This window comes from Hoplias malabaricus, chromosome 11, assembly GCF_029633855.1.
Source record: "Hoplias malabaricus isolate fHopMal1 chromosome 11, fHopMal1.hap1, whole genome shotgun sequence".
NCBI classification, from domain to species: Eukaryota; Metazoa; Chordata; class Actinopteri; order Characiformes; family Erythrinidae; genus Hoplias; species Hoplias malabaricus.
The window spans coordinates 32453358-32593151 of NC_089810.1; the positions used below are offsets into that span (position 1 = coordinate 32453358).

The window sequence follows — 139794 nt, forward strand, 5'->3', positions numbered from 1 at the left end:
CTGCCCAAGGACTCTCACTGGAGTTGCATGGTATGATTTCGTTGTTTTGGCTTTTTCCTAAATATTGACATTCCCCAACCATCACCCTGCCCATTATGTCAAGGGATCATCATCCAATCAGATGACTGACACATGTATAAACAAAGAGGTGGACAAAATGTAGGGTGTTAGAATTTTGGGAGAAATATTTTGCGAGAGATTATTTTGCTACAGACACATCCATGAGTAATTGTTTAAACACTGGAGTGATTAAACCTTGGAGTCAGCTGTTTCCAAGGCTTTTGACTAAATTCCATTAGACTAAATACAACTTTTCTCCTTGTTTGACTCTAATTGGTAGGTATAGGCCCCCAAAAACACATATCTGTCAACCCGAAGTTTACATGCAATTAGAGAAGAAAATAATAATAAACGCAGGGCAGCTCTAATGAGGATGAAGAGTACACTGAAAGACTGCTTTTTTTCAGTCTCATTATTAAAGCTTTTAACCTTATTCTTGATCAAATGCTACAAGAGTGCTTCCAAGTGAATAAAGCCTGTAGACACCTGGGTAATGATAAATTGTTCTCTAATGATAAAACACTCCACTCGCACACACGTTTGATTAGCCTTTAATATGTTTGGGTGATGGCTGTTTCTTGTTGTTTTTTCCCTGAAGAAACATCTTTCTTGCAGTCTCTCACTGAAACGGGAATCAGACTAAACAATATGTCCACAGCCATCTGCTGCTCATTTAGTTCCCTGTCACGTAAACAGAGGATTTAAATCACCCGTTAAAGTGAAAGCTTAGTGAAACATCTAATTCACACAGTTTCCCTTAGCTCAAATATAGTCCGTTAGTTACACCGTCTTTGGTGTCTGAGAAATAGATTATCACTGGAGCTACAGGGATTACATGACAGTTTTATTGCAGATTATATTACACTGCATGCCCATGCGCACGAGTCCAGTTATTTTAAAGGAGACACTTTGTTGGAATAATAATTTTTTAGTGCATTAAAATATAAAATTGGGGATCTGGAGCTACTACAAATAACACACCAAATAAACATTCAGCGCACAACCAACAATCCAGTCAGTTTTTTTTGTGATATTTTTTTGAGTCTGAGGATATTGGATGAAATGAGCTGTTCTGATTTTGTGCTGGGCGGCACGGTGGTAGGGTCGCAGTCACACAGCTCCAGGGGCCTGGAGGTTGTGGGTTCGATTCCCGCTCCGGGTGACTGTCTGTGAGGAGTTGGTGTGTTCTCCCCGTGTCCGCGTGGGTTTCCTCCGGGTGCTCTGGTTTCCTCCCACAGTCCAAAAACACATGGATTGGCGACTCAAAAGTGTCCGTAGGTGTGAGTGTGTGAGTGAATGTGTCTGTGTTGCCTTGTGAAGGACTGGCGCCCCCTCCAGGGTGTATTCCCCAATGATTCCAGGTAGGCTCTGGACCAACCGCGACCCTGATTTGGATAAGTAGTTACTGATAATGAATGAAATGAATGATTTTGTGCTGCGTCTAACACAGATAGCAGGCACTTTATAGTTTTCCCTCTTCTTCACCTGAGTCTCTCCTGTCAGAGCTCTTGACCTAGCAGCCTCTCTAATCACAGTTATGGGCCTATGTTTATGTGATCGCACAAAGACAAGATTAAAAGTAGCAAAACAAACACAGCGAGCATGAAAAACAAGTTTACTGATTAAATATGGCAAGAAATGAGGATGGGGAAGAGGATAAATCCAAAATGACAAAGAGCCAGCTTTTCTGCTTTTTCACTACTCTGCTGGGCGCCTTGTCTTTGGAGTAAACAGAGGCTCATTCTGAACAGGGCGCTTTAGACAGGGCAAAAAAGTGCTTTATTGTTGGATCCTTGTGGTATTTTGATCAAGGTTTGTCACAAAAGACCCCAGAACTGTGTGAAATGGATCTCTTTTTTAAGGTGCATCCATTGCCCACGTATGCATTCAGTGGCAAACACAAAGAAGACCATTGTCAGAGGTGTGATAGTGGAGAATGGGACATAAAGCCATCCAGCAGTGGAAATGTGGTCTCTGAAATGATGGAGCTCTATCCAGTAGTTTTTCAATTAAATGGAGTGGGGATCTAGAAGTTATCATCAAGGATCAGAACCTGCATTAGCCTTAGATTAGGCATTCCTGTTTATGGTCAATTGCTTAAATAAAGACAATGTATGTCGATGTAACCAATGAGTGCGTTTACATACATGTAATAATCAGTTCTTAATTGGATTTCTGCAGTTATTAGATTATTCAAGTGGTCATACAATCAGCATTTTTAGTACCACATGCTCCCCCAAGTCCTTACCGTGCACATGCATACAACAGCCCGGTCTCTGTCTGTAACGGAGTGACACAATGCGTAATATTAGAAATCTTAAAAAAATAAGATCCATATCTGCAGGCGAAGTTGGTCCATGTTTAGAAAAAGCCGCAGTAGAAAGTTTGTCACATCTTTCTGTGATATTATTGCTGTTGCAAAGTGCCTGTGTTTTCTCATTATCTGATTGTCCAAGTATATGTAAACACACTGAAGATTACTGATCATGTAAACGCACTCATTGAATGTTCCGATATTCAAATGATTCAGACAGCCCTACTCCATTATACTGACACCTAGTGGCCTGGGTGGTTCAGACATTGTAATAAATCTGTTGTAAAAATCTGTTGCGGCACAGTGGCGCAGCAGGTAGTGTCGCAGTCACACAGCTCCAGGGACCTGGAGGTTGTGGGTTCGATTCCTGCTCCGGGTGACTGTCTGTGAGGAGTTGGTGTGTTCTCCTCGTGTCCGCGTGGGTTTCCTCCGGGTGCTCCGGTTTCCTCCCACAGTCCAAAAACACATGTTGGTAGGTGGATTGGTGACTCAAAAGTGAATGTATGTGTCTGTGTTGCCCTGTGAAAGACTGGCGCCCCCTCCAGGGTGTATTCCTGCCTTGCGCCCAATGATTCCAGGTAGGCTCTGGACCCACCACAACCCTGACTTGGATAAGCGGTACAGATAATGAATGAATGAATGAATGAATAAACAGGCCTCCCTCATGTGGCTGACCCACTCTGTCGATCATAAATAGTTCATTCAGGAGCTGGATTCATCTCATTTGAGTGCTCATTTAACGCTGATATTGTTCAGGTAACGTTGAAAGACTTTGTGTTACTGTTCTCTGACATGAACTGTCCCTCTTACAGCCCCCAAAGCCTCTGCAGACATGGACCTGGACCCTGATACCTGGGACAACAAAACCATCACGAGTGGACTGAAGAATTACCTCAGGTCAGCTTGTTCCTGTCACTTATTACCGCTTCTTGGCTGCGATTATTCTCTATTTGTAGGACAGCACACAGCAGCGTGTTTGTATGAGGCTTCTGAAGAACAGCTAATTCAGAGAAACTGAAAAGAGGTCGTGAGGTGCTGTAGAAAGTAGTTGTAATATCTCTCCCTGTCCACTAGGTGTCTCTCTGAACCTCTCATGACTTACAAGCTTCATGAAGACTTCATCCTGGCTGTCAGTAAGTCTGTTTGTTCTGGCTTGGGCTTTGTTTTTATGGCTGTTTGTAGACGTGTTGGTCATAAGCACGGTTACTGCTCAGTCGCAGAATTTAATCTTATGGAGTATGAAATATGGCAGGGTAGGAATACACTCTGAACAGGACTTTACATACTCACACAGTCACAAACCTCTGCAGGTTTCACACACTCGCACAGTCACTTGCTAGCTCTCACACACACACGTTTGAACAGTTTCACACACTCAATCCACCTACTTAATGATTCCAAGTAGGCCCCGGACTCACCGTGACCCTGAACAGGTTACAGGATATGAATAAATGATAGACAGATACATACACACATACATAATTTATTGAGCTCAAAGGAATTGGAGCAAATATGGCCTATGCTATAGCAGTGGGGTTTATAGGGGTGAGCGTGCGGAGTGACACCCTGGAACAGAGATTCTCTAATCATGGCATCTCACAGACCACAAAAGCTGTGTTTGGACATTAAATCTGTGAAAGTCGTGACAGTCCCCCAGCACATCCAGAAAATGGCAGGCGGGCAAGCATTGTTATGCAAATGAGGTGGGAAAAACCTTCAGAACCAACAATTTGGCCAGAGGTACTCTTTGCACAGGCCTGTATAGTATCTCCACCATCCCAGAAACACAGTGCTCCAGCTCAGTACATGTACCTTTCATGTGTTTCAGAGTCCGATGACCAGAACTACAGAGTGTGTGCCGTCCATACTCTGGTGCACAAGCTGCCAGAGAGAAACAAGGAGATGCTGGAGATTCTGATCAAACATCTGCTGACGTACGCCAGCCCATTTTCTCTTGTCTTACATAGCCTCAGCCCCTCAGATAAGCTACTTTCTTTACTTTGATTTTTTTCTTCCTACATCTCTGAAGGCCCTCTGTTTTGGACAGTTGCCTATGTGTGGTGACGTGTGGTAATCGTATCTGTACCATTTTGTAACTGTACTTTTCCCAAAAGTCATGGAAAGACTGAATATCATTCATCTAGCATCATTCATTATATCTGAGGAGCAATAACCTCAATGGTGTTGATATCTGTTACAGTGCCTTTCATAAATGTTAGTACCCCTGGTTACCATGAGCACACCAGGCTGACAATAACATACTCTATTTCTTTGTATACCTATGTGCAGTGTGTTTGTGTGTGTGTCTTGTCCCTTTAGTGTGTCCACCCACAGTAAAAGCAACATGATGACCGTGTCCAACCTGGGGGTGATCTTCGGCCCCACACTCATGCGCTCTCAGGAGGAGACCGTGGCCGCGATGATGAACATCAAGTTCCAGAACGTGGTGGTGGAGATCCTCATAGAGAACTTTGAAAAGGCAGGTTATGTTTCAAAAAAACAAAAAAACACCTGACTCTCTTCTGTAACACATTTTAAAATTCATGTATTATTTATTTATTTATTTATTTATTTTTGTAGTGTTCATTTTTTCCCTCTGTGTGTAGTGTGTCATGTTGAGCTCCAGTCCCAGTATTTTGCTCACTTCTCAGTTTTGGCCTCTGCAGATCTTCCACCAGGCCCCGGACCATAACGTGGCTCTGCCCTTGGCCCAATCTCGTCCAGAGTCCCGCAGGAGCCGAGCCATCTGCCTCTCCACAGGACCCCGAAAACCCAAGCACCCCTATACTCCCACTCTGTGTCTCGCTGATGCAGACAGTGAGTACAGCTGCATCTCTCAAGCCTGTAGAAAATATCCCAAGCTGCTTTGTCATGTAATTCCATAATAATGCCATGACTGAAATATGCAAAAAATATAACTGACTCAGCCCCCATCCAATCACAGTCTTACTTCCTGTAACAAATCTGCAGTGAGAATGAGTGATGATGATAGATTTTTTTTTAAACATTTTTTCTAACTTTGACACTGTCCCTGCAGGTGACACGTTCAGCAGCAGTTCAGCGAGCACTCCTATGGGGAGCATGGAGTCTCTCTCCTCTCACTCGTCTGAGCAGAACAGCTCCTCAAAGCCCGGCTCCTCTCCCCAGCCCAGAGAGAAGCCACCTCTAACGGTCCTGCGCCAGAGCCCCTCCCTGCTTTCCTCCAATGGGCCCCGGGGCCCCGCCTGCACCAGCCTCAGCAGCCAGGAGTCCAGCTCCAGAGAAGACACGATCCCAACGGACTCGGAAGACTCTCGCAGCTATAGCTCCATTCCAGCAACATCCAGGTCCTCCCCAGCCCCTAAAAAAGCACCCCATTCAACACCCGCACTGAGATCGGTTTCAGTCACCTGCTCCCCAGCTCTGTCTCACAGATCACTGCACAATCTGGAAGGTAAGTAGTGAAAAACGTATATAACTTTTATAGCTTTTTATAATATATTAATAATAATTTCTGTGAATCATTGTCATTGTGCCTATGTCTTTTTAGCTCGCCAAATCTGTGCCGGCTCAGTGCATAGTTTGCTGGAGAAAAGAGAGCCTTCCAAATCGTTCCAGCGTCCAGACCTGCCCCCAAAACTGCTCCTCCGACATCGGCCAGACTCCAGCAATGGTTACCAGAGACCAGGCTCAGTGTGAGTGACCAGACACTAAATGATATAATGCACACTTGCTTGTGTACCTAAATGTTTCAGTTGATGTGTCTTTTGGAAGCATGCCATTAATTCATCGATGAACAGTGAAAACGTGATGGTTCCTCTTCCTAGACACATTTATAATTACTGAATAATATCAGCTATCTAAGGTTATGAATCCTAGAGCAGACCAGATGACTGCTCTAGAAATGGTCATGAAATGACCAGAGCTCGGCACTTCTAGTGTTAAACATCATCAGTTTCATCTCACATTTATACTTATTTAACATTTTTAAATATATTAGTTTCTGTGATTAAACTACTCCACTGACCAAAGCATGTTGTAGTTCTACAATTACAAACTGTAGTACATCTGTTGCTCTGCATACTTTGTTTGCACCCTTTCACCTTGTTCTTCAAATGTCAGGACCTCGAAAAGACCATCACAGAACACAGATATGATTGGATGATGGATCATTCTCAGTGCTGTTTTTAAACACCTCGGTGTCACTGCTGGACTAAGAACAGTCCACCAACCAAAACTACAGGGTGGGCCATTTATATGGATACACCTTAATAAAAAGGGGATGGTTGGTGATATTAACTTCCTGTTTGTGGCACATTAGTGTATGGGAGGGGGGAAACTTTTCAAGATGGGTGGTGACCATTTTGAAGTTGGCCATTTTGGATCCAATGTAACTTTATTCTTTCATGAGTTATTTACAAGTTTCTGACCACTTATAAAATGTGTTCAAAGTTGTATGGATTGTCAATGCAACCCTCTTCTCACACTCTTCACACACTGATAGTAACACCGCAGGAGAAATGCTAGCACAGGCTTCCAGTATCCGTAGTTTCAGGTGCTGCACATCTAGTAACTTCATAATTATAAGTGGTCAGAAACTTGTAAATAACTCATGAAAGAATAAAGTTACAAACCAAGCCCACAATTGTTTGGGATGAGTTGGAGTGATGTCTGATGTAGAACTAATCGTCCAGCATCAGATCCTGACCTCTGTTAATGTACCGTAAGAGTAACCCTCTACAAATAACCTTGATTTAAGAAGAAATGTTGGAGGAGCAGGAGTCCACACACTGTTTCACATATGCAGTATGTAGTATAGATGTATAAACACATAAGTTGCATGCTTCTCTAGAAACTCTGGTTTATCTTGACCTTTATCCAGGTGCTGTAACAGAAAACAGATTCCTGTGGCAGACAGGAAGATAAATCAGGCGGTGTTTGTTGACCTTGGTACATCTTTTAATGGAATAGAGCTTTTATTACTGGTAAAGACGTGCCATATACTTCCCTGCGTACACTAATATAAAACCGCTGTGTTTTGTGGGGTGCTGTGGCAGTGAGTAATACACAGAATGGAGACAGAGATGTTCTCCTCCTTTGTGAGAGCGAGCAATAATTATGTTCAGCCTGCTGACGGGGTTGATATGACCCAGAAGCTCGCCTTTGCTCGCTGCACTCTCCAGGGACAGATACATTGTTCCTCTTGTCAGGCGACTCCAAGAAAAGCAACACAACTTCTGACGCCACAGTTTTTCCCATCTCTCTCCCCTTCTCTTATAGTTGAGGGGGTTATTAATGGGTTATTAATGTGTAGGGGAGGGCCTAGGCCAAAGCAATGAGGAACTTAATAATAGTAATAAATAACAGTAATAATCAAATGGGATAAAAGTGATTGGAAGTGGTTATTTATTATATTTACATGTTGTTGTTGTATCAAGTGCAACTTCCATGAGATGAAAAAGACAGAAAATACCCCGTTTTGAGCAATGCAAATTGCTAATTCTTAGCGTGACCCTTGACCTAAGATTTACCAGGTCTGTTGCTCTGCATACTTTGGTACGCCACTTTACACCCTGTCCTTCAGTGATCAGGACCCTCACAGAGCAGTGGGTGGTTGATCATTCCCAGTGCTGCAGTATCTCTGACGTGGTGGTGTTAGTTTGTGTTGCACTGGTGCGAGTGGATCAGACACAGCAGTGCTGCTGGAGTTTTTCACATTATCTCACATTATCACAAAATCCTCTGTAATGTGTCCACACATTGCCGTCATTACCTTTCTATAGTTTTGGGACACTTGCCTTTGAAGGTAGTTGCTTTTGCTGCTTCTCACACACGAGTAATTCCAAACATTTTCAGCGTGGTTAAATTCTGGGTTCAGGGGCAGTAGCAGCTTATTTGTTTGGTTTGCGAATTATGTTTTTTAGTAACAGTTTCTTGTAAGCTCCACCTTCTTTCAGACCCACAGTGTGGAGATTGTCTTCTCACAGTGGAAAAATGGAGACTGTCTTGTTGGTTGTTAGGTGTTTAATTTGCTCTATCTGTTTTTAATATTTGTAAGTTTACTGTTGATTATCGTATCTCTAATCTCCACAATGAATCTAATGGCATTCTATTTCCATGAACCATTAATTTAGTTAGTTATCCCACCTCTCTCTGCTGAGCTGCGGATGGGGAAGCTGATACACTGTGTAGAAGTACAATTCATACTGTGTTACTGCATATTGAGAATGAGTAATGAGTTTGAGTTTTGCATGCTGCGTTTCTGTTATTGTTTTCAGACCCTTCTTAAAAGTGCAGTTTGATTACGTCCGTTGCTGGGGTCACCTGACTATGACGTGCATACGTTTATAATGTCACTGCTGATAAATCATGTACTAATTGTGTTTTCCAGAGTGGCTGCCAGAGCAATGCTGTTTGAAAACCCCTCAGCAGCACAAGCCACTGCAGTGGGACGGTATGTGGTTTTTATCATAAGGGTATAAATGCAGTCAGTACCAAAGTCATTACCATCTGACATACATCTGATTTATTTTATTTTATTTTTTTCAGCTTAGCCTCAATTTGAATTCAGCAGGTCAAGAGAATAAAGTCTTACAGTAGGTTAGAGTTAGAACATTTTATTAGAAGTTAAGAACATTTCGAAGATTTCTGTAAAGGTGTCAGATCAGGGGCACATTCAAATAGTCAAAAACTATTAAAAACTATCAAATATTGATCCATATAACACTTACTTAATGCATTCTGCATGAGGTGTATGTTTATTGCATGCCTGTATGGGAGGATGGACTGTGGTAGTAATGTTGGGGTTGGTCCTCACAAACCCTAGGTGTGCTTTAATTAATTTCTTTTTCATTTGTTAACAAATACTATGGTACACACACACAGTGGATAGATCTGAATGATTTATATGTATTATTATTATTATTATTTATTAGATATTTATTCCCTATTGCCAAGAACATAACTAATATAGGACATAATATTTCAGCAATAAATAAATAAATACACACACACTCTCACACACACATACAGGGGTTGGACAATGAAGCTGAAACACCTGGTTTTAGTCATTTATTAGTATGGTGTAGGGCCTCCTTTTGCGGCCAATACAGCGTCAATTCGTCTTGGGAATGACATATATACAAGTCCTGCACAGTGGTCAGAGGGATTTAAGCCATTCTTCTTGCAGGATAGTGGCCAGGTCTCTACGTGATGCTGGTGGAGGAAAACGTTTCCTGACTCGCTCCTCCAAAACACCCCAAAGTGGCTCAATAATATTTAGATCTGGTGACTGTGCAGGCCATGGGAGATGTTCAACTTCACTTTCATGTTCATCAAACCAATCTTTCACCAGTCTTGCTGTGTGTATTGGTGCATTGTCGTCCTGATACACGACACCGCCTTCAGGACGCAATGTTTGAACAATTGGATGCACATGGTCTTACTGGTGCAATGTGCAATTAATGAAGATTGGCCACCAGGCTGCTCCAATTTAGTCATGAAACCTCCCACACTACAATGACAGGTGTTTCAGTTTCATTGTCCAACCCCTGTATATGCACATACTTTCTTGAGAACTAGGCCCCACATTAGTGATACAGCCAATCACCCAAAGATACCAGATCCTCTGTTGATGATTTGGGCAGAGCAGTTTCCCCGTTTTTATTTGAGAAATAAAAGCAAAATTCAGAAAACTAAACGTGGACCAATAATGAGCCAAAATTGTCATATCTCCACAGAGAAGCCAAGGCGATATACTCCTGTGAGGCTGAACACAGCAATGAGCTGAGCTTCCCCCAGGGGGCGCACTTCTCAAACGGTGAGCCAACTACCCTCCCCCCCCAAACACACACACACACACACACACACACACACACACACACACACATTGCCACTGTTAAAGCCGTTGCATCAAACCTCAGGCAACAAGATAGAGCTTTTTCCACTGACGTCAAATACTGATGTGCTTTGGATCAAAAGGAGACAATCTACAGCAGGCACTACATCAGGGCTGAGCTTAGTGAGCAGTTTACACCGCATTATTATGTTCAGTGTTTCGTCTTTAGTTTCCCACTGGGTCTAACAGGTAATGAAAGCCTAATCTACTCTCAGAACTCAGTTGGGTGAGTGAGTGACAGGGTTGACTGGTTAGTTACTAAGTTAATAAGTTCCTGAGTAATTTAGTGAGTTTAGTTTAGTAATTTAATGACTTTGCTACATGGTGTTTTAATGTGAAATCGTGTTAGTGAGACAGTGAGGGACGTAAACACTGAATGATTAAGTTTGATTTTATTGAGTTTGAGTTTATCCTCATCTATAAATGGATAAATATTTATTCAGTTCTTATCTTATGTTCCACATCCCTTGCCCCGAGCAGAGTAAGTTTTCATCTGGCAAGAAATCACTCAACATTGAACAGCTCGAATGTCACCTCTGTGTGCCACAGTAAATGTCAGACAATCTACTAAAGGACTCCACTCAAACAGAGAGTAATCCATGTGAACATGAGAGCGTCTCTGTGTGTGCTGTTATTCTGTCTGCCTCCGTCTCCTCCTCGGCTCTGAGATTTTTACAGACACTTGTATGTTCCATTGCAAAATAACTTGGCCGGGCACCAAGGCATTCATACAGGTCGCAATAACCTAGTGCGGGAACACTCCATCACCCCGCTTCTCCCTCCCCTATCTTCTTCTTCTCTCACTGACTCAGACCTCGGGGCCTTATAGATCCTGAGGTTTACTTGACCTAAGTCGCTGTGTTTTCTGCCAAATGACCTAGGAGCTTTATGAGGTTTTTAATGTACAATGCTTTGCAGAAATTTGAGAGCACTTAAGAAGATGCTTTAAAACTCAGTCGGAGTTATCTGCCACTATTTATTCCAGACAGAAATATCAAGCTCATTTTGATCCTCATCTGATGGACGATTTATTGATTTGGTCTTTAAATCATAATCTAACATCACAATTACTGTGTCTGCAGCAAGAGATTACGAGTATTGATAAGACGTTGATAGACACAGTCGTACATTATTAGATATTGGCTCCTGAGTGGCGCGGCACTGTAAGCGTTGGCCCTTTTCCCAGGAGACCACTGGTCTGATCCCAGATCATACTTCAGCTGTCCGAGGCTGGGAGTCATTTGGGAGTCCACTACATGTACTTACACAACTCCACTCGACTCTACTCTGTGTTTGATCCCCGGTCCCTGGTTCTTTTCCACTACCACAGCCCCCCACCCCCCAAAAGTGTAGCTGGTGATGTCCCAATACACCATCTCTAACAGGAATCACAACAACTGTGGTGGTGACATTATGCATTGTTTACTCATCGTGTATTCATGTGTTGCTATGTTTGTTGTTGTTTGGGACTGAGCACAGCTCTGTCATAAGTTCAGACAGATCAGTCGATTTTATTCCTCGTGCTGGATTTTTTCGTCAGCCACCGATCCAAGGAGAGTTTGAACTTCTTAATAAGACCACGCTGTAATTTTATTAGCCGCCGTTGTGAGCCGGATAAAAACAAATGTGATCTGTGTTGTAGCTGGAGGTTTTACAGATTTTGAGTTTGTGCTGGACGTCTGTGTGGCATGTGATGACTTTCTAGCCAATCAGATTTCTACAAAGACGTACTAAAAAAAGAACCTTGGTACTAGGACCAGATTTACTTAATGGAAAACCAAGTAGGTACCATGCAGTGGAAAAGCAGCAGTAGAGAACACAGTTAGCTTTATTCTCTGTGTCCGCCAATGCATAGTGAGCTGGGCTTATGTCTCGCTTGCCACTGAGCACAAACGCGGACAAATTGGAGATGACTAGTAAATGGGATGGGAAATAATTAAGTATTTGTTCTTTTTTTATTATTAAAATGTAATGTATTAGTGTTGTAGAAATTACTATGTTAATATACTATACTTAGACCTACAGCAGATCCTCCCCCTCAGTGGTAGATTCAGTAGACATCAGCATAATGCTTTTTTTTTTAGGTGCCTGAGTGCAGATACTACAGCTCTTTGACACTGTTACAGACACACATCAGCTGAGTCAGTAGCTGGAACTGAATCATTGTTCCATGGAGAGTTTTCTGTGGGGGCTGTTTGAAATCTTTATTATCATTTACAAGAACATGGCACCCTTACGGCTTGTTTTATCTGATTTTACTGCTCTGTGTGTGTGTGTGTGTGTGTGTGTGTGTGCACCATGTATATCAAAACATCCTGTACACATGAAAATACCCATATCAACAACATAGGCATGAATTATAAGTAAATAAATATATTTGGAATTTATTTTTGCCGTTTATTTGGACACAAATACACCTCATACCATATCATACCCTGGCTTTTGAACTTGACACTCACAGATCATTTCTTTTTGACCCCGACTTGTGTTTTGCATATATTTTCAAACAAAAATTAAGTGGACAAAGTACAGTTTAAAGGTCTTTGTAAGGTTTTTTTTATTAAAATCCAGGTCAAAGTGGATTAACAAATGACTGCTTTGTTCGTGTTATGTGCATTTTCACATGCTGTCCCATATTTTTGGAATTGAGGTTTGTAAATCATTAAAAACAATGATTCCACTCTCTTGTGATTTACTGTATACATCTGTAGCCATGAACTCAAGGGTTAAATGGCTGAATTTTTGACTCTGGAACTCTTTGTTCTGCAGTGTATCCTTCAGTGGAGCCCGGTTGGCTCCAGGCTACCTTCGAGGGCAGGACGGGACTGGTGCCAGAAAATTACGTGGTCTTCCTCTGACCCTCGCCCCGAAAGACGTCATCCAGCATTTCATGGTATCCATGGTAACATAGATATAGCAAGTTGCGTGGCGTTTTAATAATCAAAAAGGCACATCCGGCATGTGGACTGTGTGCATAATTCTTATGCAGTTGGGGTGGGTGGGACACGGCATGATGATTAAATAAGCGGTCAGAAATAATATGTAATATATGTGTGCACATAGCATATCTGTATGCAATTTTATGTAGCCCCTTTCTGCCATCCAGAGCCTGAAAATTGTAGATGTAGTAATACAGGTGTATAGTACTGTACAAAAACATTGAACTGCTGTACATTAGCCTGATGATTCTGTCCCAGAAGCATCAGTACAAGGGTCTTACATTGTTCAGAAGAGATTTCACTAACCCTTCAGTATGGGTGGTATATAAAGCCATTTTAATCTTCTTAATGAGTCTTATCCAGCAAGCAGTTGAATAGCAGTTGAAGCAGTAAGTAACCTGAATTATGCCCTTTTTTTCATTCACTTGTTTCACACACAATCCCATCATTCTGAAACAGATCCCACCCTCAACAACCCCTTGATTTCAGGGCATCACTGTAGGGGGAGCTCAGGAGCAAAAATACCATTAATACCATCCAAACAGTTCTATTTCCCAACATTTGTAATGCTGGTGAACAGAGATGAGATTTTAGGTGGTTAATTGATGATTGGAGGGAAACATTAAATAGTTTCTAAGCTACTACGTCTCTACTTCTGCCCTTGTTTTGTTTTTGTTTTTTTTTTTAAAGGCAGAAAGGGGGCTAGCACCTGGCTTGATAAACCTCAATAAGGCAATTTCAAGGCCATTATAATGTACTCACACTGAAGTGTTATACATATTCAGTTTATATTTAAATTCTGTTTATAGTCCTCAGGATATCAGATATAACAAATTTAAATAAATTATCAGAATGATCTGTAAATATTTAAATGTGCCTCTGTTAGGACCGTGGACATCAGCTTTGATGAAGGGCCAAAGGAATAGGAGACCTGTGGATACAGTATAATAGCCTTCACACTCTTCACAATTAGATTTAGTCTCATTGCACTTTGAAAGCCAGTAGGGTACGGTCACAGTCCTCCTCAGGACAAAGTACTTCATTGATTCCTGCCATATTTTTACAGCGTAATTTTATTATTATTAATTTTCTTAAGTGTATTATTTGGTGTTATAACCTTACTGTGATTGTAAATGTTGTAAAGGAAAATGCACTTGTTCACACAATCTGAGATTGATTCACTGTTACTAAACTGATGCTACACAGCATGTAGAGATTAGCTCATGCTGCATTCCATTATTTTCATACTGTCAATAAATATCTGAGCAGTGCAAATCACATCTAGGTTTCTTTTGAAATGACCACTGACCACCATATAAAACTAAAGCAGGACTAACAGTTTTGTCTTGTCTCCTGTGTTGTTTATCCAATTTTGAATTTTCACGTTTGTACAATATAAGTGTGACTTTATTCATTGTGTATTAATCACCCCTTCATCTTGGACTCCTTCCATCGCACTGTGCTACTAAGCTGCAAGGGTGAAGACTGGTATGCCTCCTCCAATTTTGAGTTCTGTTTAAGTTTTTGGAGCCTGGTGGACAACAGTAACTGCACACTGAACACGTACATTTTATACCAGTCAATGATCTTAACATTAAAGGAAAAGTACATAATATATGACATTTAAAATTACAGTTCAAAATCATTGTGATTCTTCACTGAGCTGTAATAGGGAGAATAGAGGCTCTGTCTTTGCTACTCTGGGCACTCTGCTTCTATGTCCAAGCATCGCTTTCCCAAAAAACACAGTGTAGGGATAGTAGGTAAGACATCTTGTGTTGCAATGCTGCACTATTTAACTTTTGGAGAAGGGTAAGAGTTCTGTACAGTGCTGTAAAAATGAATTACAGTAGGGGGAGCCCAAGGAGCTAAAACAACAAGTCTTACCTACTATTCCTACAAGGTGTTTTTTGGGAAAGAGATGCTTGAACATAGAAGCAGAGTGAGTCATTTTATTCTGAGAGAGAGAGAGAGAGAAACAGACAGACACTTACTTACCTACCTACCTACCTACTTACTTACTCACCTACTTACCTACCTGCCTACTTACTTACTTACCTACCTACCTACTTACGTAACTACCTACCTACCTACTTACGTACTTACGTATTTACCTACTTACGTACTTACTTACCTACCTACCCACTTACTTACTTATTTACTTACCTACCTACCTACCTACTTACTTACCTACCTACTTACGTACTTACCTACCTACTTACTTACCTACCTACCTACTTACTTACTTACCTACTTACGTACTTACTTACTTACCTACCTACTTACGTACTACCTACCTACTTACTTACCTACCTACCTACTTACTTACTTACCTACCTACCTACTTACTTACTTAACTACCTACTTATGTACTTACCTACCTACTTACTTACCTACCTACTTACTTACTTACCTACCTACCTACTTACTTACCTACTTACGTACTTACATAGCTACTTACGTACTTACCTACCTACCTACCTACTTAGTTACTTACTTACCTACTTACTTAACTACCTACTTACTTACCTACCTACTTACGTACTTACTTACCTACCTACTTACTTACATACTTACTTACGTACTTACCTACTTGCTTATGTACTTACCTACTTATTTACCTACTTACTTACTTATCTACTTACATACCTACTTAACTATTTACTTACTTACCTACATACTTACCTACTTACTTACCTACTTACGTACTTACCTACTTACTTACCTACCTACCTAATTTCCTACTTACTTACTTACCTACTTACTTACTTCCTGGCCTTAATTGACATTGGTATCAGAAAATATCAAAATCACGATCTCTAGATGATAGGGCCAAAAACTGGACAGTTGCTTGTACAAGCAGAGTTTACAAATTATGCTAAATCCCCTCGCAGCTTTACTCTGCCGCTGCTCAAACTGTTGGAGTGTGTCTGCGCAGACCAGCTCTGGAAGGAATGGGAAGCAAGCAGCATTTTTAATAATCTTAGATTAGGCACTAAAATATGGACACAAACCCTAAGTTGTAAAGGATGCATGAAGTTCTTTAGAAGCATTTTTCCATTAACGCAGTGTAAATAAATCATGTTGTTTTCAGCCAAAAGAAAAATGCATAGTGTATAAATAACTGCATTGTCTTTTTATTACAGTTTTGTTCTGCTTGGTGTAAGAACTTATTTATGACTTCTGCGGTGTGTTTTAGTGGAACCTACTATGTAAAAAGTCTCAATGATATGGGGTTACAGTTAAAACCTTCTGTGCTCAATGTTCTGGAGGGAAAACACATTGGAGCAAGGTGCCAAGATCTCCGTGTTCTTTTCCATTTAAATGCATAAGAATGTGCTGTGGCCTTGAGAGCCGATGCCGGAATGATACTCCCCTTTAACTTGGGTCTGCGAAGGTCAGATCCTGGAAATGACTCAAAATATGGCACAGTTCACAGTCACTTTATGCTAACATTAACTCCTTAATGAACTCGGAAGCCCCCAGAATGTATTATTAAAGTTACATTAATGTGGGTATATGTCTTTTATACGTTAGCAATTATTATAAAACACAGCCACCTCCAAAACACTGTACACAAACAATGTATTTTATTATAGAGGAATGTGACATAAGTGAACATATAAAAGCAGTGATTACTATACAGATGTCAGAGACGCGTCATGTCTTTAATTTCTGGGCAAAACAGCCACTAAATACAAGTGATTTCTATATATAATTTTTTTTTCTAAGATTATAATTAAATGTTAAAAGATAAAGAGAAAATACCACACAGACAACCCTTAAATTAAGCTTCATATCTGTAAAAAAAAAAAAAAAAAAACAGTGCTGCTTGTGTCCATCCTACCATTATGGTATGACAACTCAACACTGTGGGTCTGGAAGGACACCATCAAGAGAAAAGGAAATAGACACAAAAGAAGAAAGACCAGACCTCAATTCCTCTGAATTTGTTTTGGATTACTTGCATCATAAGTAGCAGGAAATAACCAACAAAGACTGAAATTAAGAAGCTTGGAAAATCTTCCAGCAGGCTTGAAATTAAATAAACAAGGGGTGGTCTCTGATTTTTGCACAGTGCTGCAGTTAAAGGACAACCAGCTTTTTAATTTCCTCATACACGCATGATTTTCCTACCACTCCACTCGTTCAGCTCTCTTTCATAAAAACCACAAGCAAAGAAAACCTCCCACAGCTCGTCTTATAACTACTACATAACGTTTACTGGCTCGATTTGAAATAATAGCAGTAAGGTACAAAGATGTAACAGCAAGGCATCTTTCACCACAATAAAAATTCACTGGAGCATTAAACCATAATTCAGATTTTAATTCAGGCACAAAGTTTATTTTCAATAAGAAATAAAAGGACAGGAGTGACCCAGTGTGACACAATGTGCCTTTACAGAGAATTATTTTTTTGCGGACATTGTAGAACACTTGATTACTAAAAAAATAAAATAAAAAAAATTAAAACATGGCTTAATGTACTTTGCTGATCACATAACTCCAGAATTTCCTGAACTCACTGGAACTAAGCAAATTACATCAAGCATTTATCTCTGTGATTTAAATGGTAACGGCCTAATCTTATAATCTTCATTGTTTAAAAGAAGAAATTAGTTAATTCCAACATTACAAAGTTGGTGAAATTTTTGTAGTATTCTAATTTTTATTCTTACATGATTTCTATCATTTTACCTCCTTGAATGAATCAGCTTATGCTCCATAGAGAGTGTCCCTCATGAGGGCAACCATTTTTTAAATATGTTTAGAACAATGTCTGATACATCAAGATCTAGGTGTAAATATACTGGATGGTTCAGAATGTGTATAAGAATCGTTGGAGAAAATGGCTGACTACTCCTTGAATAAATTAAGCATTAAATCTTTTTCCTCAAAATGTATTAAATGTTAAAATAGCTAGCGGAATAATAATTGCTTTGCTTTTGGAACACTTTTATATTATTTTGCCATAAGACAGCATTAATAAACTGCATGCTCTGGCTCATGCTGTAGTATGTTTTAGTATGTTTTTTAATTCCCGCCCTGGAGACATCTTACTTCATCAATATGAGTCCATTACAAAGAATTCATATTTCCGAAATTTGAAAACAGATGCCTAAATACAAAAATATTCTTCACAATATTAAAAAAAAACATCTTGACATAAACAACAGCATTCTCCAAACTTTTGGCCTTGGCTAATTATGACCATTGACCTCCTGTCCTGTCCTGCACCGTTACAACTCCCAATACTCTGATCCAGATCATCAGCTCATTAAAAGAAAAAAACCCTTTGTGAGCTAAGTCAGTCTGAAGAACTAGAGTTTAGAAACAATGCTGTACATTAAGCCATGCTCAAACGTTTTCACAAGCATTTTTATTATGTCCTTCATGATCCATGATTCCTCTCTGAACCATCATGACGTCACTTGTTGTGAAAGAGGAGGGGCCTGACCATACCAGCCAGCACCTTGGGTAGCTGTGACGAAATCACTTCAGTCATCATCTCGGGAAACTCCACTTTCATGGCTTCGGCTTGGATGAATGTGCTGAGACAGTACAGGTTGACCTTCTTCACTATCTGTGCAGACAGGGAGAGTGACGCAAACTCAGTTTTTATCATATGATCCCCTTTTTTGGGCTGATTGACCACTGAATGTAGACGTTTGCATTTTGGAAATGAGACTAAGGCTTTGGTGTACTGCGCACTTTCGTCATGCCATGATACGTGCATGAACATTTGGGTTATCAGAGTACATCCAGAAAAAACTGCAGGAGAAGATGTCATGGTGTTACAGCAGATTATTATTATTCAGTCCAATATGAACCTGCATTTTATCTCACTGTACTATGTAGTGCTTATTTTATGTAAATAAATGAATCATTTTTGCTGTTGGAACAAATCCTTTAGGAAAAGAAACATTCAGTACATGTTTCATTCTGGGTTAATGGAAATAGATTTAATTTCATGAAATTTTGGAGCATTCTTTCAAATAAAAGTGTGATATGCAAAATATTATTTAATTTTATATGATATAGTATTAAAGAAACAAGAACAGAGATTGAGCTACAAGGTTTTATCCCAACAGTAAGGAGGTGTAACAAGGTCACAATTCAAACCTGGCAAAATTTTACTTAAAAAAAAAAATGTACACCTCTTAACCTCATTTGTATTCCATTTTGCAAATTTTGTGTCAGAATGTAGATAACTAGCGATGCCAATGTTTGTGTACAACAGTTAGGCATGCAGTTACTATGAAGCTAAAGCTTAAATACTTGCTTTCTGACACTGTGGGAAAATGCTGTATCTGTTGTATTTATGAAACCATGTTTTTAGTTGATTGACTACATCTGGACTAAAGGGGGGAATTGATTCCATTTTATGCTTGAAATTCAACAAGTGCTAATTCCTCTATTCCAGCCCCAGCGTGAGCTCTATAAACCTATAATGCTATTGTCACTGCATTCTCTTAATCACCTCCTGAAGAGAACAAGTTGTTCCTAAAGTAACTAGGAACCATGCCTTCCCAATTAATTCACAGCTTGAATAGGATCACATAGTACTACGTACTTCGTGCATGGCATCCATGAGCTTGGTGAGATGGTAGAAACGCTGGGAGCTGCCCACCACTCCTTTCTCTCTGATCTGAATAGCCTTGGTGAGTTCCCGAATGTAGTTCTGTCTCATCTCGTCAAACTGGCCTTGACTTTTCAACCCCTCCAGAGGCACTGACGGCAGAAAAACAAGGTAACGTTTGACAGGAACGTCAGAATTCGCAGATATTTTGATTTTGGCTCTGTGCTTGTCTCAAAGAACAGTCTTGCAGTTTGGTGTGTCGATTAAGTGTACAGTAATATGACAGGTCTCTAAAAAGTGTGTAAGTGCTAGTAAGTTTTGTATTGATACATATTGCAAGTTTGCACAACACAAACTTGCTGTTGTTCTTACGATCTAGATGTTCTTTCCAAAACAGCATGGTACAATGTGGGACTGCGGGATATATGTTAAGCCCAATACCACATGCAGTCTTCAGGAAAGTATGTTTAATATGGTGTTGTAAACTGTCCATTTTGCTTATTTGATAAATGAGACATATTTGGACAAACAAGAAGTATACAGTATAATGTAAAATATAATGTAAAATGTAATACAGCCCATGAATATATGCTGTCCATATATACTTCCACCCCTAAGCTCCCTGGTTAATAGATCTATATGCCGAAGGATCACTGGATTAGGAACACCTACCTTGTATGTACACTCACTGTTCTTTTTATCAGCTTCACTGACCATACAACAGCAGTTTGTACTTTTACAATTACAGAATAGTCCTCCTACTCTGACAGTAAACACTCTATGGAAACTACCAAAGAAAATGGAGGTGGATTTACCTGTGTTGAGTAGCATTAAGGCCTTCATGCACAGATATTCCTCTTTGGTCACCTGCAGGTTTGCAAACTCCTGAGGAATAAACTGCATGGCCAAGCACAGTTCATAGATTGGAGATCTCCTCATCCGATCCCTGACGGGTCAGGATAGAAAAGGTTAGAGTTATTCTGAGAAATATGAGGAGGACATGCTCATACAGGATGACAATATGTCAGTGTACCAGTGCCAAAATGTGTTAATGTCATAATCAGTAACAGAATTTGTGCTGGGTTAGTTTTAGCACAAGGTTTGGTAATGTAGTATGTAAGGGGTTAAACTGCTGTTTCATAGAGAGTAACGTAAACTAAGTGGCCAAAGATGAAGTTAAGGATATTAGAAACTAGTCTAATTGACTTTAGCTGCAGTAACGTCTACTCCCTAGATGTTGGAATATTTTTGTAAAGACAAGATGGTAAACAGCAAGAAGAATTTTTGAAAGCAGACAGAAATATCTGTAAAAGATCTGTAGACAGAAATTAATTATATGTTTTTTTGTTTTTTGTTTTTTAATCACTCCAGATTCACATCGTGCTGTTTTGTGCTCTTTGTTATTATCTGTGTCGATTTTAAAGTAGTTAATCTAACTATGTATAAGGAGTGTCTACAAACATTTGGACGTATATTGGTGCACAATATAAAATTTTGAGCACAGCTCACATTTTCCTAAATATTAATATCCCTGGTTGAAGTTTAAATTGACTAAGAATTAAGTGTTTGAATTACCACAAAAACTCATTTATAACATGAGTTGTTAAGTTTTGACTTTTAGTCTGTTTACTTTTTATGAATTTGGAGATATTTCCACCGTAAGTAATGCAAAGCAGCAAAAATAAGTCAATTGTAGCCTCCTATGAAGCAGGAATAGAGCCTTATACTCATCTCGGTTCATGCTTTTCAAGGTTGTCTAAAAAACTCCAGATGCCTTTTCACTGCTGTGAGCAGAGAGAGGGAGAAAGCCTAGCACATCATATTGAGTTTATTTTGTCAGCCATTTACTGACACCGGGGCTTTGTAGATACATTAGACTGGTTTTGACTTGAGAGTCAGCAAATGGTGAGGAAACATCTTAAAAAAAAAAAAAAAGGTATTTTTAATTACAATCATGAACATCGCTTGTCAGGTAACAAGGCTTATAAACATGTTTTTCGCCAGCTAATTTTAAGACACACGAACCACAGAGTTTACACCTACTGGGGATTGGACAGCTGGCGGGATCACAAGCCAAACCAGACACTTCACAAAAAAAGAATATACAGGCTCTAGAGATTCTGTCAGAAATGCCATGGCTTACATTTAGCATGTTTCCTCTGATGACACACATTTAGTACAGTAAATATATAACAGATTGCTCCTTTTAAAATCACTGGTCATGCATATATGACAAATGTACAAGGGAACATTGATAATACAGAGACAATGGGGAATCGGTTCAACTCTGGAGCTGGAACTGCTCTCCAGCTGAATGGACAAGGCTGAAAGCCCAGTCTGAATTAACCAAGCCTTTCAACAATGTAACAAATCAATAGGCTAGGCTAACCCTTGCTGAGAAACATGTTGTATTGATGGAGGAGAACTGGTCCAGCACTCACTGATGAAAGCCCAAACCCAAAGTGTATGATGAAGTCGGTTTGATTTCCAGGAGGAAGTATTGTGATTTGAGCATGTTTTCTTCAGCCTGAGTTGGGCCCCTTATACAGATATTACAAGATGAATTGATCAAAACCTCCTTCCTTCAGAGCCTCCCACACCCCCTTGCAGTAAAGAATCAGATTTCAAACTTCTTTCAGTTTTTTCAAGAAGAAAAATAATCTCGATACTAAAATAAATGCAGTGTCTGCCCCATCCCATTTTTGTGCACTTTTACTCACAAGGGAGCATGATTTTTTTTTTAAATCACATTTAAATGATTCAATCTGTTTCTGCTTTGCCTATTCTCATAAAACTAAAATGAACATGGAGCACAAAGCCTGTAATTTCGAGTAAAACTGGCAGCACTGCTCAGTGTGGCTTCGTTTTGATGTCTCATCTTGAAGTGCAAGGCTTTCTGAGACATCATTGTTGACAATACCATTACCCAACTCTGTAAAAAGGCTGGAACTAGAGTCGAACAAATTCCAACCAGTGCAGTGTGAGGAAATTGGTGATGTCCTGCAGTTCATATGTGCCTTAGCCATTCAAAGTAATATAATTTAAATTTCAGAACCTTCCCCGGGGCAAACCAGTCCAAACCAAATAACACTAATGCATAAACCACATAATTGTATAACTGTATAATTAATATGTAAAATTATCTAAGATGTTGGTTTCTCAGAACAAAAATGTAACTACTGAAAATAACGTAGTTTAACAAGATCTTTCCTAATTAGGCATGAACTAAATTCACTTACTGACTGAGGATAAGGTCGGGTGCGAAGTACAGATAATCATTTGTGACGTTCTGGAAGCTTCTCCACCCCAAAGAAAACACCATCAGATTCATCCAAGAGTACTGGATTAGGGTCATCTGGTCGTTGATGTGTAAATTGCGAAAACCTTTAAAAACAGACAGCAGCCCATAAGACCCCATGGTGACGTGTGTGTCACAAAACATTTGTAAGATCTGGACAGTTCCCTACACAGCTTTATCACTTTATATCATGATGTCCTTAAGTGACTTTTACCGAACATCCTGTATGCAGTCACATGACAGGGAATTTGTGTGAGACCTCGTTTACAAAATGATGGTGTGCTGGGTGACTACACAGAGACCATAGATGTTCTTATTTTAAAAGCATATTTTGTTTCTAAAAGGTGTGTTCCAACCTGTTTAACAATTCAAATGTTGATGTCACCTGTCCTGAGTTACATACAACAATTCTGATCCCATTTCAAGAACAAAATAAAGAAATAAGTTTCAAAATGGTTGTTGTGATGATTAGCCAAATATAATTATAGAATATTGCAAGAAATTATAAAAATATATTTCAAATGCTATTTTATATTCCTCATAATGTGACTTTATGGTGAGTTAATGCTCTTATGGGTTAGAATTAAAGCAGTAAGCTCAGGGAGCAATGGTGTTGGGTCAGTTCTGGACATGACTTCCACTCTTTGTAAATTATTAGAAACATCACTCTAGAAAACAACAGAGGTCCACTGCTCCACACACGGATGCCTTTCTGGCCACTGTGTATGACAGGCATGAGCTTTGTCAATATTTATCCGTCATATCTGTCACATATCAGGAATGTGTACATGTTCTGAGCATCTGGTTAAGTACATTAGCTGAAATGTGTTCCTCCTGTTACAGAAACCTTAATCTTATTAAATAGAAAACCCTTGCTAAACATGTTTTAAAAAAAGAACACTAGGTAAGGTTTTTTGCTCCTGAGCTTTCCCTACAGCTGTAGTTCACTTTTACATCACTGTCCTGAAATCAAGGAGGATGTTGGAGGGAATTAAGTTGGTCTCCTACCATCCTCCATAAGTTACATTGTACAGTTTCTGCAGTGTGCTGAGCCTGAATGGCAGAGGCTCTATTCGCCCTTTGACAGTTAACTGAAGCAACACAATGGTTTTGAATGATTTTGTAATTTTAAGGTAATGTTCCTTTAATGATTTATTATCAGTTTGACCTTCTATTCAACCAAAGGAAATGACAGAGGAGGCTGAGGTACAGTTTAGCCAGCACCATTTGTTCATTCTGCTACCTTTAATTTAGCTACAATTCACTCTCCTAATCTACTCTCTAAGGTCGCTATGACCATTACTGTACTCTTCACTTTTGCCAAATTTCCTAATCCGTTTCTCTCTTTTTATTTATTTATTTACTTGTTTATATCTTTTATTTTGTTGTTTGAATACAGCTCTTGGAATCGACTTCACTAATTCTCATCACTTGGAGTTAATTTAGAAACAGACCTTATCTGAATGAAGCCTGTGTTATTGTGTGCTGTATTAAATGTAATCATGCACATCAGTTTCAGCTTGTATTTCTAACTGGATCAGATTACATAATGTTCTACTTCAAGAATGAAATCATTTACTCCATCACTTCCACCAGTAATGCTGGTGTATGCTAACCAGCAGTAATGCAGTAATGCTAACCCATGAATGTTAATTACAGCCCATGATGTACCAGGGGTTTCAAAGAGTACCTGGCAAAGACTTGGACCACTTAACGATCCAGACCAGCTGCCTCTCACACAGACGGTTGAGGCTGTTCAGAAGCAAATGTGGCAGCTCCGGCTGGGAGCTGTCGTAGCCCGAGTAGACCACCTCAGGCTCGATGCTATCAAGGATGCTGATGATCTGGGGAGAGATCTGCAGGTCTCTGAGCCCAGGCATGCACGACATAGAGGCCGAAGTATGGCCCTCGGCCATCAGGGCCAACGGACTCTGGAACATTAGAGGCTGGCCTAGACCCATGGCCTTCAAAACCCCGAAACGCTTCAGCTTACGACCTGCGAAAAAACCACCAAACATCCATAGGTGAAAAGCTGATCTGGTTGCTGGTGTTCTTTTATGACATTACTCACATTTGCCAAAATAAAAACTTCCAAGACTAATAATTAAAAGCAATAACATCCAATAATTAATAATAATTAATAAATAACAGGGCCGCATGTTAGTGCAACAGGTAGTGCCACAGTCACACAGCTCCAGGGTCCTGGGGTTGAGGGTTTGAGCCTCTGTGAGGAGTTTGGTGTGTTCTCCCTGTGTAAGCGTGGGTTTCCTCCAGGTGCTCAGATTTCCTCCCAAAGTCCAAAAACACGTTGGTAGATGGATTGGCTATTCAAAAGTGTCCATAGGTGTGCGAGTGAATGTGTGAGTGTGTGTCACCCTACGATGCACCGGCACCCCCCTCCAGGGTGTGTAGCATAATATGCAAACCCTATTAGATCTTCACTGTCCATTTTATTAGCGTCACTGTCCACACAGGAGCACTTTGTAGTTCTACAATTACAGCCTGTTGTGCATCTGTTGCTCTACTCTACTTTGTTTTTCAATGTTCAGGACCCATACAAGTCCACCACAGAGCACGTAATGTTATGATTTATGTGGGGGATCATTCTCTGTGCTGCAGTGACACTGACGTGTTGGTGGTGTGTTAGAATAGTCCACCAACCAAAAATATACAGCCAACAACATCCTGTGTCCACTGATGGACTAGAGGACAGCCAATAACAGATGTGTCTAACAGAGTGGACAGTAAGTGGACATAGTGTTTAAAAGTTCAAGCAGCACCTCTGTGTTTGATCAACTCATAACAGTGCTACAGTGCTGAGGATGATCCATCGCCCAAATAATACCTGCTCTGTGGTGGTCCCGTGGGAGTAAATGTGTAGAACTACACATTGCACCTAAATTGACAGTGGACCTGATAAAATGAACAATGAGTGTTGAATATAAGTGTGTATTCATTTCAGTGGTCCACTAACAGTGTCATTATAAGGAGAGCGTCTGTGTTTGTCTGGACTGCTTTTGAAAGCACAGAGTACAGAGGAGCCAATGTGGAAATTTAGATCTAGACTTCGTAAAAGGAACAGTAATAATAGCAGCCTCTTTGATTCTAAGCGGTAACGAGAGGTTGGAACACGGTCCTATAAAAATGAAGGATGGTTTTTTGCTTCATAAAACCACACAAAAGTGGACCTCAGGTGAAAAAAAACAATGAAATAAAGACAATGGGCCCTGTAACAGTCGTATAAAAGTACAAGCAGACCTTTGCTTTGAAATTCAACTGAACGGTCAATGGTCTGATGATCAGAGATAATGGCTTCTATTACCTCATGCACCTCCTCTGATGTGAACTTACAGTTTGAGGGTGTTTGATCATGTGATGAAATTTTAACTCGTAAATGGAGAGGCTGTTTGACTGTGAGGGTAAAAAGACCCAGATGCAATAGGATCAGGCATAAATGAAGTACCTCCGAGCATCATCCCCGCTTGGTAGCATTTTCGGAGGCGGCATGCAGGGCAGTTTTTTCTCCTGATCTTATCCACAATGCAGTCATTTCTTCCGGCACACAGGTAATTGTGATGCCCTGCACAAAAGCAATAGAGAAATCACTGCTAATGCACAGACAAAGGAAACTTTATCAAGTCTCAGAGAGAGAAAACATGGCTGCTCCTTTGCAGTAATCATCACAGACTCTGGATCATATAATTAATAAATACTTTAAAAGAAATATAGGGACAGAGCACTGAGGTAAGAAAGAGAGGAAGGGAAGTAAACAGAGAACATAGAATCCGCAGCAAGGCTGAGAGGACAGAGTGACATGGCCATGATCAGACATTGTGGCTCTTACATATCTGTCTTTGGGAGATAAGGAGAATTACAAGTGTGAAAATGAGAACATCACGAACGCTAGTTATGGTCCACATGATAGCTTATTTACTGACCTCCAGCGCACACAGATGATTCACAGACTCGCTGCACATTTCGTGTTTGAAATAGACTCCCACCCAAAAGCCCAAAATGGCAAAATATTAAGCTTTTAATTGTTTTAACATCAAATAGTGAACAGGCTTGTGTTCCACGACTGAAAAGTTATCAGCAATCACATTGTAAAAGCCACAAAGAATGGTAGTGTTTATATGAGGTGTACAAATGAGTTGTAAAGCATATTTTTTTAAAACATATAATTGTAATTCAAAATTGTTTTATTCTCCAGTTCTTTTGTTATTTTATGGTAATTGTTGCATCATATAAAAATTACAATTTTCATTTTATTCAACAAAAAAGAATAAAATTAAGCAGTTTGAAAAATTAAACTTTGAATTCTACACTCATTACATACAAACTTTCATTTAAACTAATATTATATATATTAGGAAACATCTGCTTTAAGATCAACAGGAAAAAAAAAATCATTCAAGCCCATTCTAATGTTTGGTTAATTAAAAGCTTAATGTTCTGCCATTTTGTTTGGCCTTTTAATATAAACTCTCTTAGGGCCCATTAGCTTGGTATCTACAATTAATGGCTGATACCTGGATAGTTGATTTTAGGATTACCAAGGTTCACCGTGACATTCTTAAATTTATAATGAATGTGAAAATGGGTCTATGGATGTTGGCGCACCATTTTGCAGCTAATGTATAATGGCATTCATCACAACTCTTGTGGTCTGCTTTCCAAGAAACGCTGATACAGAACTTACACAGCCAAGTTCATGAGGAAATTAATCACAATCTTTTTTATTTTACTTATTCAAGTCTCAAATTAGCTTCAACACTAACACCAACACTGAGTGCAACAATGTTGACACCTGGCTCTGTAAAAAGCTTTCAAAGAAATCAACAGAGAGTTGAAATCCCATATTAATTTGAGCTAATTCAGAGCTTAATGTAATGCCGTTTCAGGCTTGGCCCTCTCATATAAAATCCATTAGTACCCATTTGCTTCCAGCTGTGCTTGGTTTCTACAACCGATACCTGTTTATTTGATATTTAATTGAAGGATTCTGTCCAATTTCACAGTAACATGCTGTAGTTTAATGGGACTATGAAAATGGCAGTACAGTTGTGTTGTACTCATGTTGTGTAACTACGCTAGGTTCTGTGGATGTTGGTGCTCCATTGTGCAGCTAAAGATGTAGTGCAATTCAGCACAGCCCTATGGCTGTTTAAGCAGATCCTCACCTTCCACAGCTCTCTTGAAGAACACCTTGCAACTTCCACAAGTAAGGACTCCATAATGACATCCAGAGGCTTCATCGCCGCAGATCACACACATTCTCTGGGGTGGCACACTGAACACAGTTTAGATCAGTGTGATAATATGAAAACCATGGTAGTGAAAATAATAATAATACACCAGAGAAAACAAGTCTGATTCCTGTATGGTATTATGGAAGAGTTCTGTGAAGCCTGTGTTTAAAGAAGCTAGCTATAAACTAGTGTTTTCCAGTTCTAGTCCTAGGGGTCTGGTTTCATAATGGGAGTTATATCATGGGATAATGATCAAGGCCTTCTGGTGCAGGGCAGTGCGTATGGATGGCAATTGGGAAAAACAAACACAGCCTTTAACAGTGGTCACTAACCATACTTTTAGAGATCTAACTATAGAATCTGGCCCTCGTTCCTCTATGTTGCACGTCTGGTTCTGTTGATCCAGCTCATTCAAGTGGACTTGTGTTAGAATGTTTTCAAAAGAAGTAAATTGAATTTGAAGGAGTATAAAAAAGACTAATGGTAATTTTTAATGTCTACAGGGCTGTGGTAAAGTTGGTCATTATTGTATACTACAGGACAACTCCCGGCAAATATATTGCACAATAGGTATACAGCAATCAGCCAAAACATTATGAACACCCCCACTTTTTTACACTCACTGTCTATTCTCTCAGCTTTACTGACCATACGGGAGCACTTAGCAGTTCTACAATTACAGACTGTAGTCCATCTGTTGCTCTGCATCCCTTTTCCACTATGTTTATCCATGGTTAGATTGATCAGTAGCCCAAATCATACCTGCTCTGCAGAGGTCCTGATCAATAAAAAACATGGTGAAAATGGCAAACAAACATGCAGGGCATTTGTAAAACTACAAAGTGTTTGTGATGGTCAGTGGAGGTGAGAGAATGGACAAAGATATTAAAAACAAAGAGGTGGTCATAATGTTATGGCTGATGATTGTTTGCAGAATTTTTGAATATACCACATGTCTACAAGTGTGGATAACAGCACTTGTAACATAGTGATAGGCAATTTGTACCCCTCCTACTCTTTTAGAAATGCTGTTGGAACATTTCTAAGATGATTTGATGGCAACCAGCCACATAAAAATGTTTAGGGCAAGTAAAGATGCTGAAAGACTTTTTTCTAGATCACAAAAGCCATTCCAGCTCAACACAAAGGTATTGGATGGTGTTCCATCACTTAGTTTCACACTGAGAAGGTTTAAACTAGTCTAGCTAAACGTTTTGAAGCAGGCCATTTTGTTTCATGATTTTATATTGAGATTAGAGGCATCTAAGCTGTGAATGTTGAAAAATTACATTCATTTTTAAATTGTGTGAAGAAACATTCAGACATACAGCGTAATGTAACCAGAAACAACGACACAAGACTAAAAGCTTGTAACTAAAACCGCCATTGCGCATGCGTAACGGCACTCACCCCGGGAACAGGCTATAGGCGGCTGACCGTTGGCCGAAGCCGGAGCCGTGGAGCGGCGCGGAGGTAGCATACTCGCTGTGCCCGAGCTGCTCCTCGCCCACGCCGGCCGTCGGACACCAGAACTCTGTTGGCGAGGGCTGCCACCTTCCCCCCTCGCTTTTACACATCAGCAGGTGCTGCTGCGAAGGCGCACTCACCACCTCCACCGTCTGCGGGGCTTTGGCGACGGGAAACTGACGCAAGTCGGTCGCCCTCAGCTGAGGGAAAGGGGCCGGAGAACTCTCCTGGCTCAGGTTCTCAAGAAAGTTTGTGTCCAGAGCCGCGGAATCGTCCAGAAGGGCTGGCGTCTCTTTTCTAGCTGCGTCGAAAGCGTCGTCCATCTCGAGGACGTTTACGTTAACGTTACCGTGCGCTAGCTGAAACTTAGCCGCGCACCGCTGGGGCTCCGCAATGAGCGAGGGCTCGCTTTCGTCCTTAATAAACGTACATAAACCCGTTCCCGCGGGAGCAGACCCCTCCAGAGCCCGTCCGGAGTCCTTAAGCTGGAGTATGTTGTCGGTAAGATCGCTCCATTCGCCCGGCTCGAGCTTCAGAAGGTTGCACGCGCCGAACGCCCTCTCCTTGGGAGAGAAGCGGGTCTGGACATCGGTGCTGGAGCCGGAGAAACCGTGCGGTGCTGTTGCTGCTGCGTGGAGACCCAGCGCTCTGTCCCCGTGGCCGAAGCTCAGCTCCGTGTACGGGTCAATTAAGCCCCCCAAATCACTCGTATTCTTCCCAGACGAGTCCGCCGCCGTCTGCACCAGCTTCACGCCGTCACTGACTTTAGTTTCCATCCCCTCCCGTCCTCCTCGGTTCAGAATGAAAGAAGCGTGGCGTGAAATAGCAGGGAAGAGACTAGCCCTCGATGTTCGCTTTTCGGTGACAGTCTAAGCTCTCCCTAATCGGCAGAAACACCTGCCCAGAATAACTGTCCCTCCACGTGGCGAAGGGCTGTGCAGCTGGAAAACTTTTGTACCTGTGTGGCTAAGACTTCGAATAACAACAAAGTACAGTGGGTCTACCACCCGTCCAAAGCACAACAGATTTTTTAATGTCTTTAAAATTCCAGTCTAGATTTAAGCTAAAATAACCTTTGTGCCAATTGTCTTCCCTATTTCAGCTTATACTTTATACTTCCAAATGTGTGTACTCTCTAACCCACAAGTTATTCTGCATCCCAGCCTTTATCTCTCACCTCTTGTGGAGCTCAAAACTACAGCAGATCTCATTAGATCAGGTGAGTGTGAATCTAGAATCAGTCTGTGACAAAAAGACACCATCCTGGAATGAATCGGAAATAAAATGATGTGGCATTCAGCTCCAAGCCTAATTATGTTCCTCGAAACACTCCTCCACAGGAAGATCCAGAGTGTGCCCTGAGATCCTCAGTAGGAAGAAGTTGCCAGCACTGAGACCTAGGACGGACTGAATGTTAGGACGTCCTATCTGTCTCCAAACAAGAAGAGGAAGAGGCTCATTCAGATATGGCCCGACTCCAGGAAAGAGATTCATGGATGATTCTTCAATCCATGAATGTTTGCAGGTTCATGTTAGAAATACTCCATTACAAAATAAATAGCGTAGGTATTAAATATACAATATATTGATTCACCAAAAAAAAATCTGTTCACCAAGTTAATTTTAATTTCCATTTTTTAAAACATTTTAAACAAACTTAAAAACACTGCTCAAATCAAATGGTAAGTGATTTATTCACAAATGTATCTTTTGTTATAAAAAAACAATGAATTCATTATTTATGTACATATTTATTAAACATTTGCATTTTCTGAATATTCTATTAATTTCCCCAAATTTACTGTCATTAACAGCTGCAAAAAAAAAAAAGTAATGCAGCTCATCCTACACTTGCTGTTGACTACAGTAAGCAAATCCATGACCAAGAAAGTGAAAGTCAGTATCTCAACGTGTCATTTGGTCGATGGTAAAGAGAGCTGGAGATGGTAATGACAGTTTTCAGGTAAATATCAGATGTTTAGTACTTGTTTATAATAAAAACTAAGTCAAGTCAATGTTTCAAAAGTTAATATGGTAAAAAAAAACGCCCCTTCGAAGAACCATCTTCCAACGGTGCTTTGCTGGTGAAATTGCCTCAGAATAAATTAAGGTGTGGGAACAACTTAAGGCTTTGTTAAGTCATCCCCATACATTAAAAAGCTTGTTCAATTGCATTGGTAAGTTGTTTCAATATCTTTAACTTGAAGGGGTCTCAGCAGCAGGGCTCTGTAGGTAACGGGTGTTTACCTGTGATTTAGATCATATTTGAATAAACACTGAAGAGATTTACACACTTAAAGAGACAGGATCACACATTCCTTCGCCAGTTTGCTTCTCTGGGAACACTGTGATCTCTGAAGAAAAAGGACTTGTAAATAATAAAATAAAATAAATGCTCTGTGAAGGCATCCAGTTTGGTAGTTATTATAGTTATTATTGGATGAACACAATGTTCTCACTGGGTATTACATTAAGCCTCTGTAAAGCTGTATACAGTTTTCCATATTTGGCCACTTATTTAAAAACATGTTTGAACTCTCCCCTGTAGAATAAAAAACTACTACATTTTAATAAAATAACTACATATATTTAATACAATCAGCCCCAAGACAGAGGTTCAGTCAAGTTGGTAAAGACAGGGTCTGGTGCCTGTGTGAGCCACGTAACCAGGAGACTGGCACAGAGCTCAAGGACAAAACCACTTCACCCTTTGAAGTTGATTTTTCCGCTCCAGATTGTCATCTAATGTGTGTTTAATTTTGTGACAAGAGCCACATGAGAGATGCTCTTTTCTTCTTCACGGACCTCCAGGCTGAGCAGCTGTCCTTTTTCTAACACTCGAAATGTTAGAAAATTGTGGAAATGCTTAAATGGAGCAAAGCATCCCTAATTGTTGCACATGTTGTAGCTTGAATGACAGGACTGAAGTGCTTGGGTCACTGTTATACACTGAGGTTTGGTAATTTCCTGCACATCCTGCTGTTTTCCCTGCCTTTTATGTCTTTAGTCACATATCAGGCCCTGGAACTACATACATGTGAAGTTTTTTTGTTTGTTTGTTTGTTTATTATTATTATTATTATTATTATTATTTTAATATATCCTTCAAATTCACTTTGAAGCCACCTACCTTCTCTCATCAATTTGAGGGTCGAGGTGACCAGTGTGGGTTTTTTTGTTTGTTTGTTTGTTTTTTTTTTTTTGTTTTTCTTTTAATCTATTCCTTTGTCCACCTCCCCATTTTTGGCATCTTCTGGGCTCTATTGCTCGTCACCTTGACAACTGAGCTTCAGTAAGTTGTAGACTCAGGTGCTTTATGGCAGGAAGTATTGAATGACACTAGAGCAGGTTTAATTCTCCACCTCTAAGGATGCAACCCATATAATGAAGTTAAATGAATGAGTAATAAATGTTTACGTAGGGCCCCTTACGCAGTCCACAGTGAGAGACTGACCTCTTACAAATATTACAAAAGAGATGTTATACAACCCCTGTTTTTGTAAAGCTGGGACATATGGTAACATGCAGTAAAGACAAGAGTCTCTGATTGGTTACCTTGAAAATGTATTGAAATGACAAATATAAAAGTCGTCTAAACTATCGGCTCATCAACTTGATTATATATTGTAAATATAAACAGATTAAGAACTTGATGCTTTCATTAGACTCCTCAAAAATTGTGACGGGGCAAAAGAAGAGTGAAAATTTATAGTATATTCACATTTCACTGTTTTGAATTATTCCACTATAAGCAGCCGAACATAAAAGGTATAAAAGGAGCAGCCAACAAAGGCTCAGTCTTTGCAGAGAAGTGGGGCCTGTCTCAAAATTATTGATATTATTGAAATATTGATATTATGATATTATATTGAAATATTCAATATTGGCTTATTTTGAAATTTTAGAGGGGCGGCACGGTGGTGCAGCAGGTAGTGTTGCAGTCACACAGCTCCAGGGACCTGGAGGTTGTGGGTTCGTTTCCTGCTCCGGGTGACTGTCTGTGAGAAGTTGGTGTGTTCTCCCCGTGTCCGCGTGGGTTTCCTCCAGGTGCTCTGGTTTCCTCCCACGGTCCAGGGTGTATCCCCCGCCTTGCGCCCAATGATTCCAGTTAGGTTCTGGACCCACCGCGACCCTGAATTGGATAAGCGGTTACAGATAATGAATGAATGAAATTTTAGAGAGACATAAGCTGCGATCAGTGTCAGGTCTTTAATGGGAAGTCCATGGTTATTTCAGCAAGGCAATGCCAGGACTCATTCTGCATGTGCTACAAGTGTGTGGCTTTGTAGAGACAGAGTGTATGTGTTTGATTAGCCTGGCTGTTGTTCAGATCTGTGTCGTATGGCTTTGTCTACTATGTAGAAGAGTATGTTTCACTTCCCTACCCTGGAAACCTCACCGCGCTAAAGTTCTTAGGCAAGGCTCCTAACTGTACCATGATTAAAAGTTACTCTAGTCATCTGCCAAATGCAATAATTGTACTTTTGTACACTTGTATGTTATGACTCAGGAAGGAGAATCTGTCTTTAATTGTTTTGAAAATGTGGTCTTCAAACAAGGCCAGATGACTGGCACTGAGACAACTAGTCCTGGTGATTCTTCCTTTCTCTATATCTTTTCCTGCAGTATGTACCACCTGCTGAGACTGAGAGCCAGAAAGGAGGGGTGGAGCAGCCACGAGGCTGAAAAGAGAGGTCACGATGAACTATGACACAAACGCATCTAGGCGGTTGCTGTGGAACACAGAACAAAGACTGAGCTGCACTCACAGTTAAAAACACAGGGTCCTAGACAAGAGTCATGGCTTCAGTGGTAGGTCTTTCAGTTCTTTTTTTTTATAATAAGATGTAAAATACCCTATGCCTGTCCATTAGTGGTCAGCCCATTGTCTTCCTACCAGTAACATATCTTTGAAAATTAAATGAAGTAATATCCTACACCCAACCACTACATAAAATATAAAGGGGTCATCAGAAAGTATCAAACCACTGTTTTAGTGCACTCATATTTGTTTTTTAATAATTTAAAAACAGTTGCCGCTGATACAATGGGATGCTGGTAGAAACAAAAAAAAGCAGGTCCACACATTTCATATCATTGATGAGAAGCTAAAAATCTAAAATAAAATAAAAAATTAAATGTGAAGTGTTGCAGAGCTGTATATAAATGTATAAATATGAGTGTGGAAGCTATGAAATGTCATTAACAATGTTAAAATAAATATGGTATCTAGGATCAGTTATTTAAAAAAAAATCAAGTATTTGGTGCAGAAAACTGCAAATAATGCATTTAATACAACCTGATATATTAAATCATGCATGTACGAAAAACATTGCATTTATTTTCACATACAGTCCTGAAAACAATTAATTCAAAAATGTAATTCCCAAAAAAAAAAAAAAAACATTTTAGTACATTATTTTTGTAGCTTCAGACAAATAGCAGACACAAGAAAATAGACACAGACCTTAACAGCTAACAGGTTTGGTTTTTACAGGCCTAGATCATGAGTATCAAAATGAGTATGCAAATAATTATTCTCAGCACAAAAACAACCCTCAAAAACAATAATATTAACAACATTAACTTTCGTTTGTGTTTGTTTGTTTGTTTTATCAGAAACTTTATTACTGATATGTTGTATTGTTTTTCCATGCACAATACAATTAAAGAAACATGAAACACTAATACACATCAATAAATCTCTAAACTCTTGGGAAAAAGTGTAGTTAGTATGGTTTTATAATGAACAAATTAGAAATACATTCAGATGGGGTTCGTTAGTTAAGTTAGTTAAACTGACCTAAACTACATTCATTCATTCATTCATTCATTCATTATCTGTAAGCGCTTATACCTGGAATCATTGGGCGCAAGGCGGGAATACACCCTGGAGGGGGCGCCAGTCCTTCACAGGGCACCACAGACACACACACACACACATATTCACTCACACACACTCACACCTACGGACACTTTTTTTCGCCAATCCCAATGAACTACATCAACTACAATTTTCAATTTCCGGTGGAAATCATGAAACCACATGTATTCCACACGCATATTCCTCTTAGGCATGGGAAGCAGACTTGTAAATCTTAGTGTGTGGTACCATATTACCCAGTGGGAAAACAATATTAGTGGACCCAGATCTGTTCAACTGCCCTTCTAACACCAATTTTATAGCATGATTCCTTCCTGTATACTTTAGAACTCCCCTTCCCCTCCGCTTCAGTTTTATTGCATCAGATATCCATCATTTTGTTTTGGTAAGAGAATCACTGGCTCAGAAGAAGAGTGCAGCTCTCAATGTACACTTCTGTAATTTTTTTTATTTAATAAACCAGTTGTGTACCTTCTCAGGGAATTGAATAATGTGGATAATGTGGTCAGAAAGTGAATGTTGCAGACAATATCTTATCTTTATATTTACATTTAAAATGTCTGTAAAAATTTAACTCACCAAAGCATTACATTCACCAATCAAACTAGTCTGTCCTTATAACCACACTCACATCCTATATTGATTTCAAACAAGGCTTTTTTTCAGACATTTTTCAGTTAAATACCTAATTATGGGATCTCATCATATCACACAAAAGCAGTATCTGACACCTCTAAATTTAAAAATGCTTAATGCTTGTCCTCAGCTTTAACCTCATTTCCCTCACTTGATTATTGTAACCTGTTGAGAACTGTTTTATCCAGTGAAATGTGGTAATAATTTTAGTGCCACAATGTTATCCTTAGTTTATATATATATATTATTTTGAGGCAAATCGAGACTTAGCAGCCTATTTATTATGGAGTCTTTACAACATGTAAATACAAGGACTCATACTTTGCCAAGTATTTAAAATATGTTTAGATTCTCCACATTTTCTTGGACATATTAGAGGATCTTCTTGAAGTTAGATGCTAATAACGCTGTACTATTCTCTCTAACACATGTAAATATAGCTTCTCACATTCATTCTGACATTTTGACATTCAGTTCAGATGGAATTGCTGCACAGCAGGTATACTCAGTTTCCCAATCTGCCATATACCAAAAAGAGTTACTTGAAAAACGTTTGAAAATCATGGCATAACATGTTTAAAATAATTATAGATGTTTCTCTGAAGTATTCATTAGATTTTTAAGCAAGAGATTAGTGTTTATTAGTGAATTTGTTCATGGTTTTGTTTACTGAGTGTTTTTTTTTTAAATTGCAACCACATATTGAAACACAGACTTTACAATCCCTGGCAAAATAGACAATTTGATAGGATACGATTTGGTAACCTCTAGTTAAGTCCTTTGATATAAATTCTCTAGATTAAATTCTCCTCACGTCACTTGTTTGGGGTCATGGGGAGTGTTTTTATGCTTTTTTTTTGTGGTATGGATTTCTGCTTATATATAGTACATATGTGTAAATGTATAAAATAAATAATAATAATAACAATAATAATAATAATAATACATAAATAAAAATACATATTCCCAAAAAAATTTCAGTCCAGAATTTAGTTCAAAGTGTAGTTAAAAAAATAAAATATAAATTAAATATCAGAAGTAGCTGTTAGGCACCTAGTGTAAAAAATATTTTTAAAAATGTTTTTTTTATTTATCTATATGCTATAAATTATTTCTAATGTCTTGTTTACATTTTTAATAAAATTTAAAGGCTTAATTTTGTTACTGATTAAGAGGAAGTTGCACAAAGAATATGAAAAAAATGAAAGCTCAGTGTGTTTAAAACTAATATTTGGGAAATGCGAGTGTATTAGCGTATTAAAAGTGTATTAGTACTTTTACATGTTAAAGATTTAAACCAGATCTGCGTTCTGCTCCCTTTAGAAAGTCTACTGAATGCCATAGAGACCAGCTGGGTTATATCCCTTTGTAAGGAAACAGTGATTATATCGCCCCCTGGTGCTTGTGCTCTATAACATAAGTTAGTAATGAATGAGAGTTGCTAAAGTGGTTGTGCTGTCTTTATATTTAGTTATTATTTACTACTACACTGTTCCCTGTAACTAGACTTTAAAAGATGCACAAATGCTTTAACCATCACACTTTTCAGAGTGCATTCTGGTCACAATACTTACGTAATGCCCACAAGTTAGAATGAAGTTAGAAGCTTTATTTTGTTCTTCAGTAAAATGTAAGGCATTCATTTATTTCTGTCTGAGGGGAATGTCTCCCTCCTATTTGTGATATATTCACATGAAATTGAGGAGTGCTGATAGCTTTGTTATATTATGTAAGGGTATCATGATATTTTTACTTATGGGAAATTAACATAAAATTCCAACATATAAGTCTCATGTTAACATTAATTTATCCATCATTCATTCATTTGTTGTCTGTATCCACTCTTCCAGATCAGGTATGCGGTGGGTCCAGAGCCTGCCGAGAATCACTGAGTGCAGGAACACGCACTGGACGATTTTCACATTCTAGGTCAGGGGTCGGCAACCTTTACCACTCAAAGAGCCATGGACCCGTTTCACATAGTAAAGAAAACATTGGGAGCCACAAAACCCTTTTGAAATTTTACATGAAATAACACTGCATATAACGGGTTTTTTTTGCCTTTGTGCTATGTATAAACAAACTATACTGTGTTACATTTATGAAATTTATGAACGACTGCAGAAAAAAGAAATAACATTTCTACATGCAACAAAACATTTTTAAATCTGAAAAAAGACGTTGTGTTGACGGTTAAGTAAAATACTCAATGTCTATTTGAGTTCTTGTAGTAATGGGGAAAAAAAACACAGAACTTAAATTATCCACTGGCAGCAAACAAAAATGCTGTCCTCTCTCTGTGTGCCGTCATCCTTTTACTGGCGCCATGCAGTCAGCTGTCGAAAAGTTCAAGAAACCGCACACTTCCAGGTGTCGCACGTTGGAAGTTGTGATGTGTATTAAGAGCAACAAAATATTTTAAATATTAAAATATTTTAGATGTTACAAGATCGCCATAAACCCCCTCCAGGGTGTATTCCCGCCTTGCGCCCAATGATTCCAGGTAGGCTCTGGACCCCCCGCGACCCTGGATTGGATAAGCGCTTACAGATAATGAATGAATGAATGAAGATCGCCATAATCTTCATAGAATTACATTCTGAAAATGAACAAATTAAAATAAAATACATTTTAATTAAATACTCAGTAATTATTTTCAAAAGCTGTGCCACGTCAGAGGGATCAAAGAGCCACATGCGGCTCTGGAGCCGCGGGTTGCTGACCTCTGTTCTAATTTATCATTTCAAAGCAAAACATATGTTGCAATTACCATGACTTACTTTAGCAGACCGTAAAAAGAACCTTTGTTTCCTTGTTACCAGCATTTCTGATCTGCTTAATAGATATTACCTTCCATTAAAAACAAAGGGAGAGAACAGAAAAGGTAATTTCTGCATTACATGATAGATATGTGACAAGATCACGAAAGGCACTCCTTTATTTTATGTGACTGTATCACAAACAGGAGTGAGACTGGGTTGGTCAGTGTGTAGCATTTTGCTTTAGGTGATCACAGAACTTTGTAGTTCAGCTTTAGGCACTTAATTATTCATGGTTAAATTGGTTTCATTGGTTTCATTTGCATAAGTTTCATTTAAACTATTAAACTTCAAAAACAATACAGTGTCTATGTAACATCACAGAATTCTAACAACTCTTCATCTCTTCTGGGAGTCCAGACAACAGGCTGATGATAAAATCTCATTGCGATGAAGAGTTGTTCTGATGTAAATCAAGTTACACATGAGTACAGTTCTAAGCTTTTAATAAGTGCTGATTTATGTACTCTTTGAAGTCTTAGTGAGCATTTGGGGACAGTAAGCAATTCTGCCGTTCAGACCCCTAGAGGAAATTCTCGGAAAAATCTGGATGTTTTTTTTTTTCCATTCATCTTGAAGAATGGTGGGTCATTTAACCATTGCCACCAAGTACAGTGATCGTGGTAATTCAAGATGGTTTTCTCACTATATTTCTTCTGTGAAGTTGACAGGTGACAATTATGAACCAAGGGCTTCTTAAACTTGGTTGTACTTCTTAAATGCAGGCCAGTAGTTTGGTAAAACCTTTTTTATTTTTTAGAGTGTATTCTGCCCTGCCCTCCTCGGACCATGCTTTGGCAAAAGGTCATGATAGCATGAAGTTCAGCTGTCGAGTCTGTAACATCTGAGATGGGCTGGTACCGTTTTCCACTGATTTTGGTCCAGAGGTATGTTCTGTCTTGCTCCAGAGCAGGAGTGCTGCAGTGCTGCATTGGACCAATTAGAAAAGGATTTTCCTGGGGTGTTAAAATGCCTGTTTTCACTTGGATCTTCATGGAATTCATTAAGACCACAAAACGCTGCTTCCCCTTCACTGCGGCACTCTTAACTGTTCCCAGCATTACTGCAAACCATGATAACATAAAGAATGAACAAATCTGTAGTAATTTTAATAAATGTATCTGTTACAATAATGTACATAAGAAATGAATACCATGTTTGCATTAGTAGTAATTAGGAGTTACCTTTCATACTGCAAAAGGCAGAAAAGGTATGATCCATCAAGGGTTGAAGAATGACCTCTGGAAAGAGATAGAAAACAATGGCAATTCATAATGATTTGAACCAGTTTTTCTATCTCAGGTAATTCTGGCAATTATTAGGTTTCCGAGCACAAAGTGCATTCATCAAAGAATTTTCCACCTCGTGTGGCGTAGAGATCCTTGGGTCCTGATGAATCAAAAAGCTCGATACAACCACTAAGCTCCGCCCACTTCGATTTTTTGCTAATTCACAAAACATATTTCTGCGAGCTAGTCCCTGGATCTTGATCTGATCCCCATGATCTTGGTGTCAAAATGTTCGCAGGAGTGAGCCGGTCAATAATTATCAAAAAAATCCTAACATTTGGAAACAAGATGGCGGACATATGCAAATGAACATGTACCATGAATGGCAAGTTTTACTGTAACCCCTGTTACTCCTGTATGCTTTACTCAAATCAGATGAGTTTCCAGTCTTTGATTTAAGACAAGATTCTGAGGTAGCATGCATTTGCTTTTGCATGAAATATAAGGGGTTCTATGATAGCTAATTATGTATTTTTGCCAATATCTTAGCATCTACAAGGCCTATTAAGTTGATGTATGGCATGCTGGTTCTGTGAGCAATCCTATACTTGGGGAATTAAGGACGACTTGATACGGGCACGTTTAGTAATATCATTGGCCAATCAAAATTTAGTATTGGTTTTACAATTTTTGTTTTTAACCTTAAAATATGGGAATATCTCAGTGAAAATTCAACATAGCAACATTATATGAGCTTCATAATATACACTCCCTTGTGTCTCACAATACTGCAATTGGAATTATTAAAAAAAAAAGATCAGTTGTCAGGTATGGGATTATGGAATTTTTTAACTAGTTTGTGGGTTTTCATCCTATCAACGCACAATTGGTCTCATTGCAAACTGTATTGCGTGGTAGGTAAATAATTATCCAAAAGTAATTGAGATTTGGACTCACTGTTGCTGCAATACTTCAACAAACGTGAGTGGGCTCTTTCAGCTATAACTCATTCAAACTGGACCCAAATCAAACCAAAATAGGTACACATGTGCAGGGCATAACTCCGAAGACCTCTGCCAAATATGATCAAAGTGCACATACAGGGGGCGCTACAATTGGAAAAATACTTTAAAAAATTGGTTTTTCATTTGTTATAGCGCCACCTAAGGATGCACTACCAACAAAACATAATGATCTGTTCTGAAGCACATATGAATGAAGCTTATGCTTTTTAATAATATTTGGCAAAAGCATTTTAGACTTACAGCTATATATGTGTGATGTTTAGAATGCAAGTTACACACCTGTGTTAAGCAGAGCCTGGATGCCAGGCAGTAGTGCAATTTCAACTTTTTTTAATAATTATTAAAGTTCAGGTTCTTGTGATTCTGCTGATACCACACATGCCCATATTAAGTCATTAATCACAGAGTAGTTTGCGGTCAAACATATGTGAGTTATTCTCAGCAATGCATTTAAAGGCATTATTGAAGAATCTCCCTTACCCCCCTCCCTCCTATTCTTTCGCACATGCTCTCTGCCTCTGTCTGTCTGTCTGTCTGTCTCTCTCTGTCTCTCTCTCAGATTCAAATAGCTTTATTAAGTGACAACAGTAGTAAATAATAAAAATAATATTTAAAATAGATAGTTTGGCAGCGTTTACAAAATGATGTAACATATATAAATATATATTTATACATAAACAAGCTTTATATATGTACCAGTATAACATATACATGCTTATTTATTTATTATAGTGTAAATGTTTTCAGTAGTGAAGCATGGATTATGCTGAGGTGGGTGCTACCCACTGTCTCTCAGGCTGTGACACTGTGCAGTGAAGGGGGCTGTGAGCCCATCTCCCAGGATTATCTCTAATTTCTCTAGGTCTGTGAGTGTTTGATAATTTGGGATCAGCTGTTTAAACCTTAAAAGTCTGTGAACTGTTCTGATTTTTTGACAGTGAGGAAGTGCATCTCTGCCTCCACCTCTCCACTCTCACAATGACCACACATTCTCTCCTCTATGGGCAGGCACAACTGTATATACCTGCCCTTCTTTATGGCCAGGCTGTGGTCACTGAGCTGGTACATGGTTAGGATCTGCCTTTGCTATGGGTCTCTAATGCTCTCTCTCTCTCTCTCTCTCTCTCTCTCTTATGTTGTCTCTAGACTGAGTTATAAAAATACCATAAATCATAACATCACATCACAACATTATGAATGCCTCATTGTTTTCGCTTTCACTGTCCAATAACAGCTCCACTGACCACAGGAGCACTTTGTAGTTTTACAGTTACAGACTGGAGTCCACCTCCTGCTCTGCATACATTCATTGCAACCTTTCACCCTCTTCATTAATGGTCTGTAACCCGACAGAGTTTGTATGATTTGGGTAACCCTGTCTTGTTGCATCTGCCTACACATAGACTGAGAGGCACACAGAGCTAACAATAATTGTTAAAATATTTTGTACCACTCTCTGCTTCTCAACAAATGGTAACTGAGAGGCCCACAGACAGATCAAACTCAGAAATGCTGCATTTGCAAAAATCCCAATGACTTTGCAATACTGTATATGACCTCGAACTTGCAAATGTAAGCATATTTTTTTGCATAGACAGCGAGGAACCCGTAAATTGCCACTGTGGCAATATACACTGTGTGCATAATTATTAGGCAACTTTTGTGGATTCATTTTATTATTGAACAAATAATGTGCTCTTTGTCATTCCAAAATGTTAATAAACCTCAAACCTAATGGAGTCTGTTTCTCAATCTGTTGATGATCAACTTTTTGTGCAGCAGCAACCACAGCCTCCCAGACACTGTTCACAGAGATGTAGTATTGTACTTCTTTGTTTACATTTGAAATATTTTCTTTCTTCCATAGAAATGTTCACAAGTTCTCAATAGGGTTTAGGTCAGGCCTTTCCTGGCTAGCCATGCAGTGGAGTACTTTGATGCATGAGAAAGAGCATTGTCCTGTATGAAAATCATGGTCTTTTTTGAAAGATGCAGATTTTTTCCTGTAACATTGCTGGAAGAAAATGTCTTCTTAAACTGTCAGTAGGATTTGGAGTTGATTTTGAGTCCATCTTTAATCAGAAAAGGTCCAACAAGCACATCTTTAATAATACTAACCCATAGCAGTACTCCACCTCAACCTTGCTGGCATCTGAGTTGAAGTGGAGCTCTGTGCCCATTACTGATCCAGCCATGGGTCCATCCATCTGGTCCGTCAAGAGTCACTCTCATTTCATTAGTCCATAAACCCTTTGAAAAATCTGCCATCAGATATTTCTTGACCCAGGCTTTACATTGTAACTTATGTGTCTAGTTCAGTGGTGGTCGGGTTTCAGCCTACCTTACCTTGGCCATGTCTCTGAGCACTGAACACATTCTTCTGGGCACTCCAGGTACGTTGCAGTTCTGGAATATGACAGCACTGGAGGATAATGGGTTCCTGGTCATTTTACATTTTATTCTTCTAAAATCTTTGTCAGTTAATTTGAGCCTTTTTTCTCACCTCGTTTCTTGCGACTGTTGTTGATTATTTGCAACAAAATGTGTGCTGGTTCTATGATCACGCCCCAATAATTTTGCAGTTTCAGGTGCATTGCATCCTTTTGAAAGACATTTTACCATTTTTGACTTTTCAGAGTCAGAGTTCCATTACATATTAATCTATGCCCTGACACACCTTTATATTAAGGGTGAAGCTCAAACATGCTTTAGTTTTAGGTTGTTACCTCAGGCTGCCTGTCGCCTGCTTGCGTGTCAGAGTGAGTCACAACGTCAAATGTTTCTGTTGAGCCCAGGGGGCACATTGATACATTCACACAATTTGATATTCAGTTGGTTATAAATACTATGAGCTCCATTGTGATTTGTGCCTTTTTCTGGTATTCTTAATCCTGACCCTGCTGGAAACATGACAGAACGGGAGAGAGGTGGCTGAGGGGAAGGGATTGTCTGAATATGAAGCATTTGTTTTGGTCTGAAATTCTGGTACTCTACTGTGACGTCTGGTGGCAAAAATTCAGATATAGCACTTTTAAACAGATTAAGGATTTAACATTGCCGCTTTTCTTTCTCACCTACCAAGCCTGCCTTCTCTTTTGCCCACTCAGACATGTTTTAGCAGTGTGACTTCATACCTTCTGTCCCACTTGATGCGCCTGTGTTGCCTTTTGTTGGTGTGGGAATGAGTCGTCCGGCACAGCAGCTCCACAGGGACATGTTGTAGTAAAAGTGTCCACAGCAGAAATGGCCAGGCTGCGTTTTATAGACCAGACTTTTCTCTCCTGAGTGGCAGCAGCGTTGCTCTTTCTTGGTCAGCAGTAGAGAGCCACAGCACTTAGCCTTACCATTGCTCTTCAGAGAGAGGTCATGAAGGTGACCAGAACAGCACTTGTGTCTGCCATCCCTGAGGCTGTAAGCATGAGAGCCACAGCAAACCATGTCGGCCGCTGACCTTTTGTGTCTGAATATGGAAAAATAATATCCATTACCCAGGAAAAATGCATTATTGGAACAAATATTTTACTTGAGTGAAAATATAGACAATCCAGATAAAAGGGGCAGGTGGGGAGTTTCTCTTTTAATTTTGACTATATTATACAAGGCAGCCTGAACAAGGTTTTTCCATGAGCTCATAAGTCCCATACCTGTGTCCATTGCAGCAGATCTCCTCATGTGGGTCAAAGGTATTCCATCCACAGCATTGTTGTCCTGCTGGCAGGTGCATTTGTCCTTGGCAGATGGTGAAATGATCTGGAGAGTATGGTACCTTCCCAGCACACATAGAGCCAGCTGGCTGGCCATGATATAGATGTCCATCACAACATATCACTCCCTCTTCAGAGAGATCGTACAGTACTGCACCACAAAACTGTAAAACATGCTTCTTATTAAAATGGTTGGGAATAAAGCAAGACACCAAGGCCCTGTCTGAAATAGAACCACTTACAAAAAACAATATGCATATATGAAAAATTAAGCTTGTTTTTAATATTATTTTAAAGAACAAAAACAGAGACTCACTTGCATAAGGCTAGAATGGCTTGGAAAGTGATTCCCTGAAAAACAGTTTGAGGAAGATTAAAGAATGAGAAACTAGGAATTAGCATGACTAAATTTTTAAGTATTTCCTCACATTCTAAATAGTCTTTCAAAGTTGTGTCATACTATAGACTAAAATCATGACCCTGCCAGAAACTCCAGATCTAATCGCCTTCCTGTTGGGAAACTGCATGCTGTTATTTTAATGAAAATCACTGCTGTCATATCCAGTGATAAATATAGATTTTGACTAATGAACTTTGCCACTGAAATGTCTGAGCAGGTTTAGCAAGCTGAATACAAACATAGTTAATGTTCCTGCGTATTGAAAATAAACCTAAGACTTTAACACAACAGCTCTTCAGCTGTGTTCTTATTGACTCTGTACTTCAGATCATGCTGTATTCAGAAGAAACTTTATGTATCATTTTTGAAATATTTTTATTGAACTCATGATGCAGTAGAAATCAAAACACACATGTTTAATTTGGAATTAAAAGGCTGGAAATCTCCAGTAATTGCTGCACATTTTAAGGTGGAAAGGAGAGTTCTAATAAGAAGTTAACTTCATTCAGTGTCATTCAATCTGACACTTGATCAATCTGAATGACTGCTGGTATTAGACTCTGGAGATGGAGAGACAGTTTAGAGGACAGAAAATGAGATTGAAAATGGGCTGCTTTGCCATTAAAAACTTATGGGGTAGATGGAGCAACACACCAAATTGCAACCAGCTAGCAGAAGTGCTAGACCTATGCTGGCTTCAATTTTGAGAGACATTGTGCATCCATCTTTTCTACAATAAATGCTCTAGATTAGACCCAGAGTTCCTAACCTGATGCTGACCGTAGAATCATGACACACATCACAGCTCTGCTGAATAAACCAAGACAGAGACAGGAGGGAATGAATGAGATGTTAAATTGCCCTTAAATTGCAGTACCTGTAATGTTCCTTTTGTCCATATTTGTGCGCACCCCAAGTCCTTTTTGGTCTGTAGATAGACTCTTAGATATCCTTCCAACATACAAACACACAATATTAGAACTTAAAAGAACCTAGAGCTCTTACAAAGTCCTGATGTGCTTTCTTTTAAGGAAATTTATTTTTGTTTCATTAAAGTCTAAGTCAGTTTATGGCACAGTAGGTTCAAAGTTAACCCTAATTATAATTGATTACTACTCGCTCAGAGCTATGTACACAGCTGGACACATTTAAATTATCCTGAGTTGTGTGTGTGGAAACTCTGTATGTCACAACTGGAACAACTTGTTTTACGAAGGCTTCAGGGCACAAATCTAGATTAAGCACACATTTTTCAGATTAACACCCTGTGATAACACAGGACATGTGACAGATTTAAGATACAAGATTGTTGAAGTTTGTGAAATGTGCTGTTGTGTAACACTATTTATGCTTAATTTTCACCATAAATGTAATGTCCCTGTGGTTCAGAGGCTGTCACTGTAATAAATTATATATTTTCGTATATAGATATTGACTAGTCAGCCATAGCATTAATATGTACACCATGATTATACACAGTGTCCCTTTTATCACCTCCACTGACCATAGAGGAGTACTTTCTAGTCCTAAAAATACAGACTGTATTACAATAGATGCTCTGTATACTTTGTTAAGCCCCTTTCACCCTGACCACCACAGAGCTGGTATGATATGAGTAATAAATCATCCTTAGCCTTGCACTGACACTGACAGAGTGGTGGTGTGTTAGTGTGTGTTGTGCTGTTGTGAGTGAATCAGACACAGCAGTTCTGCTGGAGTTTTAAAATCCCTCAGTGTCACTGCTGGACTGAGAATAGTTCACCAAACAAAAACATCCAGTCGACAGCATCCTTTGTCCACTGATGAAGGACTAGAGAATGACTGTGGTCAAACACAAATGGTGCAACAACACATGAGCTACTGTCTCTGACTTAACATGTACAAGGTGGACCAACAAGGTAGGAGTGTGTAGCAGAGTGGACAGCGAGTGGACACATTGTTTAAAACTCCAGCAGCACTGCTGTGTCTAATCCACTCGTACCAGCACAACACACACTAACACACCACCACCACATCAGTGTCACTGCAGCGCTAATAATGATCAACCGACCAAACCATAACCGCTTTTGGGGTCCCGAGCATTGACTCAGAAGAGCTGATAAAACAGACAGTGATTGTAGAGACAAGGACGTGTATGTCTAGACAATTGTTATAAAAGAGGGCATTTGTAGGGTGTGGATACCCCTTTGTCTGCATTAATAGCTTTTTATGAAAGCCTTACTCAGCAACATTGTCTATGTTTCAACATTGCTGACAGGATCTGATGACATGTAATCACATGAACAGTTGTAGACTCCTGTAGTGGGAAGTAAAAGAAGGCTGCCAAGACATATTTGGATACTGACAGCCTTTGCGCAATAGATTTTTTAATAATCTTTTACAGTAAGTTTGTATATACTTACCGTGAAATATCTAGGCTTCTAGGAAAGCTTGATACAGCCTGGAACATTGCTGTGTAGGTTGTTTCAGCTATTCTTCAGCTACAGCATTAGAAAGGCCCTGTACTGATGTTGTGGATCATCAAGGCTAGTACTACATCATCCCAAAGGTATGGGTTGGATCCATGAGAGCAGAGAATTTTATTCCTGCACTAGAGCCTAATACTAGCAGGTTTATACCCCTCTGTTTGATGCTTGGCATTGGGCATGGTGAACTTAGGCTCATGCACAGTTGTTACAGAGCATCGCTTTCTGTTTGGAAGTGCTTTTCTATGGAGATTATACAAATTATGTGTTTGTGGTGGATTCAAGTTGAGTGTTGTCATCCAGTGTACCTAACCAAGTAAAACAACTTGGTTTTATTTTTTTGATTCTGATATTGCCTTTGAAAAGCTAATATGCAATGTTGTGTGAGGTAGTTGGGGTTTTTTTTCAACTCCAACATATAGCAAAACCTATGAGCATTTTGTCTTTTAAAGACCTGGAAACAGTTACTCATTCTTTTATCTCCTCTCATATTGATTACCAGTGAAATACAGAGTGGAATTCAAAGTGTTACTGTTTATTATCAAGGATTTCCATGGCCTGGCTGCAAATTTTTTGGATCATCTTTGTTTTTAATCTACCCACGTGCCCTACGTTCCTCGATCCAGTTGCTTTTAGACATCCCTTGCTTTTTCCCCTTTCTTTCCCTTTAAACAATTAAGGCCAAACAATTTTCAAATAGCCTCCTATGGACTGGTGTTATTTATTTATTTATTTGCATCTGGTTTTTGTGCATTATTATATATTACAGTTCCATGTATTATCCATATCAAATAAATAAATTAATAACATTTATTTCTTTTAATATGTAAGTTTGGTAATTTTATGTTTTTGTTTTATTAGTGGATTTTATTTTGCAGCACTTTGGCAGACATGTTTTCTTTTATAATTGCTATAGAAATAAATTACTTGACTTGTTTTATGAGCTCTTTTTAATCTTTAAGCATCTACAATCTGCCAAACGTGTGTCGTCACGTGCTGCAAGCTTACCCACAGTCTGAAGTGTGTCTGTATCTTATTTGGACAGTCATGCTTGTGTGGGAAATGACTGCTGAAAAATAAAAAGCTAGTGATTTCTTCTGATTTGAGAGCTGACTCACGGTCTTTGTTTAGATGTTGCCTGGTTCCCATGTTGAGGACTTGAAGTAGAAACTGTAACAAAACACATTAGACATCAGATCAAAAACACAAGTTGGTAGGTGGATTGGTGACTCAAATCCACCAATCCATTGGTGTGCATGTGTGTGTCACTCTGTGAAGGACTGGCGCCCCCGTCAAGGGTGTGTTCCTGCCTTGCGCCCAGTGATTCTGGGTAGGCTCCGGACTCACCGCAACCTTGAACTGGATAAGCGGTTACAGATAATGTATGAATGAATATATGAATTTGAAATTGAACATTACAAAAACAAACAAACAAAAAAAATGAAGACTCACCTCAATATATATTTTTAGGTAACAAGTAAAATGAGTAAATTCCCCTAAATGACATAATTCTGAAAATACTAAAATGTGACTGATACTGAGATTTCCAGATTATCCACTAAACTGAATTACAGCAGCATCCTTCTGATTCCAGCTTTAGGTTCCCAAACGTTAAAAGCTATAGATGGAAGATTTCCTTTATACCTAAATCTTTCTTTTGTCAACTGAGAGTGTTGTTTATATTTTTATTCTGTATTATATACTTAATATATCTGGCTTCAAAACGGATTTCCACTTGGGACAATAAGATTCTGAAATAATAACAATAAGATCCAATTACCTGTTACTACACCTGTAGGCAGATCTGGAAAAAAACAGCAATGACTTCCACTTGAATCCCTGGAGATCACTTGGAGGTTGACACAGCAGCATTGCTTTGTAGGGTTGTATGCCACAGTGCCACAACATAAGTCTAGGCTGGTGTTCTTAGGCAGAAGCACTTTCTGTTTTACAGGACCACAGCACAGATGAGTCTTCGGCTCATACAACTCTGCCAATGAGAGCAAGAATGCAGAAGACTTACAGAAAGGGCATGTAAGTGTTTAGAAGCTTTGATGTTGTCTTTACCAACAAAACTGCATCTGTCAACCTATAAGAAAAACACCTGGATCTCTGTCAACACTTTAAATGTTCTTTCCATGACACATCTTCAAACACTATTTAAAGGGCACATATCAGTGTTACACAGTTCTTTGGTGTGACATTAATTTAGAAATGCATATATCAAACAGCAACGCTTTTGTTTCCCTCTATATACAGCCCTGTTCAGTTTACCTAGTTTAAGCACAATGAGGATAAGCCAAAGCTAATTTCAGAGTAAGGCACAAGGAGCAGAAAATCTAGTTTTTTTTATTATTTTCACTCATTTCTCTTTCTTCTTTTTTTCTAGTATTGGCCATCATTAGGCAGCGCTCTTATATCTCAGCATTCCTTGTGTCTGTTTTTTTTTTTATCCATTTACCCTCACCTTTGTACTCTCACATAGACAGGAGTGCAAGTCCAGTGCTGTGATTAGAGAGACTCAGAAAAGGAGGCAAGAAACTATTGAAGTGCCTGCTATCTACATAGGATGCAGCAAAACATCACAACAAGTCATTTTATCGGTGGATCACAGAAAATTGTCTGGGTTGTTTATTTGTTTCATTCATTCATTATCTTTAAGCGCTTATCCAGTTCAGGGTCGCGGTGGGTCCAGAGCCTACCTGGAATCATTGGGCACAAGGTAGGAATACACCCTGGAGGGGGCGCCAAACTCCGCACAGACAGTTACCCGGAGCGGGACTCGAACCCACAATCTCGAGGTCCCTGGAGCTGTGTGACTGCGAGTCTACCTGCTGCACCACAGTGCCGTCTTTTATTTATTCATTTATTTAATTCATAAATAATTTTTTACCCAGATACCAAATATTCTTTTAATTGAAGTTATATATTTGAAGTGAAACACTAAGTCAAGGCTTACACTGAATATATGTAAAGGTGGTGGCTGGTGGCTGCTGTGTGGGGAGTAGTAGCAGTAGGATTTGATCAGGGTTCAGTATGGAGTGAAATTACCAAACCAATTTACCAAAAGAAAAAATAAATCTGCAAGCCAAATTTTTAGAATCAAGAGCAGAAAGTATATGTTGTGCATGCAAAACAGAAAACATATATCAAAAGTATATTTTTATAAGATCCTTTGTTGCTTCAATAGATTTCTATCACAGCTGTTACCTGCTGAGTTGTGTCAGGTTGATGAGGATCTGTGTGTTGTTAGGTGTGTTTAAAATCTTAATGGCGTATCGGACGTTTGTGACACTAGCTGGCAAAAAAAAGAGACATATTTGAAAATCAAGTGAAACCATAGAGATAGGAGCGCAATCTATTTAATCTAGACTGTACATTAATGATTTCAAGAATGTAGGGATCTTAATTTACAAAAACAGCAATTCTGTGAAAATTCATGAAGGAAGGGTTCCTAAAATTCTATGCATTGCAAACAGTGTTTTTTTATTGTTTGTTTGTTTGTTTTTTGGGTCACTGCAGTCAAATGACCGGTGCTTGGGCCTTTCAATGAAAAATCACAGTCTCTTCCTACTTATTCTCCACATCTGGAGACATAACCACTACACATGTAGAGACGAGAAGGGTATCTCTGCAGGCCGGAGGCAGCTCCAAATGGGTGGTACAGCTCCAAGTGACTCAAGCACGTCGCTGGCTTTGAGATATGTAGTTGGCATAAAGGCTCTGGAGATGACCCAGAGGCTAAAGAACCCTTTTTATTTGTTTTTAAAAACAGGGCTGATATGGGGCTGTTTCTAAAAGCTTGTGTTGATGAGCAGGGTCTCATGGTCAATGTGATGTTTGTGGTTATGCCATGCCCCTCACCCCAGAATTTTTAAGGCATGGAAACTGGACTATAGGGCCCCTCACCTCAATTCTTAAGGCACAGAGACTAGACTGCAGGGCACCTTGTACACCACAGTTCAGGCAGTGTGTATAGTTTGATACTTTTAGAAACCTAGGCTGTCTGGTTAACTGTGATGTCCTGCTTTGCATAAAATGCCCTGCACAAAATAGGTATCCTAGTTATTTTCTTTCTTCTAACAAAGTTCCATAACTAATGCAGCTCAGATTGCTCTGTTTGAGCATTGTTTGGAAGTTTAAGAGAATGTCAGTGAGTTTTTTGGGATATTGTGTATTACTGTGTATTTTGTAGAACAGCTGTATGTCGGTGACCATGTAATAACTGTTTTGTTTTCAGTATTAATATTGTACCTTGTAAACATTGAGTACATTATATGGAGTACATTTTCAGCATTATGTGATTTACAGACTTGTTGTGGTTGGCTTAATATGTGAAATTCTTGCAATAAATAAAGAAAATAACCATTTAACTGAGACCACGTGTACTGAGAATGATAATGTTTGCTCACATATAGGCTACTACTCACTTCCTAACAAGAGACATGACAGTAAATATGGGTTCATGAGCACAGGTCAGTGTTGGGGTGCTATATATCCCTCGCCTGGCATTAGGTTCATGTTTCTCTACTCCAGAGAATCCAATTCTATTGTCAGTATTTCTCTACGGGGATTAGAGAGGCAGTGTGTGCACGTTTGCACATCTGTGTTAGTAATGGGTGCAACTTAATGTAGAATACATTCATTAGAACTTTGTCCTCAAATATTTGTACATGTGGTGTATTTCTGAAATAAATGAAACTGAATAAATTAACTATCCATCCATTATCTGTAACCGCTTATCCAATTTAGGGTCGCGGGGGGTACAGAGCCTACCTGGAATCATCGGGCGCAAGGCGGGAATACACCCTGGAGGGGACGCCAGTCCTTCACAGGGCAACACAGACACATTCACGGACACTTTCGAGTCGCCAATCCACCTGCAACGTGTGTTTTTGGACCGTGGGAGGAAACCGGAGCACCCGGAGGAAACCCACGCGGACAACACACCAACTCCTCACAGACAGTCACCCGGAGCTGGAATCGAACCCACAACCTCCAGGCCCCTGGAGCTGTGTGACACTACCTGCTGCGCCACCGTGCCGCCAATAAATTAACTATATTAACTAAATTGATAGCCCTTCGAGCGCGGCACGGTGGTGGGGCAGGTAGTGTTGCAGTCACACAGATCCAGGTTGTGGGTTTGAGCCACACTCCATGTGACTGTCTGAGGAGTTGGTAGGTGGATTGGCGACTCAGTGTGAGTGAATGTGTGTGTGTCACTGTGAGGGACTGGTGTGTTCCTGCTTGGCACCCAGTGAATCCGGTTAGGCTCCGGACTGGACCCACCGCAACCCTGAATTGGATAAGCAGTTTCAAACAATGAATGAATGAATGATAGTCCTTCTACAAATTTACATGCACAATCCAGGTAAGAAGAAAGGGAGGCTTTCTGACAGTCTAAGCCAGTGTTATCCAATTCTGATCCTATTCTACCTGTTCAAACAAACTTGATTCAACTCATTTTGTGAGTAGTGTGTTCCAGGACCAGGTTCTGATGCCAAATCAAAGCATATGTGATCATCTGAACACAAAGAGTAATACATAATACTCTACAACAAGGACATACTTCTGTAAAGAATCATTTAAAACCAACCTGAATGTCTAATTATAGTCTTAGTTTTAAGTTGAGCCAAATTTCCTGTAAGATTGCACCACTATCTTGGAATTAATTAAATCATAACTACATTACAGTATATTTCTATCTTATTAAGTTCACCTTGTAGCTACATGCACTGACTACACTGTCATATACACCCGCTATGACTAAGTGCTCATGGTAGGTTTGCTGAATATTAAGATTATTTGCAAATTATTAGCACCATCTCTCCCATGTTCATTAATGGAAAGGAGCTGCTTTAAATATTTATTTGAATAGTGGGCCATTTTCTACAGTGTTACTTAAGGGTTTACACATTTAAACAGATTATAATCCAATACTGTGCTGAGTACAAAACAAATAACACAGTCCTATAATTTTGTAATCAAATTAAAATAATGATTGTAGACATGAGAGACCTAATGGATTTCATAAGTTTGCAGTTCACGCCATAATCAGATTAACAAAAATATATAATTAAAATATCAGAAGTGCTATGTATTTCATTTCCTGCAGATATGTACTTGGTAGAGACAGCTCTGAAACATGTATAAGGTGTAGCAAAGCTTCAGGCTTATGGTTTTACTGCCTAAAAACAAAACAGCTTTTGCAATTATAGCAAAAACTAAACTGAAGGAGTTAATGATTCTGCACTTTGCAGTATTTAGAGGCATTGATTTCTTTTCTGTTTTTATAATAAGATGAAATAAAAACAGCTCCGGTTTCCTCCCACAGTCCAAAAACACACGTTGGTAGGTGGATTGGCGACTGAAAAAAGTGTGAGTGAATGTGTGTGTGTGTGTGTGTTGCCCTGTGAAGGACAGGTGCCCCCTCCAGGGTGTATTCCTGCCTTGCGCCCAATGATTCCAGGTAGGGTCTGGACCCACCGCGACCCTGAACTGGATAAGCGGTTACAGATGATGAATGAATGAATGAAATAAAAACATGCACTGAAAATGTATGTACACAGTTGATTGTCAAGCCAATTTTATTGGATAGATTAAAAATTTCATTAAAATCACATATAGTCCTAATAGAAAAACTGTTCAAAAGCATATAATTCCCATAAACACTATAGGTTTACAAGTATATTGTAATGATAATGATTTTGTGCAGTTATCTAACAAAACATTTGCTTTTGTGTTAATGTTATAGAGTTATTTACTGACGTGTTTTTACTGAAATCATTCAGTAGCCAATAGCATTGTTACACATGTCCCTCAGTAGCAAATGGCATTATTACATGTACCAAAGTGGAGAGCATTGGAAGAGGGGTGGGGGTTTAGGCAGTAGTGCGCTCGAATTCTTTGTTGTGGATGTGACAAGCGGCTTTTGCTACAAGTAAAATCTGCCACTCCTAAAACACTTTGACTTGTTATTTGTATCATTCCACACCTTAACAAAACAACGCTAATAATAATAAAGCGTGAATAAATGCCTTTTTTCAAGTCAATGGCTATTTTAGTAAACTGAATTTTAGCTTTGAAAAGCTTATATAAATATATTAATTGCTAAATGGTTTGTATATTGCAGGTACTTCTCTACATCAGTGTTTTCTCTCTATCCATTAGAAGTTCAAAAATCTCAGGTTGGTGAAGTGTGCCAAATTTTTATGGTTAATGTACTTACCACACGATCTAAATAAAGCGTTACATTATTTGTGATGTCCACGATTTGGACACATTTATTAATATTAATGTTATTTATATTTTAACTAGGCAGATGTGTATTTATGAACTAAATATACACCAATAAATAATGCACAAATAAATCATGAAATACTACTTTATTTTATTTATTTATTTATCTCCATATTTACTTCATATATTTGGAAACTAATTTAAATAAAAACTTTAATTGTACCCTTTTACATGACCATTCTGGTGAACTAGATGTAGTGAAATCACTGACGTCATGAAGAAATATGTGCATCTGCAATATCTACAAATCATTTAGCATTAATCATAATGTGTATAAAGCTTATCTGCTGAAAAGCTGTATTGAAAAGCTTGAACCTACCTGGAATCATTGGGCGCAAGGCGGGAATACACCCTGAAGGGGGCACCAGTCCTTCACAGGGAAACACACACACACACACACACATTCACTCACACACTCACACCTATGGACACTTTTGAGTCGCCAATCCACCTACCAACGTGTGTTTTTGGACTGTGGGAGGAAACCGAAGCACCCGGAGGAAACCCATGCGGACACGGGGAGAACACACCACACTCCTCACAGACAGTCATCCACAGTGGGACTAGAACCCACAACCTCCAGGTCTCTGGAGCTGTGTTACTGCGACACTACTTGCTGCACCACGTAAATGAAAAAAAAGACTGACCAATTGCTAAAGGAAATAAGTAACAAATACCTGCAAAGAATAATAACTTAACCAAGTATCTTAAAAAATATATATATATTTGCTATATATTTTCTGTTTTGCATTCACAACATAGGGCAGCACGGTGGCGCAGCAGGTAGTGTCGCAGTCACATAGCTCCAGGGACCTGGAGGTTGTGGGTTTGATTCCTGCTCCGGGTGACTGTCTCTGAGGAGTTGGTGTGTTCTCCCCGTGTCCGCATGGGTTTCCTCCGGGTGCTCCGGTTTCCTCCCACACTCCAAAAACACACGTTGCAGGTGGATTGTCGACTCAAAAGTGTCCGTAGGTGTGAGTGTGTGAGTGAATGTGTGTGTGTGTGTTGCCCTGTGAAGGACTGGCGTCCCCTCCAGGGTGTATTCCTGCCTTGCGCCCGATGATTCCAGGTAGGCTCTGGACCCCCCGCGACCCTAAATTGGATAAGCGGTTACAGATAATGGATGGATGGATAACTTAACCAAGTATCTTAAAAATATATATATTTTTGCTATATATTTTCTGTTTTGCATTCACAACATAGGGCAGCACGGTGGCGCAGCAGGTAGTGTCGCAGTCACACAGCTCCAGGGACCTGGAGGTTGTGGGTTTGATTCCCGCTCCGGGTGACTGTCTCTGAGGAGTTGGTGTGTTCTCCCCTTGTCCGCGTGGGTTTCCTCCGGGTGCTCCGGTTTCCTCCCACACTCCAAAAACACACGTTGGTAGGTGGATTGGTGACTCAAAAGTATAGTGAATGTGTGTGTGTCTGTGTTGCCCTGTGAAGGACTGGTGCCCCCTCCAGGGTGTATTCCTGCCTTGCACCCAATGATTCCATGTAAGATTTGGACCCACCGCGACCCTGAACTGGATTCCATATTTCCAGGTCACTGTGGGGGCAAATACATGATCCATCCTGTTATCCACCCACACCAATATGGAAATGCTGATAAAATCTTTGGAGCTGTTGAGAGAATATGAAACAATACACTTTGTCTTTATATGTCTTCTAGTGAAAGTTTGGCTCTGTTTTTCTCCAAAACTGCCAAGTGAAACTGATTGAGATTATTAGTGGGGCCAATATGTTTCAGACTCCTATTTCAAACCTGGTCACACATTGCTACACCTGAATGCTACCTCTGTCATGTGAAGGAAAACTCTCTTAATCAAACTGTTTTTTTTTTTTGTTTGTTTTTGTTTTGTTTTTTTTTCCAACAAAACCTAGAGTGAGAATAGCATTGGCAGCATATTGGTGAGCATGACTGTGTCTCTGTTCTACATGCATGCCTTTCCAATAAAGGAGTATTGTGGACATGCTATATCCTGTGGCAGTACCTGGTGTAGGACATATTGCCAGACTTAGATACCTCTGAACAGGGGCAGGTTTCAGTGAGCTTACCTGAGCCGCAGCATTTGGTTTGAGAGCTCATTTTGAGTCTGAGCTGTCCTTCACAGCAGATCTGATTTAGAGGGTTGTACGCCTTTGTTCCGCAACAGCTGGACACAGTCTGGCTCAAGCCATGTGTCAACTCATCTATAAGTAAGAAAGTAGGATACATATCAGTACTCTGAAGTTCTCTGTATCACTGAGTTACAAAAGCATTAAAATTCAAACAGCACATTAGGATCTCTGTTGGCAATTTAGATTATCTACACTATATTACACACACGAGAACTAAAATTTGTGAAAGGTCTGTGCTAAAAGATTGTAGTGCATGTATCTGATGCTTAAGCCAAACAGATACTGACCATTTTGTTCATTGTAAGGGACTAAAATGATATCCCACATAACTGCACAAATAAGCAACGATTGAGTCGACTTGTAACATGTATGGAATGATGGTCAATGTTTTTTCAAACTCTAAGAAAAAAGGTACAGAAGAGGTACATTATTGTCACTAAAAGTACAAACAGTGTAAATGTACCTTTAAAGGTACAGCAATGGTGTTTAAGTTCAATATATTTTCTTTTCCAGAAGGAAAGGTGAATATTTGTGTTATTTGCATGATATAAATCTTGGATATTAAATTGGGCATATGCAATCAATACAATTTTAAAATCTACAATTGTGATATAATTATCATTGTTACCAATACGTTTCCTAATTTAAGGTATATGTCAGAGTTTACAAAACATAAAATATATAATAATGCAGATGGCTAAAGGTTTCAGGCTGACCATGGAGGGAATAGTACAGAGCAGGGCAAGGGAGCATCACAAAAAAAGCAGATAAACATCAAGATTTTTGACATTCTGCTCTTATAAATGGAATTTAAATAAAATTGATTGGCTTTGTTGAAAGAGCACATCGTTTTCTGAACATTGTGCAATGTCGGTAGTCATAAACAGCCCCTTTCTGCATCATTATTTGATAAGGTTTTGTTTGTTGTTCATTTAAAGGAAGATAAATCATGGTTTTCTGATTTTGGTTTCATTCCAGTTGATTTAGAACCAAGGCTTTTATCAGTATTATCAGCGATCTCTTCCTGTGTAAGTACACCTTCCTGTATCTTCTTCTTTAAACTTTAAATGGAGTTAGCAAGATTCACTGTCTGTCAGACAGGATGCAGCACTCATTGTGTAAAGCATGCATTCATTCATTCACATTCTGTAAACACACCATGCTGTGGAAGCTTGCAATCTGTATGAATCAAAGATTCTCAGTCCAGATTATAATCACTATTGTGTAGACATGACCGAAACTTTGCTGGTGACGTATTTGGTGTTATATTTATGAAGTGACTGGAACGAAGAGTTTAAAGTATAAGTTTCTAATAGGAAATCTTACAAATGTTCACTTTTTCTGTAAAACTGGTTGTATAGTAACTTTAAGGTTTGCAACTGGGCGTGTACCTTAACAGAATAAAAATGTACCTGTACTGACCATTTTTCTAGGCAATATTATTTGTTTAAAGAGCCAGCGATCCAAGGGGCATTTGAATCTATTCAAAGGACCATGGTGTAATTTTATGAGCTGCCATTGTGCAATATCTGCTGTTGCGATGGTGAGCACTCTGCAAGGTTTACACGATTTGGTTTAGTCTCTACTCGGCTCACCTGGAACCAGGAGAGAGCAGGTACAAAAATAACCCGGTTAAATGTGCCTAATTTGCCTAATAGAAAATAAAAAAAGTAGTTTGAGGTTTAAAATACTGTTCACTTTTTATTCTGAAATTGCACCTTTTTACTTACAATTCTTTATGTAGTAATTAATGGATTCATTCGTTCATTGTCTGTAACCTTATCCAGTTCAGGGTCACAGTGGGTCTTGAGCCTACCCGGAATCACTGGGCACAAGGCAGGAACACACCCTGGAAGGGGCACCAGTCCTTCACAGGGCAACACACTCTCACACGTTCACATGGACACTTCCGAGTCGCCAATCCACCTACCAACATGCTTTTGGACCGTGGGAGGAAACCGGAGCACCCGGAGGAAACCCACCGGAACACAACAAACTCCTCACAGACTCCCGGAGCAGAGCCTGAAACCCAAGACCTCCAGGTCACTAGAGCTGTGTGACAGTGACACTACCTGTTGCGCCACCGTGCCGCCCTATACAATAAGCTTTTTACAGTTCCTAGATTTATAATCAAACTTTTGGTGTATTTGACACCTTTTTTTAGATTAGCTGTCACACAGCATTCCTGAACATGTGCAGACATATTAAGTGTCAGATAAGTGATGTAATCACAAAGGCTTACGCAAACAACAAGAACTCTCCAGGATATCATAAGCAGATTGTCCACAGCAGCTCAGACCAGGGTTCATATGTAAAGTTCCTCTGCAGCATGTGTACTTGTCCCCGTCCATTAAAAACTCACCACACATCTGACTGAGAGATAAAGAAGGGAGAGCTGTTGATCGTCCTCTCAAAAAAAAACTGCTACTTATTTCCTTTTTAAAAAGTACTTAGTCATACAAACATATACCAATATTAGCTTTATTCGGTGCAAAAAAATATTTTACTGTTATACAGGACTAAAAGCCTGTCAAAACAAAACTTTTTCTTTTTTTTGTAAAAATACCAGCTCATTTATATCATATGTGATCATTTAATATTGATCTTTTTTTCCTTCCTGAAACATTTCATCTCCAAAATTTCATTTTCATTTTAGAATACCAATAACAGGATGACTTTACAATTTAAAAAGGAAAATTTAATTTACCTTGATTCTTCTTTGCAGTGGTGATGTCCCAGAGAGAAAAAGGGGAGGTTAATATTCAGTTGTGGACAGCAACACTTATGCAAACTTAAAGGTCAGTAAAAAAGGTCATAGTTTAATTGTAAAGTCAAAAATAAACAGTGTGGTGGGAACTTAATGTATGAGTGCTGCATCGAAAGTGTAAAAAAGTATGAATGAATGCATGCATTATGTATGCAAACATAAAAGTAAACAATATGGACAATGAAACCAGCAAAACAATTGGAGAGTAAAAGTCCATATATAGGTCAGTAATTTATCTTTGATCAGAATCATAAAAGATTCATAGACAGACTACAAAGTGCCCCTGTATGGTCAGTGGAACACAGAGAATGGACAGTGAATGTAGAAACAAGGCGAGGGTCATAATGTTATGGTTGATCAGTGTATTTGTAAGAGTAAATGCTTTCTCTCTGTACACTTTGCTAAATGCCAAACATTGAGAGGTATAAGTGGGTCCCTAGTCCCTAGCATTGGACTGTGCAGCAGAGGAACTCTCTGGAGTGCCCCTTCCAGCATGTCTGAGATGTATTTGAGAGGCATTTGTGATCAAGCATTAATCATTCAACCTATGACAAATCTCTTCTGGCAATGGTCCAACAAATATTTTTGGCTTTATCATGGATCTAAGCTGCCACTGTTGGTATTTAGCTGTAACACAATATCACTATTATCAAAGTGTTAATCACTGTTTTTCAATAGGATCATGTACAACAACACTTTACTCTAAACATTCCTTAGAAACATCCTCAGGCACTGAATATATTATGAAACACAAAGTGACCTACTACAGTCTGAAAACTCTGTACTTAGTACAAACTTACCTTGTGTAGAAAAGGAGATGTATATGCACAGGATTATTCCTAAAGCTTTATGCAGAATCCAGGATTTAAACAAAGGAAGATTAAAACATACACTCATTAGTCTAGATCACATTGTTATCATTGTAATTATTAATGTTATAATTTTATCTGCTTACCATAAAAGGTCATGCTGCAGGGCATCCTTAGCTCCATTTCCATGTGGAAGTGTGTTAAACAACTGTTAAACTGAAGTTAACATGAGTATGCACATCTCAGTCCTATCTACACTTGCAAATAATGGACACGCCTATTGATGAGCTCATGACATTTATGGTAGGCTGGTCTGAAAAACGGTGCCAAATCTGAAAAAGAGTGCCCTACAATATATATAATTATATATAATTGCATAATTATCATCATAATTTACTGACAATTCAGTTTGAAAAAAGATAACATATTGCTCATATACTAATGAAAAAGTGATAAAAAGTGAGAGTGGACTCAGTCTTTCAAAACTCCAGCAGCACTGCTGTGTCTGATCCACTCATACCAGCGTAACACACATTAACACACCACCACCAGGTCAGTGTCACTGTAGTGCTGAGTATGACACACCACCCAAATCATACTAGCTCTCTGTTGCACTAATAAAATAATGTAGGTTTTGATTGCTTCAAGCTGCTTTCAGAAAATGTGGAAGATTCATTCATTGCACATAGACACACATGGGGGCAGGCTTGGCTTAATGGTTAGAGGACCGGGCTTGGTACCAGAGGGTTTGATCCCCAGGACCAGCAGGAACATCCATGGCTGAAGTGCCCTTGAGCAAGGCACTGAACCTCCAAAACACTCCCCGGGCGCCGGGAATGGCTGACTGCCGCTCTGGGTGTGTGTTCACTGCCTCAGATGAGTTAAAGGCAGCAGTTAAAGGCAAAAGGCATTTTGTTGTATACTGTACAATGACAAATAATTGCACATTACATTACATACTTTTCAATGGGACTACACTACTATAGTGTAGTAGTGTCACTGTAGTAGTGACCCATTGTAGGGATGTTTGGCAGTACATAGATTTAAAATATTTGACATATATTAAAAAAGATTTCCTTCATATCCAAACATTATATTTACAATAAATTTCAGTGAGACGCTTAGACAAAGGAAGTCGTTCAGAGCCATCTTTAAACAAACATGCAAGACAGGTCACATGACCTGACTCCACCCAATTTCCACCCATGACGTAAGATGGAGCTTTTTAGCAACATAGAAACTGACCAAAGCTATAAGTTTCTAATAATAGCTGTTAATGACTTTATCATCAGAACAGTTTAATCTCCTTTGATGCCTCTGAAGCCAGGAATGTTGGCCTTGCTCACCAGGTGGAAAGGATGGCCTTCCCTCTCCCCTCATCACTCTTTTCACAGTACTAGTTACAAGGGTGTCTATAGGCTGATATGGCAGATCCAGGCACACCTGTTTTATGCAGTTCTGCACTAATGGGCATTGCATTAGTGTAATTTTGAAAAGAAGCAGTTGTTTTAAGCGGGAGCACCTGTTCAACCCAAGCCGTCCCGACGCTGCTGGTATTGTGAAACATCAGGGGAGAGACACTGACAATTGGAACTGGTGACGATTACTTATTAAGCCAAATTACTGATTTTAGAAATGTTCTTATTGTTATAATTCTATTTGTGGTTTTGTAATGCTACTCTTCCTAGGGTTTTCAAGTTACAACCACGGAATTTCACAGGATCGTAGGACCTATAGCCAATTACATTGCTTGTGTTTTTGGAGCAATCCAACTTACGGCTTTCAGAATACTAGCTTACAAAATTCAAACTGCTCTAACTTGGTCAATTGTCCTGCTACAGCCATGAGATTTCAGATGGTGATACCTAAAAATAACTTGTGTTCTCCACCCCTAATGCCTACAGCAGTCATGCCCCCAAGTCACGTGAGATTTAGTGGTAAGGGAAATCACATGCTTCCATTTTGTTTTGGTAAATGTGTTATAGGATCCTGTACCGTCTTTTAACATGAGAATAGGTTCTAATTACATGCTTTTTGTGTGGTTTGTTGTCAGTAACTTCATATGTTTTGCCTTTCTTATTTTTCAATTGTGGATTGAGGAATTTGGTGCATTCAGCTACAAGAGCTTACAAGTGAAAGGTCAGGTACACTGTCAGGGAAAAGGGTACTGTACAGGTAGATTATTATTCACTATATATAGGAAGTTTAAATGTACCTTTAAAGGTACAGCAGTGGTTTTGAAGTCCAGTTGGGTTTCCTAAAGGCACATTGCATTCTCATCTAAAGAAAACAAGTGAATATTTGTATGACATCCTAAAGATGAAATGGGGTATATAAATTCAACACAAAAATCTAGTGTCCACAAACATCTGGACTTGAATAAATTCTGAAGTATTTAGATATCAGCATCTGCAATATACATACAGTCTTGTAATGCAGTAGTGGAGTGGAGGAAGAATTCATCAGCTGAGAATTTACTGTACACACAGAAACAAAAACAAGAAACTTTATTATAAATGACATTACAACAATGAAAAACAAACAAGAGAACGAAGAGTGAGAGCGATGTCATATGACACACACATATACACACACAGGGCTCGCAGATACAGGGTGTGAATCAGGAGAAGAGCAGGGAGACATACATGTAGCTAAACTAACACATCAGCAAAACAGTGCAGGACAGGGACACAACAAAGCACAGGAGACCAACATATTTGCACATTCATGCTGTCATGTTGTGTTAACTCATCTGGTTACTATGATGGGCAGAAGTCGGGGACAAGAGGTACAGTCACTGTCACACTACTGCAGGGTCCTGGGGTTGCAAAAGTGTTCACAGGTATGTGTGACTGACTAGGTGAGTGTGTGAACTTGTCCACAGGTGTAAGTGACACGGTGACTATGAAATTGTCCACTGGTGTGAGTATGAGAGTGACTGGGTGAGTGTGTGAGCTTGTCCACAAATATGAATATGTGAGTGTGAAATCCACTGCTCTGAGGGTGACTAGAAGAGTGTGTGATTATTCATAGGTGCGAGTGTGACTGTGTAAAATTGCCCACAGGTGCAATTTTAGGTCACCCCTTGTGAGCCTTGGTTCCTCCCAAGGTTTCTTCCTCAGCTGGGGGAGTTTTTCCTTGCCACTGTCGCCCCTGGCTTGCTCACTTGAGGGTTTTACATTTGTCTTTACATTTCATGTCAAATCTTGTCTTACTGGAATTCTGTGAAGCTGCTTTGTGACAACATCAGTTGTGAAAAGCGCTATATAAATAAATTTGATTTGATTTGATTTGAAGAGTGACTGGGTGAATGTGTAAAATTGCCCACAGGTGTGAGAGTGACTGGGTGAGTTTTCCGTGTCTGGAAATTCCTGGGCTGCAGCTTCTAATAAGGCTTTATAAGAGTCAGGCTGCTTTTGCTGCAGCTCTTAAAGAACCTCTGGGAAATTCCAAACGTTGTGGAAAATTTTCCACTGCTGTAAGAGTGACTGGGTGTGTGTTTGAAATTGCCCACAGGTACAAGAGTGATTGGGTGAGTGTGTGAACTTGTCCCCAAATATATATATGTGTGTGTGAAATCCACTGTTGTGTGTGTGATTGTGTAAAATTGTCCACAGGTGCAAGAGTGACTGGGTGAGTGTGTGAAATTTCCCACAGGTACGAGAATGACTGGGTGAGCATGTACAATTGTCCACAGATGTGAGAGTGACTGGGTGAGTGTGTGAAATTGTCCACAGGTGCGAGAGTGATAGGGTGAGTGTGTGAAATTGTCCACAGGTGCGAGAGTGATAGGGTGAGTGTGTAAAATTGCCCACAGTTGTGAGAGTGACTGGATGAGTGTGTGAAAATGTCCACAGTTGTAAGAGTGAATGGGTAAGTGTGTAAATTTTTCCACAGATGTGAGAGTAACTGGGTGAGTGTGTGAAATTGCCCACAGTTGTGAGAGTGACTGTGTGAGTATGTCAAATTTTCCACAGGTGTGAGAGTGTCTTGGTGAGTGTGTGAAATTGCCCTCATGTGCGAGAGTGATTAGGTGAGTGTGTAAAATTGTCCACAGATGTGAGAGTGACTGGGTGAGTGTTCAAATATGTCCAAAGTTGTAAGAGTGACTGGGTGAATGTGTAAAATTTTCCACAGGTGCGAGATTGACTGGGTGAATGTGTGAAATTGCCCACAAATGTGAGAGCGACTGGGTGAGTGTGTAAAATTGCCCACAGATGTGAGAGTGACTGGGTGAGTGTGTAAAATTTTCCACAGGTGTGAGAGTGACTGGGTGAATGTGTGAAATTGCCCACATGTGCGAGAGTGATTGGGTGAGTGTGTGAAATTGTCCACAGGTGTGAGAATGACTGGGTGATTGTGTGTTCAAATATGTCCACAGTTGTAAGAGTTACTGGGTGAATGTGTGAAATTGTCCACAGGTGTGAGAGTGACTGGGTGAGTGTGTGAAATTGTCCACAGGTGTGAGAGTGACTGGGTGAGTGTGTGAAATTGTCCACAGGTGTGAGAGTGACTGGGTGAGTGTGTGAAATTGTCCACAGGTGTGAGAGTGACTGGGTGAGTGTGTGAAATTGTCCACAGGTGTGAGAGTAACTGGAGACATACATTGTTTTTGTTTGTTTGTTTGTTTGTTTTTTGTTTTGTTTTGTTTTTCACTAGACAAAACAAAATAGCAGGTACACGTTTTACATGGAATTCTACCCAAAGCGTGAGTTATGGTGAAAGTGGCTGGGTGGTTAGTTTTGTTATGAGGTATCTTCTCATAAAGTTGGAGCAGTACCTTAAGGTATGTAATTTTAATTGTATTACTACAGCAACAATATATTATAAATATATATTTCAGACAATCCAGTGATTTTCAATGGCAACTTGAGCAACATAATTGTTAATGTGATCAGCCTCCATTGAGAACCCCAAGAGGGTTGGCCAGACAAAGCCTCTGCCAGCATGTGTTTGTGTTGATTAAGTTATGGGTTTTATGTTCTGTTTTGTTTGTTTTATTTATTTATTTATTGTGTTTGCCCACTGTCCTCGTGTTTCTCCCAGTTTTCCATTTCTGGGAAGTCCTTGGCAGGGGCTGCTAATAAGGCTTTATAAGAGATTCTGAGAAGTAGAAAAACAAAAGGAAACTGCGTGAACTCACGCTTCCCGTCTTTTGTAATGCTGAGGCAGGCTGCTTTTGCTGCAGTTCTTAAAGAAGCTCTGGGAAATTCCAAACATTGTTGTTCTGGAACAGGTTGCTGTTTTTCTCTGCAAAAACACACATGATCATTAATTTGTTTGTTTGATCACTAGACAAATCTTGATATTGCCTGCACATAACACTGCAATACCAAAGAGCCATAATCTACTCAAAGGTACATATCACGCAATTTGGACCAGAACCAGTCAAACTAACAGCTGGTAGGGCAATTTTGGGAAAGAAATGGTTAATGCTGAAGAGTGGCATGGACATTTTCATTGTCAAGGACATCGCTCTGGGTAAGTGTAGCATCTCCATCAATGGTATTTTGTCATCATTTAGCACTATCAATATGGCTGCAGCCCCCTCCAGGGTGTATTCCCGCCTTGCACCCAGTGATTCCAGGTAGGCTCTGGACCAACCGCGACCCTGAATTCAATAAGCGCTTACAGATAATGAATGAATGAATGAAAATGGCTGCATAATATTTTAAGACTTTAAGTTAATTAAATGTATATTAGTTTTCAGAATATATTAGAACATATTATATTGTTTTTACTATCTATCAAAAATCATCCATCCATCCATTATCTGTACCCGCTTATCCAATTTAGGGTCGCGGAGGGTCCAGAGCCTACCTGGAATCATCGGGCGCAAGGCAGGAATACACCCTGGAGGGGACGCCAGTCCTTCACAGGGCAACACACACACATTCACAACTACGGACACTTTCGAGTCGCCAATCCACCTGCAACGTGTGTTTTTGGACTGTGGGAGGAAACCGGAGCACCCAGAGGAAACCCACGCGGACAACACACCAACTCCTCACAGACAGTCACCTGGAGCGGGAATCGAACCCACAACCTCCAGGCCCCTGGAGCTGTGTTACTGCGACACCTACCTACTGTGCCACCGTGCCGCCATCAAAAATCATATATAAAAAAAAATATTTTGCCACCTTTTTCTGACTCAATGTGAAATGGAGCAGTTTGGGGTTATGTGCCTTGTTCAATGGTATCTCTGTGAATGTTTAGGGAGGGGAATGTGCATGTCGTTCACTCCCCATGTGCCATGTTTCCTGTTTGTTTCCCTACTTTTCAAGAACACCACCCCTTTAGATGTGTGTTGGACTTGACTCTGAATATGTCTGTCTTAGTCTTCACTCAGGCTCAGCTCTAATTGTGTTTTTTTTGTTTTGTTTTTTGTTTGTTTGTTTGTTTGTTTGTTTTGCATTTGTCATGTGGGCACAGATGTGTCTTTTACACCTTTATACCTTTATTTGCTACACAAAACATGGGAATTTATTTTTTTAATTCATCCGAGAACTTACATTTACGTTTCGGCATAGCTGATCGAGATGAGGGTAGGTACATGAGCTTTGCCTGACGTAAACAAGGACCAATAACGGTAGCTCTACAGTCAGACCGTCCAATCAGAAGATTTTAGGCAACTTCACCACGCCCCCTTCTTACTCAAGCGAACCAATCGGAGTAGGGGAGGGCGGGACTAGTTTGTGAACGAAACTTCTCGAAGTTCTATGTAAGCTCTAGAAAAACAGTTTGTGAAATTCCTCCCGGACATTTTTTAAGTCTAAAAAAGAGGACATGTCCGGGTAAAAGAGGACGTCTGGTTACTCTATGTCTGTCCTGTCTATACTTTCCTCATCTTTAGTTGTGTGTGAATACAGAATATTTTTACAGCAGCTACATCACAGATGTGGTTTAATAGTTGTTTAAAATACTGTATGTAAAATATATATATATATATATATATATATATATATATATGTTTACTGTTAATTTACACTAGCGTGTATAAAAATGAGATAGAATATTATTTTTATTTATCTGACACATGATATTTTACAATATTGGTGTTACAATATTGGTGGTATTTTTTTTATGTTGGAACAAGTGTTGTCCTGTATTCTTTAAATAGCCCAGAAAATTTCCAAATCTCTGATATATGCTAGCTTGCGAAATGAAAAAAATATTTCCAAATATATGTCGGCACAGGCCTTAAATTGCAAGTCGCAGTGGATGAGAGCATTAACTAAATGTTGTGAATCCCCCTGAGGTTATCTAAAGTTCTACCCTAAATTTTACAATTGTAAACTAAAAACTAAGATGTTTGGCTGAGCGGAATAAGCGGTCTGTACAGGACTTTTATTGCTGCGATAAAACGACGTCATATCCCATGTCTCCCTTCACTCTCCGAAGAGCTGGTCTGGATTGAGTAGTGAGTTCAGTTTAAACTCCAAAATACCGATTTAAATTCAGTTTGAGCCACAGTTCCTCGAGTTCACTCGCTTATCAGACGCCGCGGGGCTCCGTGCTGAGGGCGCGGTGTGGAGGTGAAGGAAATGCGCGTTAACGCTGCGGTAACTTCGCTAGCTATATCTTAATATTCACATTCTGCTCTTTACTTCAGGACTAACGTCGGATCTGATTAAAAGTAGTTAGCGATACTGTTTTTAATAATTTATTTCTTGCATCTGTTAAAATTGCTTATAATCCTTATTATCTCAGATATTTGCGACGTAAGTTAAAGTATTTCTGAATATTAGCTGAAATTAGCTTAGCATATCTAATTCACCAGGTTCATGTTTATATATAAAGTATTCATTCCACATTAAATGCTGCATTCGTATCATTTACAGTTACCTCCTTGTTCCTACACTCATTGTCCATCTTATGTGCCTCTACAGTTACATTGTCGTCCATTTGTTGCTCGGCATACTTTGTTAGCCCCTTTCACTACGTTCTTAAATGGTCAGGACCCCCACAGAGCAGGTGTGGTGTGGTGGTGGGTCATTCTCAGCGCTGCACTGACACTGACGTGGTGTTGGTGTGTGATGTGATGTGATGTGCTGGTACGAGTGGATCAGACACAGCCGCGCTGCTGGAGCTCTTAAACACTGTCCACTCTGTTAGACAACATATCTCGTTGGGCTCATCTTGTAGATATTGTTTTCCTTGCATTCTCCCTACATAAGTGCAGTTTTGACAGTGATGTGCCCCGAGTAGCAGCCACAGAAGCTCTCTTCTCTCTGTTACATCTCAGTGAAGCATAGCAGTGATTTAGAAGCTGTAATTTAAGGTAAACAATATTATTTAGTGTTCTTTTAAACAGCAATTTACATTTATCCAAAAATTATTAAGGTACAGACAGTGGAAATGGGATATAAAAATGTAAATATACTAAATAACTTACTAAATAAACTTGTCTGTAAATTTTATTCACTGTTTAAATTACCACAGAAACTCAGTTTTGTTTTGTAGCACTTTAATGCAGTTAGCGGCCTCCCAAGTTTTGGAGACACTTAATTAACTTAATTTTATGTAAATATTTTTTTCCTGAACGTCGTCTTTAAGTCTTTCTCTAGTATATGAATTAACTGTTTAGACCACTACTGCATATTCTAATCAAAATGTAACTTGATAAATCACATCATATGATACTCGTCTAAAAAACACCGCCTGAGCATCACACACAAGAACCACGGCCAACGAGGCTCGCACTTTATTAGAGTTAACGGTAAAACTATAAAGATGTGCCGTCCACTTTTTGGAACAGAACAGGAGCGAGACATCTGACCGGTTCGGTACAGCGCCGCCCTGTGGCAGACCCGTGCTACTGCGCTGCTCATGGAAAAACAACAGCAGAGATTCTCCATGTCAAGAGCAAAACGGTCCGTGTAACGTTCATCAGGTCAGTTTCCTGATCGTTTGAGACTAAATACAAATATAGAAAATTGGGTTTAAAACTAAATTTTGTTTCATATTTTAAATTTGATACAGTAAAAGGGAGGGGTCGTTAGTTTTTTTTCAATTTACTCATTTTGAATATCTCTTCAAAATCAGAATTTCAGAAAAATGAAAATAACGACCCTTAATTCCCCCTTAATTCTGATTTTCCCCTTTACTGCGTCTTCTAATGAAAGTCATAGGACTGTACCATCACAGCGGGGGAGACCAACCTGCTGTACCTCTCTGCACGTTAACCACAGACACAGCAGCAGGGTCGGCACTGACACAATACAAACTTAAACATTACTTTTTAATATCTAGAACACTGAGCTTCATTCAGGTCATGGGGTGTACTCTCTGGTTTAACGGTTATAACGATTATATTTTTTTGACAGATAAGGATTGCTTTTGTGATTAAAACTCAGGAAAAGAAAAGCGTGAGTCCAGTTTTTCTGTGCTTTTCCACAGTAAACCCCCACCATAGACGCGCACAGAGAAGCTTGTGTGGCATGACTGCCTTTTCTTGAAGTGTAGATGGTTTGACCGCACTGGCCACACGTAAACGCTCAACCTGCTGCTCTGTGTCTTCTGTACAATGTCGGCCTTTAAAAAGTATGAAGACGTTATCTGCTTTTTATTAGAAAGCCGGTGGTATGGTTTACGCTCAGAGCATGTCTCCCCCGCTGTGATGGTACAGTCCTATCTCTTTCGATGCAAGACGCAGTAAAGGGGGAAATGAGAGCATTGAATAAAGAGCCATTCTTATCATTTTTTGGAAGTTCAGATCTTGAGCCAAAATGAAAATTAGAAAATTAACCCATTCTTTTCTTAATAGACCAAATGAAGTTTTAAACCCAGTGTCCTATATTTTTATTTAGCCTCAAAGGATCAGTAAATTGAACTGATAAACGTTACACGGACCCAAAACAGGCAAAACTAAATGGGGGAGGGGGGATCTTTTTTCTTTCTTTTTTAACCCTGAATTTCCCTGAAGGGTTCATTACAGGGTCCTGGACCTCTTGGGTCCTCTTGGTGGAACACAAATCTAACACGGTTTAAACACAGATTAGAATAAATTAAATGCACTTTGCAGTTGTAAAGTTTAATACGCAGTGTTAAATTATTTGCTGTGACAGTGTTTTCATGTGCTTCATGTTACTTTTATTGGGGGTTTTCCAAGCATCAGTGCAACAAGTTGAGAGAGTTCTTCCATCCATGGGTTGATACGTGGTCGGTGAGATGGACACTAACTGTACACCAGCAATGAGTTTTGAATAAAATGGACAGTGAGTGTATGCACTAAAAATATCATTCATAAGTCACAACAGTAAAGAACCTCTCTTTCTGCTCTAATAACTCTGGCCAATGTATAATCTGAAGATCCTCTACCATTCTGACAGCCATATTTTTGCAGGGAGAAAGCTGTGACAAAACCATGAAAATCCCAGTTAGCGTCCTGCGCTTGCCCAGAGGCCCGGACCCCAACAGCCGTGGCTTTGACCCCAGCTCTGCTCGCTACATCGCACTGTGCCCCACAACTATTCCAGCTTCGTCAGGGAGTGAAGCCGGTCGAGTGAACCTCAAAGAGGAGCAACAGTTGCGTTCCGAGCTCAGAGAGCGCTTCCTCAGGACCCTGATAGCGATGACAGACAAACAGGTTGAGTTTAGTCTGTACGAGAAAGTACGAGTGCGAGCCAGGTTTGGTGCATCAGACATAGACATCCTCAACTTTCAAGTCTCCGATCTTCAGACGCCTCTCGGGGTGCAGAAAGAGGCTTTGCTCAGGTGCCAGGACATGATTTCATTTTCTTTTCACTTGTGAATTTGACTTTAAAGGAACATTTACAAACAGGCTGCTCTTTATTTTTTGTTGGCGATGGTTAAAAATCCAATGGGGATGGTTGGAAATGCTTTCACTTGCAGTTCATGTCTTTGCCACAAGAGGGAGGCAGATCGGTGGCAATTTACACTTAAATGAGGGTCTTTTTTTCCCCACCTGCCTTATTGTACTAACTTCTCAGGAACACCACCACTGAGGAAACTGTAAGGAAATTCCTGAAGGTACATCCCGGAAAATAAATGTAACGTGCATTTTTGCGTTGTAATGTTCCACTTGTTTAATTAGTGTCCTCTAAGAAAGTGTACTTCTTTTTTTTTTTTTTTTTTTGTACATCATTGTGTTGTAATTCTCATGGATTTGTTTTCTAAGAAAACTTCTGAGGATTAATTCTTTGTTTCTAAGGTTTTCTGAGATTAAATTCTGCAGCACAGAACAATTTTGTGGATCCTTGCTTGTCTTTTACGTCGATATGCTTAGTTTCATAGACACGCTGTGCATCAAAGTAACCCTACACACCCTTTTAAATAGTGAACCCAAGCACACGTTAGAGGCAGGTGTTCATTTGCATACAGACAAAGTCATATACTCCCTATAAGGGAAAAATGGACCTGTTAAATAGGTCCCTGGAGCAGCTGCACATGTGTAATCCCTACAGCCCGTGCCAAGTCTCTGCTAGATGGGTATTAACCCCCTGTAGAACAGGAATATGGAGACGTAGACCTCTTCTACGGAGTGATGGAGCTTTGGGATGAGTTGTGGTGTCTTTCGTGATCCAGAACTAATCATCCATTTTCAGTAAGCTACCGACTAGTGTCTGGATGTTCGAACATCTGGGGTGAACCTATTCCAGATGAGCCGAAGTTGTAACAACATCAGAAGGGAGTTCCTTATTAATGGCTTTGATTTGAGAAGAAACATTGAGCAGATGTCTGCAAACCTTACAGTGTGTGTAGTATATGGAAAGTGCTAAAAATGTTTAACACAGGGTCAGAGTGTTATATTTGGAATGCTGATGTTTGAACAGGGGAAATTCACAATGGTGTGAGAGAGAATTACATTCCGCCCTTCATCAGACTCTAAAAGCTTGGCTAGCTACGCTCTACAACCTGCTGTTCCTTGCTATCATCATCATCATCAACAACAAGAGCTTCAGCAAATTCTCAGTGTGTCGTTATGGAGTGTTTCAATCAGAACAAACGATGATGTTCCTCTTGCTGCGTTAAAGTGACTGTATTGAATAGACCCAAAGTGCTTTCCTTATGTAACACGATTGGTGATTGTATTGATGATACTGAGGGAGGGGGGGTGGGGAGAGCGACTGATATTCAATCATCTTAAAAGGTTTGAGGTTGTTTACCAAAGTCTTTTTTTATTGGAATATCATTAGACGGAGTTGGAGGGCTGTGCCTTTGTTGTACAGGCACAATTATCCCGCCGGAGCATTTGTGAGAGGATGAGTCATCCACCCATACCGCTCTTTCGTCATCATGCTCCTCCGTGATCTAATCAGGAAGCCCACAAGGACGCGCAATGATAATTTCATATTTCTAGTCATGCACTGTATCCCAACTAATCTTCAAACTCTGCTCTCACAGCCACTTGTTGAAGAGGAGCTCCCGGGTAAGAGCTGTGGACGTATACCAGGGGCTGGATTCAGGATTCCGTTCAATTGAACAATACATAGTGCCCATTAAAGGGTTATTTATTTATGTATTTGCTCAGAACTAATACCTCTCTCCCCCTCCTCCACAGCTTCTACTCATCTGGAAAGGATTTATGTTAAAATTTGGAACATTGCTGCAAGCATTCGGTGGCATTCTGCCATATGAACATTAGTGAGATTGGGTACTGATGCTGGGTGATCACTAGGCCTGTCACAATAATTACATTATCCATTTATCCTACAATATATGGAAATTTTTTCAATAATTTTGCTGATCTCAATATTGTGCATTGTTTTAACTGGCGTGTTTACATACTGAATATCACCAGTGTTTTAGTCGCTCTTTCCTGTTCTCTGGTTTTCTCTGGTCTCTCTGTTCTGCGGCTGTTATGTAATTTATTTAATGTAAATTTGTTTTTATATGAAAAACATGATTTTATTTTATAAATGTTCATATGAGTTTTAAAGAATTTTGTGTAACGTGTATTTTTAATTCAACTTTCAAACATTCTCCCACTCTTTTTCATTTTATGGTAAAAGTTGCATAGTACTAAAAATGACTTGTTATTTTGGGGCAACACGGTGGTGCAGCAGGTAGTGTCACAGTCACACAGCTCCAGGGACCTGGAGGAGCTTCGGGTGACTGTCTGTGAGGAGTGTGGTGTGTTCTCCCTGTATCTGCGTGGGTTTCCTCCGGGTGACTGTCTGTGAGGAGTGCGGTGTGTTCTCCCTGTGTCTGCGTGGGTTTCCTCCAGGTTACTGTCTGTGAGGAGTGCGGTGTGTTCTCCCTGTGTCTGCGTGGGTTTCCTCCGGGTGACTGTCTGTGAGGAGTGCGGTGTGTTCTCCCTGTGTCTGCGTGGGTTTCCTCCGGGTGACTGTCTGTGAGGAGTGCGGTGTGTTCTCCCTGTGTCTGCGTGGGTTTCCTCCGGGTGACTGTCTGTGAGGAGTGCGGTGTGTTCTCCCTGTGTCTGCGTGGGTTTCCTCCGGGTGACTGTCTGTGAGGAGTGCGGTGTGTTCTCCCTGTGTCTGCGTGGGTTTCCTCCGGGTGACTGTATGTGAGGAGTGTGGTGTGTTCTCCCTGTGTCTGCGTGGGTTTCCTCCGGGTGACTGTATGTGAGGAGTGTGGTGTGTTCTCCCTGTGTCTGTGTGGGTTTCCTCCGAGTGACTGTTTGTGAGGAGTGTAGTGTGTTCTCCTTGTGTCTGCGTGGGTTTCCTCCGAGTGACTGTTTGTGAGGAGTGTGGTGTGTTCTCCTTGTGTCTGCGTGGGTTTCCTCCGAGTGACTGTTTGTGAGGAGTGTGGTGTGTTCTCCCTGTGTCTGCGTGTCCAAAGACACGGTGGTAGGTGGATTAGCAACTCAAAAGTGTCTGTGAATGTGTGAGTGTGTGTCACCCTGTGAAGGACTGGCGCCCCCTCCAGGGTGTGTTCCCACCTAGGTTCCGGACCCATGGCATTACGCCATGAACGCTAACATCAACATCACCTCTTTTAAATGGTCTAAAACCACACTTACTTAAGAATGCAACAAATTGATGCACAAGCTAATGCATTATATGAGCACCTATTATAAATGTTTTATTTCATGTATTTTTAATCAATTATATTCCTTCTGGTGTTCGAATATTCTGAATAACAATGTTTTTTTGTTGAGCAAAAGTTCATAAACTTTTATAGGTGTGTAATTGCATTTATTATGCTATTATATTATTTTCATAGCAGTGGTATAAAATGACATTAATGTTGTTTATCGCAATTATTTCTGGGACTGTATATTGACCACAAGAAACGGCCCAATGTGACAGGCCCAATGATCAGTTCTGGGTCCCAGATGCCAGTCTTATTCGTCCCAAAGGTATTGAATTGCATGTCCATCTAATTACTCCACAGTGTAAGAATGGGAGGGGGGTTTTAAAACTTCTAACCTGACATTAGGCATGTTGTTCTGGGGTTATAAACTGCTGGGCTCTGTGTGTCACTGGGTGAATTTGTCAGCAGCTGATTTACCAAAAGTAGACATGTTCATGAACTAGGGGAGTCTGGATACTTTTGGACATGCAGTGTATGTGTAAAGAGGATTGTAATCAACATTTCCTTCTGTATTCACTTTGATGTGTTTTGTGGATAAAACTACATTCTGATCTCATGTCACCAAAATATGGTAACAGTAGCATAGTCGATAACAACAGTGATCGTTCCCGCTCCTGTCCCTCTCTCTGCCTCCTCTCCTCACTTTCTCTCTCTCTCCTAAGCCTTCTGTATATTATTAAATTTCAGTTCCTGGCCTGTTAGCCTGCAGCCCCCTGATTTCCAGTGTGAAAACATTCCCGTGTGTGTATAGGTTGACGATGGTACAAGGAATCTGCCCTGTCCAGCACCACTGGCCACAGGAAGCACATTCCAGTGCGTCCTGTTTGTGGCTCTCTCTGTCTTCCTGCCAGGCGCAGGAACATGTCTGTGATAACTTACAAAAATACATCAGCACCGCCACTTAATCACAGTCTGCTGCTGCCAGGCCCGAGCTCTGCACCGGCTCCTCGGACTGCAGCGCTGGCACCACAGGCCGGTGTGGCTTAACTGATAGATTCCAGCACATCCTTGTTAATCTGCAGCAGGACAAAAACATCTGTATTACCACTGTGGGCAAAATTGTATGTTTATTTTACATCGTTTTAAAGTAGCACTTGGTGAGATTTGATGTATTGGTCACCTCACAAACTTACATAGTGCAGTTTCTGCAGCAGCAATAACAGAGACTCTTCTCCCTATTACATGTCAGTGGAGAATCACAATCGCACATTTGAATCTGAGGTATAAAATACTTCCTAGTGTTGCTTTAAGTTAGCAGCTGGTCTGTTGTATGAGTGATGACTAGATTAACAGAAATAGTGACTGTATTTCTACTCTAACAGGTTTGTAAGCAAAGGGTGTAGATTTGCTCTTGACATTGGTGAGGACCAAATTAGCGTTGTCATTAACGTTATTGTGATGGACTCATTTCATTAGCGAACGTGACTTTTACGTGACTTACATGTTTCTTTGAAAAATGGCTCTGTATGTCCACCTTAATCTATTTTGCTGCTATCCTCACTCTCTTTTAACACCCATGTGTCATCCTCGAGTCTTGCACAGTAAGGTTCACATATGACTAGAAAGTTGTCCTTCCAGTTTTAGCACGGCTAACAACGTAGCTACAGAGTCTCATGTGACAGCAGGGAAAGGCAGAGCTAATCACACATCACACTGGCCAAATGTGATATGGGGAGGTAAGACTTGAGTAGACAATGTGATTTAACCCTTTCTGCACCTCTAGGTTAAAAAGATGTTGACATCGCTGTATGTTGGTGAGGTGCTAATGCTAATTCTGTGCCCTTGTTTGCAAGACACAACACACAGGAAATAAACCAGTTTATGCTCCTTAGAATGGATCCCCACTTGATTGGCAGCCATGTTTATAATAGCTTTTTATATAGACTCTGGTTCATCCAGACCACATGGTGTCAGTATAACAGCTGTTTGATAATGTGAAGAGGAATCACTGGAGAAAACGAGTGACTGCTTCTTAAAGTGCTCTCACTAAATAATATGAGCTCATTGCTTGTTTTCACAATAATAAAAGATCTGTGTCCATTCAGAGACTTTTTCTGTCTGTTTACTTTCTTTCCAGAACAAATGCTATAGACCAGGGTGCACAACTCAGGTTCTGGAGGCCCGGTGTCCCACAAAGTGTGATTTTTTTTCCCCATGCTAAAACACATCCACTAAACCTGGCAGTTAACTAATGAGTTGAATAAGGTGTGTGTGAACAATCAAATCATCACACCATGTCAGACAGCCACCCTACAGAACTGGAATTCTGCACCCCTGCTAAAGTCTTCACTGCTCACGCTATACAAACCCTTGACTATTCTCTCATATCACAGTCTGACAAGAAAATCCCTGAGATCTGTAGGAACTGGGGAATATCCACAGAGATCCTGAAACTTGTGAACCTCCAGCACCAGAGTTCCTGCTCCACTGGACTTTTCACATTGGGCACACAAAGCTCTGTTGCCACAAGTAAGCAGCGTGGTAGAAGTCCTTAAAGGAACACTAGGTATTATTTTTACCTTAGAATTACAGCTTCAAAATCATTGTGATGCACCTCAGTTAGCTGTAATGGGGAGAAGAGAGCCTCCAGTGATGCTGCAGTTTTTAAACCCTTCTGTGTCATTGCTGGACTGTGTATAGTCCACCAGCCAAAAAATATCCACTGTTTCCACTGATGACTCTGCAGCAGCAGATTAACTGCTTTCTGTCTACAAGGTGAAACAAGGTAAGAGTGTCTAATAGAGTGGAAACAGGGATTAAAAACTCCATCAGCAACCGCTGTGTCTGATCCACTTGTACTAATGCAACACGTCCTACCACGCCACCACCACATAAGCGCTTAGTATGATCCATAACCCAAATCATACCTGCTCTGTGCGGGTCCTGATCATTGAAGAAGATGGGGAAAGTGGGCACACAATGTAAGGAGAAGTACCTAAACCCAGAACCCACAGGGCTGCTATCCTCAGCCACTGGATTGGAGCAGGGAACCCTATGAAGAACCTGTTTTTATGCCCATAAGGAGAACACACTTCAGATCCTGAGAAATGTGCCCTGATGCTGGGTGTGTTTGCTTTGGAGAAGGTGACTCCATCTCAGGGCTCTGTTTACTGTGCTGTGCCCATTGTGAGGGTAGGAGTCACAGTCAGACTGAGTCACCCTTGGCCCCCGCTGCCCCCAGGTTTGTTTTTGCTTGTTTTTGGGGAATGTTGGAGCTGCTCCAGCGATTGTGAAGAGACACACATGAGTTAATGTAGTCTGTGAAGTATTCAGGCTCTTGGAGGCTGTCAAAGACTCTGAGCAAATGAGTATGACATGAGGTCTTCGTCGTTCATCTACTGCATCCACTCACTGTCCATTCAGTGATATCTCTACCTCATTGGTCCACCTTGTAGATGTAACGTCACAGAGTAGCTCATCTGTTACTGCACAGTTTATGTTAATCATCCTCTATTCCTTCATCAGTGGGCACAGGATGCTGTCGGCTGGATATATTTTGTTGGTGGACTATTTTTGGTCCAGCAGTGACCAGCTTTAAAAACTCTAACAGCACTGCTGTGTCTGATCCACTCAGACCAGTTCAAAACACTTACACACTACCATCATGTCAGTGTCACTGCAGCATTGAGAATGATCCACCACCCAAATCATACCTGCTCTGTGGGGGCCCTCACCATTGTAGAACAGGGTAAAACGGGCTAACAATGTCTGCAGAGCAACAGATGTACTGTAGTCTGTAATAAGTGAATGCAGAAACAAAGAGTTGGTCATAATATCTGGTGTATGTTCCCAATATATTCAGAGAGGATATTCTGTGTGGGTTTGATTGTGGTCAGCCATGAGAACATGAGTGAAGTCAAGTAGTGATGTTGGTTGACCTTACAATAACTCAGTGGACGTTTTCTAGAGGGTGTCTACAAACTTTGGGACAGAATCTATAAGGTATTTATTTACACTAGTGTATCTAAGTTTAAAATCTAGAGTAACATTTGCTGTGACATTCTTGTGGTGACTTTAATACTTTTGGCAGGCAAGGTTTTCTTTGGGATTGTGACCGATTGAGTAATGACCTCTTTAATGACCTTGTGTAATTAAGTAATGACCTGATGTAATGATGTAAAAGTCCTGATGGCTGTATTTGATCCCCTCTGTATGTGATTTCTAGATGTGCACAGCTGCCAACTCTGTTAAATGCTTACCATAAACATGCATCCCTGATCATTTTCCCAACCAGCATCAACACTAAGTGTAACAGAAATCCCATAGAACTGAGAGGCCTTCTCATAGTGGAAGGATGGACAGAAAGACTGTGGATATTTCCACATCATCTACATGATCTTAATTAACAGTGGTCTATGCTCACACCGCTGTTAATTTCCTCAAGAAACACTATGACAAAATGTTTTTATTTGGCACTGTGGGTCCGGAGCCTACCCGGAATCACTGGGCGCAAGGTGGGAACACACCCTGGAGGGGGCGCCAGTTCTTCACAGAGCAACACACACTTACACATTCACTCACACCTATGGACACTTTTGAGTCACCAATCCACCTACCAACGTATGTTTTTGGACCGTGGGAGGAAACCCACGCAGACACAGGGAGAACACACCAACTCCTCACAGACAGTCACCCGGAGGAAACCCACGCAGACACAGGGAGAACACACCAACTCCTCACAGACAGTTACCCGGAAAAAAAAACCCACACGGACACAGGGAGAACACACCACTCTCCTCACAGACAGTCACCCGGAGGAAACCCACGCAGACACAGGGAGAACACACCACACTCCTCACAGACAGTCACCTGGAGCAGGAATCAAACCCACAATCTCCAGGTCCTTGGAGCTGTGTAACTGCGACCCTACCTGCTGTGCCTCAGTGCTGCCCTAAACAAGAATGTGAATAACATCTTAATGAATGTGTGAAAGATTTGGAAACAGAAAATCCTAAAGAAATTTAAAAAAAAAAAAAACTTCTTGCTGTTGTCAGGCTGACGAGAGTGGCCAGGTGGAAAAATGAAGAGGACTCGACTCCCAAAGAATCATTTTTGAGCCTCTGGGAGTAACTTGTATCAACTGTTGTCCAATGATTCAAAGTGTATCTCTTGGAGTCTGCATGTTTTGTGTAGGGGGGTGGTGTTTTTGAACAGAAATTGACTGTTCAGCCATATTTAAATAACTCGGCCAGTTTGTGCTGCATTGTAAATCTCTATGTATTTTTTTACTTCAGCTAACGACTTGTGTTCATGAGGTTTTTCTGATAAAGCAAACACCACTTGAATCCGCCATTAAAATGTCAATATTAAAGAAATGCAAAATGTATCTGAAGAAAAACATGGCCAATTTTCGATGTTAAATATTTTAAATGTAACAATTTTATGAAAATTAGTAATAAGTTAATACCTCTAAAGAGGTCACACCTTTAAAAATACAAAACTGAAAAAAGAAACATTAGCCTAATTGTTTTAATTTTAATTTTTTGTCGATTAAACCTAGAATAAAACTATAGCAATAATTAAACAACTAAAATTAGACTAAACCTAGAACACGTTTTAGTCAAAAGATTATGTAGTAAGATTTAAAACTCAAGAAATAAACTAACATTTTATTTCTGTTAAGAGTAAAACTAAATGAAAATCAGCTGCCAATGTTAACATGCACTAGAGGGGCATAAAGCCCCCCAACATCAGGCTATACAGCATTGGAACTCCATCCAGTACATCTAGGTACATCATGGTCTTTGTGATCAAAACTAATCATCCAACATCAGTAGCTCATCTAACTAATGATCTCGTAGCTCGATTCCATCAAGTCCTCACAGAAATGTTCCTCCAACCTCTAATCTAAAGCCTTAAAGAAAGACTTCAAGCTGTTGGTGCTGCAAGTGGAGGACTAGCTCCCCGATAAATACCCTTTAACAGAAATGTAGCACAAGCAGGAGTCCACAAATATTTGGACGTATCTTGGTGTCTGTGATGTTTGAGCCAGTCCAAAGGGGCAGAAGTTGGGTGGGTTCCTGGATCTGTCTAGACCGGAAGCACTGGACACAGGAAGAGACTGTAATTAGCAAGAGATGCACCATATCTGAGTTTATCTACATCAAAGCCGAGGGTCTCTCTCTGTTCCCCTCAGGGACTAAACACAGGAAGATGATGATAATGAGAGGTTGAAATGGTTAAGCCTTGGCTTAGCTCTCTCTAATGGTGGGGACATGCTTGCTCTCGCACTCTCCCACGCCTCGGCCAATGGGAACAGGGCAAAGAGGTGAGCGGGGGTCCTTCATTTCGCTTTGATGTGCTGAATGACAGGGAGGGGTGTGGTGTCAGACATTAGCGTGCTCTGAAGTTAAGAGTGTGGAGGTGTAAGCTGTTATTATGAAGGTAAAGTAGGTGTTATGCTGCAGTTACCGAATCCATTAACACCTTAAATGACTGGTGTAAAGGACTTGGATTGACCTTAGGCCTCATTTCATTTACACCAACTGTGAAGAGCCTCTGCTGAATAGTTTTATGGCGCTTTTCCTCCTTACACTTCACTAACCAACTGTACTCACCTTTTTTGGGAACTCAAATCTGGGACCTGCTACTTGGAACCAGGTATTTTATTTATGTAGTTATTTAATTATTTTGTTCTTGTTCTCTCATGGTTCCTAGCAAGCCGAGTAGGGGCTAAACTGTGTCGTGTAAACCTTACAGAGCAGTGATTGGCCAAAGAGAATCATCACTCTATGTGACAAAATGCAGACATCCAGCACAAACTCTCTATGTGTAAAATCTCCAGCTATAGCAGATATCGCATTTGTTGTGTTTTCCTCACTATCAGCAGCTTGTAAAATCCAAAGCCTACTGTTTCTGGGAGAGACAAGGTTTTCCGTCTTCACCAGCTATATTTCAAGAGGGAGCTGTGGAAGAAACAAACCAGGGAACAGGAACAGAACTCGAGTTCTGAATGACTATTTCTGAATCACAAAGACCACTCTAACTCATCCCAAAGCTAACTTTTAATAGAGCGCTCCACTCTTCCACATTGAGCGCAGTGACCTTAATCTTATTGTCCCTTTTCATTCAATGCTTTCCTGTAGAGGTTAAAACAAGCTGTGTGTACAAATTGCGCATCCTCGTCCTCCTTAAAGTAGAGGAAGACACTTGTTAGAAGGAGTGAGTAAAAAGTTTTGGACGTAGTGTGTGTGTGTGAAACCCAGGGAAAGTTGAGTCAGGACAGCACGCTGTCTTTCTGACCTTGGCGAAAGAGTCTGAGGGACGTTGGGGTCTGACAGGCAGACAATGAAGGTCATTAAGACCTCTGTGTAATAATGCCCTAATTGGGCGAAAACAGGAAGTAGACAAGCAATATCTATCAAGCAGTTTCCTCTTCGAACTCAATCCATTTGTTGTGGGCCCGCGTCCCAAAACCTGGAGAGCTTATTTTCATTGTGATGCTAAACAACATTCTTGCCTGGTGACTATAGCCGAAGGGGTTTTATATCAAAACAGTGGTGTGCCCTTCCAAGATATCCCAGCAGTTTCCTTGAATGAAATTACCCGGGGAATGTAATGCACTTGTTACAGAAAGCCCCTTTTTTTCTTCAATGTTCAGGACGAATGGCCTGCCAACCGCAGCAAGCGTGGCTGGATTAAAAACCCCAGGGTTTGTGTGTGTGTGTGTGTGATGATAAAGGTGAATGAGACAGTTAATGCAAGCCCAGAGTGTCAAGGGCTGCCTGATGTATTGCAGGACGGATTACTCCGAGATGAGTTTGCTTCGCCAGGTCGTTGTTGTTGTCTCAAAGTGAGAAATGTACAACGCACATGAACATGGACACAAATTAAACGAACCACATCAACACAGCCCACGTCCTCGTTTCTGTTCCTGATGCACTGCACATCCTTTAGGGCTGTAAGGTGAGGTTAAGGTGAGGCATTTGTGCACGCACCACTTATGACCCTCAGCTTAGTCCCATTATATGAGAAGTTCCAGCCAGTACCTAAGGGATCAACTTGAGTGGTTTTTGTGGTCAGACCTACTCTTACAAACATGTTAACTCAAGTGTGCTGTTATTATATTTCCTTAAAAACTAAAATTAACAAAAAGTATGGAGTATACTTCTACGTAATCATTTGTTTGAGATACACTTCAGAAAAGTTCATAATAAGTTCATCTTGCATTATACGTAAAGTTAAAGTATATTTGGCTTGTAGCTTGGGTTGGCATAACAGAGTAAACAGCACAGGGCTGGAACTGTACACAACACAGACACAGATAAAAACATTTGGTTGGTTTTATCGACAATATTCCTCCAAGGTTTGAAAAACATTTTCATATCTAAAATGTAAACAAACTACTAGAAAACCATCCCATATCTTAGTCATTTGTACGTTGAGGACACTCTGCTTAATAATTGTAATAATCGTTATTGTATGTTCACTAAGTGAGCTCCCATCCACTGGTGGCGCTGTTTCACTGTATTCCATCAGATACACTGTTATTTACCCAGAGAAGTGCTAAGAACACAGAATACTTCTATTTCAGTGACACAAACACTGCTTTTCTAACGTTGTGGACTCTGCCGTTAGGGTTAAAGGTGCTTTTTCTCACTGGGTTGCCAGATATTCATGTCTCATTTGTTTACAATATTATTTATTTAGTTAGTTAGTAAAACATGTTCTTTGCCACCATGATAACAGTTGTAACCAGCTTAATTAATATTCTAAGTGGGACAGAAGTATATAAATTATACATATATAGCATATATTGCTTTTAATATAGTGCAAATCTTAGATTTAAACTAGTTGTGTACCCAAAGAGTTTTACTCTCACACATAAAATACACATTTTAAACTAAAAATTATGTAAAGGACAAATATGTTATTATTAAAAAGGGATCCAGTGTATTATTACTGAAATAATACACTTACAATTTTAGTACCAGTCCACTGATATTACTATATTGGGAAATACTTCAAATTTACATTAGTTTACTTAGTAAAATTAATTTCAAGTATACTTTTTTTGTGAAGATCAATACTGGACCTCACATGTTCTTCTATCAGTTAGCTAGGATTTCCACCATCTTGCAATGTTACCCCTCAAAGGCTAGTTAACAGGTAGAACAGCGTTGGTGAGGTCAAGTACTGATGTTCTAGGACTAGTTCTGGACCACAGTCGCCACTCCAAACCGTCCTAAACATATTGGCTGGAGCTTTGTTTCTCCAGAGTTCTAGGGGATGAGTAGGATTGGTGTATGTTTTTCAGAACTAATCACCCAACATCAGTAGCGGACTTCACTAATGCTCTTACCTGTTAGCTTGGACATCCCTGCTCTTTCATTGCTACCACTCTGAGGTAGAAGGCTAGCATGTGCTTCATGAATGGCTTTTTGAAGCCTGTCACCACTTCTTTTTCAAAATTCACCAACACGACATTGATCTGCATGACACGCTTGGAGGTGAATGCTAATTGGCCAGCTATGTAGCTAGTTAACACCACTTATTAGCTCAATGTTGAGTGTTGTGAGGGCATTCCCAAACTCCTGACGATGGGACCTATGCTTAATATCGTCAGGTACGTAGAATATTGAGTACGTTTGGCTAATAACTTTTTATGCAAATCCCAAATGTACTGAATGAAAAACAAGTGAGTATTAGTTGGGTGGGACAGGACACAGTCTTTATTGCTTATCATTCTGATCAGATAACCCACCCTCCATGCACACACTGAATCTCCAGTCTTCATCGTGATGCTTTCTCCCCCTCCTCTGTCCATTCTCATTCTCTCACTCTCTCTGTTCACTTCCGTCTCCCCTCACAAAGCCTGATTTACTTGTGTCAGGACAAGGACATCTGCCCATTAGCCAAGCACTGACGTCGATACCCCCGCCTCTCACAAATTGGGGTCGTCCACCTTCATCACGCAAAGCAGGGTGAATCATCCACTTCTGTTCAGGTCCGTGCCTGTGGAGGGACGCTTCTGCTCACCAGCCCAAATTAAGATGGGGCCAACCTGACATTGTCACAGAGGGAGAGAGAGGGGGGAGGAGGAGTTGTGAAGGTCCCGTCTGATGATTAATAGAAGTCTACTCTTGGTGCTTTCAGAAGTCCGGGAAGTCTGGGCTAGTTGTACAGAAAGAAAAAAAGAAGATTGAAACTGACCACTCGGACAGGGGATAAGGAGAGGAATGATGGCATAGATGAATGAAGATGTAGAAAAGTGTGAGATAGCTGAATGTGTTAAATGTGATATAGCAAATGTCCACTCCTTATAATGAGGGAATTCTGCTATTTTAAGGTGCAGCTACAATTTGTATCAACTCTATAGGAAGGCATGAGATACTCTGAAGCAGCTGTACATGAGCTTATGGTTACCAAGCCTAATGGAAATGATAGCTTGGTGGATATAAATGACCAAGTATTGGGTAGTGCAGAAGAGGAAGAAATGTTCCAACATTTAGTGTAAAACCTTCCTAGAAAAGGAGTAGTTCCTGCTGCACAAAGTGAATGTTGGGATTCCCAGTTAATCAGACTAGGGCTTGAGTCTTATGGCGAATCCCATTTCTTAATTTTACTCCTACCCCTTGGTGTCAAGTGTCATCTTGCCACTTGGAATGGAGTTAAACTGTGTAGTGCTCAAAATCTTCCCTAATCAAATGGGGATACTCATTAAGAGAGTGGTGTTATCTGAACACATAAAAGGATTAGCACTTCATTCCCAGGCTACTGGCTGTGCTGTTAAGCCAGCTCTGCCAGTCTGCAGTGATATCAGAAGAGTGTTGCTGGACTTTAGTTCAATTTAGAGCATCATACGCCTTCAGAAATGTTTCCCAAACATATTACCACTATATACTAACTCTTCCATGACATAAAGGTGAATTTAGTTCCACCTTAAATGTTGCAGTAGCCTCAAAGTGCTAGAATGTTATTGCTTCACCATTTAAGGTGGAACTGGCTAATTAGCAACACATTAGCATGTTATTATTTAAGAGGTTTTCTGCTTGTCGTGAAGTAAAGGGTCATACTAGATTGAAACTAAGATAATACACATTTGAACATAGTTTTTATGGTCACTGTGCAGCATCACGGCAGTGATTCATAAAGCATTTATAACCCCCTGATTGGACAGTGTCTCTGAAATATTAGTTTGAAGGACCCTGTCACCCTAACACTTAACTCTACTCCTCTTTCCCAATAAGAACTGAGATGCCCCACCCCTAGGCAAAGTAAATGGGTAGGGCTAAGTGCAAGGGCAAGGGGTGAAATGGTATTCAACTTTGGTCTTGGAATTAATTGTTACACCACTTACTGTGGTGGTTGCTAGTGGCCCAACTGCACATTTCTGAACAGATCCAGTTGCGAGTTTACTAGTTTCAGGTTTTCTATAGGACAGAATGGCATGTCTGGGATAAAGTACACAATGACTTTGGGAATGAAACTGATGCTGTGCAGCAGTGGGTGTGGATGAATTGGCACAGTGCCAGGGCACGTCTCTGTCTCTTTCTCTCTCTCTCTCCCAGAGTATTTACTGATCTGTATCAGTGAGTTGCAAACTCGGTAAACACTAGGACCAGATAACGTGCTGAAGACATCACACACACATTCTTCCCCACCCACTCCTAGCCCCCTCCACCATCCTGTCTGGGAAGGAAAGTCTCATCTGGGGGTCACTGCCACTGTGAGAGAAGCTTTGCTTTGATAGGGTCTCCCACCTGATGCCATGTTCTCTGAACATTGTTCTAATTTTACTAGGATGTTCACATCGCTGGGCAATTTCTACACTGGCCTATTTATGTGATTTTAAGGATTTTGACATTCAGCATCATTTGGAGGTGAATACTTACAGCAACTTTTCAGTTACATAAAAGAACAAGTACCGGCGTTCCTCAGTGGTTCAATGGGTTGTCTTGCTGGCACACAGCCCCAGGGTCCTGAGCTCAATCTGCTCTGGGTCACTGTCTTTAGGAGTGTGGTGTGTGATACCCTACAATAGGCTGGAACAATATCCAGGGTGACTTGATTGTGCAAGGTCTGTGTAGCTTAGACTAGCGCTCAGGGATCAATGGTGATGATGAGTGCCTCTCAACAACAGACAGCTGTAGTTTGAATCTTCAAGTCTCAGTCAAATAAAACTATGGATAACTCTCATTTCTCTGGAAATTTGAACAACCCCCACCCCCACCCCTCATCCTGGCTCACCAGACTCAGGAGACACCTGTTTTATGGTAAGGGTCTGTGTGTACTGAAGCAGACTTCTCAGGGGCCCAGCAGTGACCTGATGACCCGGTGGAGACAGGGAGGGATAGAACAGCATTGGAGCACCTGTGGAAGCGTCCGTCCTCTAACCCCTCCATCTGGACCCCAGAACGTCCCTGAGACTTCACGCAAACATAAATAACGCCTGGGGCTGACCCCTCACACAGGTCCATGAGTTACTGCCGGACGTTTTTTCCTCTCTCCGACTTTGCTTCTCATCTACTTACGTTGTATCCCACCACCTGCAGGTGAAACACTATCCTCTGCGCTTGCGGTTTTGTGACAGGAGCTGTCCCACACTGGAACAAATGTTCATCCATCTGAGACCTTATCTGGATGGCTGCTTGAGGTTTGTACAATACAACACACTTTTACTTTCAGAGTCCTCTGAAATTTGTCTTGTGTCAAACAATGTCTCTAATACCAGTACAATACCATACACACCATTATACATTAATTCATTGTCTGAAACTGCTTATCCAGTTCAAGGTCCGGAGGGGGTCCGGAGCTTACCCAGAAGGTGGGAACACACTCTGGAGGCGGCGCCAGTCCTTCGCTGGGTGATACACACTCACACCTATGGACACTTTTGAATAGACAATTCAACTACCAACATGTGTTTTTGGACTGTGGGAGGAAACCAGAGCACCTGGAGGAAACCCACGCGGACACGGGGAGAACACACCACTCTCCTCACAGACAGTCACATGGAGTAGGACTCCAGGCCCTTGGAGCTGTGGGATTGTGACACTACCTGCTGCACCACTGTACCAACTCCACATTATACAAACAACACAAATTATTTACATATAAAAAAAAAAAAAATTTCTCATATACACTCACACCCAAATTAAACATCCACACCATGTGTCCTATCCATTGACTTACACCCTTGATTGAGCAGCCTAACTGACTGTAGACCAGAGTCTATAAAGAACTGCATTTTACTGTATGTGTACTTCACTGAGCAGATATCTCTTCCTTCAGCTCTGAAAAAAAAAATCAAACATTTTGACCAAATTTCTCTGTGTGGCAGCTTTGGTCTAAAAGGACACATAGCTTTCAGAAGCAGTTAGTTTGAACATTTCCAGCTAAAAAGTGATCAAAAGACACAAGGGAACTTGTTATTACACCCTCAAAAGGACATATGGAACAAGGGCAAAGAGCAGGGATTGACCTAACATCTATAGAAGAGGGTGAATATGTTGACACACTTTTCTCCATACACACCAGCCACCCCCAGAAAACACACACATAGAGCCCAAACAGTGCAGGGGGCGGAGTGATGCATACAGAGAAGCATTCTGAGCCCTGATAGGCCTCCGGGCCAGCACTACAGTTTAAGTAGGCAAAACACAGGTGGTCTCAGGGTCTCTCCCTGTGAGGAGTGTGCCATGTTCTCTCAGTGTCTGTGTGGGTTTCCCTCTGGGTGTTTTGTACATGGATTAGCTGTGTGGCTTTATCCACAGGGGTGAGTGTGTGAGTGACTTGGTGAGGATGCTGATGTCCTGTGACGGACTATAGCAACCCGGAACAGATGAAAAAAAAAATGAAATAAAACATAAAAGAACTTGTGGTTTCCCCATTTTGACCTGCCACATATGATACTACTCTGCTGGACATCATTTTGTCCCTGCCCAGTCCAACCCTGTTTGGAATTCCGCTACTTAGACACACTCTTATTGATACGTGGAAGGTCTTGGTCTTGGTATTGTTTTATATTTCTTTAAGGAGGAGGTGTTGGATTAGATGGGGTCAAATTGGCCTTCCCAATTTTCTCTGGCTTTCACCCTCTTCCCCTCTCACACTCATGCTCTCTCTCTCTGTCTCCCTCTCTCTCATACTTTTCATTCTCCACTCACAGTTTTCCTCTTTTCAGCCATGCCTCCTCTCTCTCACTCCATCCCATGCTGTACTATAAACTATTTACACACACTAAAGCTGGTTGCCATGGCACTGCAGCCAGCTTGGTGGGCGAGTCGCAGGTGTTCCTGTTTGGATTCTGCATTTTTCACATTTCGGAAGGAGGGGAAAAAAAAGATTCGGCATTGCTCCGGACTTCTCTCGTAAGGCCCTGTTTATTTATTTCAAACGGCCAGTCACCCAGACACGTTTACACGAGTGGAGGAGAGCACGCTTCCTGTTATTTCTACTCTTCCCCCTCTTCTTCTCCAAGTCCGTCTGCGGAGCGCTGCTAACCCTTGGCCCTCTGCCCCGAGAGTCCCACCCTTACTCTCAGCGACTTCAGGCCGTAAACAAAATGCTTGCTAATTGTAGGGTGAGATCTTCGCTGGCTGTTGTTTGATGGAGTTGGTTAGCGCTTAGAAGTCCAGTATTACCATAGCTCCTTTATATAATTATATAATCTACTGTGATTAGTTTCATATGTCCCCACATGTGTTTTCTGTGTTCAGGTCTGCGTCTCCCACCCTCTTCCATCTGAATCAGCATCAAACAATAAGAGAAATCTGGCAGAAATATAAAAGAAATTCATTCTTTTCACAAAGCAAGAATCAACACAGTTACTCTGAGGTTCCCATGATAAATCCAGTATTATAATCATAATACAGCACACGGATATTATAAGCTAAAACGGTGATGGTTTATTTTCAGTAGAAAATGTTGGAGACTTACCGCATTCTCCATTGTTTAAAGCCCCAGTTTGTCTAAATTAGCACTTAACACTACAAACATTCAATCATTCATTCATTCATACATTTTCTGTAACCTCTTCATCCTGTTCAGGGTTGGGGTGGGACCTGAGCCAGCCTGGAATCACTGGGCCCAAGGAAGGAACACCAGTCCATCAAAGGGATCACACACACCAAGTCACTCACAACTGTGAATAAATTCACACAATCACCCTGTCACACTCCTGTGGACAGTTTCAGTCAATCACACACTCACCTAGTCATTCACACCTATGGACAACTTCACATGCTGGCATGGCCATTTATTAGCTACCATGCACGAATGAGATAGTTAGCGTTCTCCTCAAAGCGTGCTGAGCTCTCCATTGACTCAGTTTGAAAAAGCAGTTTGAAAAGATTGGCTGCTTTGAATCATATGTCTCAGTGGTGCTTAGTGTGGATTAGCGTTCTCATTGGTTTTGATCTTAATGTATTTCTCTTTTCAGCTGAACACTCATCGTTTGCTTCCTAAACTGTGTTGTGTTTTGACTCTCAGGGCCACCTTAGTGAAGGCTAATGCGGCTCCCTGTGGAGGAATGTGAAATGGGGATTGTAAAGACAACACAGCCTGATATCAGCCAACGCACACAGCTTTAGATAATATCCCTTTTCTGGAGCTTCTCCGGGGCCATGGGTCACTGTCCCATTCCAACAGGTACTTCCAGCAGGTGCTTGGGGCTTATCTGCCTGATGTAGTCAAACAGTTTAACAGTCGTTAATGAGTTTCTCTCAGCTATTATAACCACCCCAGTGACACTGATTTATTCAGAGCCAGTGATAAGAAAAACCAGAGCAGATGTTTAGAATTCCTCTATGACCTCCCTGTCCACAGGCTTGGATTTTTCTAGTGTGTATCAACCCTTAAGGCGATGTTCACAATTTTAATCTAATACACTTTTTATTAAACTTAGATAAAGAGTTTCTTCACCATTTGCTATTTTTCTGGTTTATTTGCGTGCTGGAAAAAAAGTCCCACGTTTGAACACAGACCTGGCTCTGTAAATAGGAAACGAATGAAGGGTCTCGGTCCAAACTGGCTATAGAGCTCTCTTCCTCCTCTCAGACACGGGTGAGTGTAACGGCAAATGGAGGCATTTGGACTGGAGGCATTCCTTCTCCATAGGTGGGTAACATTTACTTATTTCTGCTCTTACAGTTACATTACTTAAGCTGGAACTGACTCCACATTCAAGAGACTGCTAACTTTGCGTGACAGTTAACGCAGACTGAAAGTGCAACAAAATGAACGAGACAGCTTTTATTTTCAAACATACCTTTCCATTTTAAAGTATGCAGAGCTTCTGAATGAACACAAACATGGCTTTAATATGGCTGTAAAGAACCCTTTGCATAAATAAGAAAGTTCCTAGTACTAGTACTGAACAAATCCAAGCCTAGAACCCTTTTTAAAATATCTTTAAAATATCTCCTTTTGTAACACAGTGCCTCAGGCATCACATTTATAACCGTTCTGTGTGACCAGTTTCCTGTGATGTAACTTCTGGACATTAAACTCTTCGGATGTCTGGTTCAAATCAGCTGGGTCCAATTCTGACTTAGTGAGATTCTCTAGAACCACCCAGATTGACTGTGTTTACGTTTCTGCGATGGCGGGAAAACAAATGATGGAATTCCCATTCACTCTCCCTGGGAACTGGACAAGGAAGTCCCACACCTGACACTGCTGTGGCTCCGGTGCTTGTTTCCCAGAAATCCAGACCTGTCCTCCGGTGTGAGTTTGGTAGATGGAGAGAAATATGGCGTCTGCCGCGCTACCAGAAAAGAAGCCACAATCTGTTATTTCAATGTTCCATTAAAAACACCAATAAAAATGGCTTCTTACTTCTCTTTCCAAGAGATTGCTAAGCAGAGGAAGAACAGGCCTCGGAAACAAAGGATGTTTCTACTTCTCCGGCCTGGCCAAGCTCCAGACCATGGTCTCACTCCGAGCCAGACCTCTTTTCTCTTTTCTCTTTGAAGAAAATCAAAAGTAGTCTTCCTCCAGGAATATATTTGGCCTTAAAGAAAAGAACCCAAACCCTGGGTTACATTGTTTCTGCAGAGACAAACTGCCTGGTAACAGAAGCTTCGAACCTTTTCTCTGGCTGTGCACAACCTTTGTGAGAAACAGGAAGTGTACTTAATTTGGAGCCACTAAATTGTACTAAATCACTACCATGTCATTTTCATTCATTCATTCATTATCTGTAACTGTTTATCCAATTCAGGGTCGCGTTGGGTCCAGAGCCTACCTGGAATCATTGGGCGCAAGGCGGGGATACACCCTGGAGGGGGCAACAGTCCTTCACAGGGCAACACAGACACACACACATTCACTCACACCTACGGTCACTTTTGAGTCACCAATCCACCTGCAACGTGTGTTTTTGGACTGTGGGAGGAAACCCACACAGACAGGGGGAGAACACACCAACTCCTCACAGGCAGTCAGTCGGAGCGGGAATCGAACCCACAACCTCCAGGAGCTGTGTGACTGCGACACTACCTGCTGCACCACCGTGCCGCCCACCATGTCTTTTTTAATATATTAATATATACTGACTATAATAGTCATGTTATTTTTGCCACTCTTCTAATACAACTTACATTTATTTATTTGCTTAGTATAGTCTAATATACATCATACACTTCTAATTTACTACAACTGTAATTTGTAATGGGGCGGCACGGTGGTGCAGCAGGTAATGTCACGGTCACACATGGTGTGTTTTCCCTGTGTCTGCGTGGGTTTCCTCCAGGTGCTCCGGTTTCCTCTCACAGTCCAAAAACACATGTTTTTAGGTGGATTGGCGACTCAAAAGTGCCCCTAGGTGTGAGTGTGTGAGTGAATTTGTGTCACCCTGCAAAGGACTGGTGCCCCCTCCAGGGTGTTTTCCAGCCTTGTGTCCAGTGATTCTGTGTAAGCTCCAGACCCACCGCGACCCTGAACTGGATAAGCACTTACAGACAATGAATGAATGAATGTTATCTGTAACACTATATTGTCATATTTTGTGCTACTCCTTCATTATAATTAGTGACTTTTATTTTGACACAGTCTGTTTTCATTAATAATTTAACCACATTTTTTTATTTCTAGAGTTTAGTCTAGCAGCTCAAACAAATTGACAAAAAATAAAGTGTTATTAATATAATTTAAACTATGTATTATTAGTGATTTGGTACAAATTGTTTTATAAGTACATAACTATTTCAGCACAATTTACGTAACCCTCCCCCTCCCCCCCACGAGGAAACAACTTTGCTAACCACCTCATCCTTCATCAGGGTTTTTATACCCTTCTAGCTGATAGCTTCTAGCACTTGCTATGATAACCTTAGGCTCATGTGCAGCTACTCTGAAACATCCAATTTCATTTCATAGTTTTCTAAGAAGATTAAACAAGCTTTTTGTGCACCAGCTGCCAAAAGTGCAAGAGACCACTTGGTCTCGGAGGTTTGATTAGCCCTCAACACCATGCTAACCACACAAGCTACATAACAGAGCTAGGCATTTAGAGTTCTCTTTCACGTTTATTGAGTTGTCAAATAATGCTGCATTATTGGCAGTTTAAAGAGATGCTTAAATGGAAGAGAACTCCCTGGTAAAATATATTCAAACATTTAAATAAGTTAATTTTCATTACATTCATCATTAACGAATGTTTTTGTGGTCATGAGCGCCGAGGCCTAGTACAGAATGTTCTGTGCCTTGATCTAACCTTAGGACACACACTCATTTACAGAATCACTGCAAACCTAAAGGGCAGCAGAACATAAGGACGTAACGGCACACGCATGCATACCAGCCCTGGACGGTGTTTGCCCGCCTGGTGACCTTGTCTTCAACGTTTTCACTGATGATATCATTGGAATGCATTCTACAAGTGGGAAGGAGAGGCAGGGTGACAGGACAATGCTGTGTGTGTGTGTCTGTTTGTATGAGTTTGTGTGATGAGTTTTATCATGTAACCCAGAGTAGGAGAAGCTGCCAAGCACGTGCTGGCAATGGTGCCATTAGTGGGGCACAAGGAAACCGGTCGCCTCACATTGTCTCAGAGAAGAGGTCAGTGAGGAGAATGGGCACAGGTCACCATCTCTCTCTCTCTCTCTCTCTCTCTCTCTCTCTCTCTCTCTCTCTCAATAACAGCGACCTAAGGAGAAAGGAATCTTATCTCTACAGAAATGCACTTTGGAATTCCTATCATAAAGCAAAGGCAGCCTGTGTTTGTCTTTATGGTAGAGCGTGTAAGTGAGAGATTGATGCTATAAAGAGACACTGGGCCTCAAACACTTGGGAGCTCTCTATACCATTTTCCGCATGTTCCTGACTACTACGTTAGCCCCAGTTCTTAGAGATCTTAAACATGCTGCCTACTATTTCAGTGCATTTGCACATTAATTTGGTGAACTGGTGCCCACCAACACACACACTGTGAAATAAGACCACCCAATCTGTTTTCTGTGGGCTGCCTGAGTCAGAAAACATAGATTAATATGAGCTGTTCTGATTCTGCTCCACTTCTGACGTCAAGTGCAGGGACAATAGAATTAACCCCGCCTCCTCGTGTCAGGCTGTCCAATCACAGTGCTGGACACAAAGATGAGGTTAAAGATGTGAGCACAAAGATGAGGTTAAACACAACAAAACAGACACAACAAGTGCTGGAAATTAAGAGCACTGAGTAAAAACAGAGAAGAAACTGCTGTATGCTCGGGTTGAAGTGAACAACGAGTGGCGCATTATCATTTAAAAGAACAAGCATTGAAAGCACAGCGTAGCAAGACACAGGAATGATCCAAAATGCTAACAGAGCAGTACACACTTCAGTTCATGTGCTGATAGATGCTCAATCTATTCAGAAGATGGAGATGTTACTATTCAGTCTTAGACATTACTCAGGTAGAACAGATCCTACTTAAGGACCGTATTGGAGAGATGGTTTTACTTTTTCTTGAGAATGGATGTAGGCTTCGCTACCCCTCTCTGCACCTGTGCAAACAGAACACTTTGCCACTCTGAGATAAGATCCATCTCTTTGCCTCTGGCTACAGGCCAAGGCCTTATTGCAGTAAAACCATAACATCACCTTTTATCACCTTAGGAGGAGTGTGTGCTTCTACTCTGAGCCCTGTCTGATCTCAGATCAGGGGTTAAATTATGCACATAATGCTTCACAAGAGAAATCATGTTATATTTATTTGATATATCTAGATATATTTATCTTGAGATTGATGAAAAACAATTACTAGAAGATTCATGTTGTTACTAATTATTATTATTATAAGTTGTGTAGTGAAATGATCTTATTACACTGGACCATTGTGCCTATTTAAGACATATGATCAACCAGTGAATAATATCTATTATGTGTGATACAAAAATAAAAATTGAGACCTTGTGTAAAATGCAGTAAAAAATAAATAAAAAAATAAATAAAAATGTAGAAAGTGACATTTGCAACACACTCCAAAAAAACTGGGAAAGAGGCATGTTTCCCACTGGTTTACATCACCTTCCCTTTTAATGACACGTTTTTAATCATTTGGGAACTAAGGATACAAAGTGTTGCAGTTTTATAAATTGAAATTTTACAGTTCTCTGTTTGATTGTAGTATCAACTGTAGTATCACAACATTATTATCGTTTCTTATGAAGTGCCATCTGAGGGCTCAAAGGTCATGTAGCAGTGGTGTCCAGCCTTGTCCTTCACAGACAAAGGCTCTTTTAGGTTTCCTGAGTTTTTTCACAAGACAACAATTCTTTCGCAAAGTTTGGCACAAAATAGTGAGCCAGGAAAAGCCAGTGGCTGCTCTTTATAGCATTTTAGAAATGTCCTAACTTTTCCATAAATGTCTTTTTTTTTTTTCTTACCTGATACATTTACTAGAAGCATGTAAATTAAGGACATAAATGTGAATAAGGTGGTCTCAAAATGAGAAGTATTAGATCTACTGACGAGATTTAGGTTGTCATTTTTGGTGCTGTGTTGGAGGCGAGTTTCCACACCTCCAACTGAGAGAGTCGACACTAGCAGCTAAGGACAGCACAAAAGACTAGTGCTAGAAACAGGAAGCAATCCACCCCTTTATTTTCCTGCACTGCAGATTCACATGCCGTAAACAAGCCTACATTAACGTTAACACCTAGGGGGCATTTCACAAAGCAAGATCTCTCAGGAAACCTGGATAGCTTGAGCCCAAACTAAGACCTGAGTCGTTTTAATGTCCCCAACTTCAGTGCGGCTCAGAATATGTGGCTAACAAAAAACAGGGATTCTTGTTGAGCCAGAGGCTCAAGCTAAGCTAAGTCTGCTGTAAACGCTGAGGTTGTTCGTTAGCTTATGGTCACAATGTCACTGAACACTGAAAGTGTTACCTAGAAGGGAACAGAACAAGCCTCCTGTTGCTGTATTCTCCTACCCCTGTACAGTGTCTCTGCTCACAGTGGGAGGACATGGTCTACCTGGTTTTCATGGCTGAGTCCTAACTTTTCCGTATGTTTTAAGGACATTTTGAAGTCTGGTGTTGGATACTTCTGTCGTTTGATGCTTCATTGTTCTAGTGCATTGTCTCATGTGACATTTTCATTGAAATACTTTGAATATTGCATTGAATAATACGAAATATGAAGATCTGGGCTCGTAAAATGTTCAGAAACAGCCATGGGCTAGTGCAGTGATTCTCAAAGTCGGGGGATTAGAGCTAATGCAGGGGGCACACAATAAGGTAAATGAGGCATATTTGAGCACTGCTAGCATTGTGGGTCATAGTGTGGGGGCTTGAAAATATTCTTATCTACAAAAGTGGGGCAGTGAAGAAAAAGTTTGTGGTCCACTTGGCTTGTGCATGGCACACCTTACAGCTACACCATGCTTTAGTTCTATTGTTGGTGAAAGGAGGGAATTTAAGTTTCTGTGTATTAAAGGGGGTAGAGTCTGTTTGTGTGTGTGTGTGTGTGTGTGTGTGTGTGTGTGTGTGTGTGTGTGTGTGTGTGTGTGTGTGTGTGTGTGTGTGTGTGTTGGTGGAGGGGAGGGGTGGCTGAGTGATTCAACGGATGCAATCCAATCAGTCTTCTGAGGTTAGAGACGTTTTCTCATTGCCCCGCTAGACGCATACCAATTTTGTTCACCCTACAGGAAGGACAACTGCACCTCTCTCTCTCTTTCTCTCTCTCGCTTTCTCTCTCTCCCTCTCTCTCTCTCTATACTTTTTGTGTCTCTTTTCTTTCACCCCTTCACCCTCTCTGCACAGCCAGCCCCCCTCTGTCCCCCCTTTTGATTGATGGTTCATCCCAAAGACAAGGGAATCAATCTCCCTTCCTCGTTATCCCCCGTCCATCATTACTCAGTCCAGAACAAACACTCAGAGGGACAGACGTCCGGCACATTCGGTCCACTGTAAAAAATGAGGTCGGGGCCCAGAGAACACATCCTACATATTGATAACATAACGAATCCTTCTGGTTTCTACTTATTTGTAGACATATGTACTTAGGTGGGGATTCAGAGCTCAGTCTGCTCCCTTGGGTGGAAAAATGTATCCACTACATGAGGATTTCTTAACCTGGGGAACATAACCCTGTTGGCGGGGTCCCAAATGTCATACATATAGGTTACAGATGTAAACCATTGTGCAGAAGTCCAGGAGCAGTGTCAGTGTTTGATGCCTGAAGCGTATGATTATTCTCCAGTACAGACCAAAGAAATAATCATCGTTCCTCACTAAACTCACTATTTACACACATTTCTACAGCAGAAACAGACTAATCACGGTGAAACTAAACTGTGTGCAGCCCTGCTGCCATACGTACGTTATACTGAATTAACACAGAAGGATTTGTGTGTATCACTCTGTATTGGTTGCATTTTACTCTCTGATATAGATTATGGGGCTCATACGGACTGATCTATCATAGATATTTCTCCTCATATTTTCCTTCATATTAACTGCTGTGTCATCATTATTTAGACTGGACATTTGTTATATTTGTATTATTACTATTTTATTTTAAATATTTATTTTTTTGTTATGTGTGAGATGCTTTTCGTTTAAAGTTTTAGCACCAAATAAAGGGATCAAACTGTAAAAGAGGTTAAGGTCCCCTGCCTTCTGTCATTCTACTATTAGAGTATCTCATACTGACAGATTAGTGCTGTCTCTTGTCTTGTTTCTACTTGCTATCTTTCTTGTTATTTCCTATCTCCAACTATAGCAAAAAGTATCACTCAGAGTAGCACGCAGTCTGACCTGCTGTGTGTCCAACTGAGCCTGACCTTATCTGTGTGTGAGTGTGTGTGAGTGTGTGTGTGTGTGTGTGTGTGTGTGTGTGTGTTTTCAAGGGTGAAGGGGAGGGAAAGGGGGCTCTCTCAGTGACATCACTATCAGGGAGGATCCGAATGGACAGGAAAGTCAATTAGAGTTTAACTGAGTTTACCAGCTGGACAGTATGTGTGTGTGTGTGTGTGTGTAAAAGCGAGAGAGAGAGAGAGAGAGAGAGGAAAAAGGGGAGGAGAGTGAAAGAGAGAAGAAGAGACAGAACGAGAGAGGAAAGGAACACAGGCAGTTCCAGAAGCCAGGGATAAACCCAGACGAGGGACTTTTCTTTTTTTCAAAACTTCCACTTCTCTTTTTCTACTCTTTTTATCCAAGGCTCACTCAAGCTGCTTCATCGGTCGAGTGGCAGCTGTGGCAGCAGAAGTCAGCAGCAGCAGTGGCTCAGCAGAAGAGGAGTTGAGAGAGAGAGAGAGAGAGAGAGAGAGAGAGAGAGAGAGAGAGAGAGAGAGAGAGAGAGAGAGAGAGAGAGAGAGAGAGAGAGAAGAGTAGAGGTCCAGGGGCCAGAGGGAAGCCGGTGGATATTTTTTAAGTGAGCGCTTATCTGAAGCTGACAGCAGGATGAGCGCGTGAGCGCAGAGGGTCACTCGTCCCTCCCTTCCTCACACTCTTGTTCTCTTGCTCCGCTGCTACATCCCTTCACTCCATCTCTCACTCCCTCGCTCGGCCCTGCAGCATGGAGTCCAACCTGTCGCTACCCAGCAACCAACACGGTAGAGAGACATAGAGGGAGACTGAGAGAGAGAGAGAAAGGGGAAACCGGCTTCTTAGGAGAGCGCAAGAGGCGAGGGTCCGTAACGCTGGAGCTCAAAGACAAACCATGGACTCTGCACACTTCTCACCACACCTGGACGTGAGTAAACACACACACACACACACACACACACACACACACACACACACACACACATATATATATATATATATATATATATATATATATGGGGCGGCACGGTGGCGCAGCAGGTAGTGTCGCAGTCACACAGCTCCAGGGGCCTGGAGGTTGGGGGTTCGATTCCCGCTCCGGGTGACTGTCTGTGAGGAGTTGGTGTGTTCTCCCCGTGTCAGCGTGGGTTTCCTCCGGGTGCTCCGGTTTCCTCCCACAGTCCAAAAAACACACGTTGCAGGTGGATTGGCGACTCGAAAGTGTCCGTAGGTATGAGTGTGTGAGTGAATGTGTGTGTGTCTGTGTTGCCCTGTGAAGGACTGGCGTCCCCTCCAGGGTGTATTCCCGCCTTGCGCCCAATGATTCCAGGTAGGCTCTGGACCCCCCGCGACCCTAAAATTGGATAAGCGGTACAGATAATGGATGGATGGATGGATATATATATATATATATATATATATATATATATATACAACCAAAACATTAAAATGACCTCCTTGTTTCTTCACTCACTGTCCCTTTCTCTCAGCTCCACTGACCACACAGGAGCACTCTGTACTTCAACCATTTAAAACTGTAGTCCATCTGTTGCCCTGCATACTTTGTTGCCCCCTTCCACACTGTTCTACTATGGTCAGGACAACCACAGAGCAGGTTCGGCACTTTTGGCAGTGTGTTAGTGTGTGTTGTTGTTTCACGAGTGGATCGGTGTCACAGCTGGACTGACAATAGTCCATCAACCAAAAATATCCAGCCAACCGCCTGCTGTGTCACTGATGAAGGACTAGAGGACGACCAACACACACTGTGCAGCAACAGATAACCTACTGTCGGTGACTTCACATCTACAAGGTGGACCAATGAGGTAGGACAGTGGGAGGACACAGGGTTTAAAAAATCCAGCAGCACTGCTGTGTCTGATCCACTCGCACCAGCACAACACACACTAACACACCACCACCACATCAGTGTCAGTGCAGCGCTGAGAATGATCCACCACCACATCACACCTGCTCTGTGGGGGTCCTGACCATTGAAGATGCAAAGCAACCGAAGGCCTACAATATGTCATTGTAGAGATGTAATGGGCACCTGAATTGTCAGTGGAGCTGAGAGAGAGTGGACAGTGAGTGTAGAAGCATCTTTTCTTTATTAGAAGCTATTCATTGCTTGTGCACATGGACTAAAAGTGTATACGGTAATCTAATCTACTCGTTGAACTGGTCCCAAACCATTATGTAAAAGACAGAGATATGATTATCGCTATCTAGCCTTTACCACTGTCATTTCATTCTGAGAACTGTAATAAAACATCAACACCAACAAACATTAATCCATATGTCTGTGATAAGAGCTTGAGCCTTGTTAATTTCTCAGATGCTCATAATGCAGTTTAACATACATTTATTTTTTTTATTTACCAGGAATAAAACTGTACACTCCATACACATATATGCATTTCCAAACACTGCTGTTCCATATGTCCAAACGTGTGTAGACCCACATTCTAAGGAAGGAATTAATCTGCTTTGAGGTGCACGCATCTTGGACATATCTAGCAACGTCGGTGAAGCTGAAGTTGAACATGCTCAATGCCAAACGTCAGCTAGATGTGTAAAACCCCTCTTTATACTGAGCTTTGGAGCAGTGGAGGAAGTAGAGAAGTTAGAAGAACACTGGCTTCCAGTCAAATATTGTATTCAGAATTTTTCTTACCTCTTAGCAATTTCGCTCCTTCATATCTGTCTGAGCTTCTTCTTCTCTATAAACTCTTCAGCACTTTCAGGTCACGCACTGAGGGGCTACTCACCATTCCTCCTTCCAACCATCAAAGCTTTGGAAGGAGAGGTTTTCTAGATTTGCACCTAAACTCTGGAATTCTGTTCTCCATTCAAATCTAATTTTAAATCATATCTTTCCATACTTATATATAATCTGCCTAAAGCCTATGTCTAGTTCTGAGTTCTAGTAAGTGTATGCATCATGGTGTTCTTGTTATCTGTCTTCCTACTGTGTATTACAAATAGTGACCTCAGTAAGGTTGTGCCATCAAATCCTCACAGCAATGTCACAGCTACATCTAGTGGATATTAGAGCTGAAAATTCCTGCATGAGCAGCAAAAAAAACATAATCTTACATTCTGCCCAGTGGATATGCATGACTTGGTGTTTACGCAGCATCACGTTTCATCTGGTGTCACTGATGTTTCCTCCACATTCCTCTGAGCTCTTTGTGTAAGAGTGAGAAGCTCACACGTTCCAACCAAACCAGAGCCCCATTGGAGGGTACGCGAAAGCTGGATCATCGAATCTGGCCGGCCAATGCTGCAGGACACTGACCTTTCCACAAGGGTTTTCTTGCGAGTCTTCCTTTTCCCAGCACATGTCTCTTAATGGTCATGATTTTCTCACTGTCTGACTGGCGAGGGGTGAGCAGCACAGGGCAGACAAAATTAACTGGACACTTGTTTGATTTCCAGGGATGACAAATCATTGGGGAAAAATGTTGTTTAGATAGTGGAGAGAATATTTAATATATACCTTGTAGTGGACAGAGAAGATATTGTTAAAAATCTTACACACGAGTAGACTGGAAACCAAGATTCGCAAGTGTGCATAGACAGCTCTATAGAAAAGCATAAAAATGAAATGGGACACTCGGGAGCAGCTGCACATGAGCTGAAGTTCACCATGCTCTATGCCAAGGGTTGTCTAATGGCCTCCAGGAATTGGGAAATGCATTCCCTTGAGGACCTGACCAGTCCGAATGGCATTTGTGCTCCAGAACAGATCATCCAGCATCAGTACCTGGTTGGATGCCATCAAGTCTTCACAGCAGTGTTCCTACATCTAGCCTAAAGCCTTCCCAGAAGTGTTGTTAGTACAGGACAGCAAGATAAATGTCAGACAGAGATTAACCCCACAAAAGGAAGTCACACTTGAACTGCAATTTCACATTGGAATTCCAAGACTAGGCTTAGTCCATGTCCAGGAAAACGGTCAGTAGACTAATCAGAAGTGTGTTGGTGCATCCGACTCTCAGAGCTTCACTATCTCTTTGTGAAAATGTTGTGCTTCTGTGAGGCAATGTCTTGTCTGGTCTACTCCACTCCTTTGGGACGTCTTTAGTCTACTCTGAGACAAACCTTGGCAAGCATCGCTGGGTGTGTGTCTGTGTTTCTGTCTGTTGGCCTGTTTTGTGTGTGTGTGTGTGTGTGTGTGTGTATAAGAGGGAGAAATACCATTGTGGGAACCAAACCCTGTTCACACACTCATATTTTAAAGACTCATCTAGTTAGGGTTAAGCTCCACAAATGAATGCAAGTCTGTGTAATGTCCCCAAAATTCACATATACAAGATTCTGTGTGTGTATGTGTGTGCCTTTGTTTGGAATAACGAGTGTTTGAATCCAGGAATCCCATCAACCTATGACTTTATCTGGCTCTAGGAGCCTTTTACACTTTGCATTAATGTGATTAATGTGTAATCCAAACGTGATCAGCTCTTGATCAAAAGCACCATTGCTGTTCATCCCTGAAGTGCTAGATGTAGCTCAAGCACCCTTAAGAACACCGTTTCACTGCTAGATCAAATGCTGGGAGGCTTCATACCCTTTCAGCTGCCTCTTGGCATTGAGCATGGTGTGTTCCAGAGCATTTAATTTTTTTGGCAGCGGTTTTCAAGAAGAAACCACAAAAGTCCTATCGCCCAAAGCACCTGAGGGGACATTGAGAAAGTGGCCCAAACCACTCTGACCACACTGAACGGAATCTGCTTTTGATATCTGCATGCCTTCATATAAGGGATCACATTGGTTTACACAGCTCCCAGATATATGTAGATACAACTGCCTCACTAAGTCCAAAACCCTTGTACTCATAGCAGGGTACTGTAGTGTAACCATGACAACCTCTGTAGTTGCTCTGTCCTTGTTTATTTTGTATTGACTTCTCGATTGTGGTGGTAATGGCATAGTGGACAACACTGATGCTCTCCATATAGAAGACTGGTCGGCAATTCCTGAATTTAGCAAGTGCACCTGGTCATAAGAGTCCTTGGGCAACACTCCTAATATTTCAGTGGCCCACGACTGTTGATTTACATAACAATGGTTTCATATTAACGTTAGGTGTAAAGAGGCTTTACAGCTCAGTTCAGCAGCTTTCTTCCTGCAGGAGGTCTGCAGGCCTGTATCATTAGCCTTAAACCAGCCCAGCTGGAAAAAATTACAGTAGGGTGCTAATACCCTCCAATAAAACCAGCATGCAGGTTATCTGCTGTATTATTCTCAGGATTTCATTTCCTTAACACAGGAGACACTGAGCCACCGGTCTCCATCTGTCTGCACCTCCATCTGTGCAGTTGTCATACAGCGCGCACAACCTTAAACAGGATTTTGTTTTACGAGAAACATGAACACCCTCACACAGTTTTAACCTACAAACACACTGACCTATTCTTAGAAGACTATCGAAATGGTCATTACTTCATATGAACATGCAATTATTTTATAAATAGATGGAGCATAAAAATCCTCAGGTTTAGGGTTAAGTTTAGGCTAATTCTTAAATTTAGTTTTGTTGTTTATACTTATATATTACTAGGGCATAGAAGGACATGTGTACCTATAGGTATAAACACACACAAACACACACAAACACAAAATATGTAACTGGGGTATTCAGCCTTCCCAATTGATTCCCACGTCCTGACATTGGCTGGATACAAACTTTTGTGTGTGTGTGTGTGTGTGTGTGTGTGTGTGTGTGTGCGTATGGCTAACTTGAGCCTGTGTTGTTTTAAGAGAGAAAGTGAGAGAATGAGAGAGGGCAAGTGAGTGAGGGAGCAGGAGTATAGGGAAGGAAAGAAAGAAGGGAAGAACAACAGGAAGAGAGTGGAGGGATGGAGGGTTACAGAGCGTAACATGAAGACGGTGGCAGAGATAAATCAGCACAGTCCCCAGTTGGCCCCAAGCCTGTGTATCACACACACACACACACACACACAGTGTTATTGTGGTCAAAAATGTGTAGACACCTGCTTGACCGCTGCTTCTTCTGAACTCAAGGATATATATAGTTTGTCTCCCTTGTATAGCTGGTAGATTATATAGTTTAATACTTTTACTGACTTGGTGACTTTCACTAAACACAGTATATACAGGGGTATACCTGCACTATATTTAGGGGTGGACACCCAGACAGGGTTAAAGAATAATCCTGGACTACAAAGTATATTGAATTGTGATTTTCCATTGAAACTAAGCTTAATCCCTCTCTAGGGAAACCACCCGATAGTGTATTAACCAGGACTCTGTATGCAATTTGTATTATTGAAGTTGGCCTTGTATATATTCTTTGATTGTGCAAGGCCCTAGTTACAGGTGCTACGCTATGATTGGATATTCAAGGTTTAGGGAAGGGGTTTAGAGAAAGCTGTGCTATGGCTACTTTGAATGTTTAAGTGGGTCATCTTCTTTTGGACATTCTGAGGACCCCCCCTTGAGAATCCCCTTGGGATAACTGAGACTCCACATCCACAATTGGAGCAGTGAGAGGACCAACAATCCCAGCACCCTGGTGTTGTTTGGATTGTTTGTCTTGCTCAAGGGCATGTCAGCTGTGAATGTTGAATAGTTCCTTCACTAACTCCATCCCATTTTTCCCAGGGAATGGAACTAGTGACATTGCAGTCTCAAGCTTACTTCTCTGTACTTTAGACCATGGCTGTTCTTCAAGAAAGAACACAGAAAAACTTCTTCGAAGCACATAGTGACAGTAATGTGGAATATGAATTACTCATTCCTTCATTATCTGTAAACTCTTATCCAGTTCAGGGTCGCGGTGGGTCCAGAGCCTACCTGGAACCATTGGGCGCAAGGGGCGAATACACCCTGGAGGGGACACCGGTCCTTCACAGGGCGACACACAAACATTCACTCACACTACGGACATGTTGAGTCTCCAATCCACCTACCAACGTCACAGACAGTCACCTGGAGGAAACCCACGCAGACAAAGGGAGAACACACCACACTCCTCACAGTCACCCGGAGCGGGACTCGAACCCACAACCTCCAGGACCCTGGAGCTGTGTGACTGCGACATCTACCTACTAGGAGTATAGTCTTGACTATAAAAAGTGCTTACATGTTCCATTTGAAAAACTTTTATTGTGTGTGTGTGTGCCCTTTTGAACAATGATATATCCATTTCAGTCAGAGCAGAATGGTAACAGGAAGCTAAGGGATAAGGTGCAAGACAGGGGAAGAGAGAGCAAGAGAAAACAGCAGATCCTTCATGCTCCACAGTTCTAGTTCTAAGAGCATGAGGTCACATGACTGTCTCGATGGCACGAGCCTAGCTCCCCAGTGTCTGCTGGGGTCATCTCGCCGTCTGTTCCAGGGTCAGCCTAGAATCTAATAAACACTTTTTTCCACACCCTCCAGCCCCCCTTCCCTCTTATCACTGATTACGTGTCTCCCCTCAGGGGAAGTGGCTACGTGGGGCGAACCCAATCACACTGTGACATCCTGACACTCACCAAACATAAACACACATGGTGGAGGAGAAGTGAAAGCAGCCACAGCTGGCTGCTAAATTAAGCTTGGGGCACCTTGGGTTTCAATTAAGTGAAGAAGGTAAAGATGTGCTCCTCCAGGGGTCAAGTCTGCGGAAGCCTCTCAGTAAAATCCTACACAATGGGATTGGTAGAGGTCACTTATTCTGTTCTGCTGGTGGCGTGGTGTATTGTCTGGACCTGACTGAGGGAAATGTCATATGTTAGGCAAGCGGAATCCAAAAATTGGGGAGGGATGAGGTTTATGTATGTGTCTGATTTTCAGACAGATCCTTGAACAACATCATTCCCAACTAACAACAGTATCCTGATATTGGCATTGTCTGTAGTTCGTTCTACAATAAGACCTGGAAAGCCTATGGAATGTCTATGTTCAAGACCAATATTTATGATTAGACCTGCCAGAAGGTTACATTAATCCCCATGTACTCAAGAGAACAAATACATTTATAATTCTATGAATTTTAATACATTTTGTATTTGGGAAATACTTATTTTTTATTTGCATTTGGCCCCCAAAAGGTAAAATATTTTAATAACCTCATTCTGAAGAATCTCCGCAATTACCCTCAAGTACAGAACCCAGATTACAGACACAATTGGGCAATCTCTTACGGCACTGGCAAGTGATGTGTGGGAGGATCAAATATCATGAGCTGGGCTTGACTTGGGTTATGCCATGTGTTTTACAATATTTCAGAACCACTGCTTTATGAGTCAAAGAAGTTAAAGGGAACAGATCCATCCGTTAATATGACAATACCCCCAGATCACTTCAGTCTGTAGAATTGGCCTGCATACACATTACAATCTCCCAGCTTGACCACAAACTAGTCCTGTGGCCTCCTCACTATTCTGATCTTACCTAACCATGCTGTGGTTAGCTGTACAGTTTATTGGAATAAGTTGCATTGTACCTTGCCTTCTCCCAGTTGTGACGTTGTGAAAGTTTTATGGACGTGAATGTGGATTCCATATGTTAATGCCAAGGCAAATACTGCTTGAGTTTAAGAAGAGAAACAGAAAAGCGCCACTCCTTCACATCAGAAGTGCAATAAAGTGTTCAGGTTTATGCAGAAAAAGAGAGCTAGATGGAAGATAACAACCTCTGCTTTCTTCAATCTCTGCTTAATAGAGCGAATGAGGTGTCAAACACACCTTTGTGTTTCATCAATCAACGCCTACCTGCTCCTTTGCAACAGATTCAAAAGATAAGATCTCCACGGGAGATAAAACGGGTCATCTTAAACACCATCTGAGTCTGAGATAACTCCACATTGCCCAACAGCAGAAGAGGGAACAAGACAACAGCAATGCTGTATAGTCAAACCAGGTCTATGCACATTGTAGAACTAAACTTGAAGGATTTTTCCAAATACTGACATAATGTAATGAAGGGAGAAGTTTTAAATTGTTCACCAGAATGAAGGTCTGGACAACACGAGTCAGTATGCTAATGATCGACGCTACAAGTTATTCTCATTTGTCATTTAAATCAAAGAGGGGGACTGGCGCTTAATGAATTGGTCTAACAGGACATAGGCGAAGACCTAAATCAAACAGCACAGCCATATCCTGTGCTGAGCAAACCCCTTTTCCCTTTGCTGCTGTTTCTGCAGTTACTGTCACTTACATGAGTCCAATAAATTAGCAACAAAAACATTGCACAATGGCTTTTTATAGAAAGTAAGTAGTTAGACAAACATAGCTGTAAATCCGTTGATCTAGTGTAAGACCGAGATCAGGAGTGGGAAAAGGTTGAACCTTTAGAACGGTAATTACTTTCATGTGTTCTTGTCCTAGGTCCACCATGTTCCCTGCTAGCCTTCTGGTTCTGATGACCCTACTGCTACCTCAAGCTTTATCGGGTCGTCAGGGGGAGTCCAGCCATTCAGATGGAAACCTGGTCACCTCTCTAGAGCCCAGTTTGACCCAGACCATCCAGAACCTCCTGCTGACTCGACTTGGCCTACAGTCTCATCCCAACCCCCGTCCTGGAGCACTTGTACCCCAGTATATCTTGGACCTTTACAGGTTCCACACAGAACAATACCATCTAATAGAAGACCCAGACTTCAGCTACCCTATAAAGCACGTGCAAGGGGCCAATACCGTTCGCAGTTTCCACCATGCAGGTAAGACCAGTTAGGATTTGGCCACACAGAGGTCTGATTGTTTCGACTGCCTTAGCAACTGAGCTCACCAATAACAGAGCAGAGCAATGTGTGGACGTCCATAAAATGTCATTTGCTGCCAAAATGCCCAATGTGAAATCTGTGAAGTCAATGCACCAACTGTTTGCTGTTGCAGTCTTGGCTTTCGTCTAGAGATCTTGGAGCAGATTTGAAAAGTGCTCCCAGAAAATGATGTGTAATTATGATTTAGTTACAGTATGATGCCATTACCCAGGGCAACCAGACAGACGCTCACTGGAAAGGAACATTTAATCTAACATAGTATCAAGACCACAAACTTAGCAAGTAACTCAAATGAAATCCTATGCTTTTCCCTCCTTTCTCTCTTCTTTCTCCTCTTCTCATTACAGTGTCTTCAGACCTCCCTGACAAAGGAGCGAAGAGTGGAAGGATACATATGGCCTTCAACCTGTCCTCTATTCCAACCTACGAAAATGTGGTTTCGGCAGAGCTACGTTTCTTTCATGACGGAACAGATCGTGGCTCCAAACCTCACACCATAAGCCTTTATCTCACCGGTGCAACCGACACAAATCCAAAGTTACTCCATTCAAGACAGCTGACTCGAAACCCCAGGTCATCCAGGAAGTCTTGGGAGGTCTTCCCTCTTGAGGGAGAACTGTTTAAAAAATTGTCTGATTTGTTAGGGAGTGTGTCCTTTATCCTGGAAATGACCCCAGATAACAACAGCTATTCGGCAGAGGATGTAGACACAGAGGGACATCTAAGAGTGCGTAGGTCTGCAAGCCAGGATGAGCACAGCTGGATGCGACAGAGACCACTACTGGTTACATACAGCCATGATGGGCGCAGTGAACCACTGGTACCCTTCGGAAAGAGGACCGCCAGGGCCAGGAGGGGAGGGAGCAGGGTTAGAAATGGCAGAGGTCAGATATCAGACGCAGGTTGGAATGTCGGGTGGACAGAGCGACGGGTGAAGCGGAACGGCGGTGGACGATCAGCAAAGCTCAAGCGCTTGTCCCGTGCTCGGTGCCGTCGCCACCCGCTCTATGTGGACTTCAAAGACGTTGGGTGGAACAAGTGGATCGTGGCTCCAACAGGCTACGATGCCTTCTTCTGCCTGGGTGAATGCCGATTCCCACTGGCTGACCACATGAACTCGTCCAGCCATGCCATGGTGCAGACGCTGCTGAACTCCGTCAACGGAGCAGTGCCACGGGCTTGTTGTGTGCCCACAGCCCTCAGCCCAATCGCATTGCTCTATCTTGACCAGGATGAACATGTAGTGCTGAAAAACTACCAAGACATGGTAGTGGAGGGCTGTGGCTGTCGATAATGATGGGAAGCGAGAGGATTGAAAGAAGTGTTCTGGAAGGACACCCAGTAAGAAACATCAAGATCCTCAAGCTCCTAGCAGAACCTCTGAGAACTCCTGCACGCCTCTGGATCCCAGCTTTTATGCCTGTATGTCTGAAGCTGTGTATGTCTGTATGTTGTGTCTCTTGTAAAGGTTGTCCACTACCAATGCCCCTACAATCCTGTGTTCTGCGCTCTCGCAGCTCTTTGTCTTACGTGCAACAGTTGTGTCAATGTTGTTGTATGTGTCCTGTCGCTGTGTCGCACTTTTTCCTTGCACTACTGCCAGGTCATTTCAGAAGGGGATAAGCAGAGATGTGGAGTTTCAATTGTTAAAGGACAAGAGATGCTTTGAAGAGGTGCTTTGATGGACTTCGGCTTGATATGAAGTAACATTGCATGGATAAATCTGGAGATCAATTTACTATATCTGACACAAGCTATACTCCAAAGGATGTGCATTTACAGAAGACGGACTGCTCACTAGCACTTCCCACCAGAAAATATTTTAAAAATCCTGACACAAGTTTTGAGAAACTATTATGCTATTGTTTGAATGTATAATTGCTATTATTTATGGTGACATTTTATTTTAATTTACGTTGCAGTCAAAAGTTCACAGTTGCTAAACAATTAAAGCATCTATGGTCTTAAGGTAAAACTAATTTAAAAGGACATATATATAAATATATGTATATCTATTTAAATAGCAAACAAGTATGATGTATTTAATCTTGACAAATATTGCAGATATGCATATCGCAAAGTCTCACAAATACAGCGAAGGTAGCTCAGAACTGGTCGCATTTATCTGTGTATTAAATACAATCACGAGCCATTGAGTCATAGTAGCTTCCCAGTGTCAAAGTGTGAAACAACTAAAGTTAGGTCAACACGTAGTATCACATCTCCGATCTGAAGAGTAAAGTAGATCAGAAACACTGATGGTGCAGGCCATCAGGTCACTGATGTTTTGTTCTGACAATTGTTCTGATGTTATTTCTCAATTATAATTTACCAGTGTGATGCCTTCAGCCGCTGCATTTAAGCAACAGTCTGTGGAATGTCTGATGTCTGAAGATTTGAAATGTCTTAAAATAAACCAAGAAACTGATCATGCACCCTACCCATTATCTTTGATAAGTATGACTGCTGTTGTCTTCATTCACCTATAAAGATATACAGTACCAAAGCAATTCAGCTTTCAAAAATATATACTGCAACTCAATACATAGGATATTGTTTAATATGTACCAACAAGATCTCATTAAAATAGTGAACATGTGTTTAAATGTAGCAATTTGTAAAATTTCTAACTTATCACTAGTTATCATTTGTTGCTCAATCACTAAGATTGCTCCTGTCCAGTGGTGGTGCTGTTTCACTAAATCCACACAGTCTGCTATGAAAACAAGGAAGTATCACAGAAACAGACATGTAAACTGTTGTGGAAGAACATTACGCAGGAGAAAATCCTGCGGCTTCTAACCTTTTGGAGCATAAATCTAAGCATAGTGTAATGTTTAGGGTTAAAAGTAGGTTTTGGATTATGGATAGTGTTAGGGGCAGGATTAGAGCTGTAATTATGTTTAGGGGAATAATTAAAGCTATGGTTAAGTTTAGAGTTAAAATCAGGGTTAGGTTTAACTGTAGAATTAAAGACAAAGGGCATGATTAGGGTTACTGCATGGTTTATTTTTAGGGTTAAGTTAAGAGCTGGATTCTACACATTTGGTAGGTATGTATATTTATACCTAAGATGGGTCAGCTGTACACCCTTTACCTTTGTCAATGTGATTTCTGTGTAGTGTGTGTTATTTCTGTCCTTCACACTGAAGGTATTTCTGCAGCGGAAGACTTTTTATTGGAAGAGTTTACTATTGTACAGTACAGTGCTTTTAGCTAATAACAAGACTAATGTGAAATGTTCTACCACAGACTCTAGGTTGAAATCACACTTGCATCTCAGAGCCTTGAGACTCAACTCTGATGGTGAAGACCCCATCGAGGACCAGGTATTATTCCAGTAAAGGACAATGTTCAGCACAGTGGTGACATTTATCCTGGTGGTCTTAAAGGAGACATTCTTAAAGGAGATCAAAAATCAAAAAACACTTTTTTTATATATATATATAAAATTCTGAGGATGTTTCCTCGCTATTTGCGGCTCTTCCAGTTGTTTGCATATTAAAAACCAGTCTAATGTATTTACAAACCCTGGTGTCTGCAAATGAGTAAAAAGCTTTCTGCCTGTCTGCGCATGGCAGAGAAAAGGCATCTGGGGTTTTTAGACAACGACGAGAATTCCAAACTTTGAAAAGCACGAATCGAGTTAAGGACATTGCTCTATTCCTGCTTAACAGGTGGGAAATATTGACTTATTTATGTTGTTGAAGATTGCTTCAGATTACGCCAAAGTGCTACAAAACTAAACAACTCAAGTTACAAATGAGTTTCTGTCATAATTCAAACAGTGGATAAGAACTTACAAGTTAAACTTCAGCCACGTAGTCATTTTTTCCCCTCAAGCTACTGTTACACTTAAAGGACGCTGAGATTCTGAATGTAACCAGAGAGAACAGTGTTTCTCCACAATCATCCCCTTTAAGTCCTTTAAGCCCTTTACGTCCATGTACTCTCTAATCTGTTGGACACCCTTGCTTAGTTGGTCCAATTTGGAGATGAATGCCTACCATTTCAATATAAACATAATAAAATGAATGGGTTTTCAATGGGTTTTGGAACCAGTAAAATGCAACAAGAGTAGATGTAAACAGACGTAAACCTATATATTTAGGTGAGTTTGGGTAAATAACACACCCCAAAAACAGTGTGCAGGTCACATGCTTTAAGGATGATCTTTGTTGACCTCTGACCTCACTCCCTATCTGTCTGTTGTGTAGGTTGAGGGGTACTGTGTCAGTGCATAGTGATATTGCTCACTGCAATATTTCACCCGGTGTGTGGGGTGGGTTGCTGTGTGTGGTGGATATTAGAGATATTGACCCAGTTCAATGTATAGAGCACCATCTCACAACTGTAAATCTATCAACACGACCTCTGTTCAAACCACAGATGCAGATAAAGACCTGAGTCCATTTCAACCTCAAGAGTCCATTTCAACCTCACTGCTAAAACCAACAGGTAGTGTATCTCCCCCTTGCTGCAGTAACAACTTCTACTTATGACTTTAGACTAGGTGTTGAAACATTTGCTGTGAAGAGCTGATGGCATTACGTCACAGGGGCATAATGAGCATGTTGCATAATTAGTTCTGGATCACACTGACTCATACCCAGGTATTGGATTGTATTCCATGACAACAGAAAACACACCTCCACTGCTAAGCTGCTCCAAGCTGGGGCCTTATGCTGCGCTCCATTTGAACTCGGATGTTGGAATTTCCAAATTTCAAGTAGGAAATTTCAAATAGAACACTCCCCACAAGTCGGATTTCCTATTTGGAAAGTCTGACAGCCTCTCCAACCCTGAGTACAGTAATTAAAATGGCTTCCAGCATATCAACAGTGAGTAAAACAATAGTTTCATACAGTTTGTTAGTGCTTCTATCTATTTGTGTGTCATTAAATCAGTCCTACACACAATACTGTCCAACTGCTGGATGTGGACATGCTTCTTAGTGTCTGGATGCTTGAAATATTGCATAATGTGCTGTATATTAACTGGCAACATTAACATAAGAAGTTAACACTGACAACCTAAGCCCTTGGGTTTGAAATTAAATTGAGGTCCTAGGGCATAGTATTTCCGAAAGTTTAACTGGAACCCACTGAACCTATAATTTTATTTTTTAAAAGCTTTTAAGTGTCTGTGTCCAAGCCGGTGTCAATTATCAGGGGTTTCAACAAAGGTTTGGATGTAGAATGTACGACACTGGTATCAGTATCAACCACAGATTTCAGTGTTAGTATTAGAGCAGAAAAAGTGATGCCAGATCATGCCATCTCTAGCCAAAATAAATGATTTTTGTTATTATTTTAGACCCTCGTCTGCAATGAGAGCTGTGGAAAACCCATTTTAGAAGATGTCCATTGGGCCCCTTAATGATTGACAGGTTAAGGAACAGCGTGGACACTGTTTAACCCCAACACTCCTCTCATACATCCTCCTCTATGGGGAATAACAAACACTTCCTTCTGGCTTTCAACACAACAGCAGCTCTCAGCTCTCTGATGAGTGCCATCCCTCTATTACCGGACTGTTCTTAGCCATTCTGGACTGTAAATAGCATCCAAACTGGCCCAAGGTCCTTCAAACTTCTATGAACAAGTAAGTAGCTTCTGGAGCTCAACCGATGATGTAAGCATTTGAATCTGAATATTTGAATTTTATGTTTTAATTATTTTGTATGCCATTTGATAAACTTGATATTTTGAGGTGGTGAAATATTCGGATTTGAAAAATTCACATAAAAAATAAATCAGATTTGAAAAATTCAGATTTTAAAGATACAGGCTCATAAATTCAAGTCTGAAAAGTTCAGATCCCAGAAATATGAATCTGGGCCAGAGGTCAACCACCGGTGTTCTCAGGAAAAATAATATCCACAGACAGATCGGACGCAGCATTAACCAATCACAGCACACTATTCTCAAAGCCACCAATCACAGAGCAGTCACACACCATCCCAATTCCTGCCCTAAGCCCTAAGTACTTCCTTGAAGAGAGCACTTAATAACAGTGTAACTGTGAGCAAAAGGGGCATCTCTTTGTGCCCTTCACTACGGCTCTAATACAGTTCACAATGTTTAGCAGAGCTCTGTTCAGTGTTTCAGTGTTTTACAGGATACTCAGACAGAAATATGTTAAAACACTCGCGCTTTCTTTATAGCAATAGTGACGTTGGAACAGAGCAACCACCCCGCTGGTGCGTCATCCTTGGTTCCCATCAAAGCCGGTGTTCACGGACAAGTTTAAAGAATCCTGAGTGAACTCAGTTTAAGAACCAGAGTCCATTTGGTCTAAAATTTCTAAGAGTGTCTTAAGGTGTTGACCAGTGGAAGCTGAGACCCCTGTCCACCACTGACACATCAGCAATGCTCACTTGGGTCTACGACACGGAGTTCTGTAAAGCTGCTTTGTGACGTCTCCAGGTGTAAACAGAGCTCTAAAAATAACAAGTGATTTGAATTGAACTACACAGCATTCTGTCCCCTCATCAGAGACATGCCTAGTGAAGCCTCTTCGAAAGCACACTACGACCATGGGCATGGAAAACTGCCAGGGACACATTCTGACATCTGAACAGGGGTGGCCATATTTTTCCTTATGGATGTAAACGGTAAAGCGAGCAAGAGTAAGACTCTAGACTGTGTAGATTTGCAGAACACACAAACCTAAAACTCTAACTCTCTCTCTCTGTCTCTCTCTCTCTCTTTCTCTCTCTCTCTCTCTCTCTCTCTCTCTCTCTCTCTCTCTCTCTCTCTCTCTCTCCGGTTACTCCTTCCTCCAGCTGCCTGGGATGAAAAATGATGTTTTCACAGGTGTCTCTCACGATGCGGATGCTGTCTCCGCTTGGCTGGAAATCGCATTCGTCCCATCTCCTCCCTCTTACCTCTCTCTTTTTCTGTCTTCTGTCTTTCACCCTCCTTCCTTCACTTTCTCTCTTCTATTCTCTCTCTATATAAATATATATTTTATCCATAGCTCTCTTTTTTCCTCTGTTTTTTCTTACTCTGTCTGCTTCTCTTTACACTTATTGTTTACTATGTATTTCTGAAATTACAGACTGTAGGCTGTTCCGTTGCCCTGCATACTTTTTTAGCCCCCTTTCCCTGTGCTCTTCAGTGGTCAGGACCCCCAAGGGGCTGGTATAATTTGTGTGCTGGATCATTTTCAGCACTGTTGTGACACTAATTGATGGTGATGTGTTATTTTGTGGTGATCTGGTGCGAGTGGATCAGACACAGCAGTGCTGCTAGAGTTTTTAAACACTGTGTCCACTTACTGTCCACTCTGTTAAACATATCTACCTTGTTGGTCCATCTTGTAGATCTAAAGTCAGAGACAACAGGTCATCTGTTGCTGTAGAGTTTGTGTTGGTCGTTCTTCAGTCCTTCTTTAGTGGACAGTGGACGCCACCCACAGGACGATAGTGGCTGAATATTGTTGGTTAGTGGGATATTCTTAGTCCAGCAATACCCCTGATGATTTGCAAACACATTTGGTGACGTTGAGATCTGGGCTCTGGGGTGACCGGTCCATTGCTTTGAGGACAACGGCAGCTTTTTTTTTTGACTACCATATCTTCTTAAGTGTTCTTGCATCTTTTCCTTTTCTCATCAACAGCTTCTAGCCAACTCCACATCCTTTCAGATCACAGTGTTGCTATTGCAGAGATGTTCTCTGCTGAAATCTGCCTAATAGTCTGGCTATTGTAGGACTGTTAGGCTGCATGTAAACAGAGCCAGTTACGCTCAGCTGGGCTTATTCACCTGTTTACACAGAGACACAAAGAGAAGGAACGAACGAGAGACAGAAAGCAGCAACAGGGAGAAATGGAGAGAGGAGCAACAGCTGTCCAGCCGTTTATTCCACCAACATCGCTCCTTCTCCAGATGTTCTGAAGCGCGCAGAGGAACGGGAGGCAGGAAAGTGGGGGGAGGGAGGTTTAAAAAAAAAAAAAAGCACTGTTGCCAAGATGGAATCATCATAGAATATATTTTATGGCTTTCACATTCAATGTGCTATGTGGACAGGGACTGTGTCGTGATAGAAACATTGCCCAATACCATCGTCTCCGTAAACAAAAACAAAACACGGCGAACTCATTACAGTTTCTCGCAAGTCTTCTCTCCGCGGTTTACTCCTATGTTTACAGCCTGTTATTTTTAACATTAATGGAATAATTCAGTCGGACACACTACAAGAAATACACTAAGATGAATTAAGGTTCCTCAGTGGTACACGCCATTCTAGGAAACTCAGTTTTGTGCAGGTCACCTAGTTGCCTTTAATTCGGTGGATATTTTAGAGTCATGTTTTTCCTCACACTCTTTGTCAGATTAGCTAGAACCCTGTTGAGACTCTGTGTGAAATGCTAAATCTATGTTGAGCTGCTAGTGAGCAACAACGACAGGAACTATCTTCTGTGTGAAGAGCTTAGTTACTATAAAGCGTTAATAAATGCAAAATCATATTATTTGAGTTGCATACATATATACAGACACAGACTTGATGTTGTATTATATATGTAATATACGTGATTAAATGATGATACGCCGGTGCAACAGGAAGTGTCACTGTCACACAGTTCCAGGGTCCCAGGGTTGTGGGTCACCCCACCTCAGGTGATTGTCTATGAAGGGCTTGGTGTGTCCTCCCGACTCCAGTTTCCTCCCACAGTCCAAAAACACACATTGGTAGGTTGACTGGCCTTGCTAAAATGTCCACAAGTGTGAGTGAATATGTGAGTGTGTGGTGCCCTGTGATGAACTGGCACTATGTCCAGGGTGTGTTCCTGCCTTGAGCCTGGTGATTCTAGGTAGACTCCAGACACACCGCGAGCCTGAACCTTATAAGCAGTTACCTATAATGAATGAATGAACGTTAATAAACTAATATTTATCGCTCAGATGCTGGATTTTTCTCTCCAAGACCCTAAAAGCACCAGGGAGGTGAATGTGCACCACACCCAATGTTATGAAGATAAATTTGCCCCCTTCAAGCTCCAAGTTTAGACACTCTTTATTTTCTGTACTGGAGAACTCCTCTCCATCTTTCTCCATCTCCTGGCGCCTCTCCCTGATGGAAAAGTTGAGGAGGAGAAGGAGGAGGAGGAAGAAAGAGACGCTCGGAGGAGGGAAGCAACTTGGGCCCAAGAGCCCTGGCTCCAGCAGCAGACAGCATAGAGAAATGTCTGTCGGCTGCAGTCAGAGCTGAGGTCCTGCGGCCTGCAGGGACTTCTGGGTCCAGTGTGATGCCTAGTCTCACATCCCTCTCATGATTCCAACCTGATTTTTCCGGTACTACATGGAGCATTTGCGTGACCCTAAACATATTCGTAAATCAACACATCAATAAGATAATATCAGTGAGGAGTTTTGAAGTTTAATAATGTCTTGAAAGGTAATGATAAATGCTAACAAAGCTAACTCAGGAATGGAAACCTTAAGGTGATGCAATTGTGTTCTTATGGAGTGATATGTTTTGTAGTTATTAATTAATTTCTTAGTTTCTGGTTTCCTGCTTCTGGAAGCCATTTGCTAATGTTTAAGCCAAAGGTGAGTTGTTGTTTTTTTATATCATATTTTTATTCTGCCTGAGAGTCCTTGGGAAATAAAATCAGGACTGGGATGTGAGATTGGGCACCACAACGGCAATATAGGAGGAAAAACATAATGTAGGGCCTCTACCACCCCAGACAATCTCAGTGAGATTTTTGGCAGTTCATTTTTATTTAGTTTGTCTTAGTCTTAGAGTAAAATTTTTACTAATTTTAGCCTCCTTTTAGTAATTAATTATTGTTAGATATATTATCATTTTAGTTGACAACAACAATACAAAAAACTTAATTTAGTCATGTACTTTTTAATGTTTTTACCACTTGTGAGGTATTTATTACACACTTTCAGAACAATAGCTTAAAAATGTGTTAAATTTAAAAATACATTAATATCCAGAATTATGTAAGGAGTATGTCCACTTTTTCAAATACTTATAGCATTTATTTAACTTTTAATATTTAAGTTCAATGTGACTGAGTCGACTCCTAAGAGTTCCAGCTCTGTGAATCAATTCATTCATTCATTCATTATCTGTAAGCGCTTATCCAATTCAGGGTCGCGGGGGTCCAGAGCCTACCTGGAATCATCGGGCGCAAGGCGGGAATACACCCTGGAGGGGGCGCCAGACCTTCACAGGGCAACACAGACACACACACATTCACTCACACCTACGGGCACTTTTGAGTCGCCAATCCACCTACCAACGTGTGTTTTTGGACTGTGGGAGGAAACCGGAGCACCCGGAGGAAACCCACGCGGACACGGGGAGAACACACCAACTCCTCACAGACAGTCACTCGGAGAAACCAGCTCAAATTGAGGGTTTACACACATTTAAATGTCTTGTACATTAGAAGTTGTTGTTTCTGTTCCTCAAAGCTTTGAGGAGCCATGCATCGAAAGGGTCTTTAGGGGGTTTTTATGACAACTTGATGTGCCAGGATTGATAAATATATTCCAACAGTCTTTCAGCAGTAACACATTTCATATGAGGTCTTTATTTATATTCCTTCCGAATCCTCTCTCAGAGGGTGGTCCTGGGATAGACACGGTGGATTCAAACTGCAGATAGGTGGACTTTTTTCACTCCTGAATATGCACTACCTCTGCATCTGGAGGAGTTGCTGCTATATTTCAATGTGAATACTATATTCCAGACTTCCCATTCCTAAACTGTGATAGGCAGTGGAAGGAGGGATGGAGGGAGGCTAAAGTAAATGGATATTGAAACTTTCCTATACAGTCTTAGGCTTCAGAGTACAATTTCCAGTCTATAACTGAGTTTTCAAAAATATCCGGACAGAAGAACAGGCAGGTCTTGCTCAATGAACAACTACCTGAGCAAAAATGAGAGTTCATCCATTGTGATGGATGGTCACCAAGGGTGACATTACAACCAAAGTGAATACCATGCCCCATTCACCACTATGCCGTTTAGAAAGGCTTTAGGATTTCTTTTTCTAAAGAAAAAAATGTCTTCTCATTGCATTCGCACATGCCCAGCCTTCTAGAAAACATGACCGCTAACAGGCAGATGAATAATTGCAGCCGATCGGTCCAGCACAGGACATGGTGCTCCTGAGAAAAATGAAAGCGCATTTCAGGCCTTCCAAAAGAACCAGGAGAAAGGAAAGAGGGAAAACGGAGAGGGAGTAGAGTAAAAGAATGGTAGAGAGAGAGAGAGATGGAAGCCTGGCAGAAAGATTAGATTAGCTCTTCTAAAACATCTGTGGAGTCGTCCGGCCCAAGCTACCGTTTCCCAGCAGATTCCCGCTCCATCCCACAATTCCTAAAACACCCTCGACCCGCCCCCACCTTTCGCTTACTGTCTGATCCCTTTTCCGCTCATCGTTCATATTTACCTTTCTATCTGCCTGTCCTTTCTAGGCCACTCACAACCTGCCCTTCCAGCCAGTCACAGTTCTTACATGGAATATAGCATGTCCGAAACTGTAGGGAGTAACAGAAGAAAGTGCTTTTTATTGACATTGCTTAGCACCTCTGGGAAAACTGTCAGAACCCCGAGTCTTAGTCTGATGTTTTTGCTCATGATAAGAAACCAGGAGCACTTTCAATTTGACTCTGCCTTGTTAAAATAGCAGGATGTAATCTGAGTCAAACTCATGCTAGGTGAGTAATTCCCTGCTGAATTAGTCATCCTGTTCTCTGAAGTGAGACCCGTTAAATATTGAGGAAAATGTGACACTGATATTTCAAATGGAAAAGGAAATGCTTCACCCAAACATACAGTTTCCAAACAGACCATATATTACTAATGCACTGGTAGGGAGTCATTTATATAAAAATGAAGGCAGTTGTTAGGTATTCTGAATAGTAGATGTGTAGATTACCTTTGCAAAAAGCAAATGTTTTGTCTTTTTTCATATTTGAGAATTTCTAAAATCTCGTAGTGTTTATATTCATGATTGAATCATTTTTAAAAACTAAATAAAATCAAGTTGTGCCCATTATACACACTTCGTACACTCAGACCTTGGCTGATGCAGACACACGTTTCTCATAATCATTTTGTCTATGTTCTTGTTCATGAAGAGGCATTTGTGGAGGCACCTCGAAACTACAAACCATGAGGAAGAGAACAGAACAAATCAGAGCAAAGCTACACTGACCCTTGTGAAGAATAGTAGGTATTAGTTTGTTTTTTTATTGTTTTATTCTTTAAAATTTGGGTAATTTATTGTTATGTTTTTAATAAAATCGACATTGACTACTTTCATTCATTCATTCATTATCTGTAACCCTTATCCAGTTCAGGGTCGCGGTGGGTCCAGGACCTACCTGGAATCATTGGGCGCAAGGCACGAACACACCCTGGAGGGGGCGCCAGTCCTTCACAGGGCAACACAGACACACACACACACATTCACTCACACCTACGGACACTTTTGAGTCGCCAATCCACCTGCAACGTGTGTTTTTGGACTGTGGGACACATTGACTACTTATTTCGCATAATTATACTAACAAATTAATCTAATTATAATGTTAGGCCTGAGCTTACCCACATTGCTCTTAAGCCTGTCCAATTAAATAGGGAACTATTATTTATAATTCTGGTTTTTTTATACATCATCATTGTTTGTTTGTTTTTTCTCTTACTGCTGTATTTGTTATGGGCGGTCAAAACTATTACAATTTTCATGTCAGCTGTTTTATCTGGTACATAGGCGTATATCCACTAAGCAAGAGTTCTCATTTTATTAGAAAACTCTTTACTTTATTTCATAGATCACTGGCAAATTATTTAAACCATAATGTCTCTCTATCTATCTATCTATCTATCTATCTATGTCATCTATGTTGCCTTTAATATAGACCCTTGAGTGTGTTGGGGTGTTTTGGACAGGAATTTACAGAAAGGAGAAAAGCAAAACTTGGATACCGAACATGCCTTGGCTGAGCAACTAAATCTGGGGTAAATGGAAAGTTGTATAACTGTGATTTTTAAGCTTTAAGACCTTAGGCGTGGTCTGCACTGTTTCGGATTAAATATATAGGTGTGTTTCATGAACTATTCGAATGCCTTGATCTATCCAAACAACCCAAGAACATCTGTAATTTATCAAAATGCTCACAACATGTAATGATGAAGTGATATGTTTGATGGCTCATTGACGGTTTGATTCTATCCTGAAGAATTACAAAAGCCCTAGGTCATGTTAACGATTAAGGGACTTCCTACTGTTCCATGTCGAGCCATGTTGGACGCTCAGGAAGAGCTCTTGAAGATGTGATAACTTGCCATAATGAGCGATGAATGCCCAGGAGTAGCTGCCAGAATATGAAAGAACTGTGTGGTCTCCTTAAACACTTTTCCTCCTACACACATGCCTCACATATTTTGGATGAGAGTGCAAAACCTGGACCTGCATATTAGTCAGGATGAAGAAGGACAGCTCAGCACGCACCCAGCATTGAGACAAAAAAAGCACATGGTCTGATGTTCACTTTTTTAAGGGTCTGCTTTGGGCCCACCAGGGTTAATTAGTCTCCTCTACCGAGAGGTGCTGAACTGTGAGTTCCTTTCGAACGGCTACTTGCTGCTGCTTTGTTTATGGAGGGCAACACATGCTCATGACTCCTGCACTAACTCTCAGCAAATTTACTTTTGCTTTTTGGGGCACCAAGGCCTAATAAAACAGCCTCCTTAGTGTGTTTTATAACAGGGTTTGGGTTGAAAAATAGGTCCACTTTCCTTGGACCTAGTGGAATGCAAAAAAAAATGAAACAAGCCATTTGTTCATTTCACAAAACAAGACCTGCTAAGTTGTGTTACACTACAAAAAAGGTTGTGGGTTCGATTCCTGCTCCGGGTGACTGTCTGTGAGGGGTGTGGTGTGTTCTCCCTGTGTCTGCGTGGGTTTCCTCCGGGTGACTGTCTGTGAGGAGTGTGGTGTGTTCTCCCTGTGTCTGTGTGGGTTTCCTCCGGGTGACTGTCTGTGAGGAGTGTGGTGTGTTCTCCCTGTGTCTGTGTGGGTTTCCTCCAGGTGACTGTCTGTGAGGAGTGTGGTGTGTTCTCCCTGTGTCTTTGTGGGTTTCCTCTGGGTGACTGTCTGTGAGGAGTGTGGTGTGTTCTCTCTGTGTCGGTGTGGATTTCCTCCGGGTGAATGTGTGTGAGGAGTGTGGTGTGTTCTCCCTGTGTCTGCGTGGGTTTCCTCCGGGTGCTCCAGCTTCCTCCCACAGTCCAATAACACACGTTGGTAGGTGAATTGGCGATTCAAAAGTGTCCGTAGGTGTGAGTGCGTGAGTGAATGTGTGAGTGTGTGTGTGTGTGTTGCCCTGTAAAGGACTGGCGCCCCCTCCAGGGTGTATTCCCACCTTGCGCTCAATGATTCCAGGTAGGCTCCAGACCCACCGTGACCCTGAACTGGATAAGCACTTAGAGATAATTAATTGTTTCTGGAAGTTGCTAATACTTGCCTATGATTTTTAGTGTCAAGTTGGCAAATCATTTGACAGAATACAAGCAAACAACAATAAGACATGTTGTCTTTGGTTAAAATGACTTAAGTCTCTAGAAACGTGAAATATAGTTTTTAAAAAAGCATATGAAATATTTGACGTATTCTAAATGGATTTAACATGGTTTCACGTAATAAGATATTATATTTTGTTCAGCATCTACCTTAATTCAGAGATTCTAACATTTACAGACACACTGTCTGTAATGTTATCAATGTTAAGTTGTCTTCAATATGGCAGTGAGATATTCTTTAGGTACAAAAACATAGCCACAATCTAGGGAACTTGGGGATCTAGGGAGCAAAAAAAATGGGCATCAGAACACGCACATGGGACCCATATATCGACCACTGCAGCAAAGAACACGGACGCAGTCACGTTCGGTTTGTGAGTGGACGACCCAAAGCATGAGCGTGAAAAGACAATGCTGAGAGACATATTTAAGACCAGTTCAGTTTACTCTATTTTTGGAAATAAAGTTGGGAGAGGAACAAAGGCCACAAACCTGGAGCTGCCTGGACTTTATATATTGCTGAGGATTCCCCATTGGCCAACTTTTTATCTCTTCTTTGAACCAAGCTAAAAGCTACATGCTTGGGGCAAGTTTCTGTAACAAGAGCCACTACTGTTCCACAACTGATGGAAAGTGTCCTGTTGGGATGTTTTTACCATCAAATATCACAGGCTTTTTGACGGGTTAATATAACGTCTTTATTTTTCTTCTGGACATTTTTCTTCTGTTCTAAAGGTTTCAGCAGTTCATTTTGATTCAGTATCCAGTGTGTTGAATCTGGGTCTGAATGGGCTTTGGTGATTTCATGATATAAGACCTATAAAAAAGTGCTTAAGTGCTGTATTGGACCCGTCCAGTCGTCAGATTCCTCAACCTGAGGTGTATAAAGAGAGGCTCTTGGTTGCAGAATGGCGCAAGTTCAGAACGAAAAGCAATAAGTTTCACCCTGGCTTAACTCTGCTGACATTGGAGTGGGTCAGCAGTGTCGGTAATAAAAAGGTTATTACGGTGTTTTGGTTTTATGAGCTAGGTGTGTTTTTGGGTCACTGGATAGGGGCAGTGTGTAAAAGTCAAATGACTGTGAAACAACAAAATGCAACAACTGTGCTTCACTCCTCATAGAACATGTCATCATGGTGATATCAAACCTGTGCAGATGTCAAAGGAGATCCACATGTGGCTTTAGGGTTGCATTATTTGACCGCATTATATTTCGACCCAAACCAGAGCAAACCCTAATCTGGAAACCTTGACCAACACTGGGATCTGAGACCTACAGCTGATTGACTTCTTCACCAAGGTGCAAGTAATGACTCGACATATATTCTCCAATTCTGCAACTGATTCCATGTTGTAGTTGAAGATATGAGCGCAGCCATATAACAAACAGTTTGCATTGTTTATACACTTAAGGAATACAAAGGAAATGACTAATATTGTGAGAAAATCCAGAATTCTGAATCAAATCATGAGCAGAGTGCATCGTTACACCCTTAGTTTTCACCAGTCTTCTGTAATGATTGTCCAACTTGGGAACAGTTGTTATGACTGAGCATTTGTGGACTGCCCGTTTATCCATCGGGCCTTCGCTGTGCAACCCTATGGCTACTGGGAAACAGCTCCATGCAGAAAGCCCTCATCTGAATGTTCAAGATCTTCCAGCAAAGGCCTGAAGTTTCACAGAGTACAGAGCAATCAACAAGCTCCCTTCCGTTTCTGGCTCCAGCAGCAGCACAATAAGATAAATCACAGGAGATCCATCACCACAATGAGAAAACCAAAACCGGCAAAGATATTATACTGCCTTTACAGGCCTGGGCCAGCTCAGTGTTCACACACTCACACACACACACACTCTCACACACATGCAAAAACATCCTCATAGACAGACTCCAGGTCTCTTTCAGTCTTCGCACATGTGCCTTTGCGTCTCAGATACTCATACAAACACATGCAGGCCCAGATGCATCAGAGGACCTTGGGCTGTCAGCATTGAGCCCTGGGTCACGCTAGGAGCTATTTTTAAACTCTGCAACACTCTGGGACATAAGTCTGCATGCACCGAGCAGTCACGATGCATGCAGACGACTTTCCCCGTAACCATGGCAACCTGGGAGAATTTGTGTGGAAACCACCTCACCGCTCAAAGTAGTTGAGCAGCCCTTCCTGTCCGTCCTTTTTTCTCCCCCTCCACAGCCCTCCCCTCGTTTTCTCTCAGCTGGACGGACCACCTGGAAGAGGATACACTACGGCTGCACCGCACCTATTGCTCATAGCAACGAAAATAAACTGTTTAGTATATGGTAGAAACACAGAAACAGCTCTGCCTCCCTCTCTCTCTCTCTCTTTCTCTCTCTCGCTTATGGCAGGGTTACGTGCAAAGCTGGCCCTCACTTCAGTTATTTACCCTGCGCACCAGTGTCCTGATTTATTTGCACGAGACAAACCCCTTAATTCATAAACAGCAGCATTTTAAACAAAGACCAAGTTCAAGACTAAACTGCCAGCTGTGGAAAAACTCAAAGACCCCTTTAAAAGAGCAATTACAAATAATTCAAGTTTCAGTTCCTGATCCACTTTCCTGTTGAAGAGGGCTTCATCTTCTTGCTACAAACCTGGGAAGTTCTTACCTGGGTTCTACTGTGAGTGAACAGGACCAGAATGGACGCAGAACTGTCGAGAAGCCATTAAAAATATCAAACAAAGAAATTGCTGGGGTTGCTCTGAAAAATGAATTGGCCGCCCCTTAGCCCCAACTTTATTATCACGGAATGTGTGGGTTTTCTTGGATTGTGAGCATTAGACAAAGCAGCTTCTGTATGAGGCATAAAGGGTCATGAACTGGACATAGACATAGAACTGACCCAGATGTTAGTTTAACAGGAATCCAGAAGAGAGCCATAATCCAGCTGTTGTGTTCCGAGCATGATCGATGTTCAGGACAGGCATCTATCAGTGGTACTACTGAATCGTTACCATTATCAGAAGACCCCACAGTGGACACGTCGCTGAGTTAAACTGTAAAGGAAGACTCCCTTCCGGACCCCCACCTCTTTATTGTAACCATAACGGAGGCCAAAATCCCATGGACAGCGTCCTGAATAAGCACATCGCTTACAGTGAGGATCTAATGATGGAGGTAATGATGCTATTGAGGAGCTAATGATGGTGAAATGTGGGTGGTAATGTGGTCAACCCCCACAGCTTCGAAATGACTCTCTAGATTGGAACGAATGCCAGCACGTACAGAACAGTTCACTCACACACACACACATACACTGCTCACCTTCCTACAGGCCTTTCCCAGGGAAGCCAGCAGTGGGGCCGCCACAGGAAACACTCTGCAATGCATTCCAGGATGGAAATGAATTCTTAACCCTTTTATTTCATCCTTTTCAAAATATTTTAGTGCAATTGCGTAATTATTAGTGAATAATTATTACAAATGGAATAGTTCATATGGAATGAAACTTACATTTCAGTTTTTATTCAGTTGTCTGTCAACTTTAAAAAAAAACTAAAAAAAAAAACATGGTACACAACTAATTTTTAATGAAATCCACTCTACAGTGGCATATGTTCACAGAGCTCAAAATATCTTAAGTAGTTTACAGAACCTATGCATTTAGGACCTCATACACACTTCGCCATGTCAGTAACACACCCACAGTTTCGTTAACTTTTAAAAGAAAGAAAAGAAACTTAATGTGTGTACAGTAGAAGCTTTAAGACTTCACTGTGAAGGATTTGTTTTTTAAACTGAAAGAAGTGGCATTACAATGTGAAGTGAAATAATCTTTGCTAAAATAGTTCATGTGAGATGTGTTTTTTTTATTTTTTGACATTTGAAAAATGTGGTTCAAATCTTTTGGCACACGTCTAATTTCATGATGTGGAATACATTTCCATCCCAGAGTTCTGATTGAGTAGCTTTCAATGTCTTGCTGTCAGATACATCTGAGAAAACTGAACACAGCACAACCCACGTTACAAAATGTTCTTCCACACATTCATGCAGTTACATATCTCCACCAGAGCCAGTTCCATAGTTTCACCTTACATAATCCAACAATGTGAATTTTTATATATCTTTAATGTCCTGATTTAAAATTTTAGTTTACATTTTCAACAATTAGCAAATGCCTTTCAATGCTCACTTACATACATTTTATTCATTCATTCATTGTCTTATCCAATTCAGGGTCGCGGTGGGTCAGGAGCCTACCCGGGGATCACTGGCCGCAAAAGCGTAAACACACGCTGAAGGGGGCACCAGTTCTTCACACGGTGACACACACATTCACTCACACCTACGCACACTTTTGAGTCACCAATCCACCTACCTATGTGTGTTTTTGGACTGTGGGAGGAAACCAGAGCACCTGGAGGAAACCCACGCAGACACAGGGAGAACACACCACACTCCTCACAGACAGTCACCCGGAGGAAACCCACGCAGACACAGGGAGAACACACCACACTCCTCACAGACAGTCACCTGGAGCGGGACTTCAACCCACAACCTCCAGGTACCTGGCGCTGTAACTGCAACACTACCCTAGTGCGCTACCGCGTTGCCACTAAATACATTTTAATACAATTTTTATAATTTTAGAGAGATCGATGAATACAGCATTTGAAGTCTTGCTCAAGGACCAGTGATACTGATGTCACATAACATGCTTAGCCACCTGGGCATTGAAGCCCACTTTGCTTTATAGATGACAAGTATATAGTTGTGGAATATTACGCTTATTAGTCTATATCAACATCTAAATGGTGTTAGTGGAAGCGATTAGTTTCACTGTTACGTTTAAGATTAGAAGGGTGATATAAGCAGGAAAGAGAAGAGGGAGAGAGAGAAAACAGATGGTGAAAGTGGGCAGAGGAGCACAGGTGGAATGGTCAGATGGACAGGGAGGATGGAGGAGAGTAGAGGAGAAAAGAGGAGGAGGAAAAATGAGCCGCTTCTCCTCTCAGGACGTGGCGAAGGATAAGAAAGCTTGCTGGCCGGTCCTCATCAATCCCCACACACAGCTGTTCAGTGACAGATCAAATCCGTGTTTGCCTTTTATTTCCCCCCTGCTCCTGCTGCTGTCTGTTGCTGCTGCTGCCCGCCGCTTTGAGGAGTGGACGTTCTCTTCTGATTGGAAAACCGGGCCACCATATGGAAGCTATCAGAGCAGGGCCCGTCACTCCCTCAGAAGCCTTCCTGTTTCCTAACCTCCCAGTGGCGTCCCCAAAAAGTAGGCTATTTTTGGCCAAAAAATGGAAAAGGAAATTCAGGACATGGACAACAGTCAAAAAGTTAGTTCATTCATTCATTCATTCATTGTCTGTAACCCTTATCCAGTTCAGGGTCGCGGTGGGTCCAGAGCCTACCTGGAATCATTGGGCGCAGGTGGGAATACACCCTGGAGGGGGCGCCAGTCCTTCACAGGGCAACACACACACACACATCTACAGACACTTTTGAGCCGCCAGTCTACCTACCATGGAGGGAGTAAACCGGAGCACCTGGAGGAAACCCATGCGGACGCAGGGAGAACACACCTCACTCTTCACAGACAGTCACCTGGAGGAAACCCACGCGGACACAGGGAGAACACACCACACTCCTCACAGACAGTCACCCAGAGGAAACCCACACAGACACAGGGAGAACACACCACACGCCTCACAGACAGTCACCTGGAGGAAACCCATGCAGACACAGGGAGAACACACCAAACCCCTCACAGACAGTCACCCGGAGGAAACCCACCCTGACACAGGGAGAACACACCACACTCCTCACAGACAGTCACCTGGAGCAGGGCTCAAACCTACAACACTGGAGCTGTGTGACAGGGATAGTAAATGGCCGTCCGTTACCCATCTTCACAGCAGAGTAGTCGAGTTGAGTAGAGAAGGTACCGTGCAGAGGAAAAGCTCCATTGGTGTTCTCCTCCAAGCGTGTTGAGCTGTGCATTAGGTTTGTGTGAGCAACAGTTTGAATAGAAGTGGTAGTGAGCTTCATGTGTCTCAAAGAATAATTGTGTCCTCACCCTTGTGATGTCATTGTGTGACGAAGGGGGTCCTAGCTAACAGGTGTATCAGTGACAACTCAATAGGTGCTGAATATCGTAGGGGCGCAAAGGGCACTATCTCATTCACATTCACTCACATCTCATTCACATTCTCTTTTTTGTTGGTAGATTTTTTAACCTGTTTTAAGTCAGTTTTAGGGCATTGCCAATTCCATCTGCTAAGTGTCCTGCTTCTTTGCATTTGCAGTTAATGTAATGACACTGGAGAGCTCAACACGCTTGGATGAGAACACTAACTGCCCGATTCTGCTACAGTTCCATTCCATTAGCTAACAGAGGACTGCATTGGCAAACATCATGCTGAGTGAAGATGAGAGGGAGAGTCCCGTTAGTCATCGCTGAGGATTGAACACACAAATCTCAAGATGACAGTGATGTTTTAGGAATATTTGGTGGCCAATATTTCAGTGCAACAAAAACATGTGCAAAACATAGCCCAGATTGTAGAGCTATATCCATCCTATGACATAAATAACAACATGAACCACTTGATAAACGTCCAGAAAAGAGCCTTGAGCTGGCGACTTCCTGCAGGGGGGCTTTCCCACGTTTGTGTTTGGCACCAGGACGCAGATAAAGGTGACGGGCCGAAAATAACGGGAGAGGTGGAATAGGAAGCAGGACTTTGTGAGGGTACGTTTATTATCGGTTCTCAGCAGTGTGATTGATGTCTGTTTGACAGGGTCTTTATTAGTGGCGTCAATTGCCCCAAATTTATTTCACAGAGAAACCAGGGGTGCACTGGCAGTGTGAGTTGTACACTTCAGGACTTGTAGCCTGTAAATTGTGTTTGCTTGATTGTTGCACAATTTTTCTCCATGTTTCTACACTCATTGTACATTCTCTCGGCTCCATTAACTATACAAGAGCACTTTGTTTGCCCCCTTTCACAGTCCTCCAGGTAGATATAGCCAAACTGCATCCTATATTCATCCCATAAAAGGAGGTATTGCTGAAAGGACTAAAGAAATGTGCGGTATCTGGGTGCCACACTCCAGCACTCGGAACACAGGCTGATGGTGAACTTTCCACAGAAACACACACACATACAAATACACAAAATGATCAGCCCAATGCAGCCCAAAATAAAAAAAGTCTTAAAAACAAACTCTGAAAATCACAGAAAATATGGAGAAGCAAGGCATGCTGGGAGCTCCCTAATGAGTCTCAGCTCCTCCCAGTACTTGGACACTTGTACCGCCCCTAATGGTTTGTGCATTTAACAGTGAAATAATGTATTTTTACAGAAAAGAAATGTAAAAAAAATTTATTTTGGCTGATAAAATAATTTACGGTATTTCACTGTTACAGAAACTGTTTTTAACCTTTTTATAGTTTACAGTCATTTACTGTCATGGTTTTCAACGTAAAATTCAGACATTTTTTACAGTGTAGGTATGATTTGGGTTGTGGATCATTCTCAGTGCTGCAGTTCCACTGAAATTGTGGTGGTGTGTTAGTGTGTGTTGTGCTGGTGCGAGTGGATCAGATACAGCAGTGCTGCTGGAGTTTTTAAACATTGCGTCCACCCACTGTCCGCTCTGTTAGACACTGCCTACTTTGTTGGTCCACCTTGTAGATTGTCAGAGACAGCAGCTGTTGCTGTTGCTGCAGTTCATCTGCTCACCTGATTATTTTTTTGTCATCATTGTCACAAACAAATTATGATACTGTGAAGCACAGTGGACACATCAAATTATACTCTCTTCATATCCCAATAAAAGTGGTCCTCACAGTTAATAGACTGGTCCACACAGTCGTCTTGATTCAGGTTTACGCCGGATGCCCTTCCTGACACAAGTTTCCCATTCCACCTGAGCTTGGGCTAGCACTAGCATGTCTCCACTGAACTAATATAGTTCCCCGTGGGTGTGCTGACATAAAAAAAAAACTCAAGATGGAGCGCAGAACCTCAAATGAAGTGGCACAATGGAGCTGTAAGTATAGCATGTTATATAAGTCAAAGGAAACAAAAACATGAAAGTTCTCCATCTGTGTGTTTTCTGGGGTTGCATACTTTTCACCGTATTCAGTAGGAACTCTGCCTCATTTACACATGTATAATATCGCTCTGAACTGAACCCACTATAAACAGTTGATTATCCATGACTCTGTCCTGACATTATCAGTTTTTCTCTGAATTCAGCCACACTCCTGAGCACCCTGCAATGCCCACCACTGATGATGTTTCCTTGGTTCTTGTTTCAGTGTTTTCAAGAATCCAGGGCAGAACTGGTTTAAGAACCTGAGTGTGACTGACCCGTGGTGTTCTAAATGGTCTAAATGTAGGTCAGCATTTGGTTTTCTGATGATGTCAGTGACTCTGGCCACTATGTCCATGCTGAGGTCAGTGGGGGATAACGGGCAGACCTCTTGGGACTGAGGGAGAAGTCCTCCTTCAACACATCCTTCAACCCCCCTGCCACGGCAGCACTTCCCCTCGTGTGAAAAACATCAGCGATTGACTCTTGGATCCAGTTTATTTAGAAGATTCATTCCTTCCTCGGGACCTAACGCCAGCTCCCCGAGCCTCCGCCTGACGTCTGCATAAAGCACGGCTTTACAGAGAAAAAAGAAAGCAGCAGATGCAAGGGAAAGGAGAAATCCTCCAAGTCTGAGAGTCTGTGGATTTACAGGCATCCAGGGGTCCAGGGAGGGGGTCGGCAGACAGTGCGGAAGGGGGTTGGGGTGGGGGGGGGGACACACAGCACACACCCTGACACTGCTGTGGTTCTAATGCACCTGCTTCTTCTCTCAGTAAACCCTCAGAAGTCTGTGGTTTTTACTGCCGTTTTTCCGACACTGTTTCAACAACATGACAGCACTGTGATTAATCAGAGTTATACTTTCATTTATCATTCCTTTACACTCAGATCAGGTTTACGACTGCATTTTGGACCACTTGTTATGAGGCAAATATGAAAAGGCGTGTTTGACTTAGCAACCCAGTTCCAACTGGCCACGTGGCTCCATGGTCTCCGGACCCTGGGTTCAATTCTGGCCACAGGTCATTGTCAGTGAGGAGGGTGGTGTGTTCTCCCCATGACTGTGTGTGGCTGTGTGAATTTGCTCACAGGTGTGAGCATGGGATGAACTCATGGCCTGTCCAGAGTGTGTTCCTACATTCTGGCCAGTGATTCAGGGTGGACTCAGGATCAAGATGAAGTGGTTATAGAAAGAATGAACGAATGCATTTGTTTACAAACACAAATAACTAGTAGTCTAAGGAAGTGCATTCCCAGCAGATACAGGAGGAGAGCAGTGCCAGCAGTGTGTTCTAATTTTCACTTACTGTCCCAGTAATAGTCAAGATAAAGATATTAGCATTAACTTTCTATGTCACAGTAATGACCTGTTTACTCCTAATAAATACGTACAGTGGTTTCCCACCATAATAACTTTATATCTAGAAATTATAAAGAGATATTTGTTGACATAAGTCCAAAAACCTCATTATATTTCAGAAGAAGCACAGTCAACATTTTGAGAAGAATAAGGCCTTATTTTGGGATATAAAGTTGTTCCGCTTTTGACTGCTCTTTTGGCGTGGTCACCAAGGCCAATCAACCCGTGGTAACACTTCATTTTCTTTGTGCAGACCATGTAACTTTTACATAAAAATTAGAACATATTAGTGATTGGTTCTCCCAGACCTTACAGCGTAACTTCTGTTTTCTTGTGGAGAAGCAACACTCTAAAGCCCGGGAAAGCACTCTTTAAAATGCAGGCTTTATTATAAAATATTACCCCAATCATCGACATAGCCAACTTTGCCCAGGTTTTATTCCAGTTGTCCATCTTGATGCACCATCCCATTCCACCCAGAGCACTATCCTGGTGACCAGGGAGAACAATGAACTCCTTGAGACCCCGGGGCTGTGTGGCCACTCTGGCTTGTGATTTAAATTGAGAATTTTATATTCTAAATAATATATTTTTCACATATTTCAAAATATAGCTGCCAAGAAGTCAGAAACAAAGATACCTTACACCTTTGGTGGGCATGAATGTCTAAAGCAGCGCTTTCGATACCTGATATATATATATATATATATATATATATATATATATATATATATATATATATATATATATTTTTTTTTTTTTTTTTTTTTTTTTTTTTTTTAACCCACCCAGCTACCTCCAGAAGAACTACAGTTTTCTTGTCAGTGTGCAGCAGAAAAATTCCTGGGGCTTTTGTCAGCCCAATAGATCTCCAGAGGAGAGGAGATCAGAAATGGACTGAGGAAAAGACAAGCTCCCTGACGGTGTAGATGTGAAATAAATCAGACGGCGACGAGGGGGCTTTACTCTGGGAATCGGCAGCCCACCTGACAGGAAGCTCATGCTAGACCTGTAAGCTTCCTGTAGAGCCAAATAAGGCATGTCCACACCTGCAAGTGGGCGAGCGGTCAGCTGGAGAGAGAGTGACCGCAGCGGTGCGCGAAACTGGCCGGCCAAGCCCCACAGCCCTCTTTAATGACTGCTCCCACTGGAAAGCAAATGGACAGACTTTTACGACAACTGGACTCCAACCTTCCCTCTGTCCTTCCTTACCTCCTCTTTCACCTCAGACCCTCTCTGTTTATTATACTTGATTTATTACATTTACTTTTTTATACTTGCTCTGCAGAAGCTGTAGGCCTTAGGCTTAAACATCTGATGTACATTTTACTGCTGCTTGGTTCCTATTTTTAAAATATTTCATATTTTACTTTTAATAAAGTGTTGTGCAAAAGTCGGCGACCACTCACTTACTTCATTTCAAGTCCAAACAGCCATTAAGTGCATTCAGTCATTTATCTTCTTTAACTGCTTCATCCTGGTCACAGTTTGCTGTGGCAGAAACACACCCTGAACACTTCATTACACGGAATCACACACTCACCCAGTCACTCTCACACATACAAACACATATGAACAATTTCACAAACTCACATCTGCATGTATTTTCATACACTCACACAGTCGCTTTCTATCTACCAGTACATGTGTTTAGAATGTGGGTCAAACCCAGAGAACCCAGAGAAACCCACACAGACACAGGGAGAACACACCTTGACTCCTCACAGAGAGTGAGGAGAGGATAGAACACAGGACCCTGGAGCTCTTTATGCAGCAGCACTACCTGTAATTTCTACAGAAGATTAACTTAATCATAGGTGTGATTTACTCTGGAGATGCTGAGGACATGTCTCCATTAACTGCTGAATGGCTGATTTGGTCTCCACTGCTCCAATATGTTTGGTAGAAGTAACAGGTCTGTGTTTCTGGTTCTTTTATTTAGTAATAACTCCATCTGCTAACTTTACACTGATAAAAAAGTTTGGATTTATTTTTAATGTCAAAGGGTTGTATGAAATTGAACCTATGGCGTCAAAATAGGTTCTAAATTTCTGAGAACCAAAAAACAGAATCCATAACCAATAAATGTCATGTTTTAATTGAGTAAAATGTCATTAATATTCAGAGTTATAAAAACAGGTTTGTAAACAGAATATTTATGTACATAATCGTCTATTTTAGGTTAAATATTCTAGAATCCGTTTTCGCTTTCGTTCCACTTTTTCTCAGTTGCGCTTCCGCCTTCAGAAGTTTCTCGCTTTTGACTTTTGACGGGGGTCGGGATCTAGACAGTCATTGGCTGCTAAAGTTAAGCCCCGCCCACCCAGCTGTTTCTGCACACCCCGCTACGTCAGCGAGAACTCAGCGATCTTACCCTGATTGGAAAAAGACCCACCGGCAAACACAGGTAAGCCATATCAAATACTTATTAACGATTATGTCTTTTTTGCACAGTTTCTCATAGAGGCTTAGAGTCATTTTGCAATCAGGGTTAGGATGTGCAGAATCTGCTGGGTGGGCGGGGCTTAACTTCAGCAGCCAATGACTGTCTAGATCCCGACCCCCGTCAAAAGTCAAAAGCGAGAAAGTTCTGGAAGCGAAAGCGAGACTGAGAGAAGCGCAACAGACAAAAGGCGGAATGAAAGCGAAAACGGATTCTTCAAGAATATTAAACTCAAAATAGACGATTATATACAGAAATAATCTTTACAAACCTGTTTTTATAACTCTCAATATTAATGACAGTTTTCTCAATTACAATATGACATTGAAATCGTTTTTTGGTTCTCTATTTTGACGCCATATTTAAACCATCGACATCAAGAGATATAATTTGAGTATTAAAACATGTTACAAAAATGTTATATGTGAATTCAGATGATTTAATTTCATGCAACACTTTGACATAGAAAAATGAAGAACATTATTTTTTTCAGTGTAGTCTGTATGTTTATAAATAGAAACTGATTGTACTATAAATATATACTTAAACAAAGTAATATTTCTTTTAACATTTGGGACAAAGAGGCTCAACAAACAAAGCCATAAAATCATTTGTTTAGATTTGTCTTTCTTTCAGACCCAGAATTGATTTATTTTCAAGCACCTGAGAACTTTTTTTATGGTACACAAATTTAAGGGCAGCTGAACTGAACTAATCCCCTAGTCTTCATTTTTGTTCTCCAGTAGTTTTCAAAGCAAAATGACTTCCATGAGTTAAACGCATGGGCTCTGGAGTCGCACTGCAATCTATGCATTTGGGCATATGAACATAGTGTGACATGTGCTTTTGATAAATAAGACTTTTTCAGGGAAAGGGAAATGAAGAAAGGATGCAGTTGGTTTTCCTCACACGGGGCACCGTGGAGATGACAAAGCTAGACATTAATAATCGCAGAGGAAATAGAGAAAGGCCAGAAAAGACTTCCAGAAAACAAGCTGTGCCGAGCACTTCCAATCTGATGTTAAAATATTTACTTTTGTCCACCCGTGGGAGGTCTCCATTTCCTGTCCCTGTGCTCTCTCTTCGCTCACCCGACTAAATTACATCCTCGCTCGTCACATTAAGCCTGGAATCTCTGAAATCCTGGAGCGGTCTGGTAATTGTTTCTGTCCGCAGCAAATGCAAAATCTCAAACTTAAGAGGTCATTACCTATTTACTGTTCAACACAGAGGGACAGACAGAATGACAGACAGACTGTCAGACAGAGAACATCCAGACCCAGCAAACGACGGAGAAATGTAACAATGTGAAGACAAAACAACTCAGGCAATATTTCATTGTTCAGTTTCAGCCACTGAAGGAGAAGGCCTCCATCTGTTTTAACTAAACACTTGTGTATAACCATAACAGAGACTGCTAGGACCCACAGCAGGTGCGGAGATGACCGCGAGCCCCCCACGCAAGCCTGCTTGGAAGGAGATGACAATAGTTTTGATTGTTTTAACATACACACAAAATCTGTTTGAACTGAAACGATTGTATTAGCAAAATGATCATTTGAGCTTAAAGGCGGTTTCCTCCCCACCCCCAAAAGCTACATATTGCAGTTTCTGCAGTGTTGAGCCAGGAGTAGCAACAGCAGAGGCTTTATTCTCCTTTTTACAGGTCAGTGGAGCATCACAATGATTCTGAAGCTGTAATATTAAGTTAAAAAATATTACATAGAATTTCTTTGTTTTGTGGCTGAATAGATGGTGCCATTGTTATCTGGACAAGAACATAATTCTGTAAGTTAATTTAAAAGGTTATTCAGTGTTACTGCTTAGTGAAAACAACAACTCACTCTGAATGATGCTCCATCACTCCAGAGAAAGCAACTTCATTGCTAGACTTCCTAATGCTGTGGGGATCAATAGCCCTCTGTCTAACCCTTGGCATTGGGCAAAAAAATACGTTAAAATCAAGTGTACTTGCTCCAGAGAAGCCTATTTCATTTTCTGCTTCTCTATAGACAATCTGGTGACTGGGAAGACTATTAATGTCCTTCAGTTGGATTCCACCAACTTTTGTACAAGGGATAGCACCTGTATTTTATAATGATCTGCTGCCCTCTCCTGGCAACAAATAGAAAGCAAGACCTGAAGATGGAAATAACACCAAAAGATTGAGGAACAGCGTGCTGTTCTTTCCCCTTTGATTATATGTGTAGGAACGTTTTTTTTTTTTATGACCAAGGTCAATGGTTTGTACACTGCAATCATTACATAAGGGTTATTCACCGACATCGGCTCTGTCTCTCCTAATTTTCAAGAACATAAAATTAGACCACAGGAACAGCCAGATGGCCAATGCAGGAAAATTTAAGAACCATCTGGGGAGCTTTTCTACCCTCTGCTGTTTATATTTAAAGCTGGTATTTTAATGACTTTAACTTCCCTCCTGTTTTAGCACTTGTTCTGAAAGAGAGGTCAGTTTCTCCGAAGCATAAAACTGGACAATGATTACTTTTACTAAGTTTGTAGACATCCTTTATAATTGCTTTAAGGGGTGTCCATGGTGGAGATCCAGATTCTAGCACCTCCTTAGAAGAGCAGTTTTTTCCATCCATAGAAAAATGTCTCCATTATTGTAATTTTTAATTTACATTTCATTTTAATGCAGAAGTTGGCCTTCACGTTGGGTAAAATTGTCATGATAAATGGACCAACAGAAGTTTTTCATAACTTGGAATACAATGATTTTACATTTACTTACATTTACTTTATTTGAAAGTTAATTCATTCATTCTTTCATTCATTGTCTGCAACCACTTATCCAATGCACGGTTGCGGTGGGTTCGGTGCCTACCCGGAATCTCTGGGCAGAAGGCAGGAACACACCCTGGAGGGGGTGCCAGTCCTTCACAGGGCAACACATACACTCATACACTCACATATTTACTTGCACACTCACACCTATGGACACTTTTGAGTCACCAATCCACCTACCAACGTGTGTTTTTGGAGCGTGGGAGAAAACCGGAGCACCTGGGGGAAACCCACACAGACACAGAGAGAACACACCACACTCCTCACAGACAGTCACCTGGAGGAAACCCATGCGGACGCAGGGAGAACACACCTCACTCTTCACAGACAGTCACCTGGAGGAAACCCACGCGGACACAGGGAGAACACACCACACTCCTCACAGACAGTCACCCAGAGGAAACCCACACAGACACAGGGAGAACACACCACACTCCTCACAGACAGTCACCTGGAGGAAACCCATGCAGACACAGGGAGAACACACCACACTCCTCACAGACAGTCACCCGGAGGAAACCCACTCAGACACAGAGAGAACACACCACACTCCTCACAGACAGTCACCTGGAGGAAACCCACGCAGACACAGGGAGAACACACCACACTCCTCACAGACAGTCACCCGGAGGAAACCCACTCAGACACAGAGAGAACACACCACACTCCTCACAGACAGTCACCTGGAGGAAACCCACACAGACACAGAGAGAACACACCACACTCCTCACAGACAGTCACCTGGAGGAAACCCATGCGGACGCAGGGAGAACACACCTCACTCTTCACAGACAGTCACCTGGAGGAAACCCACGCGGACACAGGGAGAACACACCACACTCCTCACAGACAGTCACCCAGAGGAAACCCACACAGACACAGGGAGAACACACCACACTCCTCACAGACAGTCACCTGGAGGAAACCCACGCAGACACAGGGAGAACACACCACACTCCTCACAGACAGTCACCCGGAGGAAACCCACTCAGACACAGAGAGAACACACCACACTCCTCACAGACAGTCACCTGGAGGAAACCCACGCAGACACAGGGAGAACACACCACACTCCTCACAGACAGTCACCCGGAGGAAACCCACTCAGACACAGAGAGAACACACCACACTCCTCACAGACAGTCACCTGGAGGAAACCCATGCAGACACAGGGAGAACTCACCACACTCCTCACAGACAGTCACCCAGAGGAAACCCACGCAGACATGGGGAGAACACCCATTGAAAGTTAAGAATGTTTTTTCCACCTCCTGTATAGGTACTTTTTTGGAGAAGCATGTTTTCCTTTGCTGTGAGGAGTTGGTGTGTTCTCCCCGTATCCGTGTGGGTTTCCTCCGGGTGCTCCGGTTTCCTCCCACAGTCCAAAAACACACGATGGTAGGTGGATTGGCGACTCAAAAGTGTCCATAGGTGTGAATGTATCTGTGTTGCCCTGTGAAGGACTGGCACTCCCTCCAGGGTGTATTCCCGCCTTGCGCCCAATGATTCTAGGTAGGCTCTAGACCCACCACGACCCTGAATTGGGTAAGCGGTTACAGATAATGAATGAATGTTTGGATCCATGTTTTTAGCTTTACCGCTATTTAATGCTTATCTCTATTAAATATAAAAGGATCTGGGCCAGATCAGTGGTCATTCTGAATGGTAAATACAATGGTCATTTTTCATGTTTATGTTACAACCCATTGTTTCTTATCACCATCACTAATTAAACCAGTGAGTTGATCTACAATGAACTACTTCGCGCTGAACAACTATGAATGACCATTTATCTCCCAACATGTGAGTTATGTACAGACTAAGAGAAACCAATGCAATTCCTCTTTAGGCTTTGTAGTGCAAACCACTATTAGGGCTTAGGCCACAACTGCAGTGCTCCACCTCTCCATGAGCATAAATCTGATTACAAATTCGAACAAATAGTGACAGTGCACAATTTTTTTTAATAATCTCTTTAATGGAGGGGTTTAATGCTGAGTGAATGCCTTCATCTTCTTACTGACCTGCGCTGACACTGAGCACGGCTACACTAAAAGGTTCATAATATTCATATCCATACCTCCTTTCTCATGTTTCATCAAACAATGCACATCAAATGGCCAAAGTTTTTGTGGATAGCTGCTCATCCATTCTTATGGAACCAGAGGCAGTAATAGGGACCCTCTACACCTCTCTCTAGTGCTGTTAAGATTTGATTGCATTCATTCGGTCGGGTACTGATGCTCCAGGGAGTATTTCACAATGGTGAAAGCCCAGACGATGAGCTGTCCAATAAGAACATGTCTTCCATTTCCTTCTACTGAACAGGATTGATTTTAGGTTGAATGATCTGGTTGAGTAAGATATTCTGTTTTGTGGAATATCCCCAACTCATCCAACAAGTATTGACTGAAATGTGTTGTTAGTGCATCACTTGTGAGTTCCACTGCTGCATAGCCCAATGCTGGGGGACTTTATACCCTACTGACCAACACTCGGCATATGTCATGGTGACCCCAGGCTCATGTGCAGCTATACCATATTTTTTAGCATATACGTATGTGTTGTTCTACACACTCACGCACACCAAACACTCAGCCATAACATTTTGATCACCTCCTTGTTCCTATTTATAGTAGTCACTGCTGTGTCTGATCCA

The 139794-nt window shown here is 41.2% G+C and overlaps 4 protein-coding genes across 17 annotated transcripts in view; 3 read left to right on the top strand and 1 right to left on the bottom strand.

Annotated features, from left to right (window-relative positions):
* The window catches only part of LOC136709523 (rho GTPase-activating protein 42), a 113816-nt gene extending 99051 nt beyond the window's left edge, over positions 1–14765 (top strand). For 2 of the 3 annotated variants that reach the window (XM_066684819.1, XM_066684821.1), the window contains 10 exons: positions 3187–3271; positions 3449–3507; positions 4203–4308; positions 4694–4853; positions 5041–5191; positions 5412–5807; positions 5904–6048; positions 8745–8807; positions 10093–10172; positions 13020–14765. In XM_066684819.1, coding sequence (XP_066540916.1) covers positions 3187–3271; positions 3449–3507; positions 4203–4308; positions 4694–4853; positions 5041–5191; positions 5412–5807; positions 5904–6048; positions 8745–8807; positions 10093–10172; positions 13020–13108 — 1334 coding nt within the window. In that variant the 3' untranslated portion in view covers positions 13109–14765. The remainder of the gene's footprint in view (positions 1–3186; positions 3272–3448; positions 3508–4202; positions 4309–4693; positions 4854–5040; positions 5192–5411; positions 5808–5903; positions 6049–8744; positions 8808–10092; positions 10173–13019) is intronic. The other variant, XM_066684820.1, reaches the window with a different exon arrangement.
* A 2010-nt stretch (positions 14766–16775) lies between these two features.
* pgr (progesterone receptor) lies at positions 16776–31129 on the bottom strand. Its single transcript, XM_066685143.1, has 8 exons — positions 29729–31129; positions 28250–28359; positions 26533–26649; positions 24760–25065; positions 23011–23155; positions 20587–20717; positions 19766–19923; positions 16776–18775 (listed from the first exon to the last, which is right to left on the bottom strand). Exons 1-8 carry the CDS (start codon positions 30559–30561, stop codon positions 18620–18622), a joined length of 1956 nt encoding a protein of 651 aa, XP_066541240.1. The 5' UTR covers positions 30562–31129; the 3' UTR covers positions 16776–18619.
* gemin7 (gem (nuclear organelle) associated protein 7) lies at positions 30808–73005 on the top strand. 12 transcript variants are annotated; one of them, XR_010804518.1, is made up of 5 exons: positions 30808–31004; positions 31126–31310; positions 31653–31748; positions 34412–34597; positions 49903–52269. XR_010804518.1 is itself a non-coding variant. In XM_066685146.1 (4 exons), exons 3-4 carry the CDS (start codon positions 34586–34588, stop codon positions 71692–71694), a joined length of 420 nt encoding a protein of 139 aa, XP_066541243.1. In that variant the 5' UTR covers positions 31187–31310; positions 31653–31748; positions 34412–34585; the 3' UTR covers positions 71695–73005. The 12 variants fall into 12 exon arrangements, 11 of the variants coding, with proteins under 11 accessions (XP_066541244.1, XP_066541243.1, XP_066541246.1 ...); XM_066685146.1 differs by lacking the exons at positions 30808–31004; positions 49903–52269 and adding an exon at positions 71287–73005 and having other exon boundaries at positions 31187–31310; XM_066685147.1 differs by lacking the exons at positions 30808–31004; positions 31653–31748; positions 49903–52269 and adding an exon at positions 71287–73005 and having other exon boundaries at positions 31178–31310.
* Positions 73006–98402: 25397 nt separating this feature from the next.
* bmp16 (bone morphogenetic protein 16) lies at positions 98403–110423 on the top strand. The gene is made up of 3 exons (XM_066684914.1): positions 98403–99083; positions 107500–107831; positions 108242–110423. Exons 2-3 carry the CDS (start codon positions 107507–107509, stop codon positions 109186–109188), a joined length of 1272 nt encoding a protein of 423 aa, XP_066541011.1. The 5' UTR covers positions 98403–99083; positions 107500–107506; the 3' UTR covers positions 109189–110423.
* The last annotated feature ends 29371 nt before the right edge of the window (positions 110424–139794 follow it).

Coding starts and splice junctions, on each gene's coding strand:
- pgr (XM_066685143.1), bottom strand. CDS start 30,561: ATGGAAACTAAAGTCAGTGACGGCGTGAAGCTGGTGCAGACGGCGGCG. Junction 28,360..29,728: donor GCCTATAGCCTGTTCCCGGG/GTGAGTGCCGTT, acceptor AACTGTGTTCAG/TGTGCCACCCCAGAGAATGT. Junction 25,066..26,532: donor AGCGGGGATGATGCTCGGAG/GTACTTCATTTA, acceptor GTTTTTTCGCAG/GTCGTAAGCTGAAGCGTTTC.
- bmp16 (XM_066684914.1), top strand. CDS start 107,507: ATGTTCCCTGCTAGCCTTCTGGTTCTGATGACCCTACTGCTACCTCAA. Junction 107,832..108,241: donor TCGCAGTTTCCACCATGCAG/GTAAGACCAGTT, acceptor TTCTCATTACAG/TGTCTTCAGACCTCCCTGAC.